This window comes from Psilocybe cubensis, chromosome 4 (assembly GCF_017499595.1).
Source record: "Psilocybe cubensis strain MGC-MH-2018 chromosome 4, whole genome shotgun sequence".
In the NCBI taxonomy this organism is placed as follows: domain Eukaryota; kingdom Fungi; phylum Basidiomycota; class Agaricomycetes; order Agaricales; family Agrocybaceae; genus Psilocybe; species Psilocybe cubensis.
The window spans coordinates 3,521,414-3,649,836 of record NC_063002.1 but is presented as its reverse complement, the minus strand read 5'-3'; the positions used below and the strand labels follow the sequence as shown (position 1 = coordinate 3,649,836).

Below are 128,423 nucleotides of genomic sequence, written 5' to 3'. Positions count from 1 at the left end.
AAGAGGAGGAGGTTCAGTAAAGTTAATAATAGGAGTGAAAGAAAGTCTATCAAAGGTCACAGCAGAAATCCTTCTAGGTGCTGAAGGATGTTTGGCATGGAAGTCCTTGATAGCCTTAGAAGCATTTTTTAAATGCTCTGCAGGCTCCCAAGTGCATTCTTCATTAGGATAGTTCTTCCACTTGACCAAATATTGAAGTTTGTTTCTAAAAAGTCTGCTGTCCTTGATAAATTCAACTTCCCACTCAGGATTTTCTCCTTGAATGACAGGAGGTGGTCTAGAAGGAGGCTTTCTTCCTACAATATCTGGGTGATAAGGTAGAAGTTTAACCACATTGAACACTGGATGGATTTTCATGGTAGATGGCAGCTTAAGCTCATAGGCATTAGGGCTAATAACTTTGGTAATTTTGTAAGGCCCATATCTTTTATCATCCAATTTCTTGGAGGGCCTATCAGTTTTGAGGTCCTTGCCATCCAACCATACCAAATCCCCAACTTTGTACTGAGTTGGAGTACCTCTGTGTCTATTATAGAATTTAGCCATATCATCAGCAGCTTTTCTAAGTGCAGACTCTGCTTCTTTCCTGGCTTCTTCCATATTTTTCACAAAGGTATTCACAGTGTCCATTTTACTATCTCTAAGGGGTTCAGTGCCCATTCTGGGATGTCTGCCATTATTGAGCATGAATGGTGTCTGCCTGGTTGAAGCCTGAACTCTATTGTTATAAGAGAATTCAGCTAGAGCTAACCATTCAACCCAATCATCTTGTTTATGGTTTATAAAGAGTCTAAGATACTGCTCAATTTCTTGGTTAACTCTTTCAGTCTGACCATCAGTTTGGGGATGATAGGCTGTAGATGAGGCTGTCTGGATACCAAGTATTGAGTTGAGTTCTTTCATAAACCTTGAGACAAATTGTGGACCTCTATCACACAGAATTTTAATGGGTAAGCCATGGTGTTTCCAGACATAATCTCTGTATAGTCTGGCTGTCCCTTCAGAAGTGACTTCATCTGTAGTAGGGATAATGTGGATCATTTTACTAAGTCTATCCACAACCACCATAATGGCATTATACCCTTGACATTCTGGTAATCCCATAATAAAGTCCACAGAGATGCATTGCCAGACATCAGAGGGAATCTCAGTAGGAATCAAGAGGCCAAGAGGTTTGGCTGGAAAGGTTTTGGTTCTGTTGCATCTATCACAACCTCTGGTATAGGCTGCAATAAAATGTGACATTCCTGGCCACCAATAATTCCTAGAGACTAGCTCAATTGTCTTCCATTTCCCTGGATGTCCAGCAATGAAGGCATCATGGTGCAGTTCCACAATCTTTCTTCTAAGATCTTTGTCCTTGGGAACATACACCTTCCCCCTGTAGAGAATAAGGCCTTGTTCTTCTGACCATTCCTGTCCTTCAATCTTCTTGGTAGAAGATTTCTTGAGCTCCTGAACTGCCTTGACCACCTTTTCATCCATCTCCTTAGCTTCTCTAATCTTCTTAAGAAGATCATTTTCTGCACCAGTAATGGTAGCATGACCCTGCTTGAGAGCCTGGATTTTAAAGTAGGAAGGTTTGAGGAGAACTACATTTTGGTTATCATTCTCTCCCTTTTTATGATCTGGTCTCCTAGACAAAGCATCTGGCTTAAGAGATCTTTTACCAGGCCTATGATGAAGAGTAAAATCAAATCTGGACAGGAAGAGTGACCATCTGGCTTGCCTTCTGCTGAGCTTTTGGGCAACCATAAAGTACTCTAAGTTTTTGTGGTCTGTCCAAATCTCAAAGGGATGTTGGGTTCCTTCAAGATAATGTCTCCATTCATCTAGTGCTCTGATAATAGCCAGCATCTCTTTGTCATGGATCTCATAATTCCTTTCTACTTCAGATAGACTCTTAGACATAAAGGCTACAGGATGCCATTTCCCATCTGATCCTTCCTGAGATAAAACAGCCCCAGTAGCATAATCTGAACTGTCTGCTTCAACTTTATATGGCTTGTTATCATCAGGGAAAATCAAGACAGGTGAAGAAGTGACTTTCTTCTTTAACTGGTCAAAGGCTTCCTGCTGTCTAAGACTCCATCTCCAGACTGTTCCTTTCTTTGTCAATTCATGAAGGGGCTTAGCAATGTCTGCAAAATCCTCTATGAACCTTCTATAAAAATTAACAAATCCCAAGAATGATTGGACATCCTTGACATTTTCAGGTTCAGGCCATTTAGAAACTCCCTCTACCTTGACAGGATCCATCTCAATCCTGCCTTGTGAAATGATTAGTCCAAGATATTCAATCTTTTCCTTTTCAAATTCACATTTCTCTGCTTTAAGGTAGAGTTTGTTCTGTTCTAGGATTTGCAGAACTTGCTTGACTACCTCTCTATGATGATCAAGAGTCTCAGTGAAAATTAAAATGTCATCCATGTAGACAATGACAACATTTCCATCAATGAGCTCAATAAAGATATCATTCATCATAGTTTGGAAGGTAGCAGGACTATTGGTTAAACCAAAGAACATGACCAATGGTTCAAACAGCCCTCTATTGGTTCTAAAGGCTGCTTTCCATTCATCTCCCTTTTTGATTCTGACATTGTTAAATCCCCACCTAACATCAAGTTTGGTGAAGTATTTGGCTTTGCTGAGTTTGGTGATAATGTCAGAAATCAATGGAAGGGGGTAGGAGTTCTTGATGGTCATTTCATTCAGTTTCCTATAGTCCTGGACAAGCCTAAGAGATCCATCCTTCTTCTTGACAAAGAATACAGGGGAGGCCATAGGTGACTTGGAGGGTCTAATCCTGCCAGACTTCAGATTTTCCTCTAAAAAGGCATCAAGTTCCTTTTGTTCATTGGGAGAGAGAGGATAAATCTTGGATCTATAAGGTTCAGAACCAGGTTTCAGCTCAATAGCATGATCCCAAGGCTTCCTGTCTGGTAGCCTATCAAAAGATTCCTTTGAAAAAACACCTTTAAACTGGTGATAGTGCTTAGGGACAGTTTCTTCAAAGGTTTTCTTAGGAGAATCAGCTTGCTGATGAGACTCTTCTGCTAATCTTTGAGACATAGTAGAAGTAGCATTAATAGACTGCTTCTGAGGATGAAGGTATGAGATGAAAATTCTGTCCTCAGGCTCAATCTCAGAATCAGAAGAATCTTCAATAGAATCATCTTCTTCTTCATCAAATTGAGGGAGTTTCCTCCTTTTGACTGCAGCTATTCTCTGCCTCTTTCTTCTGGCTCTTTTGGCTTCCATTTGGCAGTCAGAGGGACATCTAATAAACTGAACATCCCCTGTCTTCCAATCAACATCTGGATTATGGTGCCAAAGCCAAGTATGTCCAATGATAGCAGATTTGTCTCCCAAGTCACAAACAGCAAAGGTGGCCCTTTCTGTATGGTTCTTGTGTACCATAATTAAGTCTACTTCCTCATGGATAGAGCCACTCTTGTTGAGAGTACCATCAACATTATAGACTGGAATGGCTCTAGGAAGTTTCCTTGTGTTGAGATTATGATACTTCACAAAACCAGAATGCAGAAAGAGGCCAGTAGCTCCAGAATCAAGCAAAGCATCAACAGATAACCTTTTCTCTGTGTCCATTGTCTTTAAGATGACAGACAAATGGGTAGAGGTTTTAGGATTATGGTTGAGGATGTAGATCTTTTCAGGGAAGGTAGAAAGAGAGGAAGAAGAAGACATGATTTCTGCACCAGAATCTGAAGACTGAGGATCAAGTCTGTCAATTTCATTTTCTAGTACATTAAATCTATTCCATTGGGACATGTCTTTCACCAATGGTGCTTCTAAAAATTTTTCTTTTCCTCATCTTTCTGCTCCTTGCCTTCCAAGATTAATTTCCCAAAGTAGTCAGCCAGTTCTTCATGGGTCATAGCATTGATGTTAACTGATGACCTGCAGTTTACAGCCTTATGACCAGGCTTTCTGCACTTGAAGCAAACAATTGGCCTAACTGACTTCCATCCAGAGTCAACCTCCATGGAAACTACATCTGGTTGCTTTGCCTGAGCACCAAAGGTCCTTGAGCTGCTGTTGGAAAAGACTGGAGGATTTGGAGTAGGCTTAGGAACAGCCTTGGGAGTTGGGGCTTTAAGAAAGGGAGAAGATGAGGAGGAGGAAAGAGACTTGGTAAAGGCCTCACTCTGTCTCCACTGCCTATCTAGCCTAGTACTCCATTTAATCCATTCATCCAAGGTTTTGGGCATGTCAGGAACATAGTAGACTGCATTCCTGAGAGTTTCATTGAGCCCAGCCTTGAATTGGTCTACCAAAGCAGCATCATTATACCCAGTATCTGAGATCAGAGCCCTGAAGCTAGCAACATACTCATCAGCAGTCTGTCTGCCTTGCTTGAGCATGTGCATTTTATGCTTAGCTGTGTTGGAGGGGTCTGGATCTGCAAACACTTCCCTAAATTCATAAACAAAGTCAGCCCAAAGACCTTCTTGGGACTGAGCATTGTCTATTACTTTAGTCTTCTCATATGCCCACTTCCCAGCAGTACCTCCTTTCATATGAGATAGAGCACAAATAACTTTCTGAAAGTCATCTGTAATCCCTTTCCCATAGAAATATAATTTGAGCTGACTGAGGAAGTTTTCTGCCTTCTCCATAGAACCATCAAATGGATCTGGAGGTGAGACTTTAATGACAGAGTGTGAACAGGAAGGGGCAACATGAGGGGTAGGGAAAGAGTGAATATCTAGAGCAGCAGGTGGTGGTGGTGGTGGTGATGATGGTGACTGACTGACTGGTTGCTGAGGGTGTGGTGGAGTGGATGATGACTGCTGCTGCTGTCTAAGAAAATTCAACTCTTGGGTAAGGAGCTGGACCTGATGCATGAGCTCTTCCACAGAAGGAGTGGTGGGAGGCAATTGGGAGGGGTCCATGTCCATGGGTAGGGGTAGGTAGGCTCTCTGATGTGTGTGTGGGAGAAGCTATCTACTAAAAGTGCCCTTGAAACTATACTAAGTATTCTAAAAAAATATCTATCTACTGGATACCCAGTTGTCACACCACTCAGGGCTCTAAACCTAGGATCACAGGGTTACTGGATATTTCCTAGACCACCAAAAACAGAACACTAGTAGGACTGTGTCTGCCCCAACAGTTGGTATCCCTATCTACTAAGTTCACACACAGCACACAACAGAGAGTAGGAAAGATGATGAGCCAAAGGTCTTGAGGAAAGGTCTTGAGGAAAGGTCTTGAGGAGGATGTTGAAGATTGGTGGAGATGTAGAGGTTGGTAAGAAGATTGGTGAAGAGGTTGATGAAGAGGTTGGTGGGTTGGAAGTGGAGGAAGAAGGTTGAGGTGATGATGTTGAAGAGGTTGAAGAGGTGAAGAGTGTGGTGTTGAAAAAGAGATGGTGGAGTTGTCTTGAGAGAGCTTCAATCTTCTGTCAGGGCAACACTATAATCAGTGTGACAAGGCCACCAACAAAGATCAAGCAAGGGAGAGAGAGAGAGAGTAGAGGGAGAATAAGAGAGCAAAGAGAGAATAAGAGTGTGAGAGAGATTCAATGATTCTAAGAGATCACACCAATGATAGTGGATATCCTAAGAGATTGAAGCTGAAGCTACAGCTACCTACAAGTCCAGTATTTATACTTTACAGCTATTCTAGAATATTCCCTACATTACATCATAAAGGAAGGTTAAAGAATAAAAGTGACATCATATAGAAAAAGGATGAGTAAGACTAGGAATCATATAGAATTTACTAGAAAGAAGTGGAGCAAAAAGGCTGTGATGAAAGAAATAAACTATCTAATCAGATAATTGATAAGATAATGAAAGGATAAGATAATTCTGTGAAGATAAAGAGGGGAAACTGGAGAAACCCTGACAGTTCCCAACTGGTCGTGCGGAAGTTCCTCTCGAGTGTGGCGTCGGCTCGCTTACATCTAGCGTCAATCTCGACTACTATCGGATAGTGATCGGTGTTGGCAGGACGGTTGGTGTAATCGACATTGCATTTGATGACATGTTCAAGCAGCGCCTCTGTAAGGAAAACGTTGTCAGGTCTCGACAGCTTTTTCGTTACCATGTGTTCAAGGGTCGGCAAGCCTTTCGGTAATGCCATTGACAGCCCATTCTCCTCGACGAGTTCGATCAGCCTATCGGCCTCCGCCAGCACCTGAGGTGTGAAGAGTCTGTCGTCCTCGTCGCGGTCCCACATTGGATGGTGTTGGTTGAAGTCGCCCGCCCAGATCTGAAATGTATTCGGTTCGCGTAGTTGCCTGCGATGGCTATCGAGATACCGCTGGAGTGCTTGAAGTGTTCCCCCCGTGCGCCCTGGGTGGTAGACGTTGAAGATGTAGATCGTCCCTCTTTCGCACTCGAGTTTCATTGCAGTTATGTCGTTCGATTCGGGAATCGCTACTTCACACCAGTGGCTTGTGTTCAGCCGTTTGTTGACCCAGATGCCTGACCTTGTGGTGGCCGTCCCTGCTCATCCGACTGGGTAGATAGGGCGGAAGTGGGCGCTCGTCCTTATGTTCCCGAAGTGTGTGATATGAGGTTCCTGGATGAGTACTATGTCGTACTCGCTTCCTAGGTTTGCGTTCATAATCTCGAGGTGCGCGACTTCTGACTTGTTCAGGTTTATCTGCAGAATTTTTATTCGGTGGATATACTGTTCAAGGGGGGGAGTGTTACTCATCTTTTAGTTTTCGTCGTCGTCTGCTTGGTTCGCCTCCGACGAGGTTACTCTGGACGTTTTGGGTTGCTGAGAGGCCTCGGGCTCAGGGCTCTGCTCAGGTGTCTTGAGCGTTGACCCTCGCGAGTTTGCAGGTGGTTCTATCGTCCAGCGTGGAGATTGGCCTCGCGCCAGTGTTTTCTTTTGAAGAGTCGCTGGCGCTGCGTTCGTGTCCATGCTCCATGTCCAGGGCTCGTCCGTCGGGATGAATGGCAGCTTGTTTTCGGGGGTACGCTCGTCCTTTTCTGCAATTTTCTTGATGAAGACCGGGCATGTACGATCGTAACTGGGATGGTCGTCGGCGTCGCAGGATACGCAGTAAGTCTTCGTCTTTTCGCAGTCCGGAGTGCGGTGTCCTCCCTTCTCTCCGCAGTGGCCGCAAATGTCGTGCTTAGAGGTGCATTCCTTCGCGAAGTGATTGTATCCCTGGCATTTGAGACAGCGGATTGGGTCAGTTTTGCATTTTTGTACTCTCACCCGTTTGTTAGCCATGTACATGCCGATGGCGATTAGCCTGTTGGCTTCGCTGGCATCGTTGACCGTGAGTATGACATGCGCGCTCTTCTGACCTACCGCCCTCCTCGAGATCTTCTTGGCCCAGCGCATGGAGACTATCGTGCCCTCGTCGACTCTGTTGGATTCCTCAACCTCCCTCAGGAAGTCTGCATCTTCGGGCTCAGCGGTGAGTGGGACTCCCATGGCAATCAGCTCGTAGGTTCGTTTCTTGGTCGTAACGTCGTCTCCGATTTGTTTGCACAGGTTGACTCTGTTCTCTTCCACTCGCATCCACGCCGCGCCAAAGTCCGAGTCAAACTCGATCAGGAGTCCTCCGTTCCGTTGTTTTATTGCCGACCGGATCCTTACTGAACCCTCCGGCTCGAGCGCCTGGAGGATCTTGTTGATGGCGTCTTTCGCCTCCCTATCCCCCATGGAGCCGACTTTCGCATCTTTGTTTATGCCTTCCAGCATGGACTGTCGAGCCCGAATGCCGTGTCGCGCCAACATTCTGGGGTTTGTTGCCACGTTAGCTTGTACCAGGATCTGGTTGACCGACGTGAGGCCCTTCGAGAGGGCCTGGCTGTATGAGGGTCCGCTGTTTGAGGGCTGTCGCGGGGGGGTCACGCTAGCCGACTTGATAAGATTAGCCGTCGCCTTGTTGATCTCGTCAAGTTTCTGATCCACTTTGTCTTGCGCGTGTTGGACTAAGGACTTGATTTCGTTTGTGAAAGTTGCCAGTTCTTCGCCGAATCCGTCGTGGTAGGTTTGAGTCGCGAGCGGGAGCTCCATGTCCTCTAGCATGAACGCCAGTCCCCTCATGGCTTAGACCACGACGGGCGGAGTTTTGTTCGACATCTGTGCTATCTGAAACAGGCAAGCGGCGGCCCGGTGCGCCGTGAGACTCTGTCCAGCTGGCACCAACAACTGGTGTTCCTCCAAGATTGTACGTCCTCCCTTCGCGTTCTGGACTTGCTGGAGGTCCTCATTGACTACAGTCCCCTTGCTCCTGGTCGCCCTATCGGCCGAAGCAGCGTCACTCTGACCCGGCGTGGGAGAGATTCCCGTGGTTGTCTTTTTGGCACGCGCCGTGCCGGAGGTGACATTCATTGACAAGTTTAATGGGTGTGGGTGATTTTTGGGTTGGGTTGGGTTTGAGTACTTTTAGGTACGTGTTATGTTTGGTTAATTACTCTACTCGACAGCTAATACGCCCGTCAGACAGTCCCTTCGCGCTCTAGGTGCGTGGGAAATGTGCTGGAGGTGGTAGTTGCGGATCAAGGAGCGGTGCGATGATGCTTACCTTCTGATAGGTTATATTATCGTCTTCCAAGGCCTTAAGTGCGCCATAGAAACAGGCAATGGACCGAAAAGAAAGGTGGGAAAAACAAGGGAACGAGTAAAGATGACGATGACCAATAAAGCATGACGCGGACGCCTGGGAAACGGTGTGTGTGTGTGTGTCGACCCCAGTGACTTGCCTTTGTTCTTTTAACCTAATATAGAATAAACGTCTAGACGGTGGGATACCGAGTGGCTTAAAGCATCGTGGGCGCCAGGACCATCAAAATGGCAAAAATGCGTCGATAAACCAGGAGCTATCTGAGATTTTCTCTTTTTGAATTTATAATAGTGTCCATCTATTGATATTTCATAGAGTTTCCAAATCAATACTATACCCAATGCTGCTACATAAATGGTTGACGTCGGGATGTAAGTGAGTAGCTATCACTGCTGGCGCTGATACATATTTGATAGAAAAATATGTATTGGTAATTATGTTTCCTGTTGGTTTTTGACATATTTTTCTCGTATATAGAGTCCGGGGTTACCCAATTAGGGAAGCCCGAAGCCTATATTCCAGTAAAATACGTCAAAAACCAATAGGAAACATAATTACCGATACATATTTTTCTATCAAATATGTATCAGCGCCAGCAGTGTATAGGTGAGGATGTTGCAGGCTGTGACAATTGCTTCGGCCGAAATTACAAGTTCGAAGCGCTCGTGCCATCAATTGATCGATGTCGATGATCTGTCGGAGATTCAATTAATTTGTTCCCCAACGAAGCCGAACTCTTAGCGTAGTCCGTGCTGACGAATACAAAAGGACAACAGTTACCCACAAACCAGAGGCGCCATATACCTCGATTTCGGATTCTCGAGTCTCCACGTTGGACAGTAGCCTCGTGACTATCCTGACTACTTCTTATACAGACCGGTTACAGGTATAATTGGACAGACAGACGCTAACGCCGCTATTCGCTCTTTGTGGAACAAAACGATGGACACCGGGGCACTTAGGTTGCCCACATTGTTGGAGAAGACGGTGATTCGACAACTCACAACGGCTAACGACGACCAGTCTATCGGATTGATGACGAGGCGTCATAGACTCGCATGCCCCTGCGAAATGTCTTTCAAATTTTTGAAAATTCTATATCGCATTCAAGTCTCCATACTGCTCCCCTGCTTCTTTGTCGCAAGTTTGATAGTAACATGATATGAAGGTCTTAAATTGCAACATAATGGGCTACGGATGTCACAATTTCGGTAAGACGGCTGTTAATTCTCTTGCGGGAAACGTTTGATGTTGTCAAACTCAAGGGTTGTATTGAATAATGACAATGCTTCGGTGCTCTCTGCCCTGACTCCTGGAGCATCATATATAAGCTGCCCGATATAGCGCTCAGTAAGTTCACACCTTTTCTCTGCGTGCTATTGTCGACTCAGTCTACAGTTGGCGATGACTAAACTATTCATGCTTGAAATTTCCTTGGACGAGCACAAGCATTTTGGAAGACTTGTTCAAGACCCAGCTAGTTGGGCTATTTGTGAGTATCAACTCTATCAACTCCATATTCTCGTATCCTCTACTTAGTTAACGTTTCAGTGGCTTCATTGACTGTCCAAGTCTGGGAAACCATCATATGCTTCCCGGAAGAGGTTGAGTATCTCTGGAGGTACGAATTATCCTATTGTAATCAATGTACCTATCTCATGGCGGATTGGCTGATACCAGAGGCAAATTTGGGGCAGTAAAAATTCTATATAGCTGTTCGCGCTATTTGATGTTGTTGGGTCAAGTGTACGTTACTATCTTTTCTGCTTAAGAACTGCATAGACGATTTTGATAATCATATAAATTCAGGGTGAATCATGTGCTCTCCATGGATTTTTTTGACTATGCGCCACAAGACCAAACGTTGTGTAGGAAGGCGTTAGTCTCCCAAAGCGTTGTCGTTCAGTTGGGAGTCTTTCTTATGGAGGTGGTGATGATTTTGAGAGGTGAGTACTTGGATTGAATGTGGAATTAATCCGATAGTAATTTGACCTAGTTTTTGCGTTGTATAATCAAAGTACCAGAATCAAATGGTTATTTTTTGGTGTTTTCACCGTTTCCATTTCGTTGGAACTACACGGTAGTGGAAATTTTATTGCCATGACTACGAGTCCGTTAGGGTGCAGTGGGCAGGGTCTGAAGAACGTGGGTATATACTATTTCTGGTATGTGCGGCTACACTACCATACATGAAGGCATCGACTCTAATTGTTCACTGAAACCCAGTGCTGGTGCCATATTCGGACAAATGGTGTTGGTTATAGCTATGCTCGCTGGATTAATTTTGAGGCACCGCACAGGGAAATCGCGAACGCCTCTTGTGACAATGCTACTGAATCAGGGTCTGGCAACATTCGTCCTAGTCCTCGGTACTGTATAGGTTATTTTCTTTTAGTGTTAGGAGGAGACCCGGAGACGAGGCGGGAGAGAGAGACGAAGGACCAGAACGTGTTGGGTGTGCTAACAAAGAAGGAACTGAGGCTACGTAGCTACGGGTGTGTCTACAAATACTGTGTGATATGTGACTACAGGCACGTGTGTGTGTCTACGTTAGAGGGAACTCTAACATCACCCCCCTCTTAAAGGTGGGCGTCCGGGATGTTGTGGAGGCGTATGTAATTGTTTAGTACTTCAGAGTTAGGGAAGGATGAGTGGCTTGACCACGAAGCGTCTTCCTCTGTGCAGCCATCGAGCAGCACGAGGAACTGTGTTCCACTGCGCAGGGCCCTGTGGCCGAGCACACTTGCAATGTCTGGGGGTGGTAACGCGGGGGGAGGTGTTGGTGTCGCGGGTGAAGTTTGGGAATCGAATTCTGCTGGTATGAAACGGGAGAGTTTAGAGACATGGAAAGTAGGGTGGATCGACCACGAGGCCGGTAGGTCGAGGGTGTAAGACTGGATGCCAACGCGTTTCGTCACAGGAAAAGGTCCGTGACGCTTAACATCGAGCTTTTTAGACGGACGTGAGGACTTGATGTCGGAGGCGCTGAGCATCACCATGTCGCCAACATTGAAGACGGGTGGAGCGCGGTGAGAGGTGTCATAGGATCGCTTCATTGCATCAGCGGCGAGGTTTAGCGCTGAAGCGGATTCCTTCGCGAGGGAATCCATTTGAGAGGCGAATTCAAGAGCTTTGGGGACACGGTCGTCCGAGAGGCGTGCGGGTTGCAGGGTTCGGCGGGGGTTGGAGCCATAGTTTAGGAAGAAGGGCGAGAAGCCAGTGGACGAGTGAATCTTATTGTTGATAGCAAATTCGGCGCATGCAAGCCATTCCACCCAATCATTTTGCCTGTTATTCACAAAGATCCGTAGGTATTGTTCGATTTCTTGATTGACGCGCTCAGTTTGTCCGTCTGTTTGAGGTCGAAATGCGGTGGACGCGTTCTGTGAAATGCCTAGCAGGTCGTTGAGGGCCCGAGTAAAGTTTGACAGGAAGATTGAACCACGGTCGGAGATGATGCGTCGTGGCAGTCCGAAGTCTTTCCAGACATGGTCGCGGAAGAGGCGCGCGAGACCCTCAGAAGTGATTGACTTTTTGCATGGGATGATACGAACCATTTTTGAGAGTCTATCGACGACGACAAAGATCGAATCGAAGCCGCGAGATTTAGGTAAGTCCACGATGAGATCACAGGAAATGATCTCCCAATTGGAGGAAGGGATTTCGTTGGGGGTCAGTAGGCCCGCGGGCGCCATCCTCAGAGGCTTAGTTGATTGACAGGTGGGGCATCCATCAACGTAACGCTTCGCGTCTTTTGATAGTGACGGCCACCAATAGTCGCGCAGGACGAGTTCCATGGTCTTCATCCGGCCAGGGTGGCCTACGGATTGGTGATCATGACAGTCGGCGAGTATTCGTTGACGCAAGTTGCCTTTGTTTGGCACAAAGATTCGGTTATGCCATGAAAGCAAGCCGTCGTGGAGGGACCAGCCAGGCAGGTTCTTGTGCTTTTCCCACATTTCAGTGATTTGGTGCTGGTGAGTTCGAATGTCAGCCAGGACGGGGTCATCCCCAATTGAGCATTCAGCAGTACGTCGAATGTGTTCTGGGCGCAGTAAGGTGACGTTTTCGTTGTCGCCAACACCTTTATCGTAGTCGGGGCGGCGGGACAACGAGTCTGCGCAGATCATGGTCGGGCCTGGCTTGTGGACGAGTACGAAATCGAATTCAGCGAGCTGCAGGGACCAGCGAGCCTGACGACGGTTCAATTTCTGAGCGGTCATGAAATACTGAAGGTTCTTGTGATCGGTGTGGATCTCAACAGGAGAATCGGAGCCGTGGAGGTAGCGTCGCCAGTCATCGAGAGACCTCATGATTGACAGTAGTTCGCGGTCATGTATCTCGTAGTTGCGCTCAACGGGACTGAGGGCTTTTGAAGCAAACGCGACCGGTTGCCAGGAATTGTCAACAAATTGGCTGAGCACCGCGCCGGTTGCGTATCCAGAGCTGTCTGCCTCTATGCGGAATGGGGCACCGTCGCGGGGAAGAAGTAGCACCGGGTGTGAAGCGCAGGCGGATTTGAGCTCGTTGAAGGCGGATGTTGACAAATTGTCCCATACCCAAGGCGCCGAACCACCCAGGGCATGCAGGGGAGCGGCAATGCGGGAGAAGTTCTTGATAAACCTACGGTAGAAGTTGACGAAACCGAGGAACTGTTGGACGTCCTTACGACAGCGCGGGATTGGCCAAGAGGTGATAGCGTCAACTTTCTTGGGATCCATGGACATTTTCCCGTGGCCGACAATGACGCCCAAGTATTCCACACGGTCCTGCTCAAAACAGCACTTTTCTGGCCGCAGATAAAGCTTGTTGTCCTCCAGAATCTGCAAGACATTGCGGACAAGATGTCGATGGGACTGGACATCATCAGTGAAGATGAGGATGTCATCCATATATATCACGACATGGCCGCCAGCAATGAGATCCTTGAACAGATCGTTCATCATATTCTGGAAGGTAGCTGGTGAGTTTGTCAATCCAAAGAACATTACAAGAGGCTCAAAAAGTCCAAACTCCGTGATAAAGGCAGCCTTGTGCTCATCGCCTTCCCTGATACGAATGTTATTGAAACCCCAGCGGACGTCAAGTTTGGTGAATACTTTCGCGCCTTTAAGCTTGTCCATGAGGTCAGAGATGAGCGGCAATGGATAGCGGTTCTTGATCGTGATATCGTTCAGGCGTCGGTAGTCTTGCACAGGGCGCAGTGAGCCATCCTTTTTCTGGATGAAGAAGAAAGGGGCGGCATAGGGAGAGATGGAGTCCCGTATACGGCCAGTGCGTTTTTCCTCTTCTATCCATTCCTTGACCTTCGAGGTTTCAGCGGGCGACAGACGGTACGGCTTTGCTTTGAACGACTTTGCATCTGGTTTCAGGTTAATAGCATGATCCCATGGGCGACGGGGTGGGAGCTCGTCAAACTCCTCTTTGGAGAAAACAGGTGCAAATTCCTTCAGGTAGCGGTCGGGATATGAAGCTGCTTCACGTTGAGTTCGCAAAAAGTGAGAAATGCGGTGGTCGCATGAGCCATGGACTTGTTCGGACGTGAACTCATTGAGGTCAACCGCGCACATCGATTCACCATCGGCAAGTTCACCAGCAAAGGCGTCAGCCCATTCCGCAGCAGAGACCGGCGTGAAGGGGCCCGGGCTGTCATCAAAGATGTCGTCTTCACGGAGCTGGGGTCCTTCGCGGCAAACATTCACGGTTTCGCCATCAGGGTGCGAAGTCGGCAGCACGTCAGCACCACAGGACGTGGGGCAGCGTGCAAAGCAGAGCTTGGCCTCTCGCCAGTCAACAAGCGGATTATGGAACCAGAGCCAGGAGTGCCCGAGGATGAGGGAAGATGATCCCGTGTTGGTGACTGAAAGGCGGAGTCGCTCAACATGGTTTTCAATGCGGATGACAAGGTAAACAACATCTGTGATAGCACCGTTGGCATTGCGAGTTCCGTCTGCATTGTAAACGCTAACGGGGTGGGGCAGCCGCTCAGTCACCCATCCATTGAGTTTGACAAAATCGGAGTGCACGTAACAACCAGTGGCACCGCTGTCTAAGAGCGCTTTCAGCGACACCAAAGAGGTCGAGCCTGGGGGTGCAGCCGACATTGGAATGTCAAGGCATTTACTCCCCATGCGGGAGATGTAGTCGCGGGGCTTCTTGAGCTGCTGGAGGACTTTGGCGGCGTCGGTCCAGGGGAGATCGCAAAGAGCAGCAATCAGATCATCGTCAATGTCGTCCCAACGCTCCTTTGGGGCCCAGGATTTGAGCAGGCTCTCGGTTCGCCAAGGCGTGCTGCGTAATCGGCGCAAGTTGCACAGGACGGTGCGGACAGGTGTAGGGATTGAAGGCGGGCAGTCTGTGTGGTCAGCGACGGGCGGGCTGCAAAGTAGAGAGTCGCGTGGGGCCGGTGGTGGACTTGCATCGTGTGTCATAGAGACAGATGCATCATCGTGGGCGGAGGTTTGTTGAGCAGGCTTGGTTGGCGAATCTTCATCCGAATCATCAGAGGCATCTGGGGCTTGCAGCTCTGGTGGATCATCCTCAGGACAGGATAAAAAGAGGTCTGAATATGGAATGCAATCGGGTGCCATAGTTGGAGGTTGTGGGTGCGCGGGCAGGAGTGTTGGTGTCGGGTAGTCGGAGTTGGGTGATGTTGTTGAAGAAGAGGGCTTGTCAGGAGTCAATACAGAATTGGATAATGAAGGTTGAGGGGTCGCGTAAACAGGTAACACGGGCAGAGGTACGGATTTTGGAGACAATGCAACATGCAATTTGGGAGTAATTACAGGGTTGTTGTACAGAAGCGGCGAGGACGTACTACTCACTCGACGCAAGAAACAAAATCCGAATCATCAAACAAGGCACTTTCGTCAACATCAACGCATCGAATCTCATGCTTGTCGTCATCAGGCAAAGCATCAAAGCACTCGAGGACGGCCCGAGCTCGTTCCAGTTTTGCGCGTGATTTGCGTTGGAATTCGAGATCTTTGGGTTTGGGGCAGACTCGCATGAAGTGGCCAAATACGCCGCAGTTAAAGCAGGGCAGGGCGGCACGTCGATTCGGAGCAGCGGAGATGTTTGCAGGTAGAGTCGCGTTGGGGGCAGGAGCAGCGGGGCGGGGGTTGCTAGACTTTTGAACAGTGGAAGGGGTGGAGGTGAAAGAAGGGGGAGGACGCCAGGTGGCGGTGGTGTTGACGACCGGAGTCACCGTGGCATCAGTCTCACGCAGTCTGTGAGCCATCAAGATTGCGGCACTCTTCCATTCCGCGAATGTGGGCATCTCACGGTGTGTTCGTCCAATCTCCTCCATAATACGCTTATCCAAGGCCATTTTGAAGCATTGGATCAACGCTTCGTCGTTAAACTTGGAGCGAAAGGCAAGGTTCTCGAAGATAATAATGAACTCTTGAGTGGGCGTGGAGTTCTGACGGATGCACATGATCTCGCGTGCCGCGCGTTGTTGCGAGAAATGGAACAGGAAGGAGTCTTTCACGCGCTCCTCAAAGTCGGACCAGTTGGTTAAGACGCATTGCCCAGACTCTAGCTCTTCAATGAGCTGGTTACGCCAGACAGCGGGCGTGCCGGTCTTGAAAGAACTGAGAGCGGTGCGTACTTTGGAATCAGTGGTTTTGTATGCTTCGGGGTCGGAGTGAAAAAAGTTACGCCATGAGGCCAGCAAGTCTTCGACAGTATCAGAGGAGCCGTCGAAGGCACCTGGAAAGGGCACCTTATAAGCGCGTGAATCACCAGAGCGGGCGGTAGAGGTAGTCGCAGAGGAGTGGGTAGAGGTTTGGAGTTGGGGTAACGCGAGGAATGATTTGAACATAGTTTCGGCTTGTATACGCGACAGTTCGAGAATATCTTTCATAGTTTCTTTATTGGATTCCTGGCTAGCCTTAATGAGAGCGATAATGGCAGGGTCAATTCGGGACACAGTGTCGTCATCACTACCGTCACGACCACGACGGGGGGAGACCGAACGACCTTTACTTTTTCCGGGAGGCATGAGTGCAAACGATAAGCGAGAAGCGAATTAAAAAAAGGAAAGAGAAAAAAACAGAGAGGGTGGGTGTATGCGCCAAAAGGGTGAATATATGCGCTTCTAATCGGAGGGTTCAAGGTCAGGTAAGCTGTCTGGGGTAGAGGACCTGGAGAAGAGAGGAGAGCTGAGAATATCGTCAAGGCGGGCGTGAAGTCCAGACAAAATAGCAGGGCTAAGAGAGGTGGTAAAAGCCAGATTATCAATGCGGCGAGACAGAGTAGCCAGACAATCTTGTAGGTCGCGAACGCGATCAGCCTGGTCGTGTAGGTAACGCAACTGTCTTTCAGCGGAAGCGAGAAGGTCTCTGGTATGTGAGATTGACCGTTGACAGTCTATAACAGCAGCAGTAAGTCGCCGAAGGGTATCAAAAGATGCACCCTGGTTGGAAGCAATACGCAGGGTTTCTTCGTGCAACAAGAGGTCTCTTTGCAAAAAAAATAATTGCCAAGAGTAGCGGTCACAAGTGTCGGTACAGGCTTCGATATCCTGCTGGATGGGCAGGATCGAAGGGGAACGAGGTAGTCCAGGCAGTTTGGGAAACGGTGGTATTGAAATGCCAAAAGGCGATGAGAGAGGATGTTTTGAATGTGTTAGAGTTCCTTCTTGATGTTAGGAGGAGACCCGGAGACGAGGCGGGAGAGAGAGACGAAGGACCAGAACGTGTTGGGTGTGCTAACAAAGAAGGAACTGAGGCTACGTAGCTACGGGTGTGTCTACAAATACTGTGTGATATGTGACTACAGGCACGTGTGTGTGTCTACGTTAGAGGGAACTCTAACATTTAGTCCATGCTGTCGCTGACTGAGCACCTGACAGCTCTTGTGGTCAGCATGCTAATTTGTAACTTTTTCCCTGACCTTGTCGACGGCATGCACAATGGATACGCTGTGCTATCGTAAGTCATTTATTGTACCGATGAAATTTTATAGCCTAATAGCGACCAACTTGAATTCACGTTAGCTGGTATAGTACACTATTATCGATTGGGGTATGTGGAATTTCAAGTTGTCTTTGTGTTGCTAACACATCGACATTTCATTTGCTTCCAGACCTGTCGAATCCTGTTACAAATGTGGAAACTAGGAACGTCCGAAATGGGCACGAGCGGCCCACAAGGGGAGGATTTCGAGCGGAGCAGCTCCGTAGTACTGACAAGTGTTGTGCCTGACTCGCAGTTTCCACCCGTTGACATTATCTCTCCTGCCAATGCAGCTATAATGTCCATTACCAGGGCCCAATCTAAATGAATACGTAAACGTGATAGTCGCAACTATTATATTATAACCCAATTTATTTGCGTTGCCCAACATTCAAACTTTTTGTTTCGTCTCCAAAGGCACGTTTGAATGCATGTCATCTATGATAGTCTAAATCTATACCACAGCTGACCCTAGATACGCGAGCCAGCCCTGAGTGCTGTGGAGTATTTAATCGACCACATCAAAATGAAGTCGGCTTCGATGCTATGCATCGTTATTGTGGCCGTTGTCAAACCATCACATTCCCTTACGTCCTCGCTGAAGCAACTGCCAGCTACCAATGCCAAGTTTATTCTTTCAAAAAGGTACCTTCGACGAGCATGATCATCATGGAGCATACTCTCAAGATTCGGCGAGTTTAGCTACCGGTTCGTACACCTTCATATTGTCTTCCATGTCAATTGTTTGTTTAAGAAATATTTAGTTGCGTCACTGGTTATACAGATATGGGAGGCTGCTGTCTGTTTTCCAGATGAGATCCAACATCTGTGGAGGTATGTCAACGTTTAACAGTTATCCAAGCCTAACAAATGTTAACGGAATATAGAGGGAACCTATTAGGCACTTTAAAGGCACTTTACGCTTGTTCTCGTTATTTGATGCTCCTGGGTCAAATGTATGCTTTTCATTAATTGATTGCATGGTTTATTAGTACACTGACGTGTTCATGCAGAGTTAATCAAGTGCTCTCCATCTATCTTTTTACGTATCCATCGACAGACAGGACTCTATGTCGGACGACTTTGATATCACAGGCGATGTGTACGCAGATGAGTATTTTCTTTATGGAAGTGGTCATAACACTAAGAGGTACGTAAAGATCTACTCTACTGATAGTTCAACGTACTTACTTTTTCGTCAGCATTTGCACTATATAATCAATGGCGTAGAATCAAGTTGTTCTTTCTATTCACTTTCGCTACTTCAGTCTTGTTGGAACTTGGCGCCAGCGGAATTTTTATTCACACAATCATTAGCCCAGTAGGATGCAGCTTCTCATTGGCAGCTGGAGCCAAGGATGCGAGTATATACTTCTTCAGGTAGGTCGATCGCGCTAAAATATACACAGCCGCTCTTCCGACTCTACTTACTAGCCAAAACCTAGCGCTGGTGCTGTATTAGGGCAGACTGTCCCTGTTGTGGCAATTCTTATTGGCTTGATTTGGAGACACCGATCAGGAAAATCTCAAACCCCTCTTACATCTATGCTCTTGAGTCAGGGTCTGGCCACCTTCATTTTGGTCCTCGGTACTGTGTCTATTATTACCGTCCTGTAAGCATTGAAGGTTGATCACTAACCCATCGTTATCGTCAGCCCTTGTAGTTAGTATGTTGATCTACAACTTCTTTCCCCAACTCCGCCTCGGAATGCACGATGGACATGCCATGCTATCGTAAGCTGCTTATCACTTGAATTGTATTTCGTCGAGGCCTGACTTTTATTTTAAAGATGGTACAACGCTTTGTTGTCAGTTGCTGTAAGCGGGCCTCTTCATCATACTTTGTTTGACAAGGTTCTCAATAATCATATTTAATTGGATTATATACCGCAGACTTGCAGACTGCTGTTGCAAATGTGGAAGTTGGCAGCGGATGAGAGGGGGGATAGTTATCCAAGAAGAGATGCTGTGGATCGAAGGAGTTCCATTATCCTGACCACTGTTATCATGGAATCACAATGTCCGATTGCAGAAACAACTAGTACACCAACCTATTCAAGCACAACTGCTATGAAGAGCACCAGTCTCAAGTGAACTCAAATTATTTTACCTGTAAATTAGTTTTTACAATATATATGTGTGAATTTTTTGGGAGAAACAGTAAGCTCACTACTACTTTGACACCACATTTGCCTTGTGAGATATAATCCAATCCGTCTGTGCCAGCGTCTTAGATATCTTTATCTGCAGGACTTAAAATTGTCAGAGGAAATCAATTGAAAATAGAACTGTAGAACAGAAGAATTGCTCACAAACGTAAATGTCTGGCCGCTCCAGTTAGTGTTTAGATTCAGATACTTTTTGAGGTTGAACGTTGAACGTTGACCGGTATTTATTAAGCTTTGTAAGTGTTCCAGAGGACTTGAACTGCTATGCATCTTGCTTTTTACTCTTAAATGAATGCAACTTTTTTGAACGCTAAGATGTTCTGGGCCCGGTCTGGCCGAGTCGGAGACTTTCTCGGAGTTCCATAATTAAACTTCAGATGCCAGCCTCTGGCGCACGGGCCGCGCGGTGGCACAGTAGTTTTCCCCCATGGCGACCTCCGTTGAATTTCCAATACGCCACGCCCTCAGGGCTCTCCGCGCACTTGTTATCACCAAACGAAAGCCATTGCGAAGCACATGCTCATGTTCAATGGTATTAGGCGCCTAGGGAACAGTCACTTGTGCTCTCGAATGCAATGCCCAACTCTGTTATACTCACGGGGTACATTGTGATCAACGTACTGCGGCTCCAGTGATGCGATGGCATCAGCGGTTGATATTGAGCCCATTGGCAGCTTCCCACCACTTCAACTCTCTTGGTGACCACTATGCCAAAGCGAAGACCTGCCACTGCATTTCTCATTTCCTTGCTCTGTGGAATTGCTGTCCTGCATTGGACATCTTCTTATACTGTCTTAAACAATAATCCATTTTTGCGAGCGGCGTCCAAAGAATTTTCATGGCAAGAGGTGTGTTGGCGACACTCATGACTATCTTGAATCACTTGATCAGTTGATCTTCTTAACTTTCCGCTCATTTTTGTAGGTTGTGCCATCCAAAGATCTCAAATGGCAGCCTTGCTTTCGCGAACGTCAATGCGCCCGCTTGATTGTGAGCACCCTTGTATTTTTCTTCTAAACAATCATAACCATGATACTGGCAGGTACCTCTTAATCATTCAGATCCCGATGGACAAGAAGCCACCATTGCTCTTATTCGTAAACCCGCGTTGATCCCCAGCACATCTAGATTTTATCGCGGTCCCATTCTTTTCAATCCAGGAGGACCAGGAGGGAGTGGTGTAGACTTGATTCAAGGTACTAATGGTGACCTTTTAAGCCTCATCGTAGGTCCTCGCTTCGACGTTGTTGGTTTCGACCCTCGCGGTGAATAGCAATTATTTCTGATGCTAAATGGTTTGGCACGCTCACACAATAATATTCATTAGGCATCGCACGTTCTACACCTCGCGTTTCGTTCTTCAAAACTGATGTCGAGCGCTCGTTATGGTCCCAAAATGGTCTCCCAACGCTGGCTAACAACTCCGAGGAGGGTATAACTAGAACGTTGGCTCGTTCTAAAGTACTTGGACAACTAGCCGCTGAGACCGACTACGGGTACCTAAGGCACATCAACACAGATCAAACCGCCCGTGACATGTTGCGCATCGTTGAAGCACATGGCAGGACGAAGATACAGTACTGGGGCTTTTCGTGAGACCACTAGAAACTTATTTGCACTGGAACATATGGCTCAATTCTGAATCCGGGCAGGTACGGGTCTGTCTTGGGTGCTACATTCGCAGCAATGTTTCCGGTGAGACCCAATTTCGATTTTACCTTGTGTCGCTAACTTTCTCTGTAGGACAGAATTGAGCGTCTTCTGATTGACGGTGTTGTCGACTCGGAGGATTACTACGCAAGTATGCTTTGTAATCATTGTGATATCCGGACCATATCTCATCCCCCCCTCAGCCTTGTGGTCCAAGAATCTTCTGGACACCGACAAAGCCGTGGACACTTTCTTCACCGGGTGTGCTGAGGCGGGTCCCCGTGGCTGTCCCTTCTGGGCTCCAACAGCAGAAGATATCCGTCAAAATCTGACCAGATTATATGGTGAATTACGTGGTCGTCCGATCCCTGTAAAATCCGATTCAAAATACGGTGTCTTTGACTATATCCTTCTACGTTCGGCTGTGTTTTCGTCCCTTTATTCCCCCTATGCGACTTTCAAATCTCTCGCAGAAGGACTTGCCGATCTTGCGGGTGGGAAAGCCAACGCAATTTATGACAGGATTACTGCTGCACCGTATCAGTGCGAATGCGACGCCTCAAAAAGACAATTTGATAGCGTCATAGATGCCCAGACGGCGATTCTATGCAATGATGGCGATGATGTACCCGACGACTTGGAATCATCAGAAGAATATTTCAAATCCGTAATTGAGGGATCGGGCTGGTCAGAAATATGGGCGAGAATACGATTTAGTTGCGTGTAAGTGAATGTGAGTTTATGATTGACCATCTCTAATGACAGCTATAGAGGCTGGCCAAAATTTCCTAAAGATCACTTCCAAGGTAAGCACGGCTTGTCTCGTAGGGTTATACCCAATGCCTTATATATGACCGTCATCAGGGCCTTTTAACACAAGCACAAGCCATCCCATCTTACTTATTGGAAACACCGCAGGTAGGTTTAAAACTACCGTACACGTGAACAGTGCACTCTTACATTCTGCATTACAGACCCGGTGACGCCGCTATGGGCGTAAGTCATGTTTTAATTCATGACGAGATATAGAAACTGACGTATGTGACACTGGGGCGCAGTGCGAAGAAAATGTCAAAAGGATTTAAAGACTCTGTCGTTTTAACTCAGAACTCCGCTGGGGTGAGTCGAACCTGCGTCCTTTGCCAATTGAGCTTACTTGAATTTCTTTTATCTAAAGCACTGTTCCATTTCTGCCCCGTCCCTATGCACTCAAAAGTACGTTCGCCAGTACTTCGTGGATGGGACCCTCCCCGAGCCTGGGACTGTTTGCGAGCCTCTCGGAAAGCCTTTCCCGGAACCATGGCACGAAAATGGTATCAACAAAGCAGAAGAATTGATGGCTAATATGAATAGCGAAGAGCGCGCCATGTATGATGCCGTTTCGAAGCTTAGCCAGAATGGTCCTATTACCCCTGCTTTCCCATTCCTTCTGGAACAAAAGTATCCAGAAGTAACGGTGAGGAACGGGAAAGGATGCAACTAGGCTTTACTTACCTACCGCCTATTCATGTTAAGCGCTAAAATTTCATTCCTTGTCATACACAGTCCTCAAAGATTAAGTAAAGGCGAGCTGCACGACGCTTCAACTTACAGTCTGCACTCATGCTTTGTCTCCTATTCATTTGCACACTCAAGCTTGTTTGGAAACCTCCTATCATCATGCATTGGAATGCTTCCGACTACTTGGAAAAGACTCGAGACGCGAAATTGACGAGAACTCCAACAAATTCTTCTTCATTGTCGTAGAATGGCGAATGGCTTCCCTCTTGAATAAAATGAACCTCAAAATCTTTGAAATGTGGCCTCATCCACTTATCTGCGGCCTCGCCATCCAGGTGTTTGTCCTCTGTACCGTATACCAGCAATAACGGAAGCCCGTTGGATCCAGCTTCGTAAAGTTTCTCTGGATCCTGTATTCGCCCAAGAACTGCTCGAGATACAGCAGGATACTGAACTGTTGCAGAGCCTAACCATGCCCATTTGATGTGTATAGGAACACTATCGGGATCGGTGAAGACTGAATCAACAAAAGCGACCTTGGTTTCAACCGACACGTTAACGTTATCGGTGCAGTAGAGACCTGGAAGACACCCAAGAACGAATGGTTTTCCAACTACACTGGTGACTGGGCCGAGGTATGGCATTCCTGCGGCGTATACGATTCCTGAGATCGCGCCTGGTTCTAGATTCGCACAAATATCGCATGCGACAGTAGCTGCCCCAACAGTATCGATGTAAGCATGTCGTTTTACCTAAATGTCGTCGTCCCATGCTTACCGCCAAGGCTCCTGTTGTACATAGACCATTGGTAAGTTTCTAGCCGGCAAAAATTGGTCTTTGCTTACCAGCCCACGAAGAGAGGAGACTGTAGACCGAAAGCGTTAACCACCGCTACAAAATCATCCGCGTACAAGTTCGATGCATGTCCCTCGATTGTATCAGGCTTCCCACTTCTTCCGTGTCCGCGCATGTCATATGAGACCTTCCATGAGTACAATTAGGAAGGGCGCGACAACGGTGAAAAGGCGGGGATGGAGAAGTGGGGGTGGGGGTGGGGGGTGTCATTTCGATTCGTACCAGGTAAAACCGATCTAACAGATCTTGATTCTTGAACAGGTCGTCAAATACAATTCCACTCAGCGCAAGCCCGTGGACAAAGACCAGGCTGGGTCGATCAGGTTGACCAACCGCTCTGGCGAAGATAACGGTGCCATCACTGGATTTCAAGATTTTATCAGTGGATAGATATGACATGATGGAGTCGGTATAACGACTCGACCAGGGAACCGTTGACGGTCTTTAAGACAATCCCGTCTAACCGATCGTGGGTGGATAGGTGGGGTCACGCCGCCGCCGCCTCCGTTCCCAGTCGGATATTTGATCGAGGCTCAGTCAGGTTGTCATTTAAGAGACCGTAAAATCTTGGGAAGCTTCTCATCCGTCATCCGTTATTCAGTTTGTCACACGGTTAGTTGGGTGGTTCTAATTCATCGCGTTTTTTTTCACTGTCAGCACCGTTGGATGCAACTGCGCAGTGCGAGAGGCACTGGGCATGTACGAGACACGCCAAGTAGTTTTATGATGTCAAAAAAAATGCCTTGGTGACATTGGAAAATTTTAACTGTCTCCAACTGATAGACAGAATTATCGACTCCGAAGGGGCCTGAACAACGAATTGCTGCTCGAGAGGATTTCGAAATTAAAATTTTACAGGTTTAATCTTTTTTCAGAGCGTCTTGCCGCTGGCTGTTCATACTCTGATAAATGATTGTTGATTTAGGCGCCCTGGATCGATGCACAAAATCATTCTGTGTTTTCAAACGCAGGCGACGAGAAAACTGCTAACATTCAGTGACATATCACACGTTCAAACCTCAATTGAAAAACGCTAAACCCACGTCTACTACCACCATTCGCTCGGTTGGAGTAATTCAGGTACTCAATCCTACGATAACTCGACTACGAAAACTGATTGTCCGTTTTTTACGTAGGAAAATGTCCCTCCCTCCAGCTTGATTTTCATCTCTCCTCCGACCCTTGTTTAAAGATTCTGTTTCTCCTATCATCCCTGCGTGTTTCGCTCCTGGACGAAGGCAGTACCATGCTCGTCCGTTTATTTTTAGAACATTAATCACTCGTGGATATGGCATCGTGAAAACGAAAGGTTCCCATCTGGCTTTGATCCTGCCGCACAAAGATATCGTTGAGTCCCAGAGTTGAGAGCTTCCGCTTCCTTGATTTGTGTATCCTATCTAGACATTATTAGATACTACACTACGGTTCGATATGGGATTAACATCGGGAAAGTCAGTCTCAGACGCAGTACCGCAAAACATGAAGCTGGAAATGATACGCACTCAGCCCAATCGTGTTCCGTCCCCCCATCCACCTGACACCTTATTCTCCGCGGCCTGCGAGATAGGAGTACGTGTACCCTTGACACATTGTACATAGTGTGATCCTTTAATATCCCCTCCCCTCTCCTCCGGGAGTCCGGTAAACCGTCGATGGCTAACGTTCCGGATTGATTTGTGGTGTTTGCGGACTCGTGAGGGAGGTGCTCTGGGTGACTATGATATACCGATTTGTGCGCGCGCGCGCGCTCTGTCTGGCTGTCGTGCCACTAGCCTGGTCCATTCGCAGGTTTTATTTTTTTTAAAAGTACCCCTCGTGAACAATTCAGCAGATATTACATTCGCATCCGCATCCGCAATCCGGGGAATTAAAATTTAATGTTTTTTGAAAGGGAAGGGAAAGCCTCGATGCAACCTCATTTATTCCTCAGGATGCTTCTGGACTCTGTCAGTATCCATTATCCCCTGCGGAATCCGAGTCCATCTCATCAACAAAGCTAACCAGGAGTTGCTAGTAATTATAGTGCCAGTGCTAGTTTCTTGATGTCTTTGTTGAAAAGGAATTATGGGAACCCCGGGCATCGGCGTAGAGCGTGCCATCCTGATTCCTGCTAGTTGCGGATATCTACTACATACATACTCCGTAAGTCCACCCCCACCCCACCCGTGGAAAAACACAAGGCCCAAATGACAAGGAGCGAGCGAATCATCATACCCGTAGCAAATTAACGCGATTTAATTCCTTTGTGACAAAGGAAAACCTGTGCATGAAACGTGTTGTCTTGATCCAATTCAAAAGCGGTCCATGTCAATGGTCCATGGATCCAAAAATTCCCGGAATCCAGTATAGATGCGCATGCACTACTTCTCCCGTCCGTCTATGTAGATGATTAGAATAGAAATGCGCACTACTTGCATACATAACATGACAACAACGACCCATGTTGCAGGCAAATGTAAATTATATAACGTACAATGCCATTGGCATTTTTTTGGCGGTTATAATAAGACTGGCATCCGGGGAAGCAATGGTTTGTCTTTTCGGATTCCCGTCTGACGTTTGAACCGTCCCACTTCCACCCCTCCTCCCATCTCTTGCCCTCCCCCGATATCCTTCAAGGACGCCGTCCGTTGAAGTTCGATACCCCGCGCGTTGTGGAGTAGGGTAGCGCGCCTGCGCTCCGCTCTTGTCATTCGTCTGGAATGTTGGGCCGTCTGAGACCAGAAGATGTGAGAAGTAAGTCCGTCCCTCCGAAAAACGATTCAGGCAAATCTTCTCCGATGTATGTTAAATTGCTGACCTTTTGCTGTCTTTTTTTGTTTTTTTTGGAATCGTAGTTGTGAATTATGTCTTTTCATCGATCGCGGTGCTGGTGACCTGTTTTCGGCTGTGGGATCGTATGCGGACGCATCGGATCTGGTGGGACGACATTTGGGCGTTCATGGCGATGATTCTGCTGGTGGTGTTCATGGCGGCGGTAGAGGTGCACTTGCAAGACCCTTGTAAGTCCCCCTTCTTAGTACTTGACTGGACTGACTGACTGGCATGCTGCGGTGTCATTCTAAAAAGACACGCATTCGATGCGGCTTAAACTAATTATTGCATATATGTATGTCAACGCTACTAATGAACTCACCATTTATCCTGGGCTAACATTGATATTAATTCAAAGTCTGCCTAATTTCTTCTACGCTGTAACATGGTACGCACACCACCGCCAAAAATGATCCTAACCCTCAACCGCCAACGAGCTTACTGACTCTGCGTTCGCCGCCAGGTCGTCCCGGATGTCCATCTTGCTCACCATCATCCGGGTGTCTCTTGGACGGCTCCGAACGGTACTCGTCTGGACAGGCGTCCTCTTCGGCGTCACCTGGGCCATCCTCTTCGCCCAGATCTGGTGGGTCTGCGAGGCCAACCCCAACCAGTGGAAATCACAGATCCACCCGCAGTGCCCGTTGGGCACGCAGGTCGCTGTCGCACAGGTCATCAGTGAGTCTGAATCTAGCTCTGTCTAGCCTTGCTTTTGGAATCGTATTTGCTTTTTCTGTTTCGTTGTTTGTGGGGTTACATTTTGGGTGTGGGGCATTTTGGCACTTGCGGGATGGGATGTACGTTTACCCACTCAACGCTGCGCGGCTTGCTGGCTTGGCTACTAGGCATTGTGTTACGGCACCATTGTCCAGAGAGCATTGTCCAGGGAGCATGGTGCTTTTGAACAGATGTCAACCCCGGCGTTCAAACGTTCATCCGCTTACTTACAAGTGACTTACTTGGCGCAAGTGCTAAGCGCTAATAAGCGCACGGTAGCGCGTATCAAGTCAACAGAGCCGATTCTATCGTCGAATAGACGTTTCCCACCTTTGCCGACTTTGACTTCCTAAAAGTAGAAGTCGTGCGCCTCTTCTTCTCTTCTCTTCTTCCATTCCCATCGTTTCACAAACATCAATATCAATGCTGATCATCACCTCATCTCTACCCCACACTTTCACTTTTTGCACCCGGTGCTCCGTTCACTCGCTCGCTTGCTTCTCTCACACCTCCGAACCTCCAAAAATAAATCCAAATATCCAAAAAAACCGACATACACACTTAAATTCAAATTGAACATACAGCCGACGTGCTAAGCGACGCGATACTAATCCTCGCGCCCATCCAACTCGTCTGGCGCATAAACCTCGACTACCAACAAAAAATCCGCGTCGTGGCGATATTCTCCACCACGCTCGCGACCACCGCTATCAGCCTCAACCATGCGTATTTTGTGCTTAAATGGGGCGGGCTCCCGGAGTTGCTTGCTGCTGTTCTCCAGGTACGTTTGCGTTTATAGTTTTTTTTATTTATTTTATTTTATTCTTTTTTTGTGGGGCGCTTGTGTGTTTTGTGGGCGCTTGTATCAATTTGTGGCTGCGTTCTGGTGCTGACCTACTCTACTCTATCTTTATCTTTGTGTTTTTCCGTCCCCGTTCCGCGTTTCCCACCGCCCGCGCACACACGTCGCACCTAAAGATCTCAGTCTCCCTAATAGTCGCAAACCTAAGCGTCGTCATCGCCTTCTTGTTCCGCATCACAACCGAAGACTCCTCCTCCACCACCTGCTCCTGCTCCTCGTCCTCACAGAACCGCCGACACGCACGGCGCATGGGGCCCGTCACCAGGTCCCTCATCTTCTGGCAGAACTGGGTGCCGCTCCCGATCACGTCGACGTTCCGCACGGTCGGCGGGGTGGTGAGGGATAGGGAGTATGTGGAGGAGAAGAGGAGGAGGCGCGCGGAGGCTGCTGCCGCCGCCGCCGCCGCTGCCGCTGAGGCTGAGGCTGAGGCTGGGCCTTCGGGTCAAGGTGCGGGTGCTGGTGATGTGAGGAAGGTGGAGGACCCACGGGCGCCTACGCCCCCCTCGGCCTCGCAGATCACGCAGAGCGAGCCGACAAACAGTGTGTGCCACGACCACGACCACGACCACGACCACGGCAAGTCGGCAGGCAAAGCGGCGTATGAAACACGATGAACGGCAGACGGCTCAGCACTCCAGTGACGTCGTTGAGAGTACCGGTTACGTCGGCCGGCCACACACAGTGGACGTGGCCAGTCCATACCCGACTTTTTTAATTTTTCCAAAGTGTAACTGTGTTTAATTAATGTGAATGTGAATGTGGTTGTGATTCCACAACCACATTCACATTCACATTAATTACACACACTTACATCCAGTTTCGCAAAGATACCCATGTTGTAACTTGTACTTGTTCTTGATTTCGCACTGCTTTCAACATTCATCCATTGATTTCTATATATGCTTTCCAATATATTTCGTCATGTTCTCTTTTCACCACTTGGCACTTGAAATTAAACCTGAAGTTGTTCGAAACACACTTGAAAAAAAAAAAACCATCCAGTTCCAAACAAGAAATGTATTTGGATATAAGTGTCTCCATCTACTCTACTCTACTCTACCACATCACTCTAAGCAGCGACAAAAGCCTTGCCCTTCTCAATGTTCTTCTTGAGCTCAGGCAAGCACGCAGCCATAAGTTCCTCCTCCTCCGCGGACAGAGGGCCAATAGGGTGGATCTTCTCAACACCCTCAAGCTACACAAAGAGAAATCAATTCAGTTGCGGCGATAAAAATAAAAAGTGGAGTTAACGATGAGAACTTACGCCGAGCTCAACGTTGGATGAGAAGAAATCAATACCCTGGTCAGCAAACAGCGGGCTCTTGACAAAGGTGGGGGTGACGACTCCCTTCTCGCCGTTCAATCCACGGAGCAGGGAGTTGGTGAACTTGGCACCAGCGTACGCCATGGAGAGGGTTGCGCTTCCAGCACCATCCTTCGCCTTCACAACCTCATCACCACCGAATTGGATGCGGTGGACAAGGGCCTTGTAGGCCTCGCCAGTGACGCCCTTGCCGTAGGCAGTCTGGGAGAGAAGGGGGACGATGGTGGCACCGCTGTGTCCGCCGACGACGGTCACAGTGGTCTGGTCGGGGGTGGCGCCAGTAACACCGGCAAGGAAACGGGCAGCACGGACAACGTCGAGGGTGGTGATACCGAAGAGACGGCGGGGGTTGAAAACGCCGGCTTTTTCGAGGGTGGAGGCGACGATGGGGACGGTGGAGTTGACGGGGTTGGAGATGACGAGGATGTGGGCTTCGGGAGAGACGCGGGCAACGGCCGCAGCGAGGTCGCGGACGATGGAGGCGTTAGTCTGAAGAAAACGGTGTTAATTTACAAGTAATGGTAAAAAGTGTAATGCTCACGTTGAAGAGATCATCACGGGTCATCTAGGTAAAATGTTGGTCAATGAAATTCATCTGTATCGCGTTGGTTTGCACTTACTCCGGGCTATAAAACGGAGAATGAGCGATAATTCATCTACATTGCAATAAAAGCCACGTACCTTTCTGGGGACACCAGCAGGGATGACAACAACCTTGACACCCTCAAGAGCTTGGTCGAGCTGATCAGCAGCGTATCCTTTCACCTACACGTCACAGCAATCAATTGCCTCAGTACCACCCACCCACAGAAAACACGCACCTCGCTGGCAGTGTCGACGTGGCTGACGTCGGCAGCAACTCCGGGTGCGCCGCGGATGTCGTAGAGGCTCAGGGATGTGACGAGGGGGTCACTTTTAAGGAGCAGGGAGAGAGGTTGGCCAATTCCTCCTCCGGCACCGAGAACGGCGACCTTGGTCTGGTGCGCTGCTGAGGCAGAGAAGAAGCGGGCTGCGGAGGGGGCAGCGAGGGCACGGGCAGCGACACGGGAGAGCATGGCGTTCAGCAAGATTTTTTGGATGTGGTGGTCCGGGTGTAAGAACTGTTGGGGTACGGGTACACTTTCTCTGTCATTTCTCGCGTTCATCCGTTTCCGTCACGGGTTTTCCCCCGCTTCGGGTCACTTCGGACTCGCGTTTCCGACGCTTCTCTCCCCGCAGTCTTCTATGTTGAATACCTCTCAGGTGGCATGGATAAAGCGAGAAAGGACCTGTCGGGCAAAATTATAGCGTACAAAAGAAACCTGGTATGACGATAAGATAAGAAATGCGTCTCAAGACCGAATCATATGGTGGGGATACGACGGCGTGTCATCGGAACAAGGAAATTGAATCTCCGATTGATCCTTGATTCAACGAGCGCTTCAAGTGTGACTGGGCATAGATTATCTGATTGCTATGTATACTCATACTTGAAAATGGATGGAGGAGCGCCTGGATGTCCGTGTTGGTGATACCAGCTGCCATTCTCTTCTATACAGGAGGAGTTTTCACAGCTTACAAGTGGCTTCCATGTCTATTTAAAGTTTTCCGAATACACAGATACTTGTCTCACAGGCCTGTCGCTGAATTCGGAATACCAAAGTGCATAAAGTGGCACCAATCTACCACGCATACAGTGCGTGCCACTGGGGCGATGACTCGGCATAATCACACAGTGATGATGCTAAATCGTATAAAGTACCGTCCGTATTCCTTTCCTCTTGTTGACTCTTTCTATTTCCAACCCAAACATGCCTTCCGGTCTCGCAAAGAGTACATCGCATCCTCATACAGTAGTCATCACCGACTCCAATAATTACACCAACGTACAATATCACCACTCGTGCAACAGAGGCCTCTCTAGCCGCCCTCGACGAAGACCTGCCCAAGCACCACCATCTAGTACACACAATGACCCAAATTTGACGCCCAGCGACGACTTCTTCAGCCCACCGCCCATCCCTAGTTTTATGTCACCGACGACCGACTGGAACGCCTTCTCACAATCAATAACTGGAGCTGCACAAGCGCAAGCTGCCGCAGCCATTGCAAATGCGCAACGGTCTTTCCCCCGTGCTCACCCCGCCTACGCACAAAGGCCACTACAGCACCCCGCATTCTACTATCCTTCTCCTCCATCGCGGCCCCCAGCGCCCAGTCCAGCGTCTAAATTGGATTTGTCTGGCAGTGCAAAGAACAATGGGAAGCGCAAACCTAATACCCCATCAGCTAAGCCGCATAGATGTAGCAATAAATGCAGACACCCATCTAGCGCTCCGATGCACGAACGCCAATGGTCCCCACCGCACTGGAGCCACCACGCGGCGTCCTCTCACGCAGGTGAAGGTAGCTCAGCATATGCTACTAACAATACTCCAATGTCAATGCCAGAGCCTATGATATTCCCATCACCCCAGCCAATGTCGGCGCCTCAGGTCATCAGCGGTGTCAATTGCATTGTCTCGAATATCAACTCTGGGAATTGTAAATCCGTCGTTATCACCAATGCGAGGAATGCCTCTGGAAGGTCTGGGAATAGGAAGAGTGGTACAACTGCTACCCAGCGCGTCCGAGCGGGAACTGGGACTGGGACTGGAACTGAACCGGGAACCGGGAAGAGGACTGTGCATACGTCCAGAACAACGATATCTCATAATTACTCTGTCAGGAGCAGAAATAATGGTAATGTGAGGATACATATCAACGGAGAACCTGTTCTGGAGCAAGTTATTCAAGAGGTCTGGGACTCGAACTCGGACTCGGACTCGGACTCGGACAGTAACAGTACCACGCAATCTATAGGCAGTCAAGAAGATGAAAACGAGCACAGATCTCCTCCCAACCCTCTTTCACAATCCCAAAGCATGCCGGATGAACATGGACATGGTCAAGCTCAGAACGCCATCCCCAACTTCCCACCTCCAGCGTACACTGTTATCGTCGATAACGCGAGTAATGGCTCTGGATCTACGTCAAACTTGACAACAGGAAGGCCAAGTCAAAGTTCTGGCATTAATAATTCAGGAGAGACACCCACTGGAAATACGAATACTAGTACTGCGTCGTTTCGGACCAGTTGGTTTGGCCGTTGGCTGCATGGAAGTCGTTGAATTACTGTCCTTAAAGAAAACCGTTACAGGTCACCACCAAGTTATGCTCAACCAATTTCAGAATATGGAAGTTCAACCTTCAAGGGTCATGAAATAACAAATGGATTGCTCATGTCTTGTCGATCAAATATTCAACTTGTGTTCTTTTCTAATCCATATTTATGTTTTCACCTGGATATGTTCATTTTTTTTCTTGCTGTACAATATGAATATCGAACATGTCATCTCACTAGATTCCATCCATTCCGCCCATAATATCTATACAATGCCTTCCTCCAAAGCTTACCTACAAGATTCCATTCAATATCTACTTTGTCACTATACCATTGAAACCCACAGAATACACATATATTTCTTGCAACATCGAAAAAATAACCCAAAAAAGTGAAATATTTAGAGTCATATAAGCATTAAAATCAAACAATAATTTATCTACATCTCCCTTATTCTCTGGAGATACCAGAAGAATCGAAGACTGTGTTGATCTTGAATCCCTGGCAATCAGGCGATTCACGGCTAAGGACATTCGGCTCCTCCTCGGAACAAAAACATTGGATTTCAGGCCAATCTCCGATTGATCGATTGATCGGATTGATCGCACGAGCGCTTCGAACTTCGAGTTGAAGATCGGCCGAAGCGTAGCGCAAACTTGGAACTATCCTTCACATACTTTGCTCATATAGCAGCACCTTACGGCTTTGCATGATCTTTGGCCGTTGTATGAATTCTTTCGATGAAGCAATTGGGCCGACATTGAACGCGTGGCATGCTATTATAGGGTATGTAGTGTGCATGGGCCGGCCCATCGGCGTCATCATCAATGAAGGGGTGGGCTTGACAAAGGACTGTTTTTGTGATATAGAATCGTCTATGAAGATGTACTCGATGGCTTTAGGTGAGCTTGAGCATGGTTCATAGGTTTTGTAGGGTCAAAAGGGGCGATTGCAGGGGTAACCATTATCACATTTTAAAATTTTATGTCAACTCGACGCTGTCGGCCGCACTGTATTCGAAGTTGGACGGGCGCTGGGGGTTTGATAGCATGATTCAATGACTATACTGGTAAAAATAATGGAGCTGTGTGGCTCCACTTCGTCTCTTCTCGGGTCGTTCCCTGAATCGTGACACCCTAGTTTCCACATTTGAAGTAAGAGCCGGCATGTCTGGACGGGGAACCAGGTGTAAAAGACCATACGTTAAATAGCAAAATGGAACAATTACTTACTCCAATGGACAAAAGAGCATTATACCAGCTAATTCAAGTTAGAGTTATCTTTAATTGAATAATGCAAAAACGACTCACGACAATATAGCGTTTATTTCGTGCATGCCAAGACGAGGGAAAAAGTTGTAGACCATCATACTAGACACAAGGGCTAACGGAATCGCAATAAGCCAAGAATGGCGTGGAAAGGAAGTGATGTATGGCATACCAAGAATAAGTACAAATGTCGCCAAACCTTGGTTTAGGAGCAGGGAAACAAGAGCAGTTCGTGATTTCCCTGACCTATGTCTCAAAATGAGGCCAATAAGCATCGCTGTAACGAGTACTGTCTGCCCGAATACGGCACCAGCACTGGTTTTTCATGAATAAGTACATTTCCAGAAATATGATAGATAAACCAAACGCACCAGAAGAAATATATGCTGATATTCTTCACGCCAGAGAAGTGGCATTCTGACGATATGGACGACATGCGAATGAAAATTCCACTACCACATAGCTCTAGGGATGTTGACGTAGTGAAGACCCCCAACAAGAAGAATTTGATTCTAGGTTTTTGACTATAAAGCGCGAGAACTAGATCAGAGGATATAGAATCAGAATCGTTATACTGAGCATTTACTCAGTACTTACCTCTCAGTATTATGACCACTTCTATAAGAAACAGCCCTATTTGGGTAAAGACAGCTTGTGAAATAATCACCCCCCGACAAAGCGCCATGTCCGCGGCTGACTCTGGATATGAAAAAAGATACCCAGAAAGAATCTTATTTGCTCTGTGTCAGACATGTTAAGATATGCGGCCATGAAACAATAAAGAGGAGTAACACGTACACTTGTCCCAATAGCATTAGATAGCGAGAACAGAGATACAGCATCTTTACAACGCTGAGTTTACCTCTTGAACCACGACAAGACATTGGCACGGATTTAGATTAGAAGTAAACTTTCACAGACAATGTGGTACCCACCTCCACAGATGCTCAACCTCATCAGGGAACCAGATGACGGTCTCCCAAACTTGGGCAGCCAGTGATGCAGCTATAAATTAATTAAAACAATGAAAACAACATGAAATTCATACTCACCGGTGGCCAAACTAGCTGGATCTAGCACAAATGCTCGAAGTTGAGTTTCTTCGTCGACGGCTTGAATCATCTTAGGGAGCAGGTGTATCATTGGTAGTTTGCAACCACTAAATCAACGATAGAGAAATGGGGCGAATATAACGCGTTGCAAGAGATGCAAATGCAGTGGGTAATTGTCGTGCCATGATATGTGACATACGTACGTTGCAACGCATCAGGGTTGACCTCTTGCTATTCACCGGCGTCATCACAGGTTTGTCACCTAATGGGATCAAATGTTCCTGGTGGAAAAAGCCGCTCTGTTCGTCGGTTCAATGGTTTCTGGTAGGAGCGGGCACCTGGGATCACAACCGAATATCACGCAAACCTGACTCTGATATATCGTTTCAAGACTTAGAACCAGTAAGCTAAATGGACGGCGATTAATACAATACGCTTTTATAAATTAAGGATGATTCAACAGCACCGTCATGAAATGATGCATAGCGGGTGAGACGCGAGGCAGTGGGGTCCTCTAACTTAGTGCCAACCTAATGCTCGGCTTGTATTCAGATTTAGGCGGACCAGGTGGACGCTATTAGCTGTGCCAAGCTGTCGTGCCTATATGTCACGGCAACTTCCGTGAGAATCATAGGCGGCGATTGAAAGGTTTTCACGGAAATTGGCATGGAGAGTTTCCAGCGGTTTTCGATTGACTGCGTTTCTAGATCTTAGTCATAAGATTGAGATTATTTTCAACTCGTTTTCAGGTGATTAAGTCGTTTAGATTTGCTTCGAGTTCGACAAAGATCATAGTTCGAGTCCGATGATGCATGCCAGCACCATAGCCATGCCGTTACCACCTCCTTACTAAAAGCTAAACTCTGTTCCGAACTGTCTTGATTGTAAGTAATGTTCCACATTGACCCTGCAGCATTAGATTCACCAAATGTACTATGCAACAGATATGTCAAAGGCGGTGTCTGTGACGAATATACAGACAGTCCGATCCCTTGGTGGATCGGTAACTGTTGCGCGGACATCGTGTGAGGGTATTGATTCTTTTTTTTCTACATTTTTATGTCAACTAAACTTACCACCCTCTAAAATGTTCTGTATCTAGAGGTTTACAGAGCGTGGACCAGACCGACCCGATTTTAGATGTCTCAAGCCAGTGATGGTAGCAATTTGTTCACTATTTCTCACTATTCAAGTGTTCATATATACATATTAGATTTACAGATAGAGTAATCCGAAGTCACTTCATCCTGGTATTCTTAGGGGTCGTGATTGAATAAGTCGGCATAGTACTAGTCGTGTCGGTAATTTGACGATGTGATTCCATGATAACAGTGGTCAGGATAATGGAACTTCTTCGGTTCAAAGCATCCCGCCTTGGATAATTTTTCTCTCTCTCATCCGCGGCTAGCTTCCACATTTGCAGCAATAATCTGCAAGTCTGCCGTACAAAATCCAAAATAATTAGAATAAGTTGCGAAAATAGTCAAATGTATAGTAACAAAACACGCTTACTGCAACCGACAACAAAGTGTTGTACCATCTTTGAAATTAAAGTTAGGCCTTTACGTAGTATTATTGAAAGTGAAAAGCCGCTTACGATAACATAGCATGTCCATCGTGCATTCCAAGGCGGAGTTGGGGAAAGAAGTTGTAAATCATCATGCTAACAACAAGAGCTGACAATGATAGGTCAGTGATCAACGTTCAACGTTTGCGGACGGGGAAGGTAATAATAAATACAGTACCAAGGACCAAAATACAGGTGGCCAAACCTTGATTCAAGAGCATAGATGTAAGAGGTGTTTGCGATTTTCCCAAACGATGTCTCCAAATTAGACCAGTAACAATTGACACGACAGGGACAATCTGGCCTAATACCGCACCAGCGCTAGAATTTGTAAAAAATTAGAGTCGGAAAAACAGTTGTGTATAATCTGGCCCGCAAAACCTACCTGAAAAAGTATATACTCACATCCTTGGCTCCAGCTGCCGGTGAAAAGTTGCATCCTGATGGAGCAATCATTGTGTGAATAAAAATTCCAGTAGCGCCAAATTCCAACAAGACTGAAGTAGCGAAAGCAAAGAGAAAGAAAAACTTGATTCTACGCCATTGATTATATAGTGCAAATGCTGACGAAAAAATAAGTAAAGTTGAACTATCCAGTAAGCCTGTGCGTTTACGCACCTCTTAAGGTTATGACCACCTCCATAAAGAACACATTCATTTGCATACATATTGCCTGAGAGATTGAGATAGTCCGACATAGAGTCCTGTCTGTCAATGGATGCGTAAAAAGATAGATGGAGAGCGCTTGATTAACTCTACATGAACAAGTTAGTGCACTAAACCATGCAATCAATTATTTTAAAAGCATACATTTGACCCAGGAGCATCAAATAGCGAGAACAAGCATAAAGTGCCTTTACAGCGCCTAATAAGTCCCCTCTTTATTCCGTTGTCATTTTATATTAGGCTTGGATAATAGATAAACTGAGACATACTTCCACAGATGTTGGATCTCATCTGGAAAACAGACAGCAGCTTCCCAAACCTGGACAACCAGTGACGCAACTAAAATATTTCTTAAATTGATGGTTGGTAATAGAGACAATATGAAGATGTACGAACCAGTCACTAAATTGGCCGAATCTTGAGAGAGTGCTCCATGATCATGATAAGTATGCACGTCGACGGAATCTTTTTGAAAGAATGAATTTGGCATTGGTAGCTGGCAATTACTTCAGCAAGGACGCAAAGGGACGACAGTTTACAACGGTCACAATAACGATGATATGCATCGAAGCAGAATTTATTTTCATGTGCTAATTTAAGTGCTTCAAAGCAATCAGGGTTGCCTCGCGTATTCAGGAATCAGGGATAGCTGGGGTAGAATAGATAACCTATTATAATTGTCAATAAGATTTTGGAGACGAAACAAAGGGTCATTAACCCCGGGAGTAGATATTGTCACTGGCAACTGGATAAGCCGGAGAGATTATGGCAGCGGATTAATACTGGGATTCGGGCACAACACTTGTTAGAACTATGGAGCTGCTCGGCTCGAAATCTTCCCCTTGTGGGCTGACCATAGTGGTTTCGGATATTCTTAGTTTCCACATTTGAAGCACGAGTCGACAAGTCTGGAAATCAATGAAGCGTCCCCTTTTAACGTTTGAAAAAACTTAGAACGCCACTTACACCAATTGAGAGAAGAGTAGTATACCAACTGCCATGAGTTCAAGTTGGTTAATGTTAGGTCATTTATTATGTTATTATATATACAATGAACAACTTACAACATCACAGCATATCCGCTGTGCAGTCCCTCGACAAGATCAGGGAAAAGGTTAGAAATTATCATACTGGACATAAGAGCTGTCACATGCTCAATCAGCAACAGCATGGTTCGCAAGCGAGTAAAATATACAATACCAAAGACGAGGACAAAAGTTGCCAGACCCTGATTCAGGAGCATGGCCACAAGCGGTGTTCGTGATTTCCCTGAGCGGTGCCTTAAAATTAATCCAATGAGCATAGCTACGACGAGCACGCTCTGCCCTAACATGACACCAGCACTAGGGTTGGTGAACAGTTAGAGCTGGTGTATCCATATAGTAGTCTTCCCCACGTACCAGAAATAGTATATACTCACGTTCTTTATACCCTTAGGGGTGCATCCAGACGCACTTGTAGTAATGCGGATAAAATCTCCACTACCGCATAATTCCAACCCAATTGAAGTCGCAAAAATACCCAACAAAAAACATTTGATTCTGGGGTTTTTATTATAAAGCGCAAAGACTAGGTCATACATCAAAATCAGTTGGTTTTGAATCAATTCAACCACGCACCTCTTAACATCATGACCGCCTCCATCAAGAAGATTCCCAACTGAGTAAAAATGGCTTGTGAGATTAATGCCTCCTTACACAGGGCTTGATCTTTTGGTGCATAGCCAAAAAACCTGACGGAAAACACTTGATTCGCCCTGTGTGGGCATGATCGTCAAAGTTATCGATGCAGTTCTGAAGCAGCAAATGTGGCAACGTACACTTGACCCAACAGCATTAAATATCGAGAACAAATGTATAGTACTTTTACACCCCCCAGTTTTCCTCTGGCATCAGCCACCCTACCATCAGATGAGACGCACTGCTTAAACTAGGAAGACTCGTACCTCCAAAGGTATTCAACTTCTTCAGGGAAACAAATGATGGTTTCCCAAACCTGGGTAACCAATGAAGCCACTGGAACTTCAACTAAGTCAAAAAAATGAGAATATGATGTTCATACTCACCAATGGCCCAACTAGCTGGGTCTTGAACAAGTCTTCCATCATGGTTGTGCTCGTCAAAGGAAATTTGACGAATGGGTAGTTTAGCCATCTCCACCTTTAAACTGAATCGAGAGTGGCACGAAGAAAAGCTATCAGCTTACTGGGCGCAATGCTGGTCTGTTTATGTACGATGCTCCAGGAGTCAGGGCAGAGCACCAATGCACTTACATTATTCAATATAACCCTTGAGTTCGACAACATCAAACGCTTTCCGCAAGAAATTTAACAGCCGTCTAACCGGAATGGTGACTCATCCGTTGCCCACTGTGTTGCAATTTACGATCTTTGTATCATGTTACTCATACCAACGGAGAATCGTTAACTTGATTACTTACCTTCCGATATAAATCAAAAGCGCAGAATGGATGCTATTTTAAACCGCTCAAACATATGTCATACTTTTGTGAAAACGACGAAGGCGCATAGTGTCTGGAGGGTGGGGGCACGGCGCCTTGATTAAGGTATAAAAATGACAAGAGTTGGCTATCCGCCTTGCATAAAGCAGCCTCAACTGGATGTTCGACCACGTTAGATATCTGGGACATCATAACTGAGTAGTTGACAGTCCCGTGGTATCCAAATTGTAGCGATCATGACGTATTGCCAGGGCCAGGGCGGATAGGTGGGTAATGGTTGTATTGTTGTCTATTAATGACTGGTCTTAAGGCAACCAATGAATTCACGCTGTTTGATGCTGCCGCAAACAATCCATGCATTGAAATTGTTGCTTTCAAATGCGACAAAGAAGTAAGGGGAGTTATGGAAACTTGAATGTGATATAGAAATTGTAATGACAAAATGAAAGTGCGTACGAGTCCAAGACGCCTCGTCGTCGATGAGATAGACTGGGCGTCGTCAAAGGTTGTGACCGGTTGAATCACGTACCGTCTTCTACAACAATGTGGTTCTGACCCAACTCTAAGCAATTTGTGCAGCTACAAGGGTAGCTTGATGGTGGCTGGGTTTGAGGCTGCACATAGGCCAGGTAAGCCCACTCATTGTTCATCCCGCTCGCTGTGGCAACTGCATCAGTAAATCCGGATTTTCGGAGGTAACTCAACGTATTGTCCTGCCAACCGGATGTAGCATCAAAGTGGGCTGTAGACAGTATAGCGTCATGTGTCATCGGCGGGATGCTCCGTTGAGCTCTGTAGCATTCCAACATTACTACTGCGAGCTTTGGATTTTTCTAGCTATCTCTATGTACGATTCCAGACTTAGGAGAGTTTGATGTCCAATGTGATTGGTCTCAGTAAAGCTCTTCAATCATATCAAGCAATAAAATGTACATTTTTAAAGGCAATTAAGTGTCTATTTACAATGTAGTATCTTGACCCTATTAATGATCCTGACATTCTCGTATGAGATCCTGCCCATTACTAAGAAAGTGTAGAAACAAAGTAGTTATCACTGTGACTCACCTCTACCGTTCGAATATGAATCTGGCCGTTGGCTATAATGGACATCCCTTGGGTCAATATGTGCTCGGGGCTGCCTGAGTCTGCATCCCGAAGTGTCTCCTCCTAGTTATCTTAAGCAAGAGTATCAACTTGAAACTTGAAGAAACAGAAAACTCACGGCTCGTGCTTTGAGCCACTGGTCACCCTCGGTAATCTTGGCTTTAGCCAACGATAGTAACCTTGGGTCCAGGGTGGTCCAGTTAATTTCGTTGAAAAGGGCCAGGATGGCCAGTATCAGCCTGTTCTCGGTCAAAAGGACCATTTTTTGGGTCTGCTCAACTAACTGAGCCATTTCCAAGTCGTATTGCTGTCTTTGAGAAGCAAGTGAGGCGGCCTCTGGGAAAGTTGTAGGATGTATTAGATCTGGGAAAGTAGGGGCCAATACTTCTGCTTCGATTTGTAAAATTTCCTCATAGCTGATGATTTGCATGGTGTGTGATACGCTCACTTTGTCGTAGTTGGAATTCAAGCTGAAAACAAACTTCGCGGGTATAAAAATTCTTCAGGGGTTCTGTATACGTAAAACAAAGTTCTATAGATTTTTCTAGGCTAGTCTAAGAAGATGCCTATCTAACTGAATGCGGGAGGAGCGCGCGTAGTGGTGGCAAGCAAAAGAGTGATTATTGAGAATGCGTACTACATGGCGCGGTCGTGAAAGTTGAAACTTATTGAGACTATGTGGCAGTTGCAGCACTCTCACCAAAGGCGCATTTGCCGACCCAGAGTCGCCATTGCAAGGCTTGTGCGAGGGCACGTTCGCAGCGACCAATTTCACGAGGTGGGAGACCAGATAACCTTGCCCAAGCACGGTTAGAATAACACTTTTCTTGTGAAAATTTGGAGGCCAGGATGAGGGATGCCAGAAAGGCTCTACGGGGACACAGGAGGGGAGATGGCAAAGAAAGGGTGGTGGAAAGAGGAGCCGTTGAGACCTGCACATCTACGCTGGACAGAGAGTCTTGTGGATAGATGCACGATTCAGCCAGATCTTGTGAACCAGAATCGGCAACACGGAATGTTTGCATAGAATTGTCAATGAAATTATTGATGATGTTGATCTTGCCGGAGTTCTCAAGAGCAGTAAGCTCAGCATCCATCGCCAGCTCTTCTGGGGTAGCTTTCTGAATACTGCTTTTGGGCTGAGCATAAGAGCGAATGCCGATGTTTTCCTCTTGCAAAATCTGTGGGACCTTGGGACGAATGGATTCTAGATAACATAGTGCTATCTGCAGTACGTTTTTAGATGTCCTTGAGTGGCGAAGGACTTTATAAACAAAAGACTTGAGGGGTAATATCTGATCGGATTTGGTGCCCGAGGCAAGCAAGAGGGTCGGGGAAGGGTTATGGCCGGATACGGAGGGATGACTGTTGTGTGGATGTATTGGATGTGTATGAGACGCTATGGATTGCAAATCGGAAGAGATCTGCTTGGAAGTTGGACGGGAATGAGTAGGAGGAAAAGAGCTACCCCCTACTTTGGCGGGGGGTAGGAACACGGAAGGAATATCCTGAGGGTGCCAGATCTCGGACAAGGTGCTGACAGCTTGATCTGCAATGGAATTTAAAAAATAAAGTGAGTATCTCCGGCAAGGTGGGCGCTAATTGAGGACAGGACGGACCGGCAAGCCTTGAAAAAAATTTTTGTTTAGAAGAAGAGGCGCTCTGGGAAGAATCCTTTGGAATTTGCGCAATGGTGGGTGGAATAGATGAGTGAGAACGACTTGATTCTGCAGAAATGAGACGGATGGAGGGGTATTCAGTAGGTAATGATACAGAGGCATGGCAGGTATGGATTGTGGGAGAGAGGCCAATGCTTTCCTCTTGCAAATTTTGGAAACCTTGGGACGAATGGCTTCGAGATAACATAGTGCTGTCTGCAGTATGTTTCCAGATGTCCTCAATCCTCAAAGGACTTCAGTGGGTAGAAATAGGAAGGGAATGTCTTGAGGGCGCCAGATCTCAGATAAGGTGCTGACAGCTTAATCTGCAATGGAATTGAAAAAATAAAGTGAGTATCTCCGGCAAGATGGGCGCTAATTGAGGACAGGACGGACCGACAAGACTGGAGGCGAATTTTTGTTTAGAGGAAGAGGCACTCTGGGAAGAATCCTTTGGAGTTTGGGCGGTGGTGAGCGGAAGATGAGCGAGAACGACTTGATTCTGCAGAGATGAGATGGATGGAGGGATATGCAGTAGGTGACGATGATACAGTGTGAGAAAGCGGGACTGGTGAGAAGCGGCTGTTGATATTGATCCGAGTCGTCTTTGTGTACAACGAGGCCGGCGTGTTGGGTGATAATTTGAGTGGCAATGTGCATTAGGGATTGAAAACTTTGTGGGTTTCCTGAGGTGGATATGTTATGATGACAGGGCCAAATAGAGTTCTTTGTCAAAATATTTGTTTAATCGGAACTCGGTGCTAGTGGAATGACTGTTATGTGTAGTAAGGCTTTGCCTTGCCTTCTCGCCCATCTGAGGGACCAGATCAACCAGGGAGCGTATTTGATTCAATGGTAAAATTCCACCCATAATGGTGTTATCTGTACGTTGACTTCGTTTTAATTTATACATGCCGGTTATTGGCTCTGGGTAAGGTCCACGGATCGCAGAACCTAGAGACTGTGGCTGATTTAAAACCTCAAAACGTTGGACGTATGCGAGAAATCTTCCAGTAATATCGGGAGACACAGTACTGGGTGTCTCTCCGACAATGCGAAAAATAATACGAATGTCGACGACAGAATGGCCTACAATATTGGCTGGTCAACGGGGTTCGGAAAAAAGTCACAAAGAAGTACTACCTTGAAGCCCGCTGCGAGGCCACTCCTCAGATTCATCCACGTTTATGATTGCTGAATCGAAGTATCCAAAAGGATGTTTGTTAGATGGCGGATATGCATTAAGTGTGACTGCCTCCAGGATCTCATGAGGGTATTGGTACGCAGTCGACTGTATACGGACCTTATGCCATACCTCAAGTTTTGAATACGGCAACGGACAACCGGGAGGAGAAACACGCCTGCCAGTTATCCCCTTGATGTGATAACCTCGAGAATTGGTGTATCTCGGATTTGATTCCTTATTGATGAGTGACACATAATCGGCAATTGCTGGTCGTAGGTCGGGAATTTTAAAAATGCTCGCAACCTCGTCGATATGCAATCTTTTGGAACTAGCATCCCTAGATAAATGGGCAACAACGTTTTTGCTGCAAGAAAATGTTCTGTAGGGGACTGGGCCTTCCAATACGCCACGCTCATAGAGACTAGCTTTGTAGAAGTAATCCACAATGCGATTGGACTTTGCTGATTGAAAGGTTGTCATCGGCATGATTGTTGAAAGAAGTTCTGACGTTGTGTCCATCACAACCTCGCCGTTTTCCTCCCCCTCATCCCCCTCCTCCTGCTCCTCCTCATCCGTAATTGTTGCAGAGTGTATAGCCCGAAAATCAATCCTCATTTCTCGTATAGCTGTAAACAAATCGAAATTGCGCAATTTGTCACGACGATCAAGGTATCGACAAACTTGAGGCTCGTATCTTTGATTATTGCTGGAACTGGAAGGGGCTTTGACCACCTCGATATGTGCATGCTCTGTTGTGTCTGCAGACCATTGGATTGCACATCCATTTAGTCTAATTGCGTGTACTACACTTTGCAAAAACTCGAGTTTTGGAATATAGAAATTATCGATTGGGTTGTTTTTTTTACCTCGACGTGCTCCCGCGTCAAGGATGGCTTGTTTATTGGCATGGAAATCTTGCAGTGCCTGCTCAATTCTGAGACACATTGCCTCGGAGATTGTTTGAGATTGTGCGAGATACCGAAAGTCCATCAGAGACCGGATGGCTAAGATAAAGGGTGTACTGACTGTGTCTGCAATGAGAGCAACAATGTATCGCTGAACGTCCCGATGTTCCCTACCGGTCACTTGTTTCAAGGAAGAAATCCCTTCCTTGAAGTGTCGGAAACCAGTGCGGTGCTGTAAAATCGAAAATCGAAAATCCAATTCGGAACCTCCGACTGCAGCAATGCACCATTTTGCATCATGATCCCAGAACATCTTGTGCCAGTGATGAAGGGGTTCAGGCGTAAGGAATGCAGAAGGATCAGACAAGGGCCAATCTCTCCAAAACGGTAGGTGAACCCCATTGAGACGGTGCTTTTTGCTTTCTTTTAGATATGGTTCGAGATGATTAGGGGGCTTAACATTGTTGATGGCCATGATGGTGTTGATTGTATGATCTGCAGTTCGGGAAGGGTGGCGAAAGGAATCCCCAAACGTCTCGTATTGTGCCAACGTCACAGAGGATGTGGATCCTGCGACGCAAGCCGCCAGAGCAGATTCTGGAGTATCAACGATAAGGGCAGCAAGCGGTGTAAAGCAGAAACAATTATTCCCCAATGCATCTGCCATGGTGGTTCCCACCCTCGCAGTTTGTTTGACCGATTCTAGAGCAATGTCCATGCACTGGTGATATAGCCGTGCTGCCATCATCCCATTCACAGCTTTGGAGCGATGAAGAAACTTTGGTATGGGAAGAAGAACAAAAAGAAGGAATAAATGATTTGACGATTTGTTTCTAACGTTCATCATTATGTTGGCAATGCTGATAAGGCCAGGGTAGGCGACACGGCCTCCGGTCATGTTGGAAATGTTGGTTTTATCCGTGGAAATAATAGGAGGTACAAGTGTTGCTCCTTTTGGGAGCTGGTCCTTGGGAACCTTGTTATACTGTCGTCAAACTTGGACAAAGGCATTGCTACTAACCTGCATAAAATGCGCAATGTCACCGCTAAACCACTCAGTGTATACCCGCATCATCTCGTTGCACTTGTCGAAGAGCTTGAATGGGCTAAAGTGCATGCTATCTTGGAGCAAGGGACTGATGAGAAGCGCCTTGATACATTCCAATCCATCGCGGTAAAAAAGCGTTAGCTGATTTTTGCTTGGTATTTCTGGTATGATCGTTTGACTCTTCCACTGCGGACCAGAGGGAAGGATCTCTGCCCGGTTGCGTAGATCTTTTGCCGACTTGTAGGACAAGTTGAGTTTTTTTATCTATACGGGATCGACTCAGCTGAAATAAATAATGATGGGAATGTACGCTCAATTACCAGTTCAAGTTTCAAAAAATCATTCAGCATTCCTACGCTCATGTCAGAGCGAAGTAGGAACAGGGAGAGCTCCCATTCATCTTTCGAGGCAAAAGGATAGTACAAATTTTCCGCCCGCTGGGGTTCGAATTGATCCTGTTTGAGCTGATCCATGAATGTAAGGCCTGTTCCAAATGCTCTTCCAGCCCCGTTATAATCCTCCTTCACGTACGGATAGTTGTATTTTGATGCCTTGGGGGGTGGGTCATCTTCCATCTCTGATGACGCGCCAAGAAAATTGTCGATATAGTCCACTTCCATAAAATTACCAATTTCGGGAGAAGGGTCTCGAGATACGGGGGTTGCTGATTTAGATGTAGAGCTTGAACGATTGGACTGAAAATGCATAACGTTCTCATATTGAAAACGACATGCCGATTTTGGTTGATTGATGTGATTTTGGACATCTGCATGCTTAGCGAATGGCTTGTTGCATCGAGGACAACGCACACAGATTTCCTGAGTTCTCTTGCCCTTGCCCTTTCCCATGTTGAAACAACGACTCATACAAAAGCGAAGATACGAAAAAAAAACTGATAATGTAATGTTTAGTAACGTGCAGTGGGTCTATAAATGTTATCTGATTATGTCTCCGTTAATACAAACAAATTTCACATGGGTTAGTATTCAACCAATCCGTAGTACAATCCAAGGAGGGCTTCGGAAGAGCTTTACTGTATATACGCACCAGAACAAAGACACTAACACATTTTTTGAAGTGGGTGGAAGAAGCATCAACAAACGTAAGTTAGTTGATTTCATTGACCTTGATGATAAATTCAAACGCACAGCAGTTACAGTAAAGCCAGAAGCTTTCATCCCAGCGAGAATTTGCGTATTGGTCTGGCGATACGAGCAGCACACAACTACAGATAATAAAACAATCGTCATTATGTTACAGGACATACACGCCTTTCAGTACTAAATAAAACATGGCATGTATGTAAATCAAGATGTGTGTCAATGTGTTGTACAATATCAAAGTCGCCGTCGTTTAGAAGGCGGAACAGACTCTGATTCTGATGAAGAGATAAGCATTTGCGACGTAAAGGCATAATCGAACACACGTACTCGGATTTGTGCTCTCCAGCTTGACTTTCATGCCATCCAGATACAGTTTATCCCTCACACTCGTACCAAGTTCCAGAATCTCCTTGGGAGTTCCTAGTTTGTGACGTGGTTAGTGAATATCCAAAGGCAGACACTGGTCCACCTACTCAATTGCGTTGAGGAATCCGCACAGGCATCACAGTCAATGAGAGTGATTACGGGTAACTTGAGCATCTTTGGGACCGAGGAACGAGGAAGCTGGTCGATACTGCGACATATAACCTTGTTCAATTCTCCGCTGCAGACGCCCTGAAGCTGGACAAAAAGCAAACTGGTGTCGGTACAGCAAGGGGCACCACCAATGTTGTTATGTTTGGCTTCTGCGTCGTAGGCTAGAATCATACGGGCATAGCGGCAAAGTATCATTTCATGGAACTTTTCTGTCGCCATGATATTTTGTGCATCCTTGTTTTTGTCCGTCTCAATCATGTAGTGGATGGACTTCGTGCGATGACATAGCCACTCTAGAATAGCCAAGGCTTCGCCACGGGCAAAGATGCACGCCTTGCGCTCTTCGTCGCTCAGGCTGTTGGTATTCCACCGCATCCATGCGTCTAACTGTGCCGAAGTCTTGGTGGAGAACATCTGATCGGGATTTCGATAGGTCTCGTAGTCGAGCGCATTTGCCAAGATCATGCACACGCACAGAGCTATCAAGCTCGAGTATCCGGACTGCGTACTGTAGAATGGGACATGGTACATTTCATAAAAATCTGAGAGAAAATAGAAGAAAAGAATCAGATATCTTGTAGGAAACGGTAAAAAACCTCATACCTTCTGGGTCGCTGTCACCTTCAACCAAAACCTTGTAGAACCAATGTATGGTTTGCTGCAGGAAAAATCGGGACGTTGAATGATTCGTATTCGTTGCCCTGTATCCAGCGGTAAAACAGTGAATGATTCCTGTCAGGGTTTCTTCGAAGGAAGTGGAGGAGTAAAAATGTCCGCCACGGCAAACCACTGAGGAGATAGAATACGCCATATGTAGAGTATTCGGTCTCATGAAGCTGTTTTTCAAAGTAGCGTCAATATAATCAAATGGGTAGGACATTCAAAAATCATATACAGTTCTGACTGGTTATCGAGAACAATCGCCTCGTAAATTCAGTCTTGGTGGTGCGTTTCCCCGTAATCCAGCTTGTCTCCCAGAAATACACGGCGGTCAGAAGAAAGGTCAACATCCAACCGTCTGGGATACATGATAATCCACAGCTTCAGTCCATGAAGAGGTTGGATGAAGGAACAGAAACCATTGGCATCGATATGGATATCTGAAAATGCCCCCTCTGTAGCTATGAGTCCCCACGACATATCACCAAATGGGACGGGGGTACTATACTTCCAGCTACCAGATGTAGCCCGAAGAGCAGCCGCCTCAGTACTCAAGTCAAAAGAGTGAGCGCCTGCATGAGGTAAAGGGATGTCGAGGGCATTGAGGATCTTTCCTCTTTTGCCTTTCATCCTCGCTGCTTCCATGACCTGAGAGAGGGACCCACGCTTAATCCTCTCGATGGGGTTAGACGACATGGTCGACATATCTGTTACGGCCATTAGCATGAGACGCAGAAAGAAAAATCAAAACATCGAAGAGGAAACACACCTTGGATTGACCTGGTGCTCGTCATATCACCCATATGGCGACGTACCTGGCTGTAGAACTCGTCGGAGCAAGTTGAAATAGACTCCTCTTGAGAAGGAGACATAAGGACGACGTTCCTTTCAGAGAAAGACTCCATCAGATACATGGATTTCGTGGTGCTGCGGTCGAATACCGCAAAACATGATTCTTCGGGACGTGCTATGTGCAATGGAACTCCATCGACGTAGTCACTCTCGACCAATTCCAGAACCCTTTCAACACGATCCACGTCGGCTTGACTCTTGTTTGGAGAATAAATAAATGACGAAAAAATCAATATCGAGAATGACTTACATGGGCAACAACGCAGAAACTTTTAAGTTGGCCACGACCGTTGTAGGTGGACCAAACTTTGGTGCCATACACCTTCTCCGGAGTGCTGACGACATCAAGGGTGGTGTTGCTGTCGTACAGATCGACATCAATACACAGGTCGTCGTCCGAATCAAATGTGTCGGTAGCCTGCGTCGGCTTGCGTTTGGGAGGCCGCTTGGAAAGGCTCTGCCGGCCCTTCCCTTTCCCTTTCTGAGAGGAGTCAGCCGTGGTGTTTTTGCTCCTGTTTATCTGGGAAACAGGAGGAATCCTCAAAATAAGAGGAGCAGGAGGTGCGTTCTCCCCCTCCTTTTCGCCTTGGCTGTCTTCCAATGTATTCCTCTCCATGTCTGAGGAATCATTGTTTTGCTCTGGGCCTACCCCCTCTCCATCGACCGACATTCTGTCCTCCTGGACTGGTGGAACATCCCCTTGCCCCTGCTTCTCGGTCTCATTGTCCGACGAACTGTCGTCTGGCCTTTCCTCCTCACCATCTTCTGACATTCGGTTCTCCTTGTCGGGTCGTTCTCCGTCTTGCCCCTGCTTTTCGCCCTCGTGAACTTCCGACATACGATTTGCCTCGTCAGAAGACCCTTCAGCTCCTTGTCCAGCCCCGCCGTCTCCCAAATTTTCTGGACCATTGGTATGTGGACCATCCTCCATTTGATGGTCGACATCAGCTTGCTCCGGATCGACGTTCATCTCACAATCCCCTGCAGTTGAGGGCCCAGTATTCTCAGTCTGAAGTAGACCAGATCCAATATCATCACTCCGCGGCAAACCAGGTTGCTCGTCCGTGGGCACATCCTTGCCAGCCACCGAAGATGTGTCTTCCGGAGGCTGTATATCTGAGGTAGGGACCGTATTGTCCCCGTTCTCCTGTTGACCCATGCTGACATCCTTGCCAGCCACTGAAGACGTGTCTTCCGGAGGCTGTATATTTGAGGTAGGGACCGTATTGTCCCCGTTCTCCCGTTGACCCATGCTGACCATTTCCGTCGTGTCCACTTCGTGATCATCGTCACCCTCCGCGTCTGCGTCGGACCCTTCACAGGTGGTTTTTTCACCATGATGGGAAACGGTCTGAAGTTGAGCTGTTTTAAACGGATTTAAATCATGTAATTGACGCAGACTTTGCTTATAACTTACCGTGTGGTTCAGTGCTGCGCCTTGCTAGGTTAGAATTTGCTGTAACCTCGGCGCTGCTCGTTGACGCTGGCCAATTATTAGTTTAAATTGTTATTTTGTTACAGTACGTAGAACACACATATGAAAAAGTGAAACGCGGGATCTTGTGCAATTACCCGCTCGCATTCCATCCAGCAGTCTGAGATAACAAGTTTATATAAGGCTGACTGGATGTCGCAATTTTGCGCTGCAATGATTTTCCAAATTTCCATCTCCACTTCACGCAGAACACGGGGGCGACAATTACCGAGCGCTTTTGAGGCCTAAAGGAGTGCGTTAATCCAAGTTAAACTGGGAGGATGTGGATACACCTACTTTAAGCAGCTGCTCCCGGTCACATTTCTTAGAATACCAAGATTTATTCACAAAAAGAAGGATGGGGGATATGAAAAGGGCGACATGCAGAGGAATTTTTAAATGAGATGGCGTGACCTCTGAGAGGAACAACGCAGCATCAGGATGGCCGCTTGCACTAGGGTATGTTGAGCAGATTGTATCAATGAATAGAGGAAAGAAAACTTACTAGAGATTTGCAAGAGTAGCCGTGTCCGTTGGAATGTCTGGTAGAATGTGTTCATCGTCCTTCATACCGCGCATTCCTGACAAGATTTGGTAGTGTAGCGAGGCGCAGTACACATTCCCGATTATTTTCCCCACAACACCCTTGAAGTGGTTACGCGCCAGACAGAGTAATAGCGTTGATTCCGAGGGCCCGCCCTGGGTGAAAGCGGATGACGGCGTGTCACTGATAGAAGGGGTGTTGATGTTTCTGTGCGACTTAGAGTCGGCTCTGAGGATGCGCTTCCTGGCAGAGCAGAGCATTGCCGGCCAGTCCTTCAAGTCATCTACAAGCTACAATAATTGTTTGAAAATTAAGAATTAACATTGAGTGACTTCATGATCGCATACCTTGAACCGTGAAAATATTTCCTTAGTTCCTGTGCTGGCCTGTATTTCATTCAGGGGCACGGTCACCGGCAACGATGGTCCAAAGGCTGCTGGCCACAACGCTACGAGATCGAGTAGACGGTATGCTGCAAATAAGCTACCCGCCTGCTCCCATGTAGCCGAGGTTACGCAGGGTGTCTCTACGATGCTGTTCTGAAGGGCAGCCAAGCTTTGCCTATACTTGATGGCCGCTCGCATGCTCGATGATGAAACATCGTAATTCAAAAAGGTGAAGTCCTCATATCGTCGGAGGAAATCCACCATCCTCTACAGAAACTTGATATTAGTACCATAAATGGCAATCCAATTAAGACCTACGCGGAGTGGGTGCGACTCTGGCAACATGTTTTCCAGAGTCTGACGAACGACCTGCGTTTCGAAGGGAAACGCCAGAATTTCTTCAGCTTGGAGTCGGGCAACGGGGGAAATCTTCTGGGCTTGCACTACAAAACTTCAACGTCTCACCCTGCATTCTATTTCTTTGGGTACTTACTTTTTTTTGTGTGTTTTTTTCTGGTGTCTCAAATTTTCAACTAGATGAATTTTAACTGAACGAAAACTATTATAGAGTGTCTAGAGTATTGTCTATGTCTATTTTATTAGAATGTATGTTAAATCTATGGGGAGGGGTACTACGCTATGACAAACGGAAAGAAAAACAATCAAGTTGGAAACACGCTATTTCCGGAGCGATTCTTTAGGGTAGGTTTCCCGTCCTGAAGTCACGAGTTGGTTAAAAAAACGCCCCCTTACATCAGCCGCATCACCGTGATGCGGCTGATGTAAGGGGGCGTTTTTTTAACCAACTCGTGACTTCAGGACGGGAAACCTACCCTAAAGAATCGCTCCGGAAATAGCGTGTTTCTCACCATATGTTTTCTCTTTCCGTTCATCATAGTGTCTTATCATAGTAATAGGTTGTGTAGTATCTAAAAATAAATTATCACAAGTTAAGATGATAAATTAAGTGAGATGAACATCGATTAACAGTCTTTAAGACCCACAATGTCTAGTTATAAACGCAGACGACTTGACAGCCTAGGCAACCGCACAGTGTGTACTAATCCAACCCTCCATCTAATCACTAACTTCAGGGAAATTTAATTATGATCTCAAAAAATCAGGACATTAATCCCTTCATAGACATTGAAGCAGCGGTTTCCGATGATGATGAAAGTTCGGAAGAGCTTGATTATGAAGGGGGCCAACTACGTATGTTCCAATAATTTACATATATTCTGCTCAATATGTACTGATGCTAATGGGTTCTGACATACAGTGAATGATAACGATGAATACTCTGAGGATGAGGAACGTGTTGCACACTCTCGGCTATATCATGCCATGCAAAATACAGATAACACTGATGAATGGAGCGATTTGTTGCCCATGCTTCTGCCTTCACGCATGAAAATTCGTCCTGACAATGATATAGAGCCATCTAGTTCACGAGAACTTATACAGAAATATGGCAATCCCCAACCAGGAGGACTTGGTGATAATAATTATATGCCTTCCGCGACTGATATCATGTATGAAATAGGTTGCAAGGTACGCAAAAATAATATAAGTCTTCAGTCAGCATTTATTGATCACCTTACGAGTGATAGGTTGGACGCGAAGAGGCCGTCGCTTTCAAAATTATGCAGATGTCAACGAACCCTACATTTCCCATCATCCTTGCCCGGTCTGTCTTCGCTCAATCCTCAATTCCTGGGAGAATCTACGTCGAGGCGCCATCAATGCAACATGCGCATACGTTAGCCTGCCTCGTTAGAGAGCTTAATCCGACACATTTAGTTAGGCTATCCTCGGAGAGATGTATGGAGATCCTATCTCATCCCCCACCCTCACGCCCTGAAGACCAATCGTGGGTCAAGGTTGCTGGAAAGCGTAAGGCTTGGACGACCTACGCAAATGCTACCGGCCTTGTGTTCACATTCCAGGGTTGGAAAAGTGTTGTTCTTATCCCCAGACCTCCGGACAACATCAAGAAATCGCACCTCGACAGGATATTCCAGGATGGATTTATTATCACGGATTTCGACGCCATCGATCTCAAATATCTTTCCAATGTCCTCCCAACATCGTCCGAGTTGGAGCAATTTCGCGAGTGTCCATTTGTAACGACGGAGACCTTAGCGCAAGCCTCGAAAGCCATCTCCATGACTCGACTGAAACGATATGATCGAGTCAAAATTATTGGTGGAGAATACTTAGGTCTTTTTGGAACGGTCAAGAGTGTTTCTGACGCTGAGGTGGAAGTGCACATCCCCTCCCAAGGTATAACACAAGCAGTTGCACTACACGATCTACGTGCAGCTTTCCAGATAGGCGATAGTGTTGAAGTCGTTGAAGGGGATCACAAAGATCTCCATGGATGGGTGTCAGACTTTGATGGAAGATCTGTTTGTATTATCGCCCCAGAGCACGAACGCGAAGTAGGTGAACTGTCATTCTCTTTGTCTCAGTAGTGTTCAACACATTTTTCAGGTCATTGTGCCCATCCACACAGTCATATTCTACGTCCCCCCTGCCCATGCTACTCTTCGCCCGCGAAAGCGTCATTCGTCAAAGCTTGGAGAAAGAGACCACAACGACGTCTATATAGGTTTGAGTGTCATCGTTGTCGGGAATAATACATTCAAGGGGTACTATGGCATCGTTAAAAGCACTACCCCCGACGGCTTTGCAGACGTTGAGCTGGAAGCTTGTAACCAGAGGGTGGAACGTATTAAAATATCACATTTAATTATACAGTATGTGGTTTCACTTGATTCGTTGACTGTCAGGTGCTTACTGACATTGTTTCAAGCAACCGAGAACATATAAATTCCGCTCAAGACCCCGGGCCTTCTGGTGGAGCAACTCCAATGCCGTCCACAGTAGCAAGTTTTCTGTCTCCTGCATGGAATCCGTATTCAGCAATACCTGTACACTCGGCGGTGGAAATCGCAGAACTACCCTCAACCGTCGCTCACTGGCTAGATACGAAATACGATAAGCTGAAAGGATTACGATTAAAAGTCGTAGACAAATCCAAGGGCGACCATCAAGTGGCGATGGAACTTCTCAGCCTTACCGACGATACTGCCCACCTAGCATTACTGGGACGTACACTGACATTACCGAAATCAGTGTTGTTTCCAATTCATCCTGTAAAAAAGGACGACTTCGTTACACCGCTTGAGGGCGATTCAATGGGGATTATATTCAGGATACGATCAATAGACAAGGATATTTGCGTTGTACATAAATATCCCGTTACTCGTATGAAACGCGGTGATACATTCCCAACTTTTCCGACAACATCTTTGATTCAAATCTTCCCCCCGTCCCGTGGTGTCAAAGTTGTAAATATGTAGGGTGCAGCATTACTTGTATCTCGAACACGGACTTGTAGACATATACGGGTTTTATGTCATTCTATTTAAGTGTATTTCGGCAATCAACAGTGCTAATGGTTCGTAATGTGTTGATCGTCTTGAACTTAAGCCACCACCACCACACCAAATTGTTGCCTATCTTTATCATGAACCATTCCAATAGCAACAACGCTTTGCAACCTCAAAGTCGCCGCCTCCCTAGCATACCCGAAGAGGCAGAGTTCTTCGTTTTAGGTCTATTTTCATGTTTTAATCCACCTTCCTCTAGAATCAAGGCATAGAGGCCGTTAAAAAGGCTCTTGACCAATTTCAACTCACTGAACAGAGGTGTCTAGAAGTTCAGGCAGAGCTACGTTGTTATATGGACGACATTATGCGAGCATATAAATCCAATGAAGATCTTCTGTTTGAAACCCAGCTCGAAATCGCCCGTCTACGGGTATCCCTCATTAGTCGGGGAATACCTATTCTAATGCACCCTCAGGATAATCCGCGATCATGATAGGTGCAGTCTTTTCCCCTCTGAGATGTAACTTTACTTAACTCTAAGTAGGACATGGAATCTGACTATAATGTATATGTGATATATTGTAGTAGATAGGGATACTGTTTCAGTACCTGTAATTTCTATATGGCACGATATATTTTTGACTGATGTCCGTCGCCTTAAATTTTGAAAAGAGGCTAATTTCGCATACCTCCGGATCGTAGCTTGACATAATTCACCACCCCTTGTCTCTATTTCTGCATTACAACCGTCAAACCAGCCCAATATGCCACCTAAAGGATCCAAAAAGAAAAAGGCGGTTGTCAATGCCACGGTTGAAGGTATCATCTATATATCCTCATTACATCCGCATACTTAATGTTTTATCCATCTAGGACAAGAGGTTGAACAGGGTCCGAGCTCCGTGGCAGAAAACAAGCCACCTCAGGCTCCTGAAGCAGGTCTGTACTAGCATTTTCTTTGTTGAGATTCACTGAACTCCTTATTAAAAAGACCACAATGGCCGTCCTATCCGAAGCACCCGTGGTCTTGGTGGAGTAAATGCTCGGCAGGAGAAAACATCTAACATCATTTTTATTGACTTCGAGAAGGCTGGGAAGAGGAAGTCAAGGGCCGCCAATGTGGATACTAGCGCCATGCCTGAAAATGAGATGGCGCCTCCCTTGAAGAAACCTCGCAATGGGGTGAGTCTACTGTTCTAATCTTAAATTTGCTATCTTCCAAGCACGTCTAGGTTACCGTTGTGTCGCATGTAGGTCCCCCTATTCAAATGCAACCAAGGCCAACGCCTTCAGTTGCTCCTTGGGATGTCCAACAAGTCCAACCAAGCCCACGACAATCTCAGGGTGCCCCCCCTCCTGTCCAGATCCAACGTGCAGCTCAGAGAAATCAGGAGCACTCAGAGCTTGATCATGCTGTCCAAAGACCCACTGCCCCCATCCAGCGCCCCGCTGCTCCGGTACAACAGCCAGCACATCCTGTCCCGCGCCCCGTACAACATGCAGCACATCCTGTCCCGCGCCCTGTACAACACGCAGCAAATCCTGTTCAGCGTTACGCTGCCCCTGCGGCAGAGAATTCTGTCCAATACTACGATGCGAGGCTAGCATCAGCCATCAAGACGAGGAGGAGTAACAAGATTACGAAGGCATAGAGCAGGAGGAAGATGAGGAGGAGGAGGAAGAGGGGGATAGTGACGGTGAAAGGCGATCTGAGGAAGCATCAGGGGACAAATGCATGCAAGGAATTGATGAAGAGAATATTGGGGATGAAGAAGCTCTCCAATATGTCGACGGTGATGAAGGTTACGACGACGCGGGTCAAGATGATGAAGAGCCTGCTGCCCAGCGTTGGTTTAACTCCACCTTTATGTCGTGTTTGCTTACCACCTATGTTTGACAGTGGTTGATGAAGTTTCCGATGATGAAGAGGAGAGGAGAGCAAGGGCATTGCTCCGCCAGCCTTCCCCCCATGTAATCATTTCTCTGCTGTATTTAATGTCTAGCTAATGTATTATTGATATAGGTTGTGGAAGTAGAGGATGTTCTTCAAGAACACCGTCGTCGTAATCGGGCGAACAAGCCACCTCGCCCTGAGGCATTGCGCAAGGCGGCTGTTTCGCAAGGAGCCGTATCCCAAGGTTTGACAAGGGAGAACAACGAAGCATCTGACGATGATGAGGTGCTTGGTGAGGCACACATCGCTCATAAGAAGTCCAGTACTTCTTCTGCTAGGGAAGTATCCAAGCATTCAGTTGCATCCTTTACTGGTTACTGGAAAGATGTGCTCAAAATTGCATGCAAACTGATGTGCCTGTATGTAGTAGAGGAGGTCCCCTTTCCCACTCGGGAAAATCACTTATTAGTCGCCGATGGATGTGTGAAGATGGCAGTAACCGTGTTTGAAAGAATGAACACGGATAAAGTGTTGCCTGATAGTAAGTTCTGTCTTCTGTGATTTTAGTTAATTGGTTTACATAACTTTGCAGAGAAAAAAACGCTCCTAGACAGGAATACCGCCGTAACGGTATATTTTTAGCGTGTTCTTTTAAGGATATTGTACTAACGTGTCTGTTCTCATTAGGCATTTGTCTACGCGTCAACCTTCCGGGGAAGACTGAAGACGATGATCAGACCCCTGGTCAAAAATGCGTATGGCCTCGAAGTCCCGTCGGAGGTCATCGCCACGAACCCCAATATGTTTGAAAATCAGATGGGGGAGATCGAATACATCAAGGACAGGGTAGCATATTGGCTACTCAATGGTAAATACCACCGGGGTGTTGCCAAAACCCGAGTGAGTTCGCCGTCCATTTTACCTGGCTTACCACTCATTGATTTGTTTCCAGTATCACGATGTCCCATTTGGACATCCTTTTGTGAAGAAGATCTGTCTGGACTTCTTCTACCATCCTACAAAAGGGGTTGCAGTCCCCATCAAAGGTCTGGAGACAAAGACGGATTTCTTCAAGACATCGCTTCCCCACAAAGCATTTGCGCTTGTGGCCAGTTGTGTAGTTCTGATTTCTCTCCTGCTATTGGCACTGCCTTGCTAACAAGCATTTTGCTGTAGATCCACAACTGTCTTGAGGAGTGGAGGGATGGGATTGACCCTGCAAGAGGTGGTCCGTGTTCGGGTATTGAATTCAAGGGAGAGGAGTACTCCCTGAGGTATGATGCCTGCATGTTGGTTGCAGCAGAGGCAGAGAAGGATACCTTGAACCAAGGTCCTCGCTTGGCTCGCTTATGTAGGGAAGTGGCTGAGGAAGGATGGTGTGTATCTTTTTTTATTCATTTCTTTCTTTGCATCATTTAGATCTCCATAATCAGTGCTATTATGAGGCCTACGAAGAACCCCCCCAACCCTTATAGGATGACTCTCCATTCTATCCCACAGGAGGAACTAGATTACGGTCCAGAAGGGTAGTTGGGTGAATGAGCGGGGCAGCTGCCGGGTGTGGATTAGAAGATACCATATTTAGATCGTCACGTATTAATAGTTATGCATCTACTAATAGAAACATGTTTGGTCCGATCCAAACATAGATTATCTATTTTTAAAATTGCCCATTTTAGTCAAAAATGGTTCGGTTTTCAGTGTGATATTGGCACTTGCAGGAATAGCCACACAACACTATACAAATGAAAGTGGATACTATATATGCCTTTGTACCTATTTGCAGTGTGTTATGATGTGCTACAAATCTGTGGTAGCATGCTACAAATCTGTGGTAGCATGCTACAAATCTGTGGTAGTATGCTACAATTTGTATGTCAGTTGTATACAGAGGGGTATGGACCATGGTAAGCATGCTACACGCCGCTACACAGCACTTGCGTTACAATACAGATCACTACAGAGTACCATGTCACGTTGGTACCAAGCTACAGGTACATCAGTGTGTGTTACCCAAATGGGACCGTTACTATGGGCACTACAGAATTACGTATCACTACGGATCATTACCTACTTGGCCCCGGTATTGCTGATGTGACGCACCCATCCTGACTCGTCCTGTTTGCGCAGCGAGTGCCGACAGCCTAGACGACTTCCTCTGACCGATTCTTGCAGAACTAGGCGTTGATGCGCTGCACGGTGAGTGTTGATAAGGATTGGGTCGTTGCCGTGCCCCTCATCCACTCTTCTCCTAGACTGGACCGACGATGTGCTGTCAAGGTGAGCAAAACAACGCGTCATGGGCTTGCTGTAGACATTGACGCGCTGTGACGCAGTCTGGGTTTGAGGTTGCACCCAGGCCAGGTAAGCCCGCTCATCGTTCATTCCGCTCGCTGTGGCAACTGACGCGCCCCTCTTGACTCGGCATGTTTGCGCAGCGAGTCTGGTATTGTGCATATGGCCTCGACGACGTCCTCTGACCGATTCTTGCAGATCTATGCGCTGCACGGAGAAGGATTGGGTCGTTACCATTCCCCTCATCCGCTCTTCTCCTAGACAGTATTGACAATGTGCTGGCAAGGTAAGCAAAATAACGTGTCATGGGCTCGCTGTAGACATTAACGCACCTACTTATGCTAGTCTGCAGCGTAGACCTCTCGTGTGCAGGTGAGTTTTCTGTGGTTCTGACCCAACTTTAAGCGATCCATTCTGCAGCTGCAAGGGTAGCTTGACGGTGGCTGGGTTTGAGGTTGCACCCAGGCCAGGTAAGCCCGCTCATCGTTCATCCCGCTCGCTGTGGCAACTGACGCACCCCTCTTGACTCGGCCTATTTGTGCAGAGAGTCTGCCAGACAGGCATGCAAGACTTTAGTTCATAGGGTTCAGGACAAGGAAGAGCAAATAGCGACGCTGCAATGTAAGTATTTGTCATCACCGGGACCACACGCTGTCAGACTCGATAGGTTCTTTCGTTGAAGCCATGTGGAATTCCCAGCGTTCATACAATAGTGCTACTCAATTCTCTTTTTTACAATGTTGTTTAATTTTTAAAACCATGTGGATCAGTTTAGCCGACGTGCTTGGTAGTAAATTCATGTGGTGCACATCATGGCGGTATTTGAATCTATCAATACCCATGCCGAACGGCCGTTCTCAAAGTTATCAGTAGCCATCTAATCATCTTCGTTAGAATCCCCCTATTCGTATATATTTCTTCCAATATGGCGCGTACTCGCGCGTTAGAGAGACAGCCATAGCTGAAAATGTGCGCAAAGAGAAAAAAGACGCCGTTGCTGCGGTTGGCATGTTGGCCGCTTTCAAGCTCATTCAAACTCAGAAAGGCACACCATCAGTATACACCACATGAATTTACTACCAAGCACGTCGGCTAAACTGTTCCACATGGTTTTAAAAATTAAACAACATCGTAAAAAAGAGAATTGAGTAGCACTAATGACCATAGAGATGGTCCTAAATGCTATGCGCATTACTTTCTACTCGGACCCTCGGACTCTTGTTGAGTTCAAACTTGAATATGGCACCTAATAACCGCTGGTTCAGGTCAAGTGTTTTTGTGGTGGCCTCGATTTTAGGTATAGGGCTCTTTCTATCTGCCAGGGACCAACGGGCCACTTTCAATCAGGTGCAAAGAGAACGTCAAGTTAATGACGAATGGCAAAGGGTATGCTTCGTATAGCAAGTTCAAATCCAAACCAACTCATTTTCATAGATAGCCCCAAGCAAGAGTCTTGTCTGGAAGGAATGCGGCCGTGGTCGTCAATGTGCTCGCTTCATCGTGAATCATGTTCATACTTGCTGATTCTTGTTGACAAACTGCTTTACAGGTTCCATTGGATTACTCTAACCCTGACGGCGAGGAGGCCATTATTGCCCTGGCGCGCAAACCCGCTGCAGTTCCAAGAGATTCCAAAAGCTATCGGGGACCAATCCTTCTCAATCCAGGAGGACCTGGCGGAAGCGGTGTAGGGCTTATCATGGGGCAAGGAGGGGACCTGTTGAGAACCATTGTCGGTCCTGAGTTTGACCTTGTCGGTTTTGACCCTCGAGGTATATTTAAAATGCCTTCCAATTAACATTACTTATTCGTCACTATAGGGATTGCCAGGTCAACCCCTCGTATCTCTTTTTTCAAGACGGACATCGAAAGGCATCTATTTAATTACGCCTCATCGTTCCTTGTGAACAATTCGGACGAGGGCATCCATAGGACGTTGGCTCGTGCCAAACTTGTAGGCCAATTGGCTGCAGAGAGCGACAGCGGCTACTTGCGACACATGAATACAGACCATACCGTTCGCGATATGCTTCGAATCGTTGAGGCGCATGGAAGATCCAAAATACAGTACTGGGGCTTCTCGTATGTTGGACCACCTGAGCTGCAATGTCATTTGTCTCACTGCCCTGCAATAGATATGGCACCATCCTAGGAGCGACTTTTGCAGCAATGTTTCCGGCAAGTCGGGCTAGTCAACTGACAATTATCTCTATTAATCATGAAATAGGATAAAATTGAACGTATGGTTATTGACGGTGTTTTTGATGCCGAAGACTATTATGCATGTAGGGGCTTTGCTATAATATTTCTATTGTCCCACTCACTTAGGCACAGCGGATAGATTTCTGACAATAACCCTCGATACCGATAAAGTTCTCGACGGGTTCTTCACCGAGTGTGCTCAAGCCGGCCCCGATAATTGTCAGTTCTGGGCGCCTACTGCGACACATATACGACGAAACCTGACTTCTATATTCGAGAGCATTCGTTATCGTCCTATCTCAGTCAAAACGGACTCAACGTACGGGCTACTGGACTACAGCAAACTGAAACAGACAATCTTTGCCACTCTTTACAACCCTTACGTGTTTTTCCCTTCACTGGCCAAGGCTCTCGCAGAGCTTGTCACTGGTAACGGATCTACTCTCTACACATTGATCCCTGATTCCATTGTTCCTGAGTGCCAATGTGATCCTGAGCTCTCTTATACTAGCGATACGGACGCCAGTATTGCCATTATATGCAATGACGGTGAAGAGATTCTTGAAGACATAGATGCTTTGGAGAATCATCTGGAAAGTTCAATGAAAATTTCACAGTGGGGCGATGTTATGGCAGGCTTTAGGTTGAACTGTTTGTGGGTACCATGGTTATGCTACGTATAACCCATTTTTCTAACATAATTCACGTCATTTTAATAGAGGATGGCCTAAATATCCAAAGGAGCAATTCAGAGGTTTGTTATATCATAACCTGGTCCCAACCTCTGTTGTTAACAGGTTTCCATAGGCCCATTTAAGGGTAAAACGAGCCATCCCATGCTCATCATAGGAAATACTGCAGGTGAGCCTTTTCTCGGTTAGTGAAACGGCAGTTTTTGCTCAGATGTTTTATAAGACCCTGTCACTCCTTTATGGTCGTAAGTATATCCTTGGAGCTACAAACTTATCTCTATCCATTTACTCATGCGTTGATATCGCCAGGGCCAGAAACGTGTCTCGCAGTTTTGAGGGGTCTGTAGTGCTTCAACAAAATTCCTTGGGGGTATGTAGACGCTATATATATCAATGGATGACACAAAGCTAATCACGACTACCCTCATCCCACAATCTTGGATATTACTTCAGCACTGCTCTCTTTCAGCGCCGTCTCCATGCACTCAACAGTATGTGCGGAAGTATTTTGTTGACGGGACACTCCCTTCTACGGGAACGGTTTGTGAACCCATCGGCGAGATCTTTCCTGTCACGAAGTCCAGGAACGACATTGATTATCAAGAGAGGCAAGGAATCTTTGACGACGCTGCTTCAAATTCACAAGAGTTTGTTCGCGCTGTTGTTGACCTCAGCCGGATGGACATTTTGCCGCGTCCTTTTTGAAGCTAACGCAACGTCGACCTACGAGGGATCACTTTAACATAGATCGCAAGGCCACAAGCTTCTTCTCGTAGCATGCTTGACAATGTAAGGGCTCTGATCGTTTTGTCTGTTGGAAGTTAAAAAGTTCCAACATTTGTTCAACAAATGTTGGTGGAACATGTATAAATTTCGCGCTGATCGACTTGTTGACTCTTGTAGAAGCTTGCAGACTTCAATATCGTTCGTATATACAGAGCAATAGAGACCGCGCCCTGCGGAAGTACAATTTGTTCGTAGACATGTCGTTGAGGAATTATTTTGGGCCCGTAGTCGTTGATGTCAGAATTTAAACTCAGATTTATGTCCTTTGTTGCTGTAGCCCGACTTGGCCTCAACGTTCACACAATAGCCATGGGCGGCTCTATATTTGTTCAAAATACCACGCCCGTTACTGGATCTTTACTGCGCATCATTCCTACTCTGACCCGCCAACTGTGTAACAGGTGGAAAGTCTTTTCGCTCGTTGAGGAATGGCTCCTAAGGGTCAATGGTTCAAGCTGTCAGTTGTTGCAATATGTTCAATCGTAGGATTGGGATTCTTTCTGCATCTTCCCAATACCAAGGTTAGTTACCACCAGCTGCAAAGTGGATGCGACAGTTTGCAGAGTATAGGAGCATGGGAATGGGTAAGTGATTCTTCTAGTTTAGATTGGCCAATTGGGAACGAGTCATTTTCATAGATTGCCCCAAACAAAGATCTAGTCTGGGAGGAATGCGCTCCTGGACGCGAATGTGCTCGACTGATCGTGAGTCGTGTGTGCTTCTTGTGGTCTGTCGTTAACAAACTGTTGTGTAGGTTCCTTTGGACTATGCCAACCCAAACAATGAGAAAGCGGTTATTGCCCTTGTGCGCAAACCTGCTGTGGTTCCACGAGATTCTGAAAAGTATCGGGGACCAATCCTTTTCAATCCCGGAGGTCCTGGCGGAAGTGGAGTTGACCTCATCATGGGGAAAACTGCAGACCTTCTGGCCACCATCGTTGGTCCTGAATTTGATCTTGTCAGCTTCGACCCTCGAGGTATGTTAGTTAGAAGTGCCCATCAAAATTTTACGATGCTTAAACATGCTTCCAGGGATAGCCAGGTCAACACCACGTATCTCTTTTTTTTAAGACGGACATGGAAAGACATCTGTTTAGCTATACTACATTGCCCCTTGTGAACAATTCGGATGAGGGTATCCATAGAACGCTGGCTCGTGCCAAGCTTGTAGGCCAATTGGCTGCAGAGAGCGATAACGGCTACTTGCGACACATGAATACCGACTACACTGCGCGTGATATGCTTCAGATTGTCGAGGCGTATGGAAGGTCTAAATTACAGTATTGGGGCTTTTCGTGCGTTGAGCTCTTTGGCCAGCTTAACCGTTTATTCATAACTCTGCCGTAGATATGGTACTATCCTCGGAGCGACTTTTGCAGCTATGTTTCCGGTGAGTTTGACGAGTGAGCCAACAAAACACGTTAATCATGACGACACAGGATAAAATTGAACGAATGGTCATTGACGGAGTTGCTGATGCCGAGGATTACTACGCATGTAAATGTTTTGCTTTAAAATTCATGTTACATAACTCATTTGAATCCAGTGGATAGACATTTGACTAGCCTGATCGATACCGATAAAATTCTCGATGGGTTCTTCACGGAGTGTGCTGAAGCTGGCCCTGAGAATTGCCATTTCTGGGCGCCGACTGCAGATGATATACGACGAAACTTGACTGTGATATTTGAGAGCATTCGCTCTCGACCAATCCCAGTTAAAACAGACACAACATATGGAGTACTGGACTATAGGAAGTTAAAAGAGACGATCTTTACCACACTTTACAAGCCATATACGTTATTCCCTTCTTTGGCCACGGCTCTTGCTGATCTATCTGCTGGGAATGCGTCTGCTCTCTACACGTTGATTCCTGGTCCCAAGTCCCCTGATTGTCAATGTTCTCCTGAGTCATCTCCATTTAATTCCAGTGTCACGGACGCAACGACAGGCATCCTATGCAACGACGGCGAAGAGATCCTTGAAGACGTAGTCGCTTTGGAAAATCATTTGAACAATTTAATGAAGATGTCATTTTGGGGTGATGTATGGGCTGGGCTTCGATTGAACTGTTTGTGAGTACTATTAATACTTCACTAGCCGTTAACATGACCTCTAAGTCATAATGTCAGAGGATGGCCCAAATTTCCCAAGACCCAATTTAGAGGTTATTCGCCCCCTAGTTGTATGGCGTTAATGTTTCTTGTGCTGATAGGAGCTTAGGTCCTTTTGAGGGGAAGACCAGTCATCCTATTCTCCTCATTGGAAATACGGCAGGTATATATGCCTCTTTTCAACTATGCAATCAAACGCTTGCTTAATCACGTTTGTCTCAAGATCCCGTTACCCCGCTATGGGCGTAAGTTGATGTTTTTGAACTACTGGAATGATCATACTCAACGCTGATAGTGCAAGGAACATGTCTCGTGGTTTCGAAGGGTCCGTTGTACTCCAACAAAATTCATTAGGGGTATGTACACGCTATGATTCTTTCAGATGCAAGCTAATCATTTTTTCTCCTTTCCTTGGGCTCGGATTTGTCTTTCCAGCATTGCTCCCTGGCAGCACCATCGCCATGCACACAACAATATGTGCGCAAGTATTTCATTGATGGAACTCTTCCTCCTGCAGGAACAGTTTGTGAGCCAATTAGAGGCATATTCTCTGTTCCGGATCTCAGTAGTATAACTGTGGAGGCTGACGAAGAGCAGATGATCTTGAAAAACGCATCTTCTGATCTTCATGATCCAGCATTCTTGCAGGCAGTCATCGATCTCAGCGGGATAGAAATTGTGTCAGGTCCTCTCTGAGGTGAAGTTCGACGAGATCGGCGAGCAACCACTCTTGAACGCAAACTACTTGTAAATAAACCTTTATTTAACAAGCCTAGTAGCAATGCAATATACTGCACACTATCCACAGTTAATATTCAAACATTTAAAAGATTTCTTTCTCACTTTTAGAATTGAGAAGGACTATTGACCAACTGTTGACTCTTGTGGAAGCTTGTAGACGAAACTCTGAGACGGCACCTATTCAAACTCAGTGATTGCCGATCGTGTTGCCCTGGCCCAGGTCAACAAGCTTCATCGTGACCATGTGGATGCATAACATTCCGTTCTTTGAATCATATCTCCTGGGGCCTGAAATTGCAATGCGACTGCGTATTAACGCTCTCAACCTGAGCTCAACAATTTTGGTCCTTAGCCACTCACGTTGAAAGTCGCTACAACCCAATCATGCCACCCCCTCGGTTCAAACTGGCAATCTTGATGGCAACTTCAATTGTACTGGCAGGGTTCATGCTTTTCGATTTGGGCGCCCGGGCCAACCTTGGTGGAAAATTTAGGAATGTATCTACAAGTGAATCGTGGGATGGTTTTAGGAGTTGGGAACAGGTACGATATCAAGCTGTTCATGAAACATGGTACCGCAAGCTCACGAGTTTTCATGCAGCTTCGCCCGAGCAGGGACTTAGTCTGGAGGAACTGTGCTCCTGGTCGCCAATGCGCTCGTCTCATTGTCAGCTCGATTTCTTCGAGGGGTCTGTATCTTCGTTGACAATAATATTACATAGGTCCCATTGGATTACTCTAATCAAGATTCCGGAGGCGAGGCGGTCATTGCTCTTGTACGCAAGCCTGCAGTGGTCCCAAAGGACTCCAAGCTCTATCGAGGACCAATTCTTTTCAATCCGGGAGGCCCAGGTGCAAGCGGCGTTGACTTTATCATTGGAGAAACGGGAGATCTCTTCAGTACCATCCTTGGTCCTGAGTTTGACCTTATTGGTTTTGATCCTCGCGGTGCGTTTCTTTTTTTCTTCATATTAGTCTTGCTCAATTTTTACCTCCAATTCAGGGATAGCAAGGTCAATTCCTCGTGTTTCTTTCTTCAAAACAGATATCGAAAGATCGTTGTTTGATTACGTCTCCTTGCCCCTGGTGAATGGATCTGATGAGGGTATCCACCGAACATTGGCCCGCGCCAAAATTGTGGGCCAGTTGGCCGCAGAAGCTGATAGTGGGTACTTGAGGCATATCAACACCGATTACACGGCTCGTGATATGCTTCGAATTGTTGAGGCTCATGGTAGATCAAAGCTGCAATATTGGGGGTTCTCGTACGTTGCATTCCCCTGAGCCCGATTCGTTGCATGTAACCATTTAATATGTTTAGATATGGAACCGTCTTAGGGGCAACGTTTGCAGCTATGTTTCCTGTAATCAAACACTCAAAATTGCTGGCCTAGTTCTAACGATAAAACCTTAGGATAAAATTGAACGTATGGTTCTCGATGGTGTTGCTGACGCCGAAGACCACTATGGTGGTAAGTAATTGACAAATGAATATTCTTACGCTACTCATTCAGATACAGTCGAACGACGGGGAACAAGTCTTATCGACACGGACAAAGTTTTTGACGCATTTTTAACAGGCTGTGCTGGTGCCGGCCCAGAGAACTGTCAATTTTGGGCCCCTACTGCAGACGATATACGCCAAAATCTCACTGTTATCATGAAGCATATTCGTTCTCATCCTATGCCCATTAAGGCAGACTCGGCGTATGGAATACTTGACTACAAAAAACTGAGGCGGACGATATTTTCAACTTTATTTAGCCCATATACCTACTTTTCCGCTTTGGCCAAGGCGCTCTCCGAACTTGCGGCAGGAAATGGGACAGCTATCTATACGTTGGTCCCTAGCCGGAAGACACCTGAGTGCCACTGCGACAGCCAATCAAGGACCCCTAAAAACGACATTATTGCGGATGCCCCCACTACCATTATATGTAATGACGGCGAGGAGATTCAAGAAGATATCGACGCTCTGGAAGCCCATTTACAACTGACAATGAAGGCTTCACAATGGGGTGATTTTTGGGCTTCGATTAGATTTGGGTGTTTGTGAGTAACATATATTACCCATCATTTTGGTACTGACTTCTGTATTTGCCTGTAGAGGATGGCCTAAGTTTCCCACAACGCAATTCCGAGGTTGGCGCTACAATATATCCTCGTTATTATCTCACCAGGGCTCAAATAATTTTAGGGCCATTCGAGGGTAAAACGAGTCACCCAATTCTGATGATTGGAAATACAGCAGGTATGCTTTACGTTCTTTGCCTGTCAGTTATCAAGGCAAATCATTCCTTTCGAAAGATCCCGTCACTCCCTTATCGTCGTGAGTACATGCCGATATACCTAACGACATGTTGAACTCCACTAAAGATGCACATAGCGCACGAAAGATGGCCCAGGGTTTTGAAGGATCCGTTGTACTTCAACAAAACTCACTGGGCGTCAGTAATCATCCTGATTTATATAATATACACACTCTGACTCGACTTCGGTTCCTCGTTCACAGCATTGCTCATTGGCAGCGCCGTCTCCTTGTACCTATCGACATGTGCGGAACTATTTTGTCGACGGGATACTCCCCCCTGAAGGAACCGTTTGTGAGCCAGATGTGGAACTGTTTCCTGTTGCGGATTCTCTGCAAGGTCACATCAGTACTGAGGCTCAGCAGTACTTGGATTCTCAGCCTACACATTTACAAGGCCGTGAGTTCGTCCAGGCAGTTGTTGGCCTTAGCAAATTGGATATCGCGACTGTCTTCTTTTGACATCTCGCCTCCCTGCTGCCGCACACCTGTCGGTCCTCATTAGGGGCAGTACGGTAATCTCGGTTACCTAACCTGACCTAACCTGCGACTTAACCAGCTTAGAAGGGGCATACGCAGTCACTTTGGACACTCACTATGGTCCATGGATTGCGGGAATCGTGATTAGTATCAACGAATCTTCCAAAATGAGGCTGGTTAGAACGGATTACTTCATCATCTGGATCTATTTCAGTCATAATAATTGTTGGGCAATGCTAGTTGAGCGGTGTGGGCATTATGACAACATCGTCTTGAAAGCTCAGCAAGGCTCCACAAACTCGGGGAGCTTGCCAGAGTCAAATGTATGCGAGTCAACCCATTCTTGGACTGTAGTTGCCATTTTCAAAGATCAAATCCCCGGTGGAAGCTTTACACGCGTCAGTAACAAGCACGACATAATACCCAGTCAACTAATTCCCTTAAGCGCGTGTTTTGATTCGCGCAAATATCAGAAGATAAATGACTTCAATGGCTCAACCAAACCATTAGGCGACCTATTTAGTGCGATATGCATCCCCTTTTTATCACGAATTCTCCGAAACAATGCGGTACATGAACAAAGGCGCCCACCGGTGCCTTTCCACAAAAGGCGTGTACGCCTGGATCCTTTATAAGGGTTGCATTTTTTTGCAAATTATGGTACTCATTGACCTTCCTTGAGTCTCGTCTAAACTACAAGCCAGAATGTCTCATCCACATGGCCAAATTGCTGCGCTGGCTGCTCTCATATCTGACGCCGCGAAAGTCGTTGAAGCGCAGTATGCGAGTACGGAACGGCCTTATGTCCCCTCTCTGGACGATACGGACCCACATCCATTTGACGAGCGATCGAGTAAAGAGCTGAGAACAGCAATTCAGATAATTGAGGGTGCCTGTGCTCAGCTCTCGGCCACTGTGGCGAGGCCTAGTCATACCATCGTGAATGTAAGAGCTCGTAATTCAGTTGGCAGAGCAATTGTTCATTAATTGATATTGTAACTACTCAGAGGCTCATGGGTGTACGTGTTTCCAGAAAATAGATATGAACTATCTTTCTGACCGCGATCGGGCATTTACTTCCAGTTTTATGAGCCTAACTGTCTCAACGTTGCGCTCACGTTCAAAATTCCGGATGTCCTAAATAAAAAACCAGCCGGAATGCATATTTCAGAGATTGGGCGAGAGACAGGAATAGAGGAAGGCAAAGTCGGGAGAATTCTCAGGCTTCTTGCGTCGAAGCACATCTTTCGAGAAGGTAGGACGTGTTCATACCTCTTTGCGATTCCGCTGACTTGCGTTCGGGACAGTATCCGAAAATGTTTTCGCAAACAATCGTCTCAGCGTTCAACTTCTTAGTACAAATCCTCTGTCCAGTCTAGGACTACACTTGTACGCTTCATTTGTTATCAGTTTCCGTATAGCAGCTAAACGCATTTAACCTGGAAGTACGGATGAGTGCCAAAAGTCAACCGTCCTACTTTCAGACGTTCTGGCGGACAAGGAATGGGGTCATTCTTATGCCCCAAACCACACTGCATTCAACAAGTACACCGGATTCCCAGATCCATTATTTGTGTATTACGAGACGGTGCGTTTTGAAATTACATCACCTCATTGCACAGAAGATGATTAAAAGATCGACTTTGATCGCTAGGATAAGCCCAAGGGCGCTGAGCGAGGCGCTCGTTTCGGGCTTGGTATGATCGGCTGGGGTACCGCAAGTGAAGCCCAGTCCGTCATTCACGGTGCGTGAGACCTTTAGTGAATGAATCAATCTGGCAGACAGAAACCCTGACTGAAGTTATTTGAAATCAAGAATTCCCTTGGGGTGAACTTCCGGATGGCGCCACCGTCTGCGACGTCGGGGGAGGTATCGGGAATATCACCATTCAGCTAGCGAAGGCGTATCCCAAGCTTCAACTCATTCTCCAGGATCTTCCTGGAGCCATTCAGCAAGCACAAAATGAAATATGGCCTGTACAATGTCCAGAGGCTATTGCCGAGAACCGCATTGAGTTCAAACCTTTGGACTTCTTCGCAGAGTCTCCAGTGTCGGGATGCCACATATATTATGTGAGTCCATTATTTAATTGAATGGACGATGCGCAACCCCTGACAGATAATTCTCGTAAGCTTAAAAACATCGTGTAAGTTTTCAATGTGTAAAATGTTATTACAGCGATTAACAATTATTTATTTGCAGTCACGACTGGCCTGATGCCGATTGTATCAGAATTCTTGCTAATGTCCGCGAGGCTATGGTTCCTCGTAGCAGACTTTTAGTCCGTGCGTCGCATTCACCCCACCTCTTCACAGACGGAGGAATTCCAAAGACTTTTTACCAATTTACATTTCATATTTTCCAGAGGAATATATCTTACAACATGCCAACCGCGTTCCCGACGACAAGTCACTTTTCAAACAAGCGCCCGAACCCATGTTACCAAACTTTGGCGCCGGACGGATTCGACAGTACAACCTCGACTTGGACATGATGACCGCGCTGAACAGCCAGGAACGCCGTCTACCCGAGTTTATCGAGCTAGGCAAAGCAGCTGGATTGAAATTTGTGAAGCTATGGGACTTCGGCGAGACAGCTCTAAGATTGGGCTCATCAGGAACCAGCACCCCCTTAGGTAAGCAAAAGTTGGCTTACCTCCGAACGTTTTCACCACTCGCACAACCACATTATCCTGCATTTTTAAACCACAGATATGTAGAAGGTGTATTTCTGAATAGATCTGCGGTTTTTTTTTGAAAAAAAAATTTTTTTTGAGAAAGATATAAGGCTTACAAAATTTTCCCCCCCTTTTTTATTGTAAAGCATTGGAAATGATGTTTTAACGAGTTTGGGCAATTTCTGAAAATTCGACGAAGTCACTTTTGGCCGCTTATATAATAGATCACGTGACCTCCCGGAAGATCATGATAACGCCTCGATGCATGTTTCTCAGCCTCGTTGGCAGTGATTTGAGCGATATAAAATAAAGTAGACCACTTGGAACCACTCGACTATCATCATACATCATATCTATGGCCCGAAAATCCAAAGCCTCACTTTCTAGAGCCAAAAACCTGGGCAAATATGCACAAAAGAAACATCATTCAGTTTCTATTGAAGATATTCCGGAGGAGGACATCCAATCCTCAACCCCTAGTCCCCAATCTGGCCCAAATGTGAAGAGCCTTGCAGAGTATATCAGTGATGAAGGGATTATAACATATAATGAAGATGGCTCCTTCACCTTGCAAGGATTTCTTGATTACTTTGAAGAACCATCTTCTTCTACTCTTTCAGATGAAGATTCTGATTCTGAATCAGAAACCATCCCACCATGCCCGGATGGTTTAAAGGAATGGAATTAATTATCCGGGAAAGAGGTCTTTGGAAAGAATCTGGACTTCTTGCCCAATGTGAAGGATTTAAATGCGAACCAGGCAAGACTGATTGCTGCTGTCGACGTATTCTATTCATGCAACCTGACTTTGTGGCTCAAAAATCACGCCTTGAGGAATTGATCACTTCCCGCGGTCACATCTGTGATTTTTATCCGAAATATCATTGTGAACTCAATTTCATTGAACAATACTGGGGAGCAGCAAAGCTTCGCTATCGTAATACACCCAAAACAAGCAACATTGATGAAATGGAAGCCAATGTAATTCAATGCCTTGATGATATTCCTTTACTTCAGATTAGAAGGTATTCTTTTATACTTTTCACAAATAAAAGTTTAACTTTTCACTAATTATGTTCAATAGATATGCAAACCGATCAGCAAGGTTTATTTCAGGCTATGAGCATGGTCTAACTGGTCCACAAGTTCACTGGATAAACAAGAGATATCATAGTCACCGTACACTTCCTCCAGATATGATTGCCAAAGTACGTGCAGAGTATATGTCTGCATAAGAGTCTGTTTCTATCATTTGAAAACCATAGATACACTTATCTAGTGCACAAATGTTATTCTACATGATACTTTCTACCATTTATTCTTGTGTTTGTACTAAATTTCCGTCGACATAACTTTTGATTTTTTCTGAAGTCGATTTTGGCCGCTCTTGGCGCCAAGCCTTTTGATTACGTAAACGTGCTGGTTCCTGATGAGCCCAATCTTAGCAGAGTACCAGCTGCCATGCGCCTAGACTCTCGACCAGATAGTATGTCATGTTTAGTGATACGAAGGATAATTTTCTACATAATACGCACGACTCTACAAGTACGCCATGCCAACTGTCCAAGTCTGCAGTCTCCAACTGAATGATAAAGGAGCATTAATAAATAATATCGTTAGGACAACACGCACTAGCTAAGTAAGAGAAATTGTGTACAGAAATTACTTTTCTCAATCCATAATCTTATGCTGCTTCAGGAAAGAGCTCAGCAGCAGCTTTCTTCGCCTCGGCCTCTGCGTCTAGAACGGGTTCTGGGGCAGCGGCACCAGCGGCGGCTTCATGAGAGGACGAATCCGAATCAGCCTTCGCCTCAGCAGTAGTTGTGATCCTGACAGAGCTAATCTCCTTTGCGATTTTCTGTTCTGGTTGGTGGTGGGCAGCAACGTACACGCCATCACTCTTGACGTCCTTGACGGGCTCGCCCGCAAAAATGTCGCGACCAGGCTCAGGCTTGTCGGCAATGACCGATGTCTCGGGGTTAGGCGGAGGGTGTCCGGGATTTTGTGGGTTGGGAACGACGACGGGACCGCGACCATCTCCGTCGATAGTTGTGAACGCTGGAGTGACAGACTTCTGCGGCGTAGCTACACCAAAGGATTCATATTGAGAGTAGTTATCATAGAAGTCATTGCTAATATAAATTTGAAGGGTTAACAGTTATAATAAGTGAAACATAGGGGGAAGGACGCACCAAGCAAAGTCCCAGGTCTTTAACCATTTCGCCTGCTTGCACTTCTCCTTCGTCCAGGGACTTCCGTACGCCAGGGGGCTCATATGCTGGAAATTCCAGATCGCCAAGACCATCAGAACTGCCGCGATTTGCAAGCGCACGCGTGGCCTAAGCGTCGACGTCACGAGATCGAAAACACTGCATGAAAGCAAGATAGCGAAGTAGAGGGCAGGGAAGTAATGGTGCAAGAAGAGCTGACGGCCCATTAGGAAGAAGGGGAAGTAGTGAAGACCCCACCCCACGAACAGGAAGCCGCAGAGGGTGTCATACTTGACAACTTTGGCTGCAAAGTAAGAAGCAGTTAGATTTTGTACCAACGAGTGAGGGGAACAGACAAACTATTGTCAAAGTCCCTGAATCCTCGCTTAGCGCGAAGGATAAGGATACCGCGGATCGCAACGTAGGCAGCGATAGAGAGGGTACTTAAATACCAGACCATTGGGTTTCCGATCAAGTAGATTTGTCGATGGTCCTTGACCCAGAAATTCTACAAGAAAAGTTTAGAAGAGCACTTTATGAGATAGGAGGGCACCCACAATACCGCGGCGCAAAGTTGGCCATGATTCAGGTCGGGAGTCATATGTGTGGCGGTCGGTCAATCCAGCGTTTGTGGTCCACATGACTTGTTGAAGCTCCCAGAATTTGGCAAAGAACCCAGGCAGTTGATAGTTCACTTTAGTGGCCGTGGAAGGCACTATAAAATTGCCAGTATCAGTGAAACAAAAAAAAAAAGACAGTTAATCAAGAAAGAAACCCACAAAGAGGATGAGTAGCGGTCTCAATGAACCACAGCGAATTTGCGCGAACAGCATTCTTGTTACAAGTGACCTCTTGCTGCTCAAAGCCCCATTCTGGTAGTTTAACCTTGTGAGAGAAGAGGTAACAACCCGTGAGCGCGTGCCTCAGTCTGAATGTCGTCCTGAGCGTCCTCAGACGCTTGTACGACTCCTTGTCGCGCTTATCACCGTGATCGATTTCCACATACCAGTCATCGTTGGCATCGCCGACAAAGCCAGGCATGCCGTATGCTGAGACCTCATTCTGGAAGTCGACGTCGGAGACGGGAGGGCGGATGTCGTGCGAGTGCAGGTGCTTTTCAGTGGCAAGGTGACGCAGCTTGATGCGTGTCCCTGGGGTGATGTATTCGAGTGGCGAAGATTGCCAATCAAATTCCTTGTCTCCATCGATAGTTGCATTCAAGAGACGCCAGTCGTTGTTCGAATCTCGGTGAGGGTAAAGAGTGATTTGTTGCTCTGAAACGTACTGTTTAATAAGAGAAGACATTCTGGATGAGAAAACTCACGTTTACTACCGCCAGGGTAGTTGTGGGGGTGCGAGTGCAGATATCCACCTTGTGTATTTACGTGGCGGATCGTCACAGTAGAGCCGAACGCGACATCTAAGAATAAACGTTCAGTATGACGTTATAGATACCGACCGAGATTGAGGCGCACCCGCAAACGTGTCAGCCATCCCGCGTCCTCCAAGTGTATGCTGGAATTCAGAGCTCATGAAACCATCACCCTCTCCAGAATTTTCGAGAATGAGGAAGTGAATTTGGAACATGGCCATGTAGAACACAATAGGTACGAGGATCAGGCAGACGGCCCGTGCGATGAAGTGGCGCATGAAGAGGCGGGGAGGAACGCGCAGGTCACCAAGTAGGTTCCACAGCTGGAACATTGTGCTCACACCGACAGTAGCAATCGTAAACAGGCCTACCCACTTGCTGCTAACCACAGCGCCGAGGGCCAGACCCGTCAACGTAAGCCACGTCCACCATGATGGGGAAAAGGGTTCAGCATGTTTGTCCTCGTTACAGAACCCGCACCAGAAGAAAATGGTGAGTGCAGTGAAGAAGATGAGTGGCGAGTCGAGCAGAATATGCCGGGACTGTGTGACCATGCCATTTTCGAAGGTAATGAAGATAGAAGCTAAAAGAGCGGTTGTGGCGCGGCAGTCTAGCGCGCGCAGAGTAAGATAGGCCAGTGGTACCGTCGCAACACCCAGGGTTGCGGGCACCATTCGCATGGCTACGTATGGTACATGTTCATAGATTCTTCAAAATGTCAGAATGTTCAGACATCTAGCCACTTGACCACTCACTTTCCAATATCTTTAAAGTCAAAGTCTCCGTTATATCCAAACACGAATGCAGCGAGGGTGATTAGTAGTTTAGCAAGAGGGGGGTGTACGTCGACAAAGTAGCGTGTCTTGATGTATCTCGATGCGAATTTCCCGAAATGCACTTCGTCGAACCTGTATTCCATTGTGCTCCGTAAGTATCTCCGCAGCGGTATAAGCAAGCTAGGAACTCACACAACACTATTAGGCTTCGACAGCCTAAACAACCGTACCGCGCATGCTACTATCACAATTACAAAAAGCAGCTTCCACTCGCCCGACGTGATGTTTAGACCTCCTGTAGGATAGTTCTTCCGCCCTGGCGCATACCCCTTGGACGCCGCAGCTCGTCGCGCGTCTGCATCCAGATGCTCATCCCGCGGATGTGGAAACCTCTGCGAGGTATTTGATGAGTACACCACCCCAGGCGGTGGTGAAGCAGGGCGTCTGGCTCTGAAGTTACCAGACATCGTGGAGAAAGGTTGAAGAGAATTGAAGAGACGCCAGCAACCGATAATTCCCAATTGACGTGTCGTCCGAAAAAGGAAACAAATCAGAAATCAACGGATGCTCGTCGCCGTCATGATGCATCTCTGAAAATGACATAGCCAAAACATAGCCTTATTACGCCAACAAGTTGCTCTCATAAAGAAAGTAGTGGGATTCCCAGCGGTAGCTAAGCTCCTTGAAACTACTTTTGACTGAACTGATGATTTCCGAATTTGATGGGTCTAAAGTAAAATGACCAAACTTGCAAGGCCACTCCTCTTTTAGGCCCATGTCTGTTCCAACGATTGCTTATAGAAAAGATAAAGCAAAATTTGCGATTCATTATAGTCGAAAAATACTACTAGACTGGACATCTATACGGCTTCGCGTCTCCGAGGTGCTGCCCTCAAGATGTCATCAACACTGGAACAAATAATGAGCAATGCTGAGAGCATTTCAGGCTAAAGAAACATTACCGGATGATCATTTCGGCGGCTTCAGTGGCACTGGTGACGACTTGTCGCTTTAGCTTGTAGCTCTCTGTAACGCCGAGGCTCTTCATGGATCCAATGGTGCCCTGCTCCATATCTGAAAGAGGGTTAATACAGCTCGAAAACATAGGGGGTAAGAAGACATACCAAGACCAGCATCCGCTTGCCCCTCATAATGCGCTGCTCTCAGCTTTGTGACCAAATCTGACGAGTCATAACCCGCGTTATCTGCCAAAATCGTTGGAATTTGTCTCAAAGCGCGGCCGAATGCCTCGACAGCAATAGCCTTCTTGCCCTTGATCCCTCTTGCTTCCTCTTCCACAGCACAGCTCATCAACATTTCAGAGCATCCGCCTCCAAGGACGACACGGGTCTCTTTTACCGTCTGTGAAAGGACAGATAGGGCATCGTGCAGTGAACGCTCGGCCTCGTCGACCATCTGGTTCGTTGAACCGCGGAGGACCACCGTGCATGCTTCGCCAGCAGCCACGCCGGAGAATTTGATGAGCTGCAGAAAGTAAATATCTGACTTGACTCCATGATAATAATGATACGGACCTTGTCCTCGCCAATCATGATCTCTTCGATGAGCTCACAGTGTCCAAGTTTGACAAGATCAGGTCGATCGAATGTGCTTGCAATTTCTCCACCAGTGACGAGGGACAGCCTCTCCACACCCTCAAAGTCAGCATGCTCAATCACCATGATACCCTTCTCGGTCAGCAGCGATTCAGGATAGTTGTACACCAGTTGTCTGTTGACGAAGCAGTTTATTCCGTGAGCGGCGATGGCTTCCACTTTTGCTTTCATTTTGTCCTGGTTCAACAGAATCAACTATACGTACACATAGGAAGTATGAGCAAAACTTACGCGTTCTGCGCGTTCCAGTTCGGCGAGCTTGCCTGTGCTGTCGACCTTTACACGGGCCCCGAAGATCTTGATTTTGTCAGTGTCCATTGCTGAATAAAGTGTCAAGTTCTGTCTCATTAGGCAGAAATTTCACGTACAGGTGTTAGCAATCATGATCTTGACGTTCTCAAGTCGTTTTGGCGAGTTTGTAGCAATAACTTTGTCCAGAATGAAACCTACAAGGAATTAAGCCTTGTTTAAAATGAACTTTTTCATTGACTCACCTTCATCCAGATAAGAATCGGTCAACTTTCCTCCAACCTTTTTGATGATTTGAATGTGTTCCAAATCTATTGAACCCTGAAAAGTAGTTTAGACACAATCGACCTTTCTAGGATAAACAAAGTACCTTGAGGCGTAATACGGCATCCACAGCAAGGTTGGCAAAGTAATCCTTGTCCTGCGACAGAACTTTTGATGACAGGGTTGTACGAGCAATGTTGAACAGATCCGTTCGGAACTGTTCAGGGTTCTTTCTGCTTTTGAATCAGAAAAGACGCTAGTTCAATGTCCCCGAATACACGCACTTGTTGTCAATAGCAGCCTTCTCCAACGCAGCCAGCGCAGTCCGACTCGCAATCCGGTATCCCTCCACAATCGTCTGAGGATGGATTTTCTGCGCGATGAGCTTCTCGGCCTCCCTCAGCAACTCCGATGCCAACACAGTCACACTCGTCGTGCCATCCCCGACCTCATCGTCTTGCACTTTCGAGATGTTGACGAGGATCTTCGCCGCCGCGTTATCCAACTGGATCGCCTTCAAGATCGTCGCACCGTCGTTCGTCACGTTGATCTCGCCTGTGGATGCTGATTGTAGGATCTTGTTCATGCCTTTTGGTCCTAGTGTAGACTTGACCAGGTCGCCCAGCGCGAGCGCACCGACGAACGAGGAGAGACGCGCGTTTTCCGCCTTCTCCTCTGTCGCCTAAGTTTTTGGATTTTTTCATCAGATCAAGTTTCGTAGCATCGCTGAATAGACTCGCCATTTCGTTGAATATCTGAGCAGACATCGTTACAATACTATGCCTTTATGCCTTTTTATCGTGAAAATGGTTGCAAAGATTGACGCGTCTGAGGCAATCCATATTGCAATACAAATAAGTTTCCCACGGTCAGTTTCTGGGAAGAATTAAATTATTGATCTTTTCTTGACTTTTGCTGCTTGAGAAGTGCCTTCACTCTCCTGTTAGCCTCTACATCTTTCAAACGACGCCTTATAACACCTATGCAATTGTTTTGAAACATAGTGTTCATGAACGCTTTCTTTTGAATCGCCTAATAATTGCTTGGAACGGAGAAACGAAAACCTTGGACCCCCTGTCTCGGATTTCAAGACCCAGATCAGCGATGCTAATTCAGAGCCTCGACGAGATTCAGAAGTCACCAAGGTCACCGTAACTGTTCGATATTTCTCACCAAATTAGTCGCGCATGCCAGACGCACTTATCAAGGACCCGGATATGTCGAGGGACGGGAGTGCTAAAAGGCATTTGCTTGCGTTTCATACAACTCCGAAGCTGCATACTACCATGTTGACGATCTTGACCCCATGATACCATTCACGGTATTAGATGATCTTATATATTTGTGGTGTGAATAAGCCGGCGAAGAGAAACAAGCGAGCCTTGGTGGATCGTATAAAGCTCGACAACTCCTCACCTCCAATTATGTTCTCTCAAATTCCTTGACCTGTCTAAAATGACTGCAACTATCGACCAAGTCTCCGAAAAGACCTTTGATTATATCATAATTGGTGTGCAGCTTTTCGTGTCTATCATATCTGTTTTCCGATCTTTCTACAGGAGGAGGAACGTCTGGGCTTACATTGGCGACACGTTTGTCCGAAGACCCCGCATTATCTATCCTCATTCTTGAAGCCGGTGCTGATAACTTGAACGATCCCGCCATATGTAAGGAGCTACGCTTATAAAAATTGCCCAAATGTAAAACTTCTTTACGTAGTAACACCTGCGGCCTACGGTAGCCACTTCGGGAACCCGTCTTACGACTGGGCTTTCAAAACTGAACCTCAAGCAAACGTCAATGGACGCTCTGTTCCTTGGCCTCGGTAAGCTCCGACCACAAAAGTCCAGTTGTTGTTATTAGATTCGATCTTTTCTTCAGCGGCAAAGGCCTTGGTGGAAGTTCTGCTATCAACTTTTTCCAATATCATCTGGCTAACAAAGGAGATTATGACGGTACGTGATAACTGTACCTCTCGACCATTTATGGGCCCACATATCTGTGTTCTAGCTATCGAGAAATTGGGAAACCCTGGATGGAACTGGGAATTGTTCAAAAAATATCAACTCAAAACCGAAACCTTCATTGAGCCTGAAGTCAAGGACCAGTCCATAAACTATGACCTCGCTCATCATGGAAATGAAGGTAGGACTTTCAATTTAAACGGTTTGATTGTTGAAGTAATTTCAGATCAGGTCCATTGACTGTCAGTCATGCCTTAACTCTCTCAGGTCTCGAGAAGCCGTTCAACGATGTATGATACCAAGTCATTATAATTTCGATTGTAGCTCAGTATCTTCCTTGTCTTCATAGAGCTTGGTTAAGTTCGGCATTCTACCTGCGCCAGAACCAGTATGTCCTTCAGCATACCTTTATATATCGTCACTATTAATGATCTCCTCTTTGTGTAGCTGTCTGGAAATGTGAAATTTGCTTCTTACAACCCACGTCATTATTTCGCGCTAAACATGCTTTTTACAGAATACGGGAACTTGGCTATCACCGCTCACAATCCATCCCAAAAATCGAATTCGCTCATACGCTGCCAATGTATGACTTCCACTTTTTCTTTTTGATATGATATCGACTCACCTTAACAAGTCCTATTACACACTCGCATCATCACGGCAAAATCTCACCGTCCTTACAGGGGCTCACGTCGTGAGACTGGAGTCAAGAAAGGACGGCAACCTCTTAACAGCTACGGGCGTCACCTTTATTTACGATAAACAGACGCATCTAGTCAAAGTTGGGAGGGAGGTGGTTCTATCTTCAGGGTGTGTTCCTTCAGACTCACAATTGATTTGTAAAATGACGAATGATTGACATATTCCCTTTTCCTACAGTGCTATCCTCGATCCGCAAGTAAGAACTAAATTTGCACCTTATAACCCATAATTCAAACGTTTCAATTTCAAAAGATACTTGAGTTGTCCGGCATAGGCGACAAGAAGCTGCTTGAGAAACATAACATTGAAGTCAAGCTTGACCTCCCTGGAGTTGGCAGTAACATTCAAGAGCATGTGTTTTTTACAGCTACTCATGGTGATGTTCCGTCAATACGTTATGTCTGGAGTGTACATTGACCCCTATCTCCTATTAACTAGAAATCCGCGAAGATAAGAAAGAAGAGGTCCAAACTTTTGACAACCTGCATGATCCGGTTGAAAGAGAAAAACAAATTGCACTTTTGTATGCCACAGGTTCAACGTTTCATATGTATTATATCAATTGACTTTTCCGCTTCACTTTTTGTAGCCAAAAAGAAGGGAAGGGCCTTCTCGGCTTAGCCATCAACATCATGGCATTTGTCCCTCTGTCACAGCTAAGCCCCGACTCAGACACTATCTATACCCAGCTCAAGAAAACAGTCGATGAGGGTATCGCCTCTGGAAAATACTCTTCTTTGCAAAGGAAACAATACAGGCTACAGCTCGAAGCCCTGAAGAGAGGATCACCGAATTGTGAAATTATCCTTGTGCAAGGCGCACCGGCCATTCCGGGTGAGTCATTGAATGGGTTTTGTTAAGTATAAAAATATTGAGTATATGCGCAGGCCTAGCCAAACCTGGAAAGAAATACGGTGCCTTTTACCTTTTACTGAACCACCCATTCTCTCGCGGGAGTATTGTAAGTCCTATTTGCACTTTTGTTCAGTACATGAATACTTATTTCTCGTAATAGCACATCAAGTCCGCCGATCCTATTGATTATCCTGCTATCGACCCTCACTACTTCGAGGAAGAATACGACATCCACTTACTTATTGAGCTTTTCAAGTTCAGTCGTCGTCTCGCCAAAACCGAGCCTTTACAGAGTTATCTTCTAGGTACGCTACAGCCGCCCAATGCGATTACTAGCTTGCAGACAGCACCTAAAATTTTTTAGATGAGGTGCATCCTGGGCCCGAGTGTCAAACTGACGAGCAAATCGCCGGTTTGTGTTTTTTCTCTATCTACACTGATTGCTTCTTTTCTAAACATACCTTTAGATTTTATCAAGACCTATTTGGTCACTACATATCGTACATCCAATCTCAAGGTGTTTCAATAACCTGGCGAACTAACCAAAAATACCATCTAGACACCATTGGCTCCTGTTCCTTGCTTCCTCTGGAAGATGGCGGAGTTGTCGACACGAAACTCAAAGTGCGACTTGTTCATTACTGAAATTCACCTGGAACCTTTTAAGTTTAAATCTCAATGTTTTATAGGTGTATAACACCACCAACATCCGCGTTGTCGATGTTTCGATTCTTCCGCTGCATATAGGCGCACACCTCCAAGGTTCATCGTTTTTTGCATGTTTCTGAATTGATTACGCTTACACACTTTGATTGATTCCTTAGCTACGGCATTCACTATCGGTGAAATTGGTTAGTCATGTTACTCTTTTATTGTAACGCAAAATTCTCACTGCTTATTCTTTGATCCTCTAGCGGCCGACATTATCAAAGGAAATGTTTAACTGTATGTTTTGTTGATCATAACGACGTCCTGTATTTTGTTGCTATTTCTTTTTACCAGATGATTTAAAAGGGGTGTCGGAAAAGTATTGAGCTCCCAGTGCCAAATGTAATCGCCTGACTCGAGAATTACTTTACGCATCTAACGCAACTGTTCAATACCCTTAACACCCAACAAACAGTACAAAATAAAGATATTGTTCTATCTCTTCCGTATACTTATACTTAGTTCTGTGTGCGAAAACGATGCTCGCCTTTGCCGAAATTCAATTACCAACGGGAGCCCCTATACCTAAAAAAGGTGCCAGTGAGCGCTTAAGCCCAAGGGGCACGGCTTGCCATCCATAAAGGAACAAAAAATTGTATTTTTTTTACGTTACCATCTCATATATGATACCAAGATACACAGAGAAACAGAAATCATCTTCGTTCAGTGCCTATCAGGGCCCAAGGCAATGTACTCAAACACCATGCTCCTTTTCCGTTGCCTCCTTTCCTCTTCCTCTTTATCATGCTCCTTTTCCAACTCGCCCTCTGCACCGTATTTCTGAATTCGTCGGTGACCCCTGCGATATCTTCCGCCGTACGCTTCCTGGCTTGCACGGTCTGGATCGCTGTAGTCCTCGTGCACGAGGCCCTCAGCACTGCTCGCCTTGGCGAGTGTCGCCTCCACGGAGCATAGAACGTCGGAGAGATGGACCAGGTGGCGGTTGTGTGTAATAGTCCCTACTGTGATATTGTCCTTGTAGAGGGCGACAAAGTCCTCTAGGACAAAGTATGTCGCGAGAGTATCCCACTCTTCTGTCCTCCCTTGAACGCGTATCCCTGTATTCTCCTCTTCCTCGCCTTCAAGCTGATCGCCCTTGTCAGCCTTCTTTCGCCTTTCGTAGTCCTCCTCCGCCATTTGTATTTCTTCTCCCCGCTCTTTCTCGCGCTCTTTCTCGCGTGATATGAGGTGGTCCATGTACGTGATCCACTGCTTTACTTTTTCCACTTGAAGTGCCGAACCAGAGGCTGAATAACCAACCGACTCTAGCCTTGCAAGCATATTTTTAAGCTCATCAACACACTCTTCCGTCCCTCGCTCATCCATATCCCAATCCTTTCTTACCCTCCTCCTAGCACCCATCACGTACACATAAAATGCACTCCCACGCGCTTCTCTCTGACGCTTTTCGTCTTTAGTCTCCGCCCTCTGCACCACAATCCTTCGAGTTCGGATCAGTGAATCCACGTCCCCATTCGGCTGTACTCCTCCACACTGTACGCCATCATATAGGGAACGTGCACCCTGCACGCGCATAGCGAGCTCGGCGTTGCGAGATATTTCGAGTGGCGTCAGTCCAACACTGTCTTCCGTGTTGAGAAGCTCGAGCTGCAGCGAAGATCCCGATGATGACGACCCCTTTGAAGCCGAGGCAGTAAGTCGCCCCGCAACGTCAAATATCAGTTCCGCCGTCTGGGCGCGCCCTGTGCGTACCGCCGCGTGTAATGCTGTCTGTCCATGCGCGTCGCGTGCCAGCAAGTGATCCTTGACACACTCAGTATACCTAAGAATTGTTCCCGCGAGCTCGACATGGCCTGTCTTGATTGCAACATGCAGAGGCTAAATTAGAATAAAATGCAAAGAAAATTACACAGGACGTTAGCATTTTGTCAGGAAAGCGCCGACAGACATCACGTACTGTATTCCCACGCCCCTTAGACCGCTGCATCAACAATTCCTCATTCACATCCCTTGGCAGCGTCTTCAAAAAATGGGCCAGCAAGGTGAGGTTATTTTGCGCGCAGATGTAATGATATATGTTCCACCTGTGCAGAGCAAAGTAAATGTCAGCAAAGGCGTCGAATGGAAAGGATGAAGGGAGAAACATACCCCCGATGAGCAGAACGCTCGGTGGGAGAGACACCCTTTGCTAGTAGGTAATCGATCACATCGGGTGGGCAGTTGGCTTCTACGGCGAACATCAGGTAGTTGATGCCCACGAACTTGATGCTACATATTGAAAAGAGAATTAAAGTTCCATCCCCCCCTCTTCGTGGACTCTAGTAGAAACTCACGTGGTTTGCAACGCCTTTTCATGTAACCCTGGCTCCATCTTCTCCAGGGTTTCAATCATCTCAACAGAATCCGTGATGAGTGCAGCGGCGAGGGGTGACTCCCCAAGAGCGTTTATCGTCCAACCTAACAAGCCTGCGAGGCGTGCTTTCGCCTCTCGTTTCATCTTTGCCTCCCAATTCATCTTCGTAGAGGGAGACATCCTACCCTCTGGTTTAGTCTTATCTCCAAGCAAATAGTAGTTCAGCAGCCTTGCTTTATCCTGAGACGGAGCATGGGCGTTGATATATGCGTCGTATGCTTCGTACACCCTTTCAGATCGTAAGTATGCGATAATCTCTTTTGCGCCGACTTGGATAGCCTGCCATAAAAGGGGTATATCCCTCCTCCCTTCAGCATCTGAGTCATCATCAAAATCTGAAGCATCGGGGTCGTTTTTCCGTGCCAGATCTAACCTCTTTTTTCCATGCACATTGAGACCTGCGTACACCTTGTTCGCGTCGTTCGTCGTTGATGTTGGCAGAGGCACCGGCTGCTCCCCTTGAATTTTAGACCTCGCCACATTTCCATTATCGTTACCGATACTGAGACTACGCTTGATGACAGCGACGTCCACCCCGACAGCCGTCCTTCGTATATACGCATCGAGCATTTGGACCTGGTTGTGAGACAGAATGCAGCGCAGCACCTTAGTGCCGAACTCGACTTTACGTAGCTTTTCTGGTAGGATGTTGTATAGATCTATGATATGTGTAAATGCATCAAGATCATGTTCAGCGACGGCTTTCTCGAGAGCGGTTGCGCGCATTAACATTGGCAAAGCGGAGCTGAAGGGAGATGTAGAAGGGGGATGATAGACCCATTCGACCTCCGCGTCAGTCAGCATTGCGCCAGGGGGCACAGGACTTTGCACCGTCGATTTACGCGTCACAATGTTAATAAAGTTGATTGGTTCGACAGTCGCGTTTGACTCTCCTGAGGCATCGCTTGCAGCATCAGAGTCGTCGTCTTCCTCTGCGTGAGAGGGATAAATGATATGAGGATGAAGAAGAAAAGTTCTGATGACGTACCTAGTTGAATGTTGAGGTCAGATTTTATCCGGTCTCGTTTATCGTTTGGGTGGTACTGGGCAATCGCTACTGCAAGAATAAACTTAGCTGTGGACCACCGACGCCCCGCTATTGCAGCTGTGAGAGGTGTATACCCTGAACATTCAACATTAACGACCCCAACTTTGCAAAGAAATGGAGAACGACTTGCCAAGATTTTCACAGTCGTCCGTCGATGAATTAACAATCCTGACCGAGATATTCAGCGGACCATCAACGGTTTCATATCCGTTGGATGGCAAGCAAAGCCTCTGGATTGTTTCGTTATCACCTGCATAGCATGCCTCAAACAGTTCGTCGTAAGCCGGAAGTAGGTGCTCTGGGACCTTCCGGGAGTAGTAGTGACCATACCCACTACGATTTTGGCCACTCAAGGTTGTGTAGGACACAGTGCGTTTCGCGCTGGTCGTTTGGTGTTGGCCATCCTTCCACGAACCATGTCCATCTGCCGTTGTAGTGGCGTGTGTCTCGATGTCGGGGAATAGTTCCTGCCACGACTTAGCGCCTTTGTCCGCCAGTAAGGTCTGCATCTCGGTGAAATACTCCTTGAGGTCTTCCATCTGCGCTATAGTGTCTTTTTCTTGTCTCGCTATTCTGGCGTGCTCGGAGATGCGCCATGGTTCGTTGGCTTTGAACTGAGAGACAACTGTGAGCTGGTCTCTGAAGAATATGGACCATCCTTTGTCTAATCCACCGGAAAAACTTGGTGTGACTGTATCTTCCAGCTTTTTCTGAGCACTCTCGGACTTTTTGTCTTCGATCCGTCTGCTGAGGGCCGATACCATCATATCAACCCAATCTTTGACAGTCATCCTGCCTCCTGCGCCGTAGTTCATTCCACACGATTCCAGTATGGCGATGTTGATAGGGGCTCCCAAATTGAGGAGTAGTTTTCCTAAATCATCATGGTTCTTCAATGTGAGTTCAATTGGCTGATATGCGAGCTGTAGGTAATTGGTGACATGGTTGTAGCGATAATGGTTCATCTCCCTAACTATATTTGGAGATCTAAAAAACATTAAAATATTTTCAACATCGTAAATCCACGAATAACGAAGAAGTACACATACGCTGCCGCCATAGCACGGCTGATATCCCTTTCATCTAGCTCCAGCTTGGCGCCATATGCCAGAAGCAGTGCAACAAGCGCATAGTGCCTGTTGGCTACAGCGCTCGCGAGTGGGAAGCACACGAACCGGTGGTTCTGAAACATGGGGAAGTCGACCGCTGCATGCGCGTGCGGGTCGTACCGTAGCAGCGTCTCCACCAGCCGCGTGCGACCTGCAGCCACAGCACAGTGGAAGATGGTGCACATCTGGTCGGTGTCGGCAGTTGTGGACGTCGCGCCCGCTTTGAGCAGGCACTCTGCGACTGCGCATGCGTCTTTTTCCTCTTCGTCGGACTCGGCAGGGCGGAGGATAGTGAGCGTGAGGGGGTGTAGAGGCGTTTTGCGATTGGTGGAGGATGAGGCGAGTTTAACATCTGCTCCGTTCGAAATGAGAGTGGATATTGTCGGGATGGATGCGAAGAGGATGGCGTAGGAGAGCGCAGAAAATCCGTAGTCCCAGTCGAATTCGTTGACGTCGATGATATCGGGTTGATTTTCTTCCTCTACATTGATCTCATTCTCGGCAGTTTCAACTTCTGTGTCTTCATTTGTGGAACCCCTCTTTTTGGTACCCTCATCTTTATCATCTTCATCATCGCTGTCAGCGGACATGACAACATCCTCGTCATCATGCGAACTCCAATCATCCTCGGAAGAAGGCCGCTCAATCTCATCTTGAACATTCATCGCACCGTTGTCATTCGAGACCTCATATCCGGACCTCTTCTGCATTTCTTCCCTGTTGTACGCGCTCCTCTCCAGCAGCTTACTCACGACTTCTTTCAAATCCGCCTGCGCCGCGAGATGCAACGGCGCACGCCCGTCTGCGATCCGTGCCGTAATCCGCGCGCCGGCGTCGATGAGGTCTAGGGCTATATCTGTAGCCTTTGAGAAGATGGCAACGTGTAACGCAGTGCGGCCAACATGGTCTCGTTGGTTAATGTTAATCGCTCCCCCCTCTGAATCCTGCTCTGGCAGCGACGAAGACGATGAGATGATTTGTTGGACAGTGGCACGGTCATGTGAGGCGATGGCGTTGAATAGCGCGAGTGTAGGCTTGATATACACTTGCTCGCTCCATTCGCCGACGTCGATTGGCTTGAAGCTGCCTGTGATGCTTTGACGACCTGGGTTCTCATCGATGAATCTGCACAAACAAGTTTTAATATAGAATATGAGCAGGAAGACGCAAGAATGTACTTGCCGGATGCGGCCACGAATATATACTTCGTCTTCCTCTGCCTGGAGCTTACGTTCGTCTTCATCGATGGGTTTAGGACAGTTCTTCGGATATTTTTCAGAAATTGAGTCCAATTTCACAATATATATAGATCACATACCCCACAGCAGTCTTCTATGCACTCGTCAATTTTGCCGAAGAAAGCTGGATGACGGTGTAGGCGGCGTCCCTTGTTTTGGGGGTTGAAAGTAGCTAATAGTCATATTAAGTGCGCGGACGTAATCAACAGAATATATATCTGTAAACCTACAATTCATACCCAGATCCTAAAAGAATTAAAACAGCAAACCTCAGCATAACAAGTCAACAAATAGGAAAAAAACACCCACCGTCTGATAAACTAATTTATCGATCCTCTTCGCGTCCCAGCCCGGACCATACGGTATATGCAGCGCCGTGACATCATAGTTGTTCACTTCCACCAGCACACTTGCGTCCCCTTTGTCGCTCTTGATATCGCCTTTATATTTGCGCGTGCGCCGGCGGGGTCGTTGGAGTGCAGCTGCAAGCCTGCGCCCGCGGAGCTCACGCCGAGCCTCAAGGAACGTGTTCCGCAAGTTGTCAGTTGTGAGTTTTTCGAGAGAGAGCAACCGCGCTAGGCCTTCCGTGCGTGCGATTGAACGTTCGTAAATCTATAAAGTAGTGGATTGGTTGGTGCAAGGCTATGCAAATGGAAATAAAATAAGATTACCGTTGGATCGATCTTTGAGCGCTCAAGAGTAGGGACGTAGACTTCGAAATGCCTTTGAGAGTATTTTGCCAGTCTGACTTCGTATGAGGGAGAGCGGCGCGTCATGTCGACTGTGTTGCATTGCCGCATCATGGCGACGACCGCGCGAGGGTTTGCCCACACTCGATTGCCTGGTGGGTGGTTACTTCATGTGGGCATATATTTGCGAAGGAAACAAGAGCTTGCCGTCGTATGCGCAACATGGGGCGTCGATGTCGAATCCTGCGAGGATCTCGGCAGGAGATTGGTAAAGTCGCAAGACGATTTGTACTGATCGGTATGGGTATTGGGCTGTAGGCTAACTCGGGACGACATTCTATAGCCGGAGAAACGACAAACTCACAGTGAATGGAAATAGTGTGTTTGGTACGAATGCAGGTAACATCCCAAGGAACCGAATCTCGAACTGCTTCGTAAATTTCCTTGATCTTGATTTCTGCCTGCAGCACAGTTAATACATAATAAAGAGCTTCGAACAGAGCAGAAGAACCTGCTCAGGAGTCAACCCCCACAAAAAAAGGTCCACGTCGGATGTTGGATAAGCCTTTGAGTGAAAGTAAGTTCTGATCTTACGCTTGGATGCTTTGTTACGTTTGGGGACAGGGGACAAACAAGCGAGAACTGATCCACCAGCAGCGACGACATTATTCCAATTGAGAAGCTGGGAGAGGGATCCCTCTGTGAAGATGGACCAGTTTTTCTTGAATTCTTCGAGGTCGGCGACTGTACATGGCATTCCTTCGGCCCTTCGATGGCTGTCCGCAATGGGCATTACATATTTAGCATCAAGGTCTTCTGGTCCATCGACTACTCGCGCTCTTGTAGTTCGAATGGCGCTTGGAGCCGCAAAGACGTCGACGAGTCCTACATGAGGGTCGGAAAGACGCGCATTTGTCCTATCCATGGCAAAAAGCCTGCGTAATTCAGCCTCCTCTTCGAGAGAAGGTTGCAGCGCTGCATCCAGCGACACACCGGATCCCGCTGGAAGTGCGCTGATGCGGTCAATGAAAGCCTGTACTTTGGAAGTGGATTGCATTGATAGTTGTTCGGTCGTAGTTGGGGTGGTAACATTGCCAGCCAGAGTGAGCTCTATTTAAATAAATAAGTATTGACCAACGCGTCAATGCGCAACTTGTTGATCTGACTCGTCGCCATGAGGTTCGCTATCGGGTCTCTGAAGACCGAGGCTGAAATTGAGATGCACCAATACGACTTGAAATAGCATTTATTGTCGGTACCGCCCTTCTCTCGTCATATACTCCGATAAGACATAGGAAAGAGTCACTATATCGGTTGTTGTCGTAGTCATTGGTGAGGATCGTTTACCGTTAAGTTTGCCCCTGAGGCTTGCAACAAAGCTATGTGATTACATAAGCAGGGCTGGCAGTTCTCATGGTCACTGTGTGCACCTTAGCGCCGTATCTCTTTCACATACTCCTCGAAGGCGGCAAGTTGACGGTGCCCACTAATATTTACCTCTAATTCCCTCAACTTCCCAGAGGCCACCATTTCTCTTCTCAACGAATCTTGAAACGAAGCAGGCACTTCGGGGTTGCTTTGCGGCGCCATCGTCATCATCTACATTCTTTCACTTCTCCCTTTTTTGTTATAACTAGTAATATACAACATGAGTGTGGACCCGCGACGGCCAACGCGCCAGGATACTTTCGACCTGCGCGACCAGATCCATGCGGACGACAGCCAGAATCTACACGCCCATGCAGACGCGGCATTGAACTACGGCACGGACGACGAGGAGCACTCAGTCCTCGAAGACGACTCTGAGGTCGACGAAGGCGATGAGATGTTTGAGGAAGACGTCTCTTCTACGCTTTCTATTCCAAACGAATCAATCGACTTTGATATGGTGTATGCTTTGCACAGTTTTGCCGCGACGGTGGAGGGGCAGGCGAATGTCGTCAAGGGTGATAGTTTGTATCTCATGGACGACAACAACAGCTATTGGTGGCTGGTTCGAGTGCTCAAGACTCAAGAAGTCGGTTACATTCCTGCAGAGAACATCGAGACTCCCTTCGAACGTCTTGCCCGTTTGAACAAACACCGAAATATCGAGGTATGTATTGGTTTCTATGAGATTTCCATCAAGTTTTATATTATCTTTGTTATAGCTTGCTCTCCCCACTCAAGCTGAACAAGTTGAAATTGGCATCGGTGACAGGCGTAACAACGTACAGTTCCGCTCCGACACGAACTCCCCCACTGGAGGAGGCCGCGACAACAATGCCAACAACAGGAGAAGCATCCGCTTCAACTCCATTCGCTACCACCACCGCTTTATCCCGGGGCTCAAAGAAGGCGAAGTTGAGGACGAAGATGACGAATGGGACACTGATGGATTTGAGGAAGAAGATCTAGAGGTGGTGCAAGACCAAATGGAGGAAGACGAATTCGCGTCGATGTCGATGGATGTAGACGATGGAATGCACTGGGATGACTCGACAGCCGAGGATGTTCAATTGAACCTACCCTCGGGCGCCGGTGGGGGTGCTCCAATTCCAGATGCATTAATGCCTGGGTCGATGCGTGAGTATCAGGAACAACAAAGGCTTCGTGCACAGCAACAGGAGCAGCTACAACTGCAAGAAGAACAGCTTGTTCGCCAGAAGATGCAACAACAAATGCAATTACAGCAGCAGCAGCAACAACAGCAACAGCAACAGGCCATGGCACAACAACAGGCTGCCCAACAAGCTGCCCTTGCTCAGCAAGCCGCTCAACAAGCTCAACAGCAACAGAGACAAATGGATTCTAACGCTGCATCTGCGCAGGGTCCGCGCCGCATCGACCCTGCAGAAGTCACTGAGACCCGCAAGATGACTGCCACTCCGACCATCGCTCGCGATTCCGAGGACGGACGCACAGGGCAGTATCTCCCCAGCATTGTCGTCGAGGAGGAGCGCTCCAGGAGACTTCGTGACGACGAGTCGTCTCTTCTTTCCGATGAATCCTCGAAGAAGAAATCTAAACCCAAGGAGAAGATGGCCCCTCCCGTCAGCTCAGCCACATACAACAAGCAGCAGGCTCAACAGCAGGCCCAGCAGCAGAATGGGTCGAAGCTCCGCAAGGAGCCGTCCATCAAGAGCGAGAAGACCGACACTGAGGATGAAGGGAAGGACAAAAAGAAGAAGGGTGGAGTGTTTGGTGGCTTGTTTGGCCGGAAGAATAAGGACAAGCCGAAAGACAAGAGTCCATCGATTGCCTCGGTGGAGAGCAACGAGTTTAGTGGCAGGGCCTCGTCGGAGTCGAGCCGATCAAGCCAACGCCCTTCCGCGTCGGACGGCGGCATTTCGCCCACAACGTCCGCCGCTCAGCAGCAACAGCAGGCTATCAGCCTCCGGAATACTGTGGCGGACATGCGCGCCGGTTCAAACCAAGCCACCCCATCGACTCCCGAGCGCTCCAACACCCCCCAGGTCTCCGAGCACGTCAACCAGCTAAGGCAGCGCGATCAACAGCAATATACGTTGTACAAGGAGTATCTCAATCGATCACCCTCATCTCCGCCCGAGGCCCAGCCTTCGTACGGGCTGCAATCGGCTTCAGCTGTGATGCTCAGCTCGCCATCCTCGAGCTCTGCATTGGGTCCACCGACAACAAGGCCACGTCCAGGCTCGCTGATTCTCACTAGCCCGTCTGCCATCGATGGCCAGGCAAATCTGAGCGTTATCCGCGTATTTGCGGGCGAGAACCTACAAACCGAGGCGACGTTCAAGACTGTCCTCCTCAACCCGTCTACGACATCAACCGATCTTGTCCGGCAGGCTATTCAGCGCTTCAGATTACCCTCTGGCGAAGATGTAGATGATTACTATCTTACAGTCAAACAGGTTGAGGGTGGCGCGTCGACGGTGCTTCAGCCGGTCGAACACCCCCTGGTGGTCTTTGAGACCCTGCTCGAATCTACAGAGTTGCCCAAAGTAAAGCGCAGCAGCGTCGGGAGCATCAGCTCTATATCAAGCAACTTATCCATGCACCCCGCCATCAAGAAGCTGCCCATGAACGACTTCACAGACGACTCTGCCGTCAAGTTTTACTTGAACAGGAAGGGCGATCATCCATTGGATGACATTCTCAACGGAGAGGACGGAGACGAAACGCTGACCAGCCCCGACCGCTCACAGGCGGATTCCGACTTGCCACACAGTGGCAGCAAGTCGCAGTTCCTGACTGTATCAACAGTGGGCGGCGCGAACGTCGCGCCAGAGCGGTTCACATCGCCCGCGACGCGCTTCGCGATGCAACTCGTCATCTATGCCGAGGACCTGCCCAATGATATGGCGTTCCATCCACAGACAGAGGCGATTGTATTCAAGAACACGCTGACCGACCCGAACGCGCCTGTGCTCGTCTCACCGAATTTGAGGCGCAAGGTGTTTATGTTCCCGAAGAATGTGACAGTCGCAGAGGTAACGGAGATCAGCCTGGAAAGGTTTGGAATCCAGGATGGGGTCATTGATGGGGGAGATGAAGTTGAGGACAAGACGACGAAGCGTAGGAGTGGAGTCAGAGTCAGATATGGATTGATGATTAGCATCGATGGTCAAGGTAAGTATTTGTGGACTTTTAATCACAGTCAAATGTTCACTTTCTTTCCTTTTCTACCTAGAACGCGAGTTATCGCCGTCCAGCAAAGTAATCGATGCATTCCCTCGCCCGCCGCAATTCAAAGCGCCGAACAGTCAAAATTCTGTGAGCAAACGCCGTTCACTGGACTCCACTCAGCTCCTTGGATCGATAGACGACATCCGCCAGGATGATCCCGTCTTCGTCCTCCGCCGTTCCACATCCTATCGCAACTCCACCTCACGCAAACGCTTCTCTGCACCACTCGACGAAATTGCACTGCAGCACCTGCACCGCGAGTCGACCTCAAGTTTCAACTCCGAGGCCGTTGCGCAGCTGGAAGAGAAAGACAGGGAACGGGAGGGCGGCAAGCTCAAGCAGCCGTCGCGGCAGGAGATTATAGCTGCGCAGCGCGCTGCCACACGCGCGACACAAAAGGCGATCGTTTCCGCGTCGACCAATTCCGTGCGCGGGATGGACGTGTTGCTCCCTGGCAACGCGGTGCTCCGCAGCGCGCGATACGATACGGGCGACCGCATGCGCTACTCGTACGTCGAACCCGACGGCGAGACATATGATGTGAGTGATATCATTGAAGAGGAGTGGCGCGAGATGCACAACGGCGGTGGTGGTGGCGGGAATAATAACAAGAACGACCTACTTGAGGGCGTGTTCATCCGCAACAAGGACGGGATTGGGGAGAAGCTTGACAGGGTGCTGCATAAGATTCGCAAGGGCAAGGGCCGCGACCGGGGCAGCAGGGACTACGCGTCGCTGTCGAGCGTGAGTGCGGATAGCCGACCTTTGTCGACGTTGTCGGCTACACTCTCGACGTCAGAATATTCCGTGGACGACGGTGAGAATCCTTCGCGCTCGGTAACGCCAGGCTCTGCGGCGCTCGCTGGCAAAATGAATATGGAGAAGCGCGAGCCGACCGAGCAGGAAAGTCTCGCGCGCTCCACGCCTGTTGCTAATGCCAGCCCCGAACAGCAGAGGGCGGCTAGTCGACCCGGGACAACGACACCGACTGGCGTGCGGACGAGCCCGACGCCCACTGCGAACATCAACGCAAACAACCGGCGCAACCCATCCATCGCCTCAATCATGTCGGTCAATTCTGGAGGACGGTCTACACCCGTTCAATCTCAGTCAAGCTTGTCGCGCGTAGAGGAGGAGAATAGTAAATCCCGAAGCACGCCCTCTAGCACGCGTTCGCAGCAGCAACAGCGACGCATCGTGATACCCAAAGACGACTTTGGTCTGACGCAGATGATGTCGATTATTGAGTACAAGGCGTCCGTGCCCAGTAAGCCGACCCCGCGCCCACACCCTGTGGATGAGTTGCTGTTTGGCACGCCGCTGGATTTGCAGGCGCTGCACCCCTCGGTAAGGGATATATATGCGGATGGGTTCAAGCATCTCGAAGAGATTGACAAGGTGTGTTTTTTAATTTGCTTCGTACGTTGATATATATTAAAATCTCGTTAGGTTCTGGATAGTTATATTGGGAGGTCTGTCGTGGGCGCTTTCTAAGTTGATGCTTTTTCTCTCTTTTTCTTGCTTTACAGTTACTCGCTGTCATGATCATGCATTGCTCCACTCGTTTCTTTCTGGTCTGATCTTTTTCATTATTTTCCATTTCTTCGCTTCGCTTTCCCTGTATCCTATACGATCCAATACGGCCGCACTTTTTCTGAGAACATTGCAGCTGGGTATTGTTTTCTGCCTTTTACGAATTTTTTTGTGCTACATACTTTTTGCACTTTTAGCTACGCAGATGTTTGTGCTACATGCTTGCTGTTTGGGCCTTTTCGACGCTATTTATGCATATAATCCTTCCCGATCATGATTGCTATGGATTTATTCGACCATTGCACGAAATGGTGTTGGACCCAAAGGTGGGAGCAAGTAGGAACTCTTGGTGTGAGACCAAATTGAAGGTTACCGGCATATTCGTCGAGGTCAATTTGTAGGGCCGAATATCTTGAGCATGTTGAAATTGCCACCCATGAGGAGTGATTGTCCGGGGGGGCAGAGTGTAGGAATAAAATTCCTATGTATAACGCAATATGAGAAAATCAATTCAGCACCACGTCCATTTCGTCGATAGTCGAATGTTCATTTATGGTGCTTGACAAACTGAAAACTTCTGCGCCAGACGCCAAAGAATCGATCAACAAGGCGAGACGAGATTTGCCAAGGTTGGGTTCCTGTTCAATATCAGCCTAATGAAGTTAACAGTCTTTTGAGAATACATGCCTTGCGGATTTCTTCAAGATCGTCTCTAAATCCATCTGCAACGGAAGCCATCCAGAACTGGCGGAACCGGTCCTTCAGCTGCTTCTCTTTTTCCTGCGCATCGGCCTGATCACCTCCATCACCTGAGGGAAGAAAAGAGGGCAGAGTAGCTGGGGGAGGCGAGGGCGATGGAGAAAGTCTTCGAGGCGTTGCTTGAGTAGGCGCTGCGGCCTTTTCAGCTTGTCTTCCTCTGTTCCCGGTGGGTCTTTTATCGTCTTCGTCTTCAGAACTTGACTCAGATGAGGATGAGGAAGACGAGGACGACGAGGACGAAGAAGAAGAAGAAGATTCTACAGTCTTTGCTTTCGGCGTCGGTGTTGGAACTACAGCAGACTTGGGTGGCGAGACCTCCTCGTCGCTGGATGAATCTGACGATGAACTGGACTCGGAGCTCGAAGATGCAGCTCTTCTTTTTCTCTTGCGGTTTCGCTTCCTAGCTGGTGGTCTCGCTGCAGCAGGTGGCATTTTTATTTTTTTCTTTCTTGAAAACGAAGAAGGGTGGCGGGAGGTGAGGAAAAGAAAAAGTCGGCCAGGCAGGGCGGACCGCAAGCTTAATCGCTCACGTGCATACTTTGAGATGCAATTGGCACTCCCACGCAAGGCTGCGGCTCCGCAAACCTTTGCTCTTGACTGCCACCATCTCACCTTGGAACGTACACTCTTCTGAGAAGGATACGACCGAGCTGGTGCTCACAATTCTTGTTTTCTGCCCTCACTTTCTGTATTATGCCAGAATCCATCGACGCACCTATAGCACACCAGATTCAACAACGTCCAGCCCCAATATGCAATGCCCCAGAGGAAGTATTGTGGCTCATTTTCATGATTAATACTGAAGATCATAGTATTGATCAGTCATGTAGAGGTGCTCTCGACACCGCACGTAGAAGCTCACAGGTATGTCGGCGATGGAGGACAATCCTGCTTCAGACATCCTCAATATGGGCAAGACTCTTAGACGGGCGCTCTCTTGACCAAAAGTCTGGTCATTGGCGGGAAGAAGTACTTAGACGGAGTGGCTCGTCACTTCTCTGGATCAAATATCCGGATTGGAGGCCGAATAAAACCTTTTTCTCACCTTCATGTGGAATACTCGCCCGTTTGGAACATGCCAAGCCGCATTTACTTTCATTTTTTCGAACACTCATTCAAGAAAACTGGGGAAGAATTCAGAAACTTTCTTTCTACGTTTATGGGGAGAGGGACTGCATTGATATCAAGGGCGAAATAAGGCCTAGATCGCCAGGTCAGCAATCTTTCACTCTTCCTCCCTTGCTAAATGGCCAAAGTGGTGGTGAAAATCAAGAGAAAATACCCTGCAATTACGCTTCGCACCTTTATGAATTCAGATCAATGCACACTTATTGTAATCTGGATGTCGCTTGGATGTCGAACCTACGGATTCTATGTTTGGGAGGAAATTTCACTAACAAAGAAGTAACCAATATTCTGGCCCATACGCCATATCTAACCTCCCTGACACTCGGGCGTCACAACCTGGATCACAATTATGGCTGTCCACCAATACACTTGCCCCGTCTACAGACATTGAACCTGAATCAATGCTTGATGTATCTCCGAGATATTATTTTCCCAAATGACACCATATTGTATCTGTCTGGACCCGTGGCGTACGGTCGAAACTCCTACGAACAACATATCGCTACAAAGCTTCACAATAGGCTTGCGGCAACACCGCCAAACTCGATTGATTTGCGTTACAATTCTTACGGGTTTTCAGTTGCCGATATACTATATCATGGCACACTCGATATTAAGTTGAACAATGGTTTTTATGTCAAAGGACTATTTATGCAGAGCACTGATGGTCTGGAAGGGTTCCCAGATACATTGGCCTCTCCATCTTTCTCTCGGGTCACCACTCTGAAAGTACAGTGTAATGGCCTAATGGGACATCCTCCTCCATTTCACCATAGTTTCGAGCGATTTCTAGTACACTTTGACTCAGTCACAACACTACATGTCCGTGAACAAGACATCTACATTCTAATGAAGCACATCATCACCGACTCTTTATCAGAAAATGTCCTTTTCCAGGGGCTGCGACATCTCGTCATTTTTGAATTTGACTACATTGGCGTTTCTTTTTTCGAGTGCAAGTGTCGATACCATCCTGGACCGGCTTCTGGCTCTATTCAGCAATTCCTTAGGTTACGCAAACAACTAGGCATGCCACCCATTCAAGATTTGACAGTAGATCTTACCACCGCTGAATACCAAACGAAGGATTCGCGACCAGCGCTTAATATCGATCCAGCTCTGGATAGCTTCTTTGGAATAAATATTGTTTGGAAGGTCGACGAGCGCATGGTTTATATCAGGGATTGTGAAAAACAGGCGGAATAGTTTTTCACCACATGATTGCTTACTGGAAAGAGACTTGCAAGCTTCTTGTAGTCTCCCATAAAATATATTGTTTATTCGCTTCAATATTGGTGTATTAAGCATTAACGTGAGGTGAAATAGAGATGAAGGAAATTTAGAGTCGACTCTAATGCTTTTGATTGAATTTAAGTCATGTAGTCGAAAGCAGCGATGGTGCAAATTGCCGAAATATTCAAAGACCGCTTGAAGACGCTACGTGGAGCCTTCATGTCAGAGCAAAATCTACCACTTCAACGGCTCTCACCGAAAGGACCGGCTAGTCTATCGCTCCAGTATCTATAAAGCGCTGCCTCTAGAATATCATTAGAGCCTCGACTCTCGACAAAGAAACCCACCTACGCTCTGGAACTGGCACTACAACACACAGAGTTCTAACGTCAGCACATCCTCGGATCCGGACGTGTCCCGGAGTGGTACAATGTTCAGGGATATGAGTTTGCACGTCGTGAAGCCCATTGTGCTTTCCTCGGCTCAGCGATTCATACCAGTGAGCAGGGGTGTCAACTCTGGGCACGTCGGAAACACGATTATAGGGGCAACAAGGACGCATTGAAGGCGCTCAGCGTGATCAACACTGGTAACTGCCATCTCAAATAAGCGGAGGCAAACCCCTAGGACATTCACCCTAAATTAAGCTACCACATCAGTACAGATTCTTATCCTCCACTTGCTCTGAAAATTCTTACTCTGGTCAATTGTGGTGGTGTGTATTCGACACAATTATCCATGATCTGTATCACAACTATACGGAAATCGTGGATTTTGCTGCGCCGCCGCTATCGTAGGCTAGCGGCTAGTGCGCGAACCAGGGTGACGCGGATTTCGAACTTGTTCTCGATGTCTAGGCAGAGTACCGCCCTTGACAAACTTCATGGGCACTGAAGCATATATAACCTGCATGTGTGCGGAGAAGTTAAAAAATAATTTCTTTGACACTAGCTCAGTCTATAGCGTCGACAATGTCTGCCACTATCGAACAAGTCTCCGGACAGTCCTTTGACTACGTCATCGTGGGTGCGTCGGTATTTACCGTGACTTATGTACATACAGCACCCCTAACGAACTCTATCGATGTGTATAGGAGGAGGAGTAAGCATTCATAGCGATGTCTGCACCTTCGTAAGCTTCTAAAGAGTCTGCTTCTTTTCCATAGACTGCCGGCCTTGTTTTGGCCAATCGTCTCACCGAAGATGAGTCCGTGTCTGTCCTTGTCCTCGAAGCTGGTGCTGCCAACCTCGGAGATCCCGCTCTGTGTATGTTCCCCAAGCACAAAGCACATTCGGTATGCACCTGACTAAATCATATCAACAGTGACTCCCGCCACATTTGGATCTCAGTTCGGAAACCCACAATATGAGTGGGGATATGCGACTGTGAGTCCGGAGGATCAACATGCTTGCCTCCCGTTATAACCTAAACTCATCTGAACGTCGTGATGATTATTAGGAACCTCAAGCTCACTCTAACAACCGATCTGTTCCCTGGCCTCGGTCAGTTGTAGAATGACATCGAGGCTATATGCTCCTGACTTACCATTTTGCTCCTCTCAGTGGAAAGGGACTCGGAGGAAGCTCTGGAATCAACTTTTTCCAATACCACATGCCCACTGTTTCTGACCTCGACGGTTAGTCAAATTCCCAGCGTAATTATTATCTTGCCTGATTTCATACTCATGATTTATCCATCTTATCAAGCCTTCGAGAAACTCGGAAACTCAGGCTGGAACTGGGACCTCATCAAAAAATACCAGAAGAAATCTGAACGATTCGTCCCGCCGGCTGTGAAAACCGAGACGATGAACTATGACCTTTCGGTGCACGGCACGGATGGTGAGCATTGCTTTTATGTCCCTTCTGTCGTTGTGTGAATCAACTCTCCTTCAGGGCCACTTGTCACCTCGTATGTTGCAACCGAATCTGGGATTGAGAAGCCATATCACGATGTAAAATTTTTTGATGTACTATGTTTTATGCTGCGAACTAATAGAGAGCCATAGGCCCTCGCAAACCTTGGAGTGCAGCGCTCAGCCGATGCCGTGAGCTCCATTTTTTCCTGTGATGTTAAATTGGCCTATAACTGATATTCGCCTTCCTTAGACCTCAGGAAACGTGTGTAGACCCCCTAGTTACAGCAAAGGAGCGACAGATTTATCTAATTTATTGGTATCTTGAACAGCACAACGGTACTTTCCTCACCCACATGACGATCGACCCACAGACGCACGTCCGGACCTACGCTGCTAACGTGCGTTTTTTTTTTACTTTTTCACATGTAACATCAAGTTTCATACCATTATTCTTGACGCTAACCAGGCGTACTACGCACCCGTCGCCCACCGCAAGAACCTGACCGTTCTGACCCTCGCTCGAGCTGCTCAGATCGAATCGACGACCAGCGCTGATGGATTGTTGACCGCTACTGGTGTAGAGTTCATCTATGAGGATGCGAGACATTCGGCATTTGCGAAGAAAGAGGTTGTCTTGTCTGCTGGGTATGTTGAATCCCTCCCAAATTGCTGGTTAAATTGGCTCATAGTCATGTCGATAGATCTATTGTCGACCCCCAGGTATGGATTTCAGATGGAAATGTGTATAGGTACAATCTAATGTTCGCCTTATAGCTCCTTGAACTCTCTGGCATCGGTAACAAGGAGATTCTCAATAAATTTGAGATCCCCGTGAAGCTCGAGATCCCAGGTGTTGGTAGTAATATCCAGGAGCACATCCACGCTGGAGCCACATTTGGTTAGAACAAATGTTCCAGTTATAACCAGTTTCTGAACTTACAATTATTCTTAGAAATCTCCGATGAAAAGAAGGATGAAGTCCTCACTTTTGACTGCTTGCGCGATCCAGCTGAACTTGGAAAGCAAATGGTTCAATTGTAAGACTGCCTTAGTCTCTTACGTTCGACTTCCGTACTAACAAAATTCACAGCATGACCGACGGCACAGGTGTCTTTGGTATGGGCCTCAGCATGATGTCCATGCTCCCTCTCTCCAAAATCAGCCCCAACGCAGAGCAGATCTACGCAGACCTTGAGAAGAGCCTCGAGGAGGGCATCGCCGCAAACAGGTACACGCCCCTGCAACAGAAGCAGTACAAGCTCCAGCTGGAGACGTTAAGGAAAGGACAGCCAAACTGCGAGACTCTACTCGCGCAGGCTGCGCAGCCGATCCCAGGGATTGCAGAGGATGGAAAGAAATACTTGTCGCTTTCGTCGCTGTTGAATAACCCATTCTCCCGTGGATCCATTGTAAGTCATGTTGTGCTCTGAATGTGGGTGTGTATGGACGCTGTTTTCTCATTGATATATGTAGCACATCAGGTCTACAAACCCTCTGGACCACCCTTCCATGGATCCTCACTTGTTTGAGGAAGAATATGGTTGGTCTATTTATGCACATTCAACAATCGAGCCCACCGAGTTCTGATAAACTCGGTCATTACCAGATCTCCGCATCCTCGTAGAGATGTTTAAGTGGAACCGCCGTGTAGTCCAGACAGAGCCATTGAAAAGCTTCGTAAAGCGTACGTATCTCCATCTATTGTTCAGTAGATTTTGCTTATTCATCTGCTTTGCAGAAACCGAGGTCTTCCCTGGTCCTCAAGTCCAGACCGACGAGCAGATTGCCAGTTAGTAGCCATTTTCTCAATTCCCACTGCCAAATGCTTACAATATGTCTCCTAGACCACATTAAAAACACTATCTCGACAGTGTACCGTACGTGATCTTTTTCCCATGTAAAACTTTCAAAATTAACCAGGTAATGCTGTAATTCAGACACTATTGGGTCTTGCTCTATGCTCCCCTTGGCCGATGGAGGTGTCGTAGACACAAAACTCAAGGTACGTACAATTCCAATGCAGATACCTGCGCTAATAATTATTCTGACAAATTTTTCCAGGTATACAACACCTCCAACCTTCGCGTTGTAGATGTTTCTATTGTCCCGCTCCACGTTACCGCCCACGTTCAAGGTATGATTCCCATTTACTATGAAAGGCATATGAATTCTAATCAATAATTTATTGTAGCCATTGCTTTCGCTATCGGCGAGATTGGTATGTTTTATTGGTTGCTGTGATCTCACTACGAATTGACGTAATCTTTTGTAGGCGCCGACATCATCAAGGGGAAGCTCTGAGAGTCTAGACTTTATCGAGAACATCTTTTATTGTGGATGCTTAATACATGTAATATGTAATTTATTCTCTGTACATTTGTTATGATTTTCCAGGAGCATATAAATCATTTGGATTCATCATCAATCTATACGAAGCTTGAACTTTCCCAAAGGTCTCTGGTCTTCCTATGCGCCTATTGATTCGATTCAAGGACGTTTGATGAGTGCGTCAGCCCGCATTAGTGTTCCATCTATGGAAGAAGGAACATCTATGGAGCCTTGTAATTTGAAGCCCATACCCTGGTATATGTGGACCTATTCGAATTATCAGCGTTGTTACGCTTTCCGATTGATGATCAAATCCACATACGTTAACCTCATTGGAAGCAGCAAGGCCAGCAAAAGTGCCAGATTCTCTGGTTTGATAAGCCTGCATATTTTGATGTAAAGTCGCCTAAATGATAAACAACAAGGTCACCAACCTTTTGATAACCTATATCAACCAGAGCAGTTCCATATCCTTTCTTCTGATGCGCCGGATGTGTCGCCAGCATGAAGCACCACCAATAGCGTGTCCTATCCTTAATAAGCTTCGTTAGTATAGGCGATATCCGGTTATCAGATTCGGTGCACCTCTGGGACGAAAAGTTTGTTGACGAACTCCTCCATCAGTGCTGGATACTGTGAACATTGTGCTCACCGTTCCGAATTATGACATATACTTATATGAGGTTCACGTACAGTCTTCCCCAGCCAGATTTGTGTTTTTTCACTGCATGCATTAACAAAGTCGTTATACCCCTCCGCGCGCTGTGCTTCACTATACATGAGAGTCAGTGCTATCCTTTGGCAGATCGGCCGTGCAGCTAAGGAAACTCACGTCGCAAAAAGGGCCTTTCCTGGAGCAAACCATGATGCACAGCTTACAATTTCCTCCTTCCCTTCTATATTTTTGACTGTCACAACCCACAGCTCGCCCTCCAGGACTGTTGCTCGGTAGATTGAGTTCCAATAGGGACAACTGAGGCTATAGTCTCCTCCCAAAAAACTGGCAATCATTGGATCTTTCAAGAGTAGTAAACTTCTTATCAGAACATCGCTCGTTGAGGTATATTGACGAGCACTAGCGCACCGTCAGCAAAAGCCTGTTCGCTCAGATCCCATAGTTGCTTCAGCTGCTCGTCTAGATGTGGAATATCAGATAATCTGTGAGTATAATCTGGATGATGGACAAAATTAACGAACCACTCAAGCTCTGGAGGCGTTTTACTGTATGCGCTGTCATTTCTTGCCGCAGTGAGTGTCGTAGTGAGTGTGCGCATTGCGGCTCGGCGTTTTCAAATCAAGCAGACAACTTATTTATAGCACGGCTGAAACGGCACCGGATATTGTCCGGTGCTCACATGTAAGGAGAAAGACTTCATTCTGCATGGACGTTCAAAGCTGAGGAATTGACCGCCCGCTTTATATGCAACATGAATATTGAATATTGAAGTCCTCGAACACCAACCGGAGTGTTACGTATTTTTTCCAAACACACGGGAGTGTGAGGCTCGCTACTTGTGCGTGTGGCTGATACTGATACTGATACTCAAAATATTATATAATTTTTCACGTGACTCGGTTCAACAGAGACAGAGCGCGTCTCTCTCTCTAGTGTCGCGTTGCGCCTCCAGACCTCCTCATCTTTACGGGAACTCCCTCTTTTTATGGAATCGCTTACTACTTCGCACTCAGGACCTAACCCGTCGAGGCCTCCTGATATATCTGTTATCAGTTCCAATCCCACTGTCATGCCGCCGCCTCATATCCAAGAACTTATTCCCATGGACCGTCAGGCGAGAGAAATTGAAGGTAAGTTCATCTATATACTGAACCAAACCACTCTATTTTTACGTATATTCTACATAGACTATGACATACTACATCATGATCCGTCATCGTTGTTCAGGGTAACAACCCCTGCACATTACACTACGCGCAAGAATTCATTTTTGATGGTCACAAATGTAGAAAAAATTTGATTAGGAATATTGATTAAACGACGGGCGAAAAAGTGTTCAAAAATTAGTTGTTAAAATTCGAATGTGACAATGAATTTACACGATCAGTGAAAATGACCACATATTTATACTTTTCGATCCGAACTAAGTCAATATTTAGTATTAAAAGGCTTAGTTAGGACAATTAGAAATCCACGACCACCGAATATATTATGTGTTGCAATTGTTTCTCGCTTGTGATGAAGACAATTGAACATTCAATATAAATTGATTCTTTTGTGATATCTACAAAAACACTCGTAAATTTTAAAGTTATGAACTTCATAAAATAATAAACAAGTACCTGTCTTGTACTGCGCCTGTACTTAACCCGTACTGGTCCCAAACTGGTCCAATAGTTGTCTGCTCTTGAGCCTTTCGCCGGCTGATCCCACGTGATGTCCGGCTATCGATCCCCGCCATCCGTCGGCTGGATCCTTAGCCTACCTTGATTTTTTTTTTTTGAATAGAGTGCTTCTTTTGTTCGAGTCAGTAGTGAGTCCATTTGTAGTCTCAAATTTATCATTTTTACCCACTTGTATGATGTTATGAATCTCAGTTCGGTCAATGGTAGGTAGGAAAGCAGTTTTTCGGACTCTAAAAAGGATGCCTGCCGTCCCCCGGCCGCCTCCAAGGCCCTGAAACTTGAAGACTCGACTCCGGGGGGACTCACCGCTCCCTCACAGATACGAATAATTGACCCAGCGCTTTCGCTGAGCAAAGATCTCCCTGGTCCGGGTAACTTAGAGCCTGAGGTTTTACAGGTTTTTGTGGTGAGACCCCCACTCTGGATATCATGATGCAGTTTCCATATTAGGTACGCTGATTCCGTCATGGACCTCATGGATCATGCATGTTGTAGGGATAATGATACTAATCACCACTGACAAATCAAACCCCACTGGTTGTAACCTCTCACCTAGATCCTGATCCTAGCCACGATAGCGACATGCATAAAGGTCGCCCCTCGTTCCGAATATCTGCGTATATGCTGACCACGTCGTCTAGGGAGGAGCGCTGCTGAGAGGGCGAGGCGTATATCGGAGTATCAAGAGAGCTTGAGAAATGACGATGACGGACGTTCCGAGCTCCAGAGAAGTGATCACCCTACATTCTCTCCAAATACTTATACATTAACGCAATGCATTAAGCGCCAGCACCCCAAATTGTCCAAACCTCGACAGCAGAACGGCCAGAGACATCCAGCATCAAGAAATCCAAACTCACGCTTGCGGAAATAAGGCACCGTCAGAATTCAATCCTTGTATCTTCCGATGCCGTCGTGAAGGTGTCTCCCCCAACGTCTAATGTTGAGGTTGATAAAATCAATGCACAAGGTACTCATAATAATAGCACAATCCATATGCCCAGTGTGTTTCTTAGACTGAATTATAGGTGTTATCCACACATCGGAGACCGACATCGTTGATCAAATTCAAAGTCAGTTCTCAAACGCACTTTCTCTCTCACCTCTTCAAGGCATTCGGAGAACGCAACAATCCGATACTCCAGAGTTCTATAACACGGGTTGGTTCCTTCTTTTACGTTGCGTTAAACCCATCTAATGTCGATCGTGGCAGGTCGTTACTTTCAAAATGCGACTAAATTTAAAAATATTCTTTCATCGTCATTGGTTTCGTCTTTCAATGGGCTTTTACAAAACCTATTCCACAGAAGCTCCCAGGCAGCATCTGGCTCTTCCCTGGTTGGATCGAAGCAAGTTCGGGAACATATTCTGCAGGAAGTCTACGGCTCAAAAGAACAGCCGAGGGTAGATTCTGCCGCAACAAAACATAGCCCAAAGGATATACGTACCGTTTACAAAATTTTCGACAATTTGGAGCCTGATGTGACTGTTTATGCAACTTGCCCTGATTTAAACTGTTGTTCCCTGTATCCCCCCACTCTCCACAAGGAAGACATACCGGAATATCCTTTACAATGCACCGAGGTTAGATACGGTAAGCCATGCGGGGCATCCCTTGCAGGAGATTTTACATCCAAAGGTGGAAAAGTGACTCCAGCCCCCATAAAACCATATTCATATCATCACTTCAACGATCACGTAGCTGCCATGCTTTCTAGACCAGGAATAGAGGACGCCATTGAGTCTTACATGAAAAAGAGCTGCACAACCGGATCCAGTCCCCTCGAAACAGAGCTTGCAGACATTATGGGTTCCAGTGAGCTTCGAGATTTTCTTGATCGCTCAGGCGAGCCTTTTCTTCGAGCCACTGGCACAGAACTTCGTCTTGTTTGGTCACTTGCAACAGACTGGTACAATCCTCACACCAACAAGGCCTCAGGAAAGATAGTGTCTACTGGCGTTGTGGGAATGATTTGTCTTAGTCTTCCCCCAGACATCCGATACTCAGAAGAAAATATCTATCTATGTGGAATTATCCCTGGCCCTCAAGAACCTGCCCTTGACGCGATCAACCCCTTTATCACACCCCTTATGCATGATTTAAACACCTCCTATCATCCTGGCACTTACTTTTCCCGTACATTCAAATATGCCAATGGACGTGTATGTCGTTCAGCAGTCATTCCGCTCATTGCCGACACATTGGCGTCTAAAAAGGTTACTGGGCACATCTCTCACAGCAGCAATTACTTCTGCTCTAGATGCCGACTGCCTCGAAACCAGATTCACAATTTGAACTGTGTTAAATGGCCCCCTGCATTAAGTCGTGCCGAACATATTATACACGCCGAAGAATGGAAGGCTGCGTCATCTTTTAAGAAGCAAGAACTTCTTGCCAGAAAAAACGGCGTTCGGTGGTCTGCGTTGCTTCTCTTACCGTACTGGCAACCTAGCAGATGGGCGATAACAGACGGACTCCATGTTCTGCTTCTCGGTGTTGTTCCTCGTCATTGCAGGGACCTGCTTGGTCTCAACATGAAAGGTCTTCCCTCAGAACAAGATGACGACAACGACGAGCCATCCCCTCCTCCCATCTTGATGGATAAAGCTCGAACCGCCCTTTCTACCGGATCACCAAGTCAGTTGCATAAGTTTGATATGAAGACTTTAAGCCATCTTTGTAAAGAACGGGATGTTTTCGTGCCTTTGCACAAGAATGGTCGCCGGAAAAAAGATTATATTGGCGCATTATTGGTTCGTTTAATCAATATTATTCTTTTTTCCACACTCATCGCTCTTTTTAGGGCCAGGATGTCTCTTCAAAAGGATTATCTTTGATTGACTTACCGGAAAACATGGGACTATCAAATCTACTAGATGGAGGAAACACACCTTCCTTGCAAGCCGCTCCGGGTACAATGTCTACCGAAGCAGACAACCATTCTGCCAAACAACCGATCAAGAAAACAAAGTACAAGCCCATTCCCATCATAACTAAAGAAATGCTGTCCCGCATTCGTCAGGACTCGGAATTGACCCTTCGTCCATCCTGGCAAGCTAATCTCCCTAAAGAATTTGGATCTCCTAGCCATGGAAAATTAAAAGCCGACCAGTGGAGAACGGTGATTGAATTTGATTTACCGGTGTCGCTCATTCAAATTTTGGCCACCCAGAAGCCCTCTGGCTCTTTACAGAGGGATTCCCAGCTTCATAAACTCGTCATTCTTACCGTTGACCTCGCTATGGCCCTGAGCTGGGGCTTATCAAGACGCACCTCCAACAAACACATAGACAAATACACAATGTATATGAGCCGATATCTTTCTGGAGTGCAAGACCTGTTTCCGGATTATGCACTGAAGCCAGTCCACCATTACGCCCTGCATATGCAGGATATCCTTCGCCTATTTGGACCTTTGCATGGCACATGGGCGTTTCCGTTGGAAAGGCTGATAGGAGTGTTGCAAAAATTCAAAACAAATTCTAAGCCGGGTGAGTTTTTTTCTGTATCTAACAAATCGAATCTTTGTGGATTGAATCCCATCGCCACAGGAGAAATGGAGGAAACTGCCATGAGAACGTTCTGTAGACGATCCAATCTAATACGCTGGGTTGGAACAGATGATTGTCCGCCGGCTCTCCAAGAAGCCTGGAAAGAATTTAATACCAAACGAAGGAATCTAGAGTCTGGGGAGCTTGCCCATCAGCTTCCAGAACTTGAAACAGACCTGCCATACCCCCAAATAGACCCGCTGGATTACCTAGGCCCCGACATCTGTCGTCTTCGCAGTCGAGAAACTCTGATGGCAGATATGGAACAATCGTTCATCGCAAACTTTACCCCCTCTAGAATCCCTGGAAGCAACCTTTACTTTTCGCCGCATTCCATAGAGGTCTTTAGTTCGTTTTATCGGGGCAGCCTACAATTTTCCGACTATCTACAATCAGAAAAGCACAGTGTCATATACTTTAGTCCAAACTCGGAATCTCAAGACCTGGCTCCTGCACAGATTCGCCGAATCTTCCGGCATACACATCTTCACGGGCCCAAAAGTATCACTGACATTTTTGCCGTCGTGCATTGTTATATTCCTATCAAACTTGCTAAGGACCCATTTGCCCCCTATGTCGACTTTAGAGCTGCAATTTTTGCGACCGAACCGTCGCCAACCTTCCATATAATCAAGAGCTCTCAGATCCATTGCCACGCAAACCGTCGTCCATGGGATACCTCGTCTGTAGCAATGAGGGCGGTTGATAGGGTGAGTATCTTTTATCTACGAGAATTCTGTAACTTAGACCGGCCACAGAACTATTGACGTTTCGTTTGTTCTATGGAGGGAATAGCGAGGGCGTTTCGTTCATGTGCAGCAAAGCAGTAGATATGTTGGCTGTAAAATGGATTATCTAGCAATGCAAAGCGTGTAACTTCGACGAAAAGCAGAGCTGGTGGTTTGATTGTGATCGAACACTGTATCTAAATCTGTGAGCTTCGAATTGGGGTGCCACTAATAATTGTTATGCGGTGAGTCGGCATAAGACTTGTTTTTCCAACGGGCTCGTATCTGATATGTAGATTTACCAGCGCGCCACCCAGCTCTATAAAAAATTAAACAGAGGCTATGTAGTAGACAACGACTAGCCAATGCTACAGAGTGCCTATGTGTACAAGGACTATCCAAACATCCATTTGTGGTACTAGTAATGACTCTGTTGGTCGCGTTCAGTCGCGCTGTTCTGTGTGGCTAAATTGGGCGTTCCATCAATAGTTAATCAGACATCTGCACGCGCCGAAGTAGTTAAAGCAGAAAATGGATCAAATTCGAATTAAACCTCTCCTTCTTCGCTTTATCTTCAGCGTTTTTCTCCCTATCAATTGCTACGATGGCTTGTCAGAAGCGTCAATGATCCAAATATATTCTCGCTTCCAGTTGGCCTCATTGTAAGGATGCAATAAGTGTAGCCACTCCTTGAATGTATAAATATCGGAATATCAAACCCTACATCACAGCATAAACCCTCCCTCACTAATTATATCTCAATATGGCCTTTAGAGTTCGCTACGTTCCACTCTCTCCTCAAGGCTCTAAACCTCGGGCGATGACCTCTGAAACAGAACTCAAACCCTTTGAATTTGTCCCACTGTCGCAGGATATCATCAACAAAGCAAAGTGAGACCGTATTTTCTTAGCTTATTTAGATGAAAATGACTGATAAGCCTTTCTACTTCAGAAAAGGTTTCGAGGACCTCATCAATGAGCTATGCCCACTCCCGACCCCTGAGCAGACCTCATTCGCGCACAATGATTTCTCCAATTTTGCCTCCACGTCGACGTTCCCATTCGATGACATGCAGTCTCGCCTCCATTTCTTCAACCCGACTCCTTGTCAGAAGAGCAGCACCAATTTTATTCCTTGCTGGATCAAATTGCCGGATCTGAATTGCCCAGACTCTATCCCACACAGGATTCTTCCGACGTGCAAATGGGAACAGACACCGTCTTCGACAAGTTTCCTAGCTTCGAAGGTGACATGACCTGGAATCTTACCGACGAACAGCTTATGGAGCTGGGGAGTTGGGAGATATCTCCAGACGATATCTTTGTTCCCAAAACTGCGTCTGAGCTCGAGGATTTTGCCACGCCCGTGAGGTCAAGGGAGTGGCTGTGTTGCCGTGGGGGCAATCACCACAACGTGATGGCAGTGTGACCTAGTGAAAGAGGTATATAACGAAGACATTAGTCCTGCTTGTTGAGGATCCATGAGAAATACGACATAGTTTAGGATCCATAATATGTTAAGCTGTGTTAGATACGCCTACACTAGGTCCTTCCTCTCTTTTGAGACCTCTCCACACAGATCAGTAATGGTGACATTACTGTGACTATCAGGGTTTGCCGCCCCGGCAACACAGCCACTCCCTTGACCTCAAGGGAGGGGTTGTTTTCTCGGTAAGCTCCGGTGGGTGCCCCCTGGTTCTTACTGCGTTGCAACATTGCAGATAAGGAATGCTGCGACAATTATGATCGATGGGCGGCATTACTCATACTCAGTCATAGGTACAGTGTAACTAATAAATAAAAATATAGTATTAATTTGGTGGTGGTTGTACAGATGCATTGACGAACCTCATCTAACTTCAAGTGAACATACAGATACAGATATATTAACACAGGGTGATGGCTAGATGGCTGATGATACAGAGTTGTGCGTCGTGTTGAAATTGGATATAGGTACAGTGAGGATTAGGTGCGTCTGCTATGCTGATTCGTGTCGTCGTCGTATACCGTCAAGAAAGGGTCGTGAGGAAGGCGTGGGGATTGGAAACACAGGTCCGGTAACTCGAATGGTATCTGGTTCTGCTCCCCGTAACACTGTCGCTCAAGTTCCTCCATCTGCTTTCTCATGTTTTCCAGGTCTGACGTATCCAAGGGAGGGGTTGTTTTCTCGGTAAGCTCCGGTGGGTGCCCCCTGGTAAGAACAGCTGGTTGTTGACAGCCATCGAACGTAGCTCTTTGTGCACTGTGAGGCCTGTAGGGAGCGACAACGGTGCTCAAAATACCGGCACCGAATGACGGACTGCGCCGTTGACAACAATCCGTTAGAGATGATGAAGCTCAGCATAAAAAAATCATGAAGCCTCTTGAGGTCTACGAAGAGACTGCGGTCGGTGACAACTCACCGGCATAAGTGCCCAAAAAATGGCTGTACGCGTCAGCACTTGGAGAACACGGACTTGCCAATGCACGCGATTTCGAAACACCTGCTAGACCTTAAAAAGAGTGACCAGTCGTTGAAAGGGAGACATTATCCACCCAGATTCCGCCTCTTTCACTATTAATTAGATCCTTTGTCAAGCACCACGCAATGTTGTCGTATTTTATCTCTTTTGTGGTAGTGTTCAGCACCGCAGTCTGTGCACATAACAGCGGAAACAGCCCTATCGCACCTATTCAAAAATTTTATTCCTCGGACTTTGTCAATCCAACTCCTCCGAATATAACGAATGACCTATCCCATTTCTGTAGCATAAATTGGACGTCAACGTAAATCATATAGTCAGCGGTTTTGTGAGCGCATTATTGAAACCCCTATTCAAAAAAGTCATCAGCATCGATTGAACTATTTCCTTTAGATATACGTAAGCCCTAGCCAGCAAAAAATACGTGTAGATGGAGCGGTGGATGGGTCATTGGAAGTTAGCTTATTCGACTTCAAAAACACCACGGCGAATGGTACACAAGTCTCCAATTCCATTATGTCCTTCGTAGGCGGAGCAACGGAGCCTGTATGCTCTTCCTTTTTGTTTGTCCATTCAACTTTGGGTTCCTGTAATCAATATGGAGTCAAGCCTTTTGTTCAGCTTTTCCCGGAGAATTTTTTAGCACAATCGAATGCAGTGTTTGAGGGAATTCAACATGATGATATTTACGGACCTGTTACTGCCTGAACATTTTCAGTAAGCACGTCATTAATGACTGCAAGATAATACTGACGACAAGGATAAATTGTAGCAAGGGAGTACCCTTAAGATCACATTTTTTCTAGATTCCACAAACAGATTGGTCAGGTTTGATTTTGCGGCGTCGAATACCCTTAGGACGTTTGCCACCACTCGATTTTTCAACATTATACCGGGCCCAATAAATTCCACGGTATTCGAAACTTCTTGTCAATGACGATAGTTATGACCAGTGGAAGGAGTCGACGCTAACTGAAAAGCATGACGCTTGACGGCGGGAGCGCTTGGATGCCACTGTGGAGTATTGGGAGTATTATGCCAAGCCGCAAGTAATAGTGTACTGTGTTAAAATGGCGATACCGGAGTGTACTTTGCAGTAAATCCTGGCAATTGGAGCAGTAGATTGGCCGCCGATTGATTGAAAAAATATGACTTGCGGTTCTCGCTCTGGTTTGCCACTCAATTCTCATTCCGAGCCACGTATCAGGCAAATGAGTTTCCAATGAATGACGCTGGTAAGTGTATTTTCGGATTCTATTTGATTTGCTACTTGCTGACGTTTGACTTGTAGAACGCAGGCCTGTTAGTGCCGTCGTTGTCGAGGAGGAGGGAGGGGATTTCAGTGAGTGCAGCGACTTTCCGTGGATCAAATTGTGTCGAGCGCTTGCTGTTCGATCCGTTTTAGGCTCTCTTGGATATACTGGAGACCAGGGCGATGTCGGTAGGAAGGGTAGTTCAGATGATCCCAGTCTCCTCCGCTTAAATTAGAATAGGCAACACACGCTAGACTGCTTTGAATGAAGAACGAAAGCAGAGAAAAATCAAGTCAGCGAAAACTCACAGAGCAGACACCCCACATCAGGTGCGTATTGTTCTACTTTTTGGTATTGTGTGTGCCAGTTTATGGTAAAACTCTCGGTTCCCAGACCGTGGATATCTCGCCCACCGCGAGTCGTATCGTCGCAACGTCGCTCTCTTGGCCCTGGCACGACGCCTCTATTGCGCAAACGACGCCGTTACCTACCCCACCGGTGCATCCTCGGGTGAAGTCATTCAACCACGAATCGACGATGTCGAAGGCCGTCGTCGCGCCTTCAAGCGCGTTGCCACCGAGGCGGCTGCGCTTGCGAGGGCCGGGGGGGTGAAAGGGGTTATGAATTTGAACAATGAAATAGCTGTGAACGTCATTAGGAATCTCGAAATCGTGCTTGAGTAGTTGTTTTCTGCGTTAGTTTAGACTTGTGGGACTTGGAGAATCAAACTGTTCATTACTTGACCATGTTATGTGGGGTGAATTGTAGTGCATATTTAAATTCGTGTTGTGCAAACTTAATACATTGTTGTAACCTATACTACTTGCTAAATATGATGAGTTGTACAGTCGACTATGGGTTTGAGATTTTCAGAGTGATTGTGTTGTCCTTAAACTGGCAAACAGGGGAAAGCCGAGTGATTGCCTTGGGCTATTTGCCTAAAATGGTAACTCAAGAGTAGCTACTATATACAGAACCACCAGTATCTTATCGGAGTAAATGCAACATAGGCCCGGTGTAGGCTTCCGGTGGAGGTGGAGGTAATAGTGCCTTGCGTTTGGGTCTGTCCGCCTGCGGGGCAGCTGTCGCAGGATTGAAACCGTTTTATTGTATATGGGTGTGCATAACTCGGGGAAGTGACACCTGCCAGGGCGGCCCGCACTGCCTTGGCTAGGGAGCAGCCGGAAGTTCTTTTAAGCTTTACAGTTATAAGTCAGTTGTACCTCGCCCCAATGTCCATCAACCTCCATTCACTCCCGTCTGCCGTCAAACTGTTCAACTGCTCATTCAACATCCCAACTATACCCATACTTGGTCGTCGTCAGAAATCGGTGTATTCTCATGGTGACGGACTCATGATCCACTGCATATCTACAATAGACCAATAGGTCCAGGGAACAGATGGAGATTCTGCATGGGCGCAGTAGAGGATGAACACCATATCATGCTCTTCTGGAGTGCAAAAACTGTCCCCTCGCGATACGGCTGCGGAGGAGAATTTTGCTGCAGGAAGTCAAGGAGATGATACCAGACGAGTCGTGGGACCTTACCGTGGATGACGATCGCTATGACCTGCTCCGCCGTCTCCTAAAACATGAAGAAATCATGCCTAAAGTGGCTTGTTCTGTGTTCCATGTGCTGCTCGCATTTGACGAAGTAGAAGTGTATATACCTCCAATGTAAACTGCTTTTATAGAGACGTTATCTTAACCCGTATTTTTTGTCGCACAGGAGCTTATCAGCGAGCCGGGTACTTGGAAACAAGTCGCCCGTAGCACAACTGCGCGCTTTGTGAATGACTTGTGTAGGACAGGGAAGATTTCGGGTGTCTTCCGCTGCTACACACCGGGCGGCTTTGTTGAGGGCTGTTTGGTAACCTCGTAAACAACAACAACACCTGTGTCGTCAAAGTGACTGTCCATACTCCACACCGTGCTTATCTCCTGACAATTCGCCGTGCTATGTTTCTCATAGTTGTCCATAATTATACATGGATTTTTATTGACCGAGGAGCGTTAGGGCTATCGACATATATTGCAAAAATTTACGGAGTATGAATGCGACCTTCGGATTGTGTAATCATTTACAGCCAACGCTCGGCAAAGAATTGTCTCTTTCCCTCCCGCCGGCGCGGTTTTATTAAACAGACTGGCGTTAGTGGAGGACTTCTTTGATTTCTTGACTTGAATGCAGGGATTGTGAGCGCAGTGTAGGATACAAGGTCCGAATGCAATCAAGTTTAGTTTAATAATTACCTAAGTCCAATAACTCTGCAGACGATATGAAGTCATTGGTCACCAGTAGGGATCTAGGAGTCGTCAAATTTGTACAAACACTGAAGTGTCACAGATCTCACCTGAGGGATTTGAAACACAGGTTTGGGACGCAACCCACGAAGGATCACAGCCGTTAGTTCGGATGAATAAAAATTGACGGGAAGTTCAGGCCTTGGCTTCGAAAGAAAATCCACTGTGGTTGACACCAAATCACGAGGCAAAGGCGCTGCCCCTCTCTTCTTCATCCCTGTACTATGTTCCGATGTGTAGTGTTTGTCGATGAAATGAAAAACCTAAGTTTGCATGATTAATTAAGTTCCTCCGACGAATAGAGGCCTAAACGTTGACATACTGCAGATACGGCAGGGGAGATCCAATGCCGCCTGATACGCCTTATACCTTTAACCAGCGGTGGGCGACATTCTCCTTCAGATTCATCCGAGCTTACATCCTCATTCCTGAAATGGGCATAGAACTTCTGAATTGACCGCCATAAATCACGAGCTTCGTCGTCCGCCGCCAGCATTATTTGTTCCTCTATGATTTCAAAGCGACGAATATACCTCTGTCAATAAAGTTAGAAAAAAAGGATAGAGAAAAAGAAAACGTCACTGACGATGTTTCTTCGCTCTCTACGTCGGTTGCGCCTATCATTTTCAATCTTGAGCTTTTTGACTTGAGCACGCAATTCGATATCTGTAAGTGGAACAGACATTGGCGTGGGCCTCTGCATCCTGTGGGTCCGTCTTATAGCAGCCTGCATTCCCTGTCGTCTGGCATCCAGTTTCTTTTCCAGGATCTGCCTCACACTGCTAGGGGACACAATGGCGTCTAGGATTTCCAATATGTTGGTGTCTGCGCCGATACTTTTTTTCAACAACTGGGTTAACTCGAGGAGCTTTTTTCCCTTGACATAATGTGGGAAGTCGTCGAGAAGATGAGAGAGCACTTGTTGGTTCCATGGGTGCGACATCGGACTGGTCCACAGGATCAATGGGTTGTGTCGATGCGGTCCCGTATTAGTTTGCATTGCCATGAATGATTTTACTGTAGAATCATCGGGGGAGGTAGGGAAAGATGGAAGGGGGTTGATCTCATCCTCGTTACAGTGATCTTCTTGACCATCTTGTTTAATTAGCTTCTTGTCGGTAAGAAACGCCCGTATAAGCGACTGTAATAAATAGTTGAATATGAATAACTGGACGTAATTTAAAAGGTCAAACTCACATGAACTACATTTTCCTCCTTGCTTTTTATGCCCCGTTTTGCAGCAGGTGGGCGCCGCATCCTCACATCCACCTCTCCCCCCTCTACTGATAGCTCCACCACTACTTCCTCCTCCTCGTGCTGATCGGCGTCTACGTGCATCGCATTTGCTCTGGTTTCTATCAATATGTGGGTCCTGATTTAGAAAAGAAACATCATCTTACTCGTTGGAATCTGGCGCTGTGCCATGTGCAGGTCCTAAAGGTTCGAGGTCAGATGGAGTTGGATCATCCTCCCAGAGTGGGAAGGAGGGTCGCGCCCACTGCAATGGCATTTGTAATTGAAGTGGGGATGAAGGCGTCCAACATGGATGCTTATAATGTTTATCAAATGTATTCCGCATCTTGCTCTCTTTGCCAAATTATTGTTTTTGCATCGGTGGTGGAACAATGACTACCAAGCTACCAAGGAAACCTTGTTATTAAATGGGGCTGGTTATTCGCCTTTGTGATCGACCCTCTTTGTCTGGCGGTGTACTATTGGTTGCCACCCTGAATTGCAGTAGTTATTCTTAACATTGATCGTTGATGTGGCGCTACTCAATAGGATGGCCCAACAGTTTGACACAGTTTGACAGCAACGAATATTTGGTGCATTGATTGGTACAAGATTGGTGGAGGGTGAGAGAGTTCATGTCGACAATGCCAGTTGACGTCAGCCGGTTACTCCATGTTCAAGGTACATACACAGCGGACTTTGTACCTTCTTCCAACAATCCTGTCACCTCTTATACATTTTTCAACGAGGTAGGTTGTCCATTTTTAATCCATTTACGTGTAGAGTGTTGCTCTCGAGCAACACAAGGGAGCAACAGCTCCCATAAATAGTGATGGGTCCGTCGAAGTGGGAGGCGACAAATCGTCGAACTTCACCCATGGAATCCGACGTCTAATGGGTTTTGCTTTTCGCGCGACGCTGATAGGTTCCTTAAGGCCAGTATCATGTGGAAGCGACATAGCAATGAAAATTGTGCTGTCATAGATGACAGGGATGATGGTGCCAGACGCTAGTAAGCAACGGTAAACACAATTATGGCAAATAATCGCGGCGAAGCCGCCTTTTCGAGTTTGATTTGAGTGGTTGGGGTTCATGTTGACAATATCAAAATAATGTAAGCCAGTTTCTCCACAGACTTGCCAAATTGATTTCACGTACGATGGTTCATATATTTAGGAAATCTATGTGATACACAATCACAGACTATTACAACTCTATCATATTCATAAGTATAATTAGATTGACTGAGAATGCACAGTGTCTGCTAAATTTTGTAGATAGCTTGCTATTTGAGAACGTGGAGACCCCAGTGGCAGCAAGCCGATTGGTGCGGTCGGCGTGTTCATCGATCACTATACATCATGTTGGAAACAACGACTTTGCGCATATTTGGTTGGTAGATAGGTTTCAGCCTTCAAACAAACAACAACATTTTGATTTGACAACGTTCACACAAATTGGCATTCATTTAGTCCTACCCCAGAATGAGCGAAATCAGTTTTAGTTTGCATGAATGGTCGTTCTCAATGCCAAAAAACAATCCAATATCGCTGGAGAGCGCTTACCATGATACGCCCGCACCTCGCTACCCCGCAGATGATCCTTCCCCCCCTTCATGGCCCCAACAAACCACTTATCATTCACTCCTTTCACAGGTGCATGAGCTGCCCAGGCCCAACGCCCAGAAAATGCCGGTACGTTCTTCTTCTCGTCCTTTCTAGCCCACGTCCTTCTTATCACAACATCTAAGGCTCCATCGCAAATTCCAAGTGTTCCCAATGGCTCGACCCTCTCCTCATTATCCAACGCTCTAGACTTTCCCCCACATCCCAACATCTTAGTGACTTCGATACCCAATGTTACAGTTTCGGCATCGAGCCCCCAGAATCCAATGGCCCAAGCTCCAGCATCACGAATCAACGAGCGAGGTTCCAAAGAACCAGAATCTCAACGGCCCACTGTCCCGCAACACACTGTCTCACAACCACCCATTTCCTCACGGCCCCTTGCCCCACGGCCCCTTGCCCCACGGCCCCTTGCCCCGCCATCTTTGCCACAATTCAAAGCCCCACCACCGTCGTCAAGGTCTTCTAAAAGTTCACGACGAAAGTCTCTTAAACCGCAGGTAGTTATGGAACCACTTTCATTATCTTTTCTTCAGCAGGGCCCTTTACAGCAGCCGACCCCCAATATCCCAAGCTTGTCGCCAACTTTTCACACCCCGACGACATCCTCTCTACCATGGGTCTCAACCTTAGAGCCAGTTCACTGCCCGGTTTCATCGACGGAATCTCCACCACCACAAAGCAGCTTCTTGACGTCGCATGTGGTATCGTCACAGCCGCAGCCACGGGCGATCTCCTCGCAAATGACATGCATTCCAGGCGATTCACCAGTCACTCGCCCGCACGGGCAGTCACGTTCTACCACACAGAACACCGCCGTTGAGCTCTTTGACAATGGCGCATCATTGGAGAGGCCGTTGAAACGTAAACGTGGTAACCAATATGACTCTAGCCTTTGCTCCCGGGCCTCTGCTTCTTCAAGCGTATCTTCCAGTATCGCCGTGGATACACAGATAACCAGCCAGCACCCCAACTCTACCCACATTACCATAGCCGCCAGCTCCCCCATCGATAATCAGCATGCAGGGAAGCTTTATGTTTCACCAACCACTGCAGCCGCTCCCTCTGATGGTCTGGAGTGGTCAACAATGGCTTCTGAGTCGCCTTTGTTGAATCAGCTCCTTACCTTGCAAAGGGACCTCAAGGTTATAGTATCAGAAGTATTGTCTTCTGGAATCATCGGATCGCAAATCCTGTCGGCAAAAACTTTAGTTAACGTGGAAAATAATGAGGGTAGGAATGCTGAGATTGATGCCAGTGAGTGGTTTTACAAGTTGTTAAACCAGTTGCTCGACAACTTATCTCATCGTCCTTGTAGTCCCACAATGTCCACGCTGCCAAAAGATGGCCAATTTACGTGCACTGATTCTGGAATGCATATAATCTGAATGTTGGGCCAGTAGCCGCTGATATAAGCAGAAATCCGTCAGATTTTAGATTCTATTTTTGGTACCTTGCTTCCCCCCCCCCCCACCCACTTTCATGCTTTCCTGCTTTCTTACTTAAACTATGATAAGTACAAGTATGATTCAGTCTTCATATGACTATTTGTATATAGGAATAGAAATACTTTCACATGTCTTCGCTGCTGAAGTGCACATAACTGCTAAGATTCCGAAGGACCCAATTGGTACTAAGAAAATATGGAGGGTGAACTCACGAATGGCAAAGTTGAGGAAGGTGGCGGCGGCGGCAAGACGAGCCAGCAACTGGTCATCGTAGAATCTGGAAAACTTATCTAATCTACTTTCTCACCTGTCAAGTGACTGTCCATACTTATGTAACATTACAGCCACTCTTTTACAGTCTCGGTTGCAATCTTATCTTGCCGCAGATCGCTTCGTAAGTCTTCGCCTACTGTCTTCATTCCCTCTTTTCTTTTGGTCCAGTCTTCTCGGGCGTAGGAATGTTCGGGCACGGACATACACTGCGCCCTGTCTTGAACATCTAAATCTTTGCCTCAGCTACCCAACCTTTTTATGTTATTTAGTTTACTGAACAGCATAGCACCTTCGAGCGGCTTCCCAATGTCCAGCAGCTTCGGGCTGTTGGTCTGTACTACATTCACCCCCGGCCCCCACCCCCTCGACAACCAGAAGTTCATGGCTGCTGGTTTGTCTTGTCCTCGACGCTTCAGCTTTGCGTTGCTCCCACACAGCACAACTACTCGAAGCTGCAATGGATACACATTACACGGCGATGCGAAATGTTCAAACAAGCCGCCGCGCGGTGCTTCAAAGTTCAAATGACTGTCTGCCTTGCTGGCACCTGGTAATGCAACACGCCTCGACGCTGTCAGCAGTGTCCTAGTTAGCAAGTGGGGTTGTAGGAACTCAAGGGGAGACCCTGCAGAGGGAGACCCATAGGTGCGTGGTTTTGTCTCTGACTTATGTTCTCTGTATATCTATTTACACTACACTTTGCACCTGATTGCCTTTAGAGTTAACACGAAGCCTTGCTGCCCGCCACGACATACAGCGTTATGCCTGTGCTGGCATCCAAATCACCACCGCTGCCTTCTACGCTGACCACAACATTTGCGTGGCATGCTCTCCACCCGCCGCTGCAACCCTCTTCACCGACCCTGCGTATCTGCCGCTCTGCGTCTCCAATGAAGTGAAGTGTTGTGTGGTGTCGCATTTGAGCCGCCCCCACCACTCTCCATTGCCCTGCGGTGCAGCACGTTGTGCGTTTTACCCCGCTGCCGCTACTCCTTGTGTTGACAACGCCACGCAGGGTGTTGTGGGCAGCAGCCCACCGTTGTTGCTGTTCTCCCGCGGTGCTCGAGCAGCGGTTCGAGAGTAGGTGACGCAGCAGGAGATCTTCTGCTGTGGTTTTCTCTACCACAACGCCATCGCCACTCAACACTTTATTGGGTGCCGCGGTTGCTGTGAGGGTACCAACTGCTAATGAGTTCGGTTTGAGTAAGCACAGCGCAGCAGGGATCAGCGCGCAGTGTCAACTCCACGGTATCCCTGCTGTATTCGCATTTGCTTCGATGCAATTGCCATTTGGCGAGGTAGAACTGACTCGTTAAGTAACTGTAAAGTTTAAAAGAGTCAGTGACTGACAGAATATAACGTTCAAGGTAGATTCATGGCAGAGGTTGTGTTCAGTGCTGCCGAAAGTACCGATAAGAATGAGTACTTTTGTATTGAGACAAGAGACAAGCTGCTCGTCTCTATTTCTGAAGGATATTGCGCTCAAATCATCTTTACAGAAACGCGTTCGTGTTGCGCAGTACAATTCAAGCAACGAGACGGGCGGCGGATGAATCCATGAATGTGAGGCCGGGAAAAAATGTATTGCATTCAACATTTGGGATAAACCCACACTGCAATGAACAAACGACTATTGCAGCAGCTATTGGACAAAATATACTACATCGATCTCTAAATGAGAACGTAGCTGTGATCAGCACGGCATTCAGTGAATAATGATTGAGTTAGTGATACCCTTTGAAATTATGCTAGAGCTTTGCGCTCCCTGCACCGAAAGTGGCAGTGTTTGCAGGTGAAATGTGCATAATGTGCATTGCTTCCAGCCCCAGAAAAGTGGTGGCGCCCATTACGCTCTGGAATGCAATCCGGAACGGTATGTTCTTTTGGGTATGCAAAGCCTGTGTGCTCGACGACTTTGCCTTTCCTCAGTATCCTAGAGGAATTGGTCGATACAGCTGCGGGAGATGGTTTGTCTGAAATTGATTTGTTTGAAAGGCAGTTGCCTTCGGGGAGAAGCTTGGTTTTCAAGGAGTGATATAAACCTGTTGGTACATCCACAATGGCGCAAATGCGTTCTTTTGAGATCCGATGCCGCTCTGAATGACCATCAAGGTTATTGAGACTTCGTTCACGGGCCACAGAGACATACTTACCACGTTTAGCCTCTTGACTTTCCTTGATCGCCTTTCGCAATGCTTCCATAGCATGATTCTCCGCCGACTCTGGTTCTATGTATCGGAGAGCGATGTGATCCTGTTGGTGTCGAACCTCTTTCGAAAGCTTTTGGACTACGCTCTTCAGATCCTCGTTTGAACCTCGAAGTTCTTCAATGTCGGCTTTCTGAGCTTCAATTTCCTCTCGCAGAGTCTTGACCCGATTCTCAGAGCAGGCTTGACGTACGGCTGCCTCCATCTTTGCACACTCAAGTGCCCCCCGCGTTTGTTCCAATTGAAATCGGAGATCCTTCAATTGTTTGTCTTTGAGCATTATCGAGTCGACACTTTTATCGAGTGAGTCTACCAAATGAGTGTTGTGTTTTCGGATCAAAGCCAGTTCCTTGAGAGCCTTTTCCTTCTCTTCCTTGACTATGCCCAGGGCCTCCCGGAAATTGCGCATCTCGCCAAAGCATGCTTCCTCTAATGGCGAAGGGAGGGGGTGTTTCGAACGGGCTACGCTGGTTATGAAAACCTTCCGGATGCAATCCACAGATTCTCCTGGAACTCATCATCGGTCTACAACACGATAGAATTCAACCCAATCCTGACGTACTCGGTAGAGCCACCTCATACCGACAGGTAGGGCATAAGAGACTTTGAGATTCCGTGGCATTATATTTCCAGTGATTTTTTATGCAACTTTCGCAGTAGATATGTCCTAACACGATTGTTAATCACAGTGGAAATGAAACTATTGGAAGTGCTCTACCACAAGGAAAACAAAATCCTGTTTGTTCAATGACATCAAGACAAACGACACAGTCCATGGCTTAACTGGTGGGAACAAGTTATAGACCGGATACACAGATGTATGTGCAAGGAAGAGCGGGAAACATCGGCGCGTGAGAAATACAGTACCAAGTTATAGTGTTGTTCCCGTACAGAGTCGGTTATAACTTAAGTGTATTTTCCGGACGAGGCAGCCCCGTCCGGCAGCCCCGAGCCTAATTCATGGTCCTACCTTATAATCCAACTTTCCCGACAGGTTCATAAATCAGAACTTGCTCCTGTATAAAAAAAAACAAAAGTTTAAATCGACTCAAACATTTTTTAGTAGGTCTATCTTTAAAATACTTGACCATGATAAGTGGATGGCTGCGGCGACATGAAAAAATGTGATGGTGTTAAGCACAGTTGGGCAAATTTGGGTTGAGATTAAGGGTATGAAAAATCAAGGGACGCGAAACACTCAAATGAACCCCCTTCTTGGGTGTGGATCACAATCACATAACTACACAACTGTCAAAGCTAAGTTGGCTTTGTCAGCTGTTTGGCGCAATGCAGTGTAGCGGAGCTCGATCCGGAAGAAAACTCCGTTGGGACCAACCTAACAAATCATTAATCAAGACCCGCCTTTATCTTACGTTTGATCTAGGCCCACATCACTTCTCTTAGGATCCTGAGCTGCGGGGACAAGCACCCAGGATATTTCGTAACATTCACACTGTGATCCAGGATGCCGATGATGACAGACCCTAAGTATTTTTGCGCGAACAAAAGTTAAGGCGAACAGAAGCTCTGTATTATAAGTTATAGTGAGAGTCAACACAGAGCCAAGAAGAGCGTCGTCGACGGGCAATCCTACATTGGGCCCATTATCGGTCTACCTGTGGGAAAATCCAGTACAAAACGTTCGGCAAAAGGGGTGCCAGGGCTACATAATCACATCGCTCTTTCAAGTTGCGAAACGCTTACTTTCTAAAATTGCGTGCCTGACCAGGCGCAAAGCAGAGCGCACCAACTCTCCAGCATCCTTCGACTTTGGCAAGTTTTTATGAGCAAACAGGGTGATATACGATAAATTGTCACGAGTCACCTGACAATTTTGCAGAACCATTTGGCAACCCATGCAACTATAACGAGAAGCTCTGCAGCTATAGTACTAGTCTAGTATCTCACACATTTTCTAGACTTATCAACACATGCTTGACAGGCTTCTTATTATCAAATTCCGCTTTAACGCCAATTTCGCACACAATATAGGATAAGGGCGCCGGTTGAGCATGCAACGGCAACCTTATGACCTGTAGTCTCCAAGCTCCGAGTCTCTGTGATCCATGCATGAGGCGAAGACCTGTGACTAGAAATGGGGGCCTAAAGCTTGGTTGCTGATGAGAGGAGTCAAAATGGCAAAAATGAGAAGCTATTTTGCTTGACATTCATTGAGTTGGTTTGGTTAAGTAAGAACATCAAAATTGCAAGGTAATCAAGATGTTAATGGAATAGGTGAGCATGTACCGAAGCCCGAGAATGACGACATCCTCGACAAGGGTATTTCGAGCTGTGGAACGTCGTGGAGGCCAACCTATCCGCGCCAACATATCCTGTTTAGACCCGTGCCATTAGCGATCCGGTCCATCTGCCGCCTTCAAGACCTGCAAAACTCTGAGGCTTTTACTCGGGAATCCAGGATCGGTTGACTCTGGTTATGCTAAACTAGAGAGCCAATCAACATTCAGAGCCAATCGCAATTAACTGATGGACCGTGCCGTTGCTAATACTTCCAACAACAATCATAGAAAACGGATTAATAGATATCTTCCACCTCTCGCCCACGCATTCACTCTATATTGCATGTCACCTCAAGCAAAATCCACAGTTTTCAGACCTTTCTGATGACCGCCTTATCGAAGTAGCCCGTGTAGCTTGATTTTCAGAACAAACTGTCTCAGAGAAAGTCGACAGGGACTTGTTTCAAGCCTTAGTGGTACAAGCCCTATCCAGTATAGACCGATGAGTCCAAGAAAGAGATCAAATTGTGGTACAAGTTATAATTCCCACGCTCCATCACCACGACCGCTCTCAACACGATTCGAACCCTCATCCTCATCCTCACCATGCACGTTCATGCGCATCTCTCAGCCACTCGCGCACGTCCCTCAGCATGCACGCACCTCCAAACACCCGAGTCGCAAGACATGTCTGTCAGCAGGTAGGTGAAGGTGTTTCAGGCCAGCCCACCATGTAACGAGTGAAGTCGCACGCGGATGCGCGTAGGTCCGCGTCGTGCGGGTGGTGTTGGGGCGGTGGGAAAAGGAGGCTGGGCAGGTGGAGGACGCACCGCAGAGTTCATACGGCCAATTGAAAGGGTTTCGTGTCGATCGCCGCCATGCCGCCGTCTCAAAAAAACGCCATATACAATCTGTAATTTTTGTTCAGTCACTTGTCAATTTGGTCGTCGACGGACCGGGTGTGAATCGGAAGGTAGATGGAAATATATTGAGCACAGTACATAGAAGGTAATCCCAGTTACGGCGCCGTATTTTCCGTAGTAAGTGGCATGCCAATCGTATTACGCAAATGAACCGCAAGATCAGGCGGTTACGCTCCACAAATGTTCATTAAGCAAACAATCGCACTCAACACGAAGATGAAAACACAAACATTTGATTTGACTTGATTTTTTGAAAAGTAACATGATTCAAGGGTACTCGGCTAACAATTGTAAAAAATTGGAGGTGAAGGAACGTGGAGAGGTTCATATGGCACTGTGAAAACCCGACCGACGATGTTACACTTGATGTCCATTATCCTCTAGCTAGGCTGTTGGGCTCGGCAGTTGGCAAAATTGCTGAAACTGAGCCAGGAGTTGTGGAGGAAGTCTGGAATTTCGAGTTTTGGGTGGACTGCGATACTTTATCCTTCCATTCTTGGTATTGTGCTAGCAGACTCTGAGTCGAGACATAGGTATTTATTTATTTATTGAAGAGAATGGAGTATTCACCTCTATCTCGTGGATGAATGTCCAGGCGGTTGTTGTATAAGACGCGAAGTGCATCGGTGTGTACTTTGGAGAGTCCCGAAGTGGTGTCTATGCACGGGTGAATTTAAGTAAGGACACCGTAGCAAAACAGAATCGGCATAAACTCACCTCGAGCTTTTCATGCCACATTTGCACCTCCGAAATCTTGTCCTCACCCAGCTGAAGCAGGTTTGAGTCCATATCCCAGTTCGTTTGGTCGACGACAAAATCAAATAGAGCTAGGGCCGATTTTTCCAACCTGGATTTGGTAATCTCCACCGTAGCCTTAATATGCGCATTAAACTGATCTTCACTGTGTGCGTTTTCGGACTCCGTGCCCGAACTTGAACAGGAAAATGGGTGGAAAGAATGGGGGGAGGATGGTTGGAATACTTCGGCCTCGATTTTTAGTATTTCCTCAAAGCTGAGGATTTTCATGTCGGGGGAAGCATTCATTTTAGAGTGGTCAGAGATCAAGTTGAAAAGAACTCGCACAACAAAAAAGTTGTTCAGGGGATCTATATACGTAAAGCTAGGTTCTTTAGCTTATTCTAGACTGATTATGCCAGATGACCATCTGGCGAAATACCCGAGTCCTGAAAAGCACATTAGGTGCTTAAACTCGCGAGAGTCGACGGTAAGGATGAAGACGGGCAGGGCGAGGAAGAAGTGATAGGCAGGGACAAGTATAGCACGATGCACCCAACAAGGAGGATTATCACGGACCTTACTCCAACACAGCCGAATGTCTGTATGGTTTTACGAGCGATTGAGGACGGATGAGGCAGGTTGGGTGAGAAAGCCTGCTGTCAAACTTAAGTGCTAGAAATTCACACGCATAGAGGTTAGGTTAGGTTAACGAGGTGATCTGACCAATGGCGCGTCGTTTTGGAGATATTGAATCATGAGCCAATGAAATCGCGTCCTGGATTCCAATAATTCCCACGCTGCTCAATTGAGATAAGACTGTTCAAGGCAGCCGCGTACGAGATTCGAGATTCTTCAGTTGGTCGAAGCAAGTCAATAACATAAACAGTATCCTGAAATCAATTGATCAAAGCTGCATCATAGCTATTTTGCACTGAGGCGGCGCCAGAAAGCACCTGTAGCCATTCCTGCTTTTTCTATTTAAACAATCCTACCGTTTTCTTCAATTTCAAGCATGTCGTCCCATCACAGGCATCAATCAGTGGACGGGGGAGAGGTGCCTCTTCACCTTCATATGGATCAATCAGTAAACCAGGGCATGATGCCTTGTCAGACTCTTGATTACCTATGTGGTACTCCTCCTAGAACCTATCCCCCCCCTCCCCCTCCTTTTCCACTCTTTACAGACCCTTCTTCTTTGCCCCCCTCTCAATTTCCTATGCCTAGGGGATATGCACCCCCCACGGCTGCAGAATATCTCTATCTGATGTCCCAATCACGCTTCGATATAGACTTCAATGTCTATCCTCCGTATCCTCCAACTCGTCTATACTTGCCCGCATATCCACCATTTGACGTGCGCCGTTTTTGTTGCTCCATGGTATAGCGTTGCTAATTTACTATCTCTAAAGTGGGCCGGCTTTGAGGATCATCCGACTTCTTCAACTGACAAAAAAGTATGTTTAACAGTATATGTTTAAAATTCACTTAAACCAACTTCAACTTTTCTCATAGCCCCGTCCTCCATCACTTATACAACGGCGATTGTTGCAGATGGCAAAGCTTCATGGTAGTCGTCGCGTGTATCATCAAAGATTTGGTTTCGCATTGCACTCCGCGGCTTCTAGCGATGGGGTAGGTTTCAAAAATTGTGCTGAATATTACTTTGTAACTTGTTTGACTTTCTTCATACCAGAGTAGACAAGAATCTGAGGAAAGGTTGTCATTTGAGTCGACCCATCACCCAGTACCCCCTCAAAAACTGTCAAAGTATTCCGAGCTTGCAGCAAACCTTGCATTCCTTGATCAAGAGAGGATTGCTTCTAAGCACACATCCATGTCTTGAATAACAGGTTTGTTTACCGAGTGATAGTTATGTAAACAAATGCTCGTTGAACAATGTCTATGTTCCTCTCCTCTCTTGAGGCCTTTAAATCACATAAAGATCGTCTCGCTTCTTTTCGAGTTGCTCCAGAACGTCTGTACATTTTATTGAAAGGTAAAAACCTGTAAATACAATGACCGGCATCGTTTCTTCTATATATGCTGGGAAACTATCTCATCTCTCTAAAACGATCCGGAGGAATGCAATTAAATCCATATGTCGGCCATTGATTACGTAGAGTTTGTACCTACTTTCTTAATATTTGAGTGTATCTTCGGATGACAAGAATCTTAACACAACTACAGACAATAAACAAGGCACTATGATCGTGATGTAATCGCTCTGGGTCGCGTCAGGGGACGTATGTGACAAGCTATCCGTTTCCAAAAATCTTGTTTGACCAGCCAGGTGGCAGGGCCCCGGATTGTGTTCCATAGGCGCGGTGTGCAAGATGCGACTGTACCTCACCCAAGTAACAGTTCCTGACCATTACCTGGCCTTGACGCGTCTGATATGTGCTGGGCACGGGCCGGCAGTGGAAGTGCTCAGACATGTAGATGGGAGGCAGAGTAAGATCCATAGACCCCATAGGCTTTACAGGCTTTGCAGAGTGGAGGTAGAGGACTAGGTTCACGCTCTGTTGGGCTGCGATAAAGTGTCAGAAGCGCTACAAGCGAAGCGCTCAGCTTTTCTGAGTAAAATGGAGCAGGCTTACCCCGCGTTACACATCTCACACCCACAAAGAATTTGCAGAAGTGGAGGTGTTCCGGCATACAGTGTACAGAGGGGCTGTATGTCTAGACAATCAAGAGGTGGACGATCTGACAGACACGGAGGATGCAATCTAGCTGATTCTGGAGCGTGGTTTCATAAAGCAGAGAGGGTGTGCAGAAATCAAGAGTGCAATAGACAGGTATGTACCGAGTGAGCCTGCTGTACAATACGTATCTCAAAGTGGTTCTACAAACACGGGTATTGGTGCCATAGCAAACCCACGCTCAACTTGACGACGGAAGGCGAGCCAGGTCGCCAGCGGCTTCACACCGCGAGGCGCCGTGGGAACAGACGAAAAAACCTGTATAAACTTCTTGGCTCAAATGTCTCCCGTACCAGGGAGATCGTCTGCTGGAGAAGTCTCTGGCGGTTCGGTTGTATTTGTGCGGGAGCGGCGAATGCCATCGGAGTCCCTAAGTTACATGGCTTTGGGTCCGTACAACTGCTTAGCTACCTACCAGGATTTGGGGAATTTTCCTTTCATAGCCCACTAGCAGTCACGGCCTATCACGCACCTTTTCCTCGATGAAACTAACAGCGTGGGATGGACTAAGGTGGGCCACATGTTGCTAGAAAAAACTGGCGTTGCGCGCGGCGAGGCCGATAGACGAAACCCTGAAGAGGTTTTGAAGCAAGGCATGGATTGTCATGAGATTCCTAACATATGGTGTAGGTAATAAGCAGATGCTGCTGGAAATAGGAACAGAAAAATAACAGTGGCGCAAAAACAAAACAAAGCAGTAAAAAAGCCTTTGGGATACACCGTTATCCCCTCATTTTTGACTGGAGAAATCTATCATGTTGTCAGTTCACAGACGGGATCAACGTGCTATCAAGAAGCACCTTTTCCCACCTCCAGGCCGTGATCATCCCCGAATTCGATCCCCCGACGAGAGTATGATGTTGAAAAGAGACCTAGTAAAGAGCCGACTTGATAATTTATAATAGAGTTGTGGCAAAGTCACACTTACATCAATGCTACGATAGACATCTTTGTTCAAAATCAGTCGACATTCCATGGCCTGGTGAGTACACCCACTTAACCATGAAAGTCAGGTCTTACCTTCTTGCAAGAGGCCCTGTAGTCGATGCATTACGGTCTTCGTGGAAATGTGATAAATAGACAAACAACCACCATCTCCGACAAC

General features: G+C 46.8%; 31 protein-coding genes across 31 annotated transcripts; 16 read left to right on the top strand and 15 right to left on the bottom strand.

Annotated features, from left to right (window-relative positions):
• Positions 1 to 20,118: 20,118 nt before the first annotated feature.
• JR316_0005352 (Carboxylesterase A) lies at positions 20,119 to 22,824 on the top strand (the record flags this gene model as incomplete). The annotated part of the gene is made up of 14 exons (XM_047891112.1): positions 20,119 to 20,175; positions 20,231 to 20,308; positions 20,366 to 20,539; positions 20,616 to 20,681; positions 20,734 to 20,956; positions 21,019 to 21,283; positions 21,344 to 21,386; positions 21,435 to 21,492; positions 21,545 to 22,064; positions 22,107 to 22,147; positions 22,206 to 22,259; positions 22,316 to 22,337; positions 22,400 to 22,460; positions 22,519 to 22,824. 14 exons carry the CDS (start codon positions 20,119 to 20,121, stop codon positions 22,822 to 22,824), a joined length of 1,968 nt encoding a protein of 655 aa, XP_047750873.1.
• Positions 22,825 to 23,020: 196 nt separating this feature from the next.
• Positions 23,021 to 24,095, bottom strand: JR316_0005351 (Non-heme chloroperoxidase; the record flags this gene model as incomplete). The annotated part of the gene is made up of 4 exons (XM_047891111.1): positions 23,021 to 23,556; positions 23,619 to 23,629; positions 23,687 to 23,823; positions 23,919 to 24,095. The coding sequence occupies 4 exons, from the start codon at positions 24,093 to 24,095 to the stop codon at positions 23,021 to 23,023; spliced, it is 861 nt and encodes a 286-aa protein (XP_047750872.1).
• Positions 24,096 to 26,398: 2,303 nt separating this feature from the next.
• Positions 26,399 to 28,703, top strand: JR316_0005350 (uncharacterized protein; the record flags this gene model as incomplete). The annotated part of the gene is made up of 6 exons (XM_047891110.1): positions 26,399 to 26,432; positions 26,534 to 26,698; positions 26,766 to 26,809; positions 26,948 to 27,188; positions 27,812 to 28,008; positions 28,317 to 28,703. 6 exons carry the CDS (start codon positions 26,399 to 26,401, stop codon positions 28,701 to 28,703), a joined length of 1,068 nt encoding a protein of 355 aa, XP_047750871.1.
• Positions 28,704 to 29,158: 455 nt separating this feature from the next.
• Positions 29,159 to 30,468, bottom strand: JR316_0005349 (Malate dehydrogenase, cytoplasmic; the record flags this gene model as incomplete). The annotated part of the gene is made up of 6 exons (XM_047891109.1): positions 29,159 to 29,284; positions 29,354 to 29,902; positions 29,955 to 29,978; positions 30,034 to 30,039; positions 30,095 to 30,178; positions 30,235 to 30,468. 6 exons carry the CDS (start codon positions 30,466 to 30,468, stop codon positions 29,159 to 29,161), a joined length of 1,023 nt encoding a protein of 340 aa, XP_047750870.1.
• Positions 30,469 to 31,203: 735 nt separating this feature from the next.
• Positions 31,204 to 32,468, top strand: JR316_0005348 (uncharacterized protein; the record flags this gene model as incomplete). The annotated part of the gene is given in 2 exon segments (XM_047891108.1): positions 31,204 to 32,423; positions 32,441 to 32,468. The coding sequence occupies 2 exon segments, from the start codon at positions 31,204 to 31,206 to the stop codon at positions 32,466 to 32,468; spliced, it is 1,248 nt and encodes a 415-aa protein (XP_047750869.1).
• Positions 32,469 to 34,347: 1,879 nt separating this feature from the next.
• JR316_0005347 (uncharacterized protein) lies at positions 34,348 to 34,945 on the bottom strand (the record flags this gene model as incomplete). The annotated part of the gene is made up of 4 exons (XM_047891107.1): positions 34,348 to 34,363; positions 34,421 to 34,441; positions 34,759 to 34,828; positions 34,876 to 34,945. The coding sequence occupies 4 exons, from the start codon at positions 34,943 to 34,945 to the stop codon at positions 34,348 to 34,350; spliced, it is 177 nt and encodes a 58-aa protein (XP_047750868.1).
• Positions 34,946 to 36,112: 1,167 nt separating this feature from the next.
• On the bottom strand, positions 36,113 to 37,100 carry JR316_0005346 (uncharacterized protein; the record flags this gene model as incomplete). Its single annotated transcript, XM_047891106.1, has 6 exons — positions 36,113 to 36,313; positions 36,388 to 36,415; positions 36,473 to 36,551; positions 36,648 to 36,763; positions 36,828 to 36,939; positions 37,061 to 37,100. The coding sequence occupies 6 exons, from the start codon at positions 37,098 to 37,100 to the stop codon at positions 36,113 to 36,115; spliced, it is 576 nt and encodes a 191-aa protein (XP_047750867.1).
• Positions 37,101 to 37,884: 784 nt separating this feature from the next.
• JR316_0005345 (uncharacterized protein) lies at positions 37,885 to 39,261 on the bottom strand (the record flags this gene model as incomplete). Its single annotated transcript, XM_047891105.1, has 8 exons — positions 37,885 to 38,038; positions 38,173 to 38,251; positions 38,309 to 38,451; positions 38,509 to 38,677; positions 38,728 to 38,864; positions 38,928 to 39,008; positions 39,054 to 39,135; positions 39,174 to 39,261. The coding sequence occupies 8 exons, from the start codon at positions 39,259 to 39,261 to the stop codon at positions 37,885 to 37,887; spliced, it is 933 nt and encodes a 310-aa protein (XP_047750866.1).
• Positions 39,262 to 40,551: 1,290 nt separating this feature from the next.
• On the bottom strand, positions 40,552 to 41,102 carry JR316_0005344 (uncharacterized protein; the record flags this gene model as incomplete). The annotated part of the gene is made up of 3 exons (XM_047891104.1): positions 40,552 to 40,581; positions 40,634 to 40,735; positions 40,791 to 41,102. 3 exons carry the CDS (start codon positions 41,100 to 41,102, stop codon positions 40,552 to 40,554), a joined length of 444 nt encoding a protein of 147 aa, XP_047750865.1.
• A 244-nt stretch (positions 41,103 to 41,346) lies between these two features.
• On the bottom strand, positions 41,347 to 47,920 carry JR316_0005343 (G1/S-specific cyclin pas1; the record flags this gene model as incomplete). The annotated part of the gene is made up of 10 exons (XM_047891103.1): positions 41,347 to 42,221; positions 43,105 to 43,419; positions 43,474 to 45,199; positions 45,260 to 45,406; positions 45,443 to 45,733; positions 45,790 to 46,164; positions 46,618 to 46,694; positions 46,900 to 46,992; positions 47,046 to 47,651; positions 47,713 to 47,920. 10 exons carry the CDS (start codon positions 47,918 to 47,920, stop codon positions 41,347 to 41,349), a joined length of 4,713 nt encoding a protein of 1,570 aa, XP_047750864.1.
• A 122-nt stretch (positions 47,921 to 48,042) lies between these two features.
• Positions 48,043 to 51,370, bottom strand: JR316_0005342 (uncharacterized protein; the record flags this gene model as incomplete). The annotated part of the gene is made up of 9 exons (XM_047891102.1): positions 48,043 to 48,476; positions 48,539 to 48,818; positions 48,872 to 49,983; positions 50,039 to 50,104; positions 50,157 to 50,340; positions 50,393 to 50,549; positions 50,601 to 50,929; positions 50,987 to 51,292; positions 51,344 to 51,370. The coding sequence occupies 9 exons, from the start codon at positions 51,368 to 51,370 to the stop codon at positions 48,043 to 48,045; spliced, it is 2,895 nt and encodes a 964-aa protein (XP_047750863.1).
• A 660-nt stretch (positions 51,371 to 52,030) lies between these two features.
• Positions 52,031 to 54,390, top strand: JR316_0005341 (Transcription elongation factor SPT5; the record flags this gene model as incomplete). The annotated part of the gene is made up of 6 exons (XM_047891101.1): positions 52,031 to 52,078; positions 52,150 to 52,237; positions 52,305 to 52,576; positions 52,636 to 53,466; positions 53,519 to 53,784; positions 53,841 to 54,390. The coding sequence occupies 6 exons, from the start codon at positions 52,031 to 52,033 to the stop codon at positions 54,388 to 54,390; spliced, it is 2,055 nt and encodes a 684-aa protein (XP_047750862.1).
• A 794-nt stretch (positions 54,391 to 55,184) lies between these two features.
• On the top strand, positions 55,185 to 57,844 carry JR316_0005340 (uncharacterized protein; the record flags this gene model as incomplete). The annotated part of the gene is made up of 12 exons (XM_047891100.1): positions 55,185 to 55,239; positions 55,294 to 55,359; positions 55,412 to 55,602; positions 55,653 to 56,049; positions 56,073 to 56,267; positions 56,321 to 56,391; positions 56,444 to 56,855; positions 56,907 to 56,944; positions 57,002 to 57,214; positions 57,267 to 57,431; positions 57,491 to 57,690; positions 57,748 to 57,844. The coding sequence occupies 12 exons, from the start codon at positions 55,185 to 55,187 to the stop codon at positions 57,842 to 57,844; spliced, it is 2,100 nt and encodes a 699-aa protein (XP_047750861.1).
• Positions 57,845 to 59,848: 2,004 nt separating this feature from the next.
• Positions 59,849 to 61,752, top strand: JR316_0005339 (Carboxylesterase A; the record flags this gene model as incomplete). The annotated part of the gene is made up of 7 exons (XM_047891099.1): positions 59,849 to 59,995; positions 60,048 to 60,095; positions 60,159 to 60,381; positions 60,430 to 60,717; positions 60,938 to 61,462; positions 61,619 to 61,672; positions 61,727 to 61,752. The coding sequence occupies 7 exons, from the start codon at positions 59,849 to 59,851 to the stop codon at positions 61,750 to 61,752; spliced, it is 1,311 nt and encodes a 436-aa protein (XP_047750860.1).
• Positions 61,753 to 62,598: 846 nt separating this feature from the next.
• JR316_0005338 (Carboxylesterase A) lies at positions 62,599 to 65,099 on the top strand (the record flags this gene model as incomplete). The annotated part of the gene is made up of 13 exons (XM_047891098.1): positions 62,599 to 62,730; positions 62,811 to 62,873; positions 62,928 to 62,993; positions 63,044 to 63,331; positions 63,361 to 63,584; positions 63,637 to 63,679; positions 63,729 to 63,786; positions 63,836 to 64,364; positions 64,422 to 64,456; positions 64,513 to 64,566; positions 64,627 to 64,648; positions 64,699 to 64,759; positions 64,839 to 65,099. 13 exons carry the CDS (start codon positions 62,599 to 62,601, stop codon positions 65,097 to 65,099), a joined length of 1,836 nt encoding a protein of 611 aa, XP_047750859.1.
• A 429-nt stretch (positions 65,100 to 65,528) lies between these two features.
• Positions 65,529 to 66,538, top strand: JR316_0005337 (Carboxylesterase A; the record flags this gene model as incomplete). The annotated part of the gene is made up of 5 exons (XM_047891097.1): positions 65,529 to 65,687; positions 65,746 to 65,811; positions 65,867 to 66,092; positions 66,148 to 66,409; positions 66,466 to 66,538. 5 exons carry the CDS (start codon positions 65,529 to 65,531, stop codon positions 66,536 to 66,538), a joined length of 786 nt encoding a protein of 261 aa, XP_047750858.1.
• A 35-nt stretch (positions 66,539 to 66,573) lies between these two features.
• Positions 66,574 to 67,914, top strand: JR316_0005336 (uncharacterized protein; the record flags this gene model as incomplete). The annotated part of the gene is made up of 7 exons (XM_047891096.1): positions 66,574 to 66,616; positions 66,665 to 67,196; positions 67,252 to 67,286; positions 67,342 to 67,395; positions 67,452 to 67,473; positions 67,531 to 67,591; positions 67,657 to 67,914. The coding sequence occupies 7 exons, from the start codon at positions 66,574 to 66,576 to the stop codon at positions 67,912 to 67,914; spliced, it is 1,005 nt and encodes a 334-aa protein (XP_047750857.1).
• Positions 67,915 to 68,637: 723 nt separating this feature from the next.
• On the top strand, positions 68,638 to 70,652 carry JR316_0005335 (3-O-methyltransferase 2; the record flags this gene model as incomplete). Its single annotated transcript, XM_047891095.1, has 11 exons — positions 68,638 to 68,877; positions 68,940 to 68,951; positions 69,016 to 69,187; positions 69,240 to 69,321; positions 69,379 to 69,520; positions 69,587 to 69,677; positions 69,749 to 70,005; positions 70,066 to 70,079; positions 70,136 to 70,218; positions 70,299 to 70,568; positions 70,645 to 70,652. The coding sequence occupies 11 exons, from the start codon at positions 68,638 to 68,640 to the stop codon at positions 70,650 to 70,652; spliced, it is 1,371 nt and encodes a 456-aa protein (XP_047750856.1).
• Positions 70,653 to 72,294: 1,642 nt separating this feature from the next.
• JR316_0005334 (Dolichyl-phosphate-mannose--protein mannosyltransferase 1) lies at positions 72,295 to 75,435 on the bottom strand (the record flags this gene model as incomplete). The annotated part of the gene is made up of 9 exons (XM_047891094.1): positions 72,295 to 72,742; positions 72,803 to 73,124; positions 73,181 to 73,328; positions 73,378 to 73,535; positions 73,600 to 74,094; positions 74,145 to 74,240; positions 74,296 to 74,900; positions 74,948 to 75,100; positions 75,161 to 75,435. 9 exons carry the CDS (start codon positions 75,433 to 75,435, stop codon positions 72,295 to 72,297), a joined length of 2,700 nt encoding a protein of 899 aa, XP_047750855.1.
• Positions 75,436 to 75,828: 393 nt separating this feature from the next.
• Positions 75,829 to 77,840, bottom strand: JR316_0005333 (T-complex protein 1 subunit beta; the record flags this gene model as incomplete). Its single annotated transcript, XM_047891093.1, has 10 exons — positions 75,829 to 75,877; positions 75,931 to 76,042; positions 76,093 to 76,453; positions 76,504 to 76,761; positions 76,816 to 76,904; positions 76,953 to 77,030; positions 77,079 to 77,154; positions 77,204 to 77,330; positions 77,382 to 77,779; positions 77,838 to 77,840. 10 exons carry the CDS (start codon positions 77,838 to 77,840, stop codon positions 75,829 to 75,831), a joined length of 1,551 nt encoding a protein of 516 aa, XP_047750854.1.
• A 712-nt stretch (positions 77,841 to 78,552) lies between these two features.
• Positions 78,553 to 81,564, top strand: JR316_0005332 (GMC oxidoreductase family protein Mala s 12; the record flags this gene model as incomplete). Its single annotated transcript, XM_047891092.1, has 21 exons — positions 78,553 to 78,607; positions 78,657 to 78,764; positions 78,817 to 78,922; positions 78,979 to 79,052; positions 79,108 to 79,242; positions 79,293 to 79,351; positions 79,411 to 79,449; positions 79,579 to 79,647; positions 79,699 to 79,874; positions 79,944 to 79,962; positions 80,019 to 80,142; positions 80,205 to 80,289; positions 80,356 to 80,600; positions 80,654 to 80,727; positions 80,782 to 80,926; positions 80,986 to 81,033; positions 81,089 to 81,121; positions 81,181 to 81,245; positions 81,311 to 81,383; positions 81,446 to 81,472; positions 81,536 to 81,564. 21 exons carry the CDS (start codon positions 78,553 to 78,555, stop codon positions 81,562 to 81,564), a joined length of 1,788 nt encoding a protein of 595 aa, XP_047750853.1.
• A 428-nt stretch (positions 81,565 to 81,992) lies between these two features.
• Positions 81,993 to 88,844, bottom strand: JR316_0005331 (uncharacterized protein; the record flags this gene model as incomplete). The annotated part of the gene is made up of 14 exons (XM_047891091.1): positions 81,993 to 83,168; positions 83,248 to 83,374; positions 83,439 to 83,558; positions 83,624 to 84,635; positions 84,692 to 84,799; positions 84,855 to 85,738; positions 85,801 to 87,122; positions 87,179 to 87,270; positions 87,338 to 87,344; positions 87,408 to 87,710; positions 87,770 to 87,939; positions 88,010 to 88,099; positions 88,152 to 88,248; positions 88,299 to 88,844. 14 exons carry the CDS (start codon positions 88,842 to 88,844, stop codon positions 81,993 to 81,995), a joined length of 6,054 nt encoding a protein of 2,017 aa, XP_047750852.1.
• A 591-nt stretch (positions 88,845 to 89,435) lies between these two features.
• Positions 89,436 to 93,925, top strand: JR316_0005330 (Tip elongation aberrant protein Tea4; the record flags this gene model as incomplete). Its single annotated transcript, XM_047891090.1, has 4 exons — positions 89,436 to 89,882; positions 89,938 to 92,374; positions 92,436 to 93,829; positions 93,881 to 93,925. The coding sequence occupies 4 exons, from the start codon at positions 89,436 to 89,438 to the stop codon at positions 93,923 to 93,925; spliced, it is 4,323 nt and encodes a 1,440-aa protein (XP_047750851.1).
• Positions 93,926 to 94,612: 687 nt separating this feature from the next.
• JR316_0005329 (uncharacterized protein) lies at positions 94,613 to 95,155 on the bottom strand (the record flags this gene model as incomplete). The annotated part of the gene is made up of 1 exon (XM_047891089.1): positions 94,613 to 95,155. The coding sequence occupies one exon, from the start codon at positions 95,153 to 95,155 to the stop codon at positions 94,613 to 94,615; it is 543 nt and encodes a 180-aa protein (XP_047750850.1).
• A 1,347-nt stretch (positions 95,156 to 96,502) lies between these two features.
• JR316_0005328 (uncharacterized protein) lies at positions 96,503 to 97,057 on the top strand (the record flags this gene model as incomplete). The annotated part of the gene is made up of 1 exon (XM_047891088.1): positions 96,503 to 97,057. One exon carries the CDS (start codon positions 96,503 to 96,505, stop codon positions 97,055 to 97,057), a length of 555 nt encoding a protein of 184 aa, XP_047750849.1.
• Positions 97,058 to 98,055: 998 nt separating this feature from the next.
• JR316_0005327 (GMC oxidoreductase family protein Mala s 12) lies at positions 98,056 to 101,243 on the top strand (the record flags this gene model as incomplete). The annotated part of the gene is made up of 23 exons (XM_047891087.1): positions 98,056 to 98,118; positions 98,250 to 98,349; positions 98,408 to 98,469; positions 98,543 to 98,586; positions 98,647 to 98,720; positions 98,791 to 98,925; positions 98,980 to 99,038; positions 99,093 to 99,131; positions 99,193 to 99,204; positions 99,272 to 99,340; positions 99,409 to 99,587; positions 99,644 to 99,662; positions 99,717 to 99,840; positions 99,895 to 99,979; positions 100,033 to 100,351; positions 100,416 to 100,482; positions 100,549 to 100,626; positions 100,681 to 100,731; positions 100,787 to 100,819; positions 100,880 to 100,944; positions 101,004 to 101,076; positions 101,134 to 101,160; positions 101,215 to 101,243. The coding sequence occupies 23 exons, from the start codon at positions 98,056 to 98,058 to the stop codon at positions 101,241 to 101,243; spliced, it is 1,806 nt and encodes a 601-aa protein (XP_047750848.1).
• Positions 101,244 to 108,674: 7,431 nt separating this feature from the next.
• Positions 108,675 to 109,167, top strand: JR316_0005326 (uncharacterized protein; the record flags this gene model as incomplete). Its single annotated transcript, XM_047891086.1, has 2 exons — positions 108,675 to 108,802; positions 108,864 to 109,167. The coding sequence occupies 2 exons, from the start codon at positions 108,675 to 108,677 to the stop codon at positions 109,165 to 109,167; spliced, it is 432 nt and encodes a 143-aa protein (XP_047750847.1).
• Positions 109,168 to 111,595: 2,428 nt separating this feature from the next.
• On the top strand, positions 111,596 to 112,309 carry JR316_0005325 (uncharacterized protein; the record flags this gene model as incomplete). Its single annotated transcript, XM_047891085.1, has 3 exons — positions 111,596 to 111,608; positions 111,665 to 111,814; positions 112,020 to 112,309. The coding sequence occupies 3 exons, from the start codon at positions 111,596 to 111,598 to the stop codon at positions 112,307 to 112,309; spliced, it is 453 nt and encodes a 150-aa protein (XP_047750846.1).
• A 1,604-nt stretch (positions 112,310 to 113,913) lies between these two features.
• JR316_0005324 (uncharacterized protein) lies at positions 113,914 to 115,442 on the bottom strand (the record flags this gene model as incomplete). Its single annotated transcript, XM_047891084.1, has 6 exons — positions 113,914 to 113,934; positions 113,983 to 114,195; positions 114,255 to 114,467; positions 114,519 to 115,073; positions 115,130 to 115,280; positions 115,333 to 115,442. The coding sequence occupies 6 exons, from the start codon at positions 115,440 to 115,442 to the stop codon at positions 113,914 to 113,916; spliced, it is 1,263 nt and encodes a 420-aa protein (XP_047750845.1).
• A 3,797-nt stretch (positions 115,443 to 119,239) lies between these two features.
• On the bottom strand, positions 119,240 to 121,127 carry JR316_0005323 (uncharacterized protein; the record flags this gene model as incomplete). The annotated part of the gene is made up of 2 exons (XM_047891083.1): positions 119,240 to 119,696; positions 120,362 to 121,127. Coding segments are annotated over 2 exons (1,223 nt in total), but the record flags the coding sequence as incomplete, so codon positions are not given.
• A 3,127-nt stretch (positions 121,128 to 124,254) lies between these two features.
• Positions 124,255 to 124,925, bottom strand: JR316_0005322 (uncharacterized protein; the record flags this gene model as incomplete). Its single annotated transcript, XM_047891082.1, has 3 exons — positions 124,255 to 124,398; positions 124,452 to 124,538; positions 124,599 to 124,925. The coding sequence occupies 3 exons, from the start codon at positions 124,923 to 124,925 to the stop codon at positions 124,255 to 124,257; spliced, it is 558 nt and encodes a 185-aa protein (XP_047750843.1).
• Between the last annotated feature and the right edge of the window lie 3,498 nt (positions 124,926 to 128,423).